This window comes from Amphiprion ocellaris, chromosome 17 (assembly GCF_022539595.1).
Source record: "Amphiprion ocellaris isolate individual 3 ecotype Okinawa chromosome 17, ASM2253959v1, whole genome shotgun sequence".
Lineage (NCBI taxonomy): Eukaryota > Metazoa > Chordata > Actinopteri > Pomacentridae > Amphiprion > Amphiprion ocellaris.
In genome coordinates, this window is record NC_072782.1 from 6,391,359 (window position 1) to 6,532,944 (window position 141,586).

Sequence of the window (141,586 nt, forward strand, 5' to 3'; positions counted from 1 at the left end):
ACTGGCATTAGGTTGCATCCAGAGGAGGCATATTTTAAATGTATTGAAATTATAAGGCATCTTTGAGTAAACTTCGAATATGTCAGATGTGGTAGTGCTCTCTCCTCCCTCGGCCCTGCTCTCTCTCGCTCTCTCTCCTAGGTGTGTTCGTGGTGAAGCTGGCAGCAGGTGTGATGCATGACAATCAGCAGATGAGCTGCAGGTGGAAGCTGAGTAATTGGTCCTTAAAAGCAGACTGCACCTGTCATTCGAAGCTGGACCGTTGTCTAATCTCCAGTCAGTACAGGCAGTAGAACTGTCTTTGCCACCAGTCGTTTTGGACCTCTGTTAATCCTGTTTTCCATGTTTAGTGAAGCTGACTCCTGCCTACTGTGTTCTGGGATCTTCAAATCTGCTGGTCCTCTGCTCTGCCTTCAACTCACTTTGTGAGAGATACCAAAAAACATTTACAGCTGGGCAGACGGTTTGTTTAAGAATAGACCAAAACCTAGAATTTTGTTATCATGAACATTTTTCAGATGCCAGTGAACCAAAACATTACAAAAATGTGTGTCCAAGAGGTTTCTGGCAAAGTCCAAGTCGAGAGTGTTGATTTAAGAGTCTTCCCACTACAGTTGTAAGAGGTGAAGTGCAGTTCAGAGGAAGCTATACGTAATTGAAGGCCAGTGTAATTGTAGTTGCTGCGACACTAAGACACGAGTAAGACTAAACAAGTTGTCAGCAGAGAGACAGGCTGAAGAAAAATGTAAAGAATATTTTGGCATTGAAGAAAACTAGTTATATTTAGGTATACTTTGTCTTTTGTTGGCAGCAGAGAGGGTAAGAGGTGTAAATCCCATTTTCAGATATAAACCAAGGCCTAAACACAACTGAAGTGACCCTAGTAGGTGTTGTCATCAGAATCGTTTGATAAAAAAGGCACAATCACTTTGAAGTTCTCAGTTTGACTTTCACAAGGTTACTTCAAAAAGTTCTCATCAGAAAAAATCACAGGAGACAGATTCTTTGTGGAGCATTTTTTTTTTAAAAAAAGAAAAACTAAATCTCCTTTAATTTAAATGCACTTGTCCCACCGATGTTAAAACATTGTTATCCCTTCATGGTAAAAAGTCACATCTTGAACCTCCAGATTCTCCACAACAGCATGCATGAAGTCATCACTTATTTGAAAATGGTGACCGTGAAAGTGGGATTTCAGTTTGATAAACAGAAGTGCAGGCTGAGTAAGTAAAGTGTATAAAGTCACATTTAACTTCATTTAGCTTCAGTTTCTGCCACCTGTGCTGTCTTCAACTTTATTATTTGTTCCCTGAAGGGCCATTTGTTATGCAGCAGCTTACACGTTTTCACAATAAACAAACAATAAAAACAATTTTAAAAAAAATAATTAAAAGGAATGTTTGTTAAATGGAAAAAAACAAATAAAGCCGTAAAAACACAATAAAAATGATAAAATATCACATGAAACACAAGATAGACAGTCATTCATTTAGTCAGGTGTATTTCAGTGCAAACAGTCGCTTAGCAGCAGCAAGAACGCTTCTTTGCACATAATAAAAAACCATCAAGAACCTGCCAATGTCCAACTTCATCATCACCAAGCAGGCTGACACAATCATTTGTGTCTAAAATATATAAAACGGCAGATAAAACACAGCCTTGAGGCGATCTGGTGGAGGAGGTCAGTAGGCTGGACAGTTCTCCGCTGACTTCTTGTCATCGATTTGTAAGAAAATCAAGGATCCAACCCACAAGACATGCATCAGCACCAAAGACATTTACAAGCTTCTCTAACAAATCGTGAGGCTGTATTGTGCTGAAAGCTGATGAGAAATCAACAAAAAGCAGCTCTTACTACCTTCCAAGTGCTTATATACAAGGTTGAGTAGAGGAGCAGTAGCATCTTGGACGCCCCTCTTATTTCTATAAGCAAACTGAAGAGGGTCTAGCAGGCGCTCAGTTTTTCAGAGTAGCTCTTCTTTGACTAGTTTTTCGAGTTGTTTCATTACCATAGAGGTTAAGACCACAGGTTGAAAGTCATTCAGAATGGAAGGGCAGCTTGATTTAGCAACGGGAACCACTATTGACTTCTACCACAAGACTGGCACTCTCTGCTGGACAAGAGACATGTTGAAAATATAATAAAAAAACAGGGCCGAGCTGGTCACAAGGTTAACTTGTGTGATGCAGTAACACCTTATTACATCGCCCTCACTGAGAAAAGGATTTTGCGGAGAGGCTGACGTAAGACAGTTTTCAGTCTCAGCATTAATAGCCCTAAAATCATGGGAGTCAAACTTTGAGCCAGCTCTATATGAGAATTATAACCACTGAGCTGAACTCTCTTCTTTATACATTTGTTAGTCCCAGTCCCAGTCTGGACGGATGTGTCCTGAAGCAACAACACACCAGCTTGAAGATTTTCTCTCTTCCTAAAGAAATAAAGACAAACATTTGAGTTTTTGTGGACAGTTACATAAAGCTTTTCAGACTTTACAACCAGCACTGCTCCCAGCACACCACACATTGTAAAACTGTCATACTTCTCTTTGGTGTGATATCAGCACCTTCATAGTTGGGAATTATGAATATTTTGTCCATCCAAAAACCCTGTGAAATATCTATTTTTCTACATTACTAGGATATGAGCTGTACTGTTATTTTTTCTACTTACAGACACATCTGTACAATATTGATATAAATCTGTGCAGTATTTATACTTCTCTCAATATTTTTATTCATTTAAGAATCTGTGCAACGCCACCTTTACGTGCAATACTGTTATTTCTAAAGCTGGTATTTTGGTTTAGTTTTTCATTTTTGTACTGATAGTCTTTAAGCGTTTGGACTATCCCCTTTGCTGCTGTAATGATGCAAATTCCCCCACCGTGTTGATAATTAAAGCTTATCTTAGCTCTCTTGTCTGATTATTTTATAGTACACGGTTATGGCCCATTACTGAGTACAGCAATCTTCTTATGAGATACCTGAGTCCCACATAACGACACACTCTGACTGGCTTGTTTGCAGTAACATAAGTTGAGGAGTAAGACAAGCACAGCTCAGTGTGCCACACTGATGACAATCATTCCTGGGAAAATGGTCAACATGTGGCATTAGACATGTCAGGTTGAAACTCAACCAGCAGCTTTTATAGCAGAAAGGCTTAAACTTTAAAAGTTAGTATCCATTTAGTTCCGTGTAGTGAGGCTCCTGCACCAGCAGGGGGCTTCAGTGTTTCAGCCATCTTTGCCTTGGCCTGTTCACCATGTATTCATGTTTTACACCTTGGTCGTGTTGTAACCCTGGTTGTGATTTTTCTTTTTTTCCCTTCATATTTGGACACAGCAATGCGCTGATTGATATCCATTATCATTTCAGACCTGTTTATGGAGATTTATATCACAAATCTGTAGAGTTTCCTGGAATCGAACCCTGAAACACTGAGCAGATTTGTGAAGCTTGTTATGTTGCATTTGTGATGCTCCCTGTGTCAGCGAGATATTCAGCTGAGCATGTTGCGCTGTTTGTGAAATTATAAATACTGTCTTTATTATTTAGTTATTTTTTCGGCCTTTTTGTTGACTATATTGAATAGGAAAGTACAGAGGCAGACAGGAAACCAAGGGGAAGAATGGGGAACTGAGTTGGAATTAAACCCAGGCCACTGCATCGGGGACTACAGCCCCTGTTCATGGGTTGCCCGCTTAACCTGTTGAGCTGTCTGGGTGCCCATTGTCATTATTATTTTGATAAAACTGTGATTTTGAGGTATTTGGTAGTTATAGCAGTACACAGAAAACTGAATCTGTAAATGTTTGTTTAATGTTTGTTATTTACTCCTGTTTTAATGGACATTCTGTTAACATTCTGCTGCTGCTTGTGGACTTACATAGAGATATTAACAACATATTTTGGAAGCTGTTGTTTTTTGTTTTTTTTAAAAGGCCATCATATTTCCATTGGATTTTAGCTCTCCATATATACCAGTTAACTCAGGTATTTTGGTTTGCAATTTTCAAAAACTTAAAAACATGTCTTGCTTCTTTATTACCTATCACAGGGTCTGCCCAGTGAATCAACCAAACAGCAAGCCTCCAGACTGACCTTTGAATGTTTTTTTTATATGCTTTGTCACCATTATTAATCAGCAGAATCACTGCCAGACATAAGAGAATAGATATAAAGTAATTCACAGTTGGGGGAGAGTTGGACATGCGTTAAAAGAGATAAAGTTTCAGGGAGGAATGCAAGAAATCATAAACCATTGGACAACGCTGCTACACTCAGTGTACATTAACCCCAGAGTTAGAGATAAGACTGAGATAATAGCCTTATGGTAAATGATCAGGTTTTTGTTTCATTCAAGATGTTTTTTTATGTGTAATTAAATGAAAATTTTACCTCAGTGAGAGGAAATCTACCTGACTTTAGGGTGTAATAAAATAAACATAAAACCTGTTTTTAGCTTCTTTTTTTTGCATCAACACAAACAGCAAATCAGTAGACGGAAGTAAATAGAGTCAGACAATGTTTGGAGTGATTCACAACTCTGCTTCCCTGAGATGTTTTTATCCATTAACACCTAAAACAACATACTATAAGGTGCATTGATTTAAGACATGGCAGCACTCCTGGACTTTGTGCACACATATAGAGAAAACACAGTTTAAAGAAGAACGAGGTAGCACACAGTAATCATAAGGATTTGAAAATGTTACAGGTCCATCTTGCTGATATTTTGAGTGCCAAGTCGTTTTTTATGAGTAAAGGCAACATCATGAACTATGCTTCCATTTCACATCACTCAAATGTAAACTAGAAAGTCCTGGGCATGATAACAAAGCATTTTTATTTCCAGTGTTGGGTCAGATTTAAGTGCTGCAGTTTGAGTAAAATGTACGTCTTCATTATTGGGATAATAATGTATACACATGAGCGGATAGTCATCAAGAACCTGTGAGTTTACATCACAATTTAGACATTTCTGCAACTAAATGAGTGCACTGTCTTAAGGTGAAGACAACCGTGAGTCAAGCTCCAGCTCCATTTGTGAGCTGTTTTAATTTACATAACCTCCTGATCATTATGTTAATATTCACATAAGTGACCATAAAAACAAGACGGAAAACTCAAAGGATCTGCAAATGTGGAGGGGGTCAGAACAATGACTAGCATACAAATGTGTGAATATTTGTGCACTTATTTAACAGATTTTAAGTGTAATATGCATTAATATATTACAGTGTGGTTTACTGGTTAACTTCAGTAGTAATAATACCAGGAAAGGTTAACAGAAAAGGCAATTTCTTTGCAAAAATATATAACGTAATAGATGAGTTCCATACACATAAACATATAGTACATATATTAGTAGTGATAGAGCAGAAAGGTAGACAAGTGCATTATTTTAATATTAAAGGCTACTCGCTTGTTGTTTTGGTCATAAATTATATTAATATAATAACCAGTCAGTGAAATATAAGTTAGAGTATCCCAGAGGGAGTTGAAGAGTTCCTTTAAGCGAAATAGCCATGACAGAAAACAGCCACACAGAGGAGGATCATGGCGTTGGCGTTGACAATGTTCCTCCATAGAGGCACCTCTGATGTGTCCGTGAGCTTCTTCTGCAGCTCCGCTTCCTCCTCTTTGGTCAGCTTGGGAGCTTTTTCCTGTTCCAGTCCGCAGAAGCACATCACCGCCTTCTTGCACAGACCAGGTTTCTTGTGATATTCTGCAATAGAACAAAGGCAATGAAGAAAACATCTTTGTATTTGTATGTGTGTATGAATGCACCGTTACTGTATATGTATAGTCTTTATGCTTGCTAATTACCATCTACATCCACGCTGTTGGAATCTCCATTATCAACCCAGTCATCCTGTTCAAGGTCCACCCTCTCCTCCGTTCTGTTCCTCAGGCTCCAGCACAGTCGATACAACTAGTCAAACAACACAACATACAGTTTGAAACAAATATTTTACAACTATATGCAAAAGTACATTACACAGCAGAGAATGTTGGACACATTTTGTAGCGCTTGTAAAGTGAAAAAAGTAACTACAACCTTGGCAGCAAACGTACATTTGTACGGTGACAATGAGGCGAATCTGAGCGCTCATGTTTCAGTAACTCTAGCAGAATGTGCCCTGCCTTCACACTCCTATTTGAACCAATACTCAGTGTCACCTATGCAATGCATGATCACTTATCTAATATGGAGCAGGATTCATAAAATGACTGTACAGAGACAGTTTGGCAAACAACCAAAATGGACTGATGCGGAATTGTCTGTAGAATCTTCTTTTTAGTCAAAATTAAAAGAAGTGGTCAGAATTTTAGCTGCTCTGGTTGGTTGTTGGTCTCTTTAATTGCATTCAGTTGCATTTGGTCTGTGCCCTTTGGAAATCGAAAATTAACTGAGAGATTCCAACTCCTTTGGTGATACCAGGCAAATATTTTGGGGCATGCCACTACTTTGAAGTCACAGAACCTCATTAAGTCATCAGGCCTGAATAGACTCCTTAGGTCTTGTAAAGCAGATCAAGAATCTATACTGATGACGATTCCAAAGTGGATAAACCTTCACTGTATTTGTTTATGAAATTTAAAGTTACAGTGACATTAGAGGAAAGGCTTCTGATGTGTGTTTGCTTCTTTGCTCGTTGTTGTTTGGTTACTTCTTTTCATTTTATTGCAACTGCAGCAACTCAGAATGGGAGTGTCGTTCGGTAAGCGGTCACAAAAACACATTAATGATTTATTCAGCCTTATCTCGCAGCGGTCACATACGTGCTTGTCGTCGATGGGTTTGGTCATGACGGAGACTGAAAGTATGATGATGCAGGAGACAGTGAACAGGATGATGGAAAAGTAGAGGTAGTGGACTCCACAGATGATGGTGGGACAGTCACTGGGACTTACGCAGCTCCCTGTCCCATAAGCAAACTCAGCAATCATTCTGGACAGGCCAATCAACAAGCCAATCATCAGGCCCCAAAATGCACCCTGTGGAAAGAAAACAACAGGAGAGACATTGGTTTACACAACATTCGTAGGAAAACAGCAATGGGTAAAAAGTCTTTTTTAACTTTGTGCTGATTTTGGATGGAATGAACACCGCTGAGTTGCTTGTTTGAATGACTAGAAGCTACAGTCATGACACTTAGCGTAGCATATGGACTGAAACGGGTAAGACTAACCTAAGTAAAAAATCCTCCTACCATCAGTAGTCATGCTTACCACCCAACATGTATTTCTTTTGTACAGATACCAAAGTGTAAAAATGCCATGTTGTGCTTTAACATTAAAGCAATCAATCATCCATTTGTTCATTTTCTTCTGCTTATCGAGAGTTGGAACACAGTAGCAGACTAGTAGAAGACTATCCAAGTCATTTCCCATGTCCTTCTTCCTTGCAACATTTTCCAGCTACTCTAGAGTGGAAATTGTGAGGCTTTCCAAAGTATGAACGGATATGTAATCCCTCCTGGGCCTACTCTGGGGTCACTTCCCAGTTGAAAACCTCCAAAGTAAAGCATCCAGATACCCTAAACACCTCAGCTGGCTCCTATGGACGCAAAGGAGAAACAACCCTACTTTGAACTTCCTTTGGATAATCAAGCTCCTTACTCTATCTCGAAGGCCAAAAGGCTAAAAGTTTTCTGTTGTTTCCAGTTTACACGCTAAGCAAAGGTAGCCAGTTTTTGGGTCGAGCTTTATATTAACCGTTCAAACTTGAGTCTGGCATGAATCTGATCATCCAAGTCTCAGCAAGAAAGTGTATTTGTCCAAATGGGAAGCATGACCATGTTCCCAGAGTTTTATGTTCCCTCATGCTGACTGCTCATGACTATCAGATTGAGAGTCACATGGTAGTGCTAGGGAACAATTCTTTCAGGTTCCCGTTGTGTGATGTTTATAGCAAGGGAACATATGACACTTTCTGAGGTGACTTACAGTTTCATTCACTCGTTTACAAAAGATGGCGAGAATGAAGAGGGCTGCAATGGGTGGAGTGAGGTAGCTGGTGATAGACTGGATGTAGTCGAACAGCTGACCGCTCTGGGCTGACTGCACCACTGGGATCCATGCGATGCTCAGACCAATCAGGACCAACATAAACACTCTATACACGGGTGAAACACACATTTAGAAACAGTGGTAGTCAAGACTTTCAACAATTCATACTGAACACAACCACAAAAATGTATTTTACCTGCCAGCAATCATGAGTTCCCTCTCTCTGGCGTTGCGGCGAATCTTCGTGTAGATGTCCATGGTGAAGAGAGTACTGGCACTGTTGAAGATGGAGGTGAGGGAGCTCATCAGAGAGGCCAACATCACAGACAGCATGAGACCTCGCAGACCTGAAGTACACAGAATAACAGATTAAGAAGAGGAAAACTCATATGAAGAGGCTGCAGTTTGCATTCACAGCTCCATGGAAAAAGATTGTAAGACGCCCACCATTGGGCATGAGATCCACCACCAGTTTGGGATAGGCGATGTTGGTGCAGCCGACACTGGCACCACAGTATTCTTCACATTCGGCCGGGTCCACACATGCCACCACATCTAGTTAATAAAATGAGCAGTATGTTAAGAAATGTTTAAATTCACCTTGTGGTAAAATGTGCATGAACTGCTTTGAGCAAGTAAGCTTGCTTCCGCCTACGTGAGTCACAAGCAGCTCACCAGGGTAGAGGATCCTGCTGATCATCCCAGGGAAAACCATGAGGAACATGGGCAGCAGCTTAAGGTAACCGCAGAGGATACAACCAGCCTTAACGTGAGACAGATTCTTGGCAGAGAGGCAGCGCTGAACAATCACCTAGAAACAGGAAAAGATCGGTGTCACCATTTAGCACTGGTAAGTAGCTAAGCACATTTATAGGCCCTTGTACCTCACCTGTAAAATTCCTGCTATTATATTCTTTTATCTCACTACAAATATATATCAGTTTCAGATGAAGGTTTTACAAATCATACATTTCTAAAACTCTGTTTGCTGAGTGACCCCCAGAAGTCAAATTATCTCCTTCTGTTAACTGACAGCAGGATACCCCTTATGTGTTTGAATTAGCATTCACTGACCTCCACTGTTAGTCTCTCTGTTACTTTCATTTCAGTGTCTGGGTACTCATTAACCCTTTCCACCTCACAGGCACCTGTAGGAGGACCAGGCTGTATCTATTATTAATGAGCAACCTGACGCCGTTTTTCAAAAGGTGCCCGACTGTAGCACATTCAGTGACGAGGCTGCCTGTTACAGCTATGATCACAATGAATGTGCCTGATTTCTGTTGCATAGAATTTGCTGAAGTTGCAGATTTGATTGCAAACATTTTGCTGGAGGTTTTGGAATTTCAAGCTGATCTGGTGATGGGGAGATTGAGACTTCAAAATTCTTCAAGTCATTCACTTGGTCATGGTCCTGGAGTCATTTTTCTCAATGGATGTATTTGTTTAAAGCCTACAGCTTAGGGAGTTAATGACTAAATAAGAGCATGACTATTGTCTTACAGCAGGCCACCACAGACCGCTTAAGTGAGTCTGGCAAAGATAAAGGACCATAAATGTGTGGGAATCAACTGAATGAGTCTGTATTGCTAGTGGGTTAGTTAAAGCTGCCGCTGAATCAGCAGAAGTATCCTCACAATCACAAGTGGTCACACAGATACGAATCAGTTTTGCCAATTTCCTTTACTGACCTGATCGGTGCACCAGTACCAGGTGGCCTGAATGGTGAGTCCAAATATCAGGCCAGGCCATGGCAGGTCTCCTGTGATTGCATTCCTGAAAAGGTGGAAGGAGTCTGCTCGAGGCTCGTAGCATTCTGCACTGACGTTCCCCGTGACTGAGGGGATGGCCTGCATGTACTGCTCCTGGAAGTTTTCATAGCCGCCGACCTCATGGAACGCTGCAGATGTGTGCAAGTTAAACCATCGAATGGGGATTTTTACTCATCATCACAAACAGGACTTGTCCTACCATAATAACTAATAAAAAAACATAAGGAAGAAAAAGGAAAATATCATATTACCAAAGCCCATAAGGATGAATGATCCAATAACCATGATGACAGTCTGTAAGGCGTCTGTGTAGATCACTGCAGCCAGTCCACCTGAGACACAATATGTGATGTTATCAATCATCCTTTCACGTACATAACTGTTCAATATTGTCAAAATCATCCTGTCTCAGAGTGATGCTGAAAAACTAGTTGATGAATCTGTTACCTCTAAGCTGGACTATTATTATTTCTTTTATTATCAGGATGTTCCAATAACTCTCTGAAAAACTAAAGATTCTGGAAATGCAGTTCTAACAGGAACAAACAAGAGAGATTGTATTCCTCCCATGTTATCCTCTCTTTATTGCATTATAATTTAAAATCCTGCCTTTCACATACAAAACTCTAGACAGCCAAACGCACTCATATCGTAAGAACTTTATTGTACCATATTACGCTAACAGAGAACTTTGCTGTCAGGGTGCAAATTTATGTCTGATTCAGAAAGTTTCCAAAAGTGGAGTAGGAGGCAAATCCTTCAGCTATAGGCTCAAATTTGGGTTTGGACGTTAAACCACCTTTCTATTTTTCACATTAGATATGAAACTTATGAAACCTTATATAACTTCATGGCTCAGGTGACTCTAAACCATCCACTAAGTTTGCTGCTACATGTATCCCTACTTGTTTCTGGTCTGCAGTTACAGGCCTCGACATCCTCCCAAGTATTTATTGTTGGCTTATGTACCGCTTGTTTGTTTTCTCTCTGCTATGCTGCTCTCCTGCTAACCCGAACTAGTTGAGGCAGACTGCTACTCTCCCTGGGCCTGGTTCTGCCAGAGGTTTCATCCTGTTTAAGAGAAGATTTTTCTTCCAAAGAATTTGCTCAAGGGGAGTCTTTGGAGTCTTTACTGGTCTGGGTTTTTATAGTTTAAGACTCCAACTTCTTCACCTTTCTATTTAAGCAGCCCTGAGATGACATATGCTGTGAACTGGTGGATTAAAAAAATCATATTATCATGTAACTGCTCTATCGATGGTCATCTTATAAAAGTTAAGTCCACTTGTTGATGCATTATATCAGAGTAGCAACAGAAGGCCAGTTCGTGCTTATCATAGTCCATGGGTAATTAACCACAATAACACGGCCGATAAACTAGCTCTGAGGAAAGAGAGCTGTTGTCTGTGTGTCTACATATGGCCTTGACAAGACTTTAACCCCAGTTATGGTGCCATTTACACAGATAAGACTAGTTTATGAGCAAAATCAGCAAGTTTGGTGGAAAGGGAAGCAAATTCACCGCGTGGACAGACCTGTGACAGTGTACAGCGCAGTAATCAGTAGCAGCAGGATAACAGCAAGGTAGATATTCAACCCAAGAGCCTGGTTGATAAAAATGGCGCCAGAGAACATGTCTGCCTGAGTGGAGAGGAAAAACAACGCATCACTTCAACTGATATCATCCAATAATGGTGCAATGTTGACATTGGAATATCCGCTGCAACTTACTGAGATCTTGGTGAAAATATACAAGAAGAGGGAGAGCACAGAGAGATAGATGCGAATACGTTGTCCTCCAAACCTCTTCTTCAGGTACTCAGGCATGGTGACCACCTAGAAACATCCACGGCTTATTGCATTTCACTTGACTTGACTTTTTTCATTGCTCAATGCAAATTTAGACAAATAAAATGTGTATATATATTTTTAAAAAATGCTTTCTGCTTACCCCAGCTTTAATGTAGATGGGCACAAACAGCCATCCCAGAATGACAACTACTACAAGGGCCTGAAACACACAAGGAAATAAATGATAAATATTTAGATCAATAAACAATTTCCCTCCATTGTCTGCAGGGTGAAACTCCAATGATGCTCTTTGAACCATCAGCTCACCTGAGATTGCTGCTAACAGTGCTATCTGTGTCACAGGTTGGAAATTCATTTGTGTAAGACACAATAACGATAGATCTGACACAGTCACAAATACTCACATTCCATTCAAATCCACCAGTAGCTATTCCTCCCGCTGCAGCAGTGCCAGCGATTCCTACAAAGTGGCCACTGCCAATGTTACTGGCAAAAAGGGATGCTCCGATCTGTGGAGAGTGTAGTTAAATTAGTTATTAATGTGCATTTATATTGTTTTTGTTGTGATTTTGAAATTGAGAGAAGCTTCAGACTTCTTTATGCTTTTATAGTATGACCACGTACAAAGTCAGCTTAATAAATAAGATAAATTACGCACCTAATCACTCCAATAAAATCAAATGTCACATGAAGCACTTCCATAATGGCAACAGCAGCAGATTTTATATTACCCAGTAATACAAAACTTATCAGTCTGCATGTGTCTTTCATAGTGATAATGACACTTTATGCTGGAAAATTAATAAAATAATAGCTTAGAGTTGCATTAATCTTAGCAGATACCCACCGGCCACCACACCATACTCCTCCCTGCAAGGAAGAAGCCGCCCACAGTGGATCGGTTGGTGCGGACCATAGCCTGAAACAGGACAACGGGACATTTTTAGCATTTTAGCAACTTTTTCAGCTGTCACTATTTGTTAAAGCCTGCAGTACCCCTCTGTAACACTGATCAGAATAGTACATGAAAACAACGGAATCATTGCACACTTGAAAACCAAAGCAACAATCCTGCTCATAAATAAATCTAATTGATTTTAATATGTACATTTTGAAATGTAAAAAAATGTTATCTGCTGTAAAACAATTAGGAAGCAGGTTGCCAGGGAACATGCTGTGATTGCACAACATCAGTCCACTCCATTTATGTCTCATTAACTTTAGTGCTGCTGTAAAAGACCCGCATAACACATAACACCTTGATTGCAAAACACTAGGATGCCTCTGACATAACCGCAGATAAGTTTGTTGTGTCTTTGCCAACGTACAAAATCACTTTTACGTTTTGTTTCTGGTTGAAAGCAGACAGATCTCATTTTCTGAAATTATAACTTAGCTGTAAGTTTCTTTCTTGGAGTAATACGGATTACAGGTCTGAAACTGTCAGTAAGTCACAGAGAAAAAAGATTTAGAGTTGCAAATTGAAAGATTAGACAACTCACCCATATTCCGACAGCCAACACAACCAAGAAGTAAATCACAATGACTGCAATATCTGGTGCATTGTTTAGGGCCGGGCCGGATGTGCCATTTCTTGCCATCCTATTTACATAGGAGAATCCAAAATAATTATAGTCGTTAGTCATTTTGCCGAGAGGAAGAGCAGAGGAGAGGAGCGCTGCTGGAGTCGGTCGTCTCTGACTGGAGAAACTACACGCCTACACTCACCTTTATACCTTTGGACAGTGTGTGTGTGTGTGTGTGTGTGTGTGAGTGTGTGTGTGTGTGCGTGTGTGTGCGTGTGTGAGTGTGTGTGTGTGTGTGTGTGCGTGTGTGTGCGTGCGTGTGTGTGCGTGTGTGTGTGCATAAAATAAGGGAAAAGAGGAAAACTGGTGTTTGTCTAATAAATCACCATTATTTTTTTTGGGTTATAAGTGAATGTATGAATGCAGGAATGTTGACATGGATATAAATAAGTTAAAATGTGTAACTTTTCAGCAAATTATGTTGTTAATCATCAACCTACAAGGAAATACCAGAAGTAAAGGCAATGGTGTTCCTTTAAAACAAAGGACCTTCTGATAAACTCTGCACTGCAGTGGAACTCAGCTCAGTTCAGTGCAATACAGTTCAATTCAGTTCAACTCTACTCAATTCAACTCAGTTAATCTTGATTCAGTTCAGTTCAGTTCAGTCCAATTCAATTCAATTTAAATAATTAATTTCATTTTGATTCCAGTTTAATTCAATTCAGTTCCCTTAAGTTTATTTCAATGCAATTTATCCACTTAATCTCATCCATCCATCCATCCATCCATCATCTATTCACTGCTTAATCCTCTTTAGGGTCGTGGGAGGCTGGAGTCTATTCCAGCTGACTTAGGGTGAAGGTAGAGCACACCTGGACAGGTAACAGTCTATCACAGGGCTACACTTAGAAACAAACAATCACACTTGCATTCATGCCTGCAGACAATTTCGAATCACCAATTAACCTCAGCATGTTTTTGGACTGTGGGAGGAAGCCAGAGAAAACACACAATGCACAGGAAGAACATACAAACTCCATGCAGAAAGATCCCAGGCCCAGACCAGGACACAAACTGGGGATCTTCTAAATGCAAGGTGACGGTGCTAACCAAGTGCCAATTAATCTCAGTTCAGTTCACTTTAGTTCACTTTAATTCAGTTCAGTTCAATCAAATACAATTCACTTCATTTCAGTTTAGTGTACTTAAACTCCCTTTATTTAAATTGAATTCAGTTTAATTTAATTTAGTTTCATTCAGCTCAGTTCAATTCAGTCTCATCCAGTCTAGGTTATCACAGGCTAACCCATGATAACTCTGTTACATATACATTTGTTGTCTCGCTGGAAACTTATCGGTTATTTCTGGAAACAGAAATAACCGATAAGTACAGCTATTGATAACCCATCTCACTGATTTTTACTTTGGCAGAGGAGATCATTGGCCACTTACATTAATAAAACATATGAAATTACTCACTGCAACACATTATTAATTATATAAGATACGGGAATGAAAGTGTGGCCTTCACCTTTGTACCTTCAAATCTGGTCTATCAACGAATATTTTCTCTTTTGTAACTCTATGACCAATAAAAAAAAACAAAACAAAAAACACTTAATCCCAAAGTCACCCCACCCAGAGTGAAAGCTACGTGTGTCTAAATGTGTGTTAATTATTAATCCAAGGGTCAGTAATTGAGAGAAGGCTGACCAGAGACTGAAAAATAAATGTGGACCAGAGTTTTAAATTCACAGAAAGACTGGAAAACACAGAAAAGTAAATCCAAAAAAATAAAAATGAAACAAATCCTTAGGGGAGATAATGATTAGGGGGGGAAACAACCAACAACAGAGCCTGAACTCCTCTTGGCTTAAAGCAGGAATCACATAAAAACAATCCAGTTATTTCAAATGTATGATACAAAATAGAATTTCTGTCTTAGAAGGAGTCTAAAAACACAACTAAAATACATTTCCCTTGTTAACCTGCCATTGCTCGTCTCCATCCTCTATAGAAGCAGAGATACTGGAGGGGCAGATTGGTTGTTTAATTGAATATGTGGCTCATTGATTCTTTATCTGATTGAAATTTGTGCAAATTATGGAAAATTCATGGAAAAAATTATTAGACCACCCTTGTTTTCTTCAGTTTCTTGTTCATTTTAATGCCTGGTACAACTAAAGGTACATTTCTTTGGACAAATATAATGATAACAACAAAAATAGCTCATAAGAATTTAATTTAAGAGCTGATATCTTGACATTCTCTGTGGTTTACTTGATAATAACCAAAATCATTTCAATTCTTCCATCAATAGCTATGGCATTGTACTGCCAAAAACAGCTTTTAGACACTTCATGTTTTCTTTTCTGTCTGTTTTAGTCACATGATCCACACAGGAGTTAGTACTTGATTGCATAACCATTGTTTCTGATGACTGCAGCCATGCGTCTTGGCATGTTCTCCACCAGCTTCTGACATTGTTCTGCTGTCACAGCAGCCCATTCCTGTTGCACAAATTCCAACACATTTGCTTTGTTTTTGGGCTTGTGGTTCTCCATTTTGTGTATGATGATTTTCCACAGGTTTTCAGTTGGATTTAGATCTGATGATTGAGCAGCCAAGGCATGGTTCCAATGATCTGGTTCTCCATCCAGGCTTTAACTGACCTTGCTGTGTGACAAGGGGCATTGTCTTGTTGGAAAATCCAGTCATTGGAGGCAGGAAAGAGATTTGCAGCTGATGGAATAAGACTGTTTTCAAGAGTAACCCCAAACATGACCTGGTTTATTGGCCCTGTTCCACCCAGACTGAAACTACCCCAGATGATCATTGACCCACCCCCATGTTTTACTGTAGGAGCAGACAGACTGGTTTGTAGGCTTCTCCAGGCTTCCTCCTAACCAGTCAGTTGGTTGGAGTGGGCATGAAGTGAAAATTGCATTGATCACTGAAGAGAACCTTAGTCCAACCATCAACAGTCCAATCCTTGTGATCCCAGCAAAGAGTAACCAGGCTTTCCTCTGCCTTTCGTTGATGAATGGCTTCTTCAGTTTTTTAACTACCTGTCTCTCATTCTTTTGTTTTAGGCATTATGTGAGAGCAGACAACTTCTGACTTGCTGCGGCTTGAATGTCAGCAGGAAACCACTCTAGACCTTTACATGTGCAGTGCTGCTGATGACATGAAATGTCCTCTTATATACCCTGGGAATACAATGAAGCTGAAGCATGTCAGATAGGACATAAAGTATTATGGAATCAGCTGCATTTTTTGTCGTATTCATTGTATCCTTCAGGTAATATAACTTTAGTGGTACAAGGCATTATCAGGACTTTGCTGTGCACTGATAAATCCATGAAGATGTCTGTGGTATAGAAGTAGAAGACAGATTTATAATTGCACTTTCCTCTCTTAATCCCTTCTGTCAGCTGGAATCTAAAATGTTCTCTATGCCATATACCATAAATACTAAATTATATACTATAATTTACCCTGTATACTCTCCAGAGTGGTGTCACATATACCTATAACATTATAGCCATTATATCAGTATATAATTGGATGATTCCACAATAAACATAAGGAATTCTCTCTTCACAAAAATTACAAAACTGAGATACTGATGGATAAAATCAGTGTAACACTACTTTCTATAAACGACTACTATGGTCTGTACAAGTCTTAAGAAAATGTTATCAGCTGCCAGTAGGTGTCTCTCCAGGACAGTGAAACTACTGTAAGAGTAAGCTAGTAAGCTCACATTAATGGGATACAGATCTAGTTAAAAAAATAAGTTTGGTTCCTCAGTGTTATTTTGCAATACATTATACTTCTCCTAAGGGAGAACTTGGGCTAATGTCGGTTTATTTAACATAAATTATACATGTAGAGTAAACATAAAAGTGACAGTCAACCACATACTAGTGCTTGTGCTTCACATTCAAATGCCATTCATAAAAACTAACACAACATATTGTAGTTAAACAACACATTTTGCACAAGATTGCACAGCTTAAACCAGGCAGCATGGCTTAAAATATAATTTAGTATTGCACATATGTTGCATGTCTAACCATTTCAGGAAGAAGACTCTCTCTGCATCTATGAATGTGGAACAAAACATTAAACACAGCATGGCAGCCTACACATTTGATTGAGTGTCTGAGACCAGGACTTGTATTGAATTCACAGCACAGCGGTTGTTTTTAATGGATGTGTTTGCTGAGTTTGTTAGATAATGTTGTGGTTATCAAATCTGTATTCTACCAGTCCAGACCAGCAGCTTGGAAATGGCTGTGAAGTGGTTGTTGGTTAGCATGTATTCTGAATGGGCTGTGTTTCAGTCACTATTTAAGAAAAATATGTGAATGAGAACAACTTAGTGAGAATTTGACTGTATTAAAATATAGTAAATGTGAGCACAGAGAGCAGGAGAGAAGCAAACTGATGGAAACATTGCCTGAGTTGAGGCTGCACTGAAACACAGCGAGCAACATAAAAACACAATAACTCACCCAGGTGTTGCTTATTGGTTTCAAATTGGTCTTAAGGTTTCCACCATCTGTGAATGTCCTTCATCTTTACAGTTTTCACAGAATTCTGATCCTTTAGCATCAAAGCTAATGGCAACTTTACCCACATTAGCTGCACAACATGCTAACACTTGCGATCCTGCTGTGGTAACATTGCCATCAATTATACAACAAGCTCACTGTGTCTTCAGTTCCTCAGATGCTAGGAGTGCATGGAGATGTTTGTGTTCACTCTTGCAGCAAACAGCAGAACATTTGTTGTGTTTTTTTGCTCGTAGGTGAGACATTTTAAAGTTAGTGGAAGCAGCTGTAGAAATGAAATCTATCTGGCGGACTGTAAGGCAGCTTCTCTTTCTGAATGGCTGAGGTGGAGGCAGTCAGAACGGTCTACAGTCGGAACGCAGCAGTTCAGTAAAATTCCTAACGGCTTGTGAAGCATGGAGGCTATCCATGTGAGGGGGCTTGAGGAATGTCAGAAGTAAACATCCTCATATCTTAACAGCTTTTACTTTACAATTCCAAGTTTATAACAACCACAAAATCGCTAAAAATAAATCGATGAGGTGGCCCTCCTTTCATAAGCGGCGGCTTCATCACTGGTTTCATTTTGTTTACTAGTCAGTTCTGGATTAGACACCTCCCTTCCTGTCCTCTCTTCTTCATGCTGCCCTTAATTCATATTGTACTAGGTGAATACATCAAGCTCATCATCCCCAGTACTTCTACTATTTTTGGATGTAACTCCTTTTGCTTTGCAGCAGCTAACAACTAGGTATCCTCACAAAACACCCTCAAACTTTCAACTTTGACTCCACTCACCACCTTCAAGCTCCAACAGATTGTAGTTGACTGTTGCTCCTGCTGATCACTTTGGACTTTACTTACATACATACTTATATATACACTCACACTTTCTACACCTCATGCACATTTTTTTCCACTCATATGCATAAGCTCCCATGCTTCTTACATGTTTACTTTTGTTCATTGTTATACTTATATGTCCATTTGTGTCTGTATTTGTTCCTGGTGGCGCCTCTTGGCCAGGTCATGTTTGCAAATGGAAACTGGTTCTCAAACATTTTTTACCTGGTAAAATAAAGGTCAAATACCAAAACACAAACAAAGAAAATGTTTTTTCGCCATGTGGGACCTAAGTCTGGTGACGGTACTTTATTCCTCACATAGCCCCTCTCAGCTCCATCATCCTGATTAGATGTCTAATGATCCAGATTTATTTAAAACACTTCTGCAGGTGTGCAGGTCCTTTAATAATTATGTCTAAAACAGCAGTGAAACATACTGTATGTGCTGTAGGTGTAGATTGCCACACGTTTTGGGCCTTGTCGTTGATACCAATATTTTAGTTCCTATTGGTGCAAATCAAGGTTTCCCATTTCATATTTCCTTTAAAAATGTAATGTTACAGGTTTGAGTCATGTAAGATTAAACATTGGAAAAATAACTCCAGAGGTTTTAACCCTTTGATGCACAACATGAGTCAAAAGTGACCCATGTTGTGCATCAAAGGGTTAAACTCCCTCTCTGGTAGGTGATTTAACATACAAGATCCCATCTCTGTGTAGCAAAATTACATTATCTAAAGGTTTTTTCACATGAAAACAATCTCTTCCTGCCTCACACATGTTGACATAGTAAGAAAAAAACAACTTGATTTTCAGTGATGGAAGGGGTCTTTAATGCAACCAAACCAACAGTAGCCTCATCAAAATGTGAAAAATGCTAATGATAACCCTCTTAAATTAAGAGAATGATTATGTAATGAAGTCCTGTATTTGAATGGCCTTGAGCAATCATCATCTAAAAAATGTGCACTGAATAAGCAGTGTTTCATTTACTGAGGGCTTCTCTATTGAACTGCATTAGGTGCACCTACTTTAAACTGTTGGATACTAATTTTCTTTACTCTTGGTGGATCTGTACATCTGCTCCAGGCTCAAACATTCAACCTGCACCAGATTTCATACACTGGCAATATTTCATCATTCCTCACCACCTACTGCGTGTCTCAACGTTTCTGGACTGCTGAATCTCTGCGTGCAGCTTTATCTATCATTATAATGGTGACATCCATGTCCAAGGTTATAAAGGTGTTCGTGCCAGAACTGTGGGGGGAAAGCAGAACAGAAACCATTAGAGGATGAGGCAAAATTAAAAATGCTTTGTTTTTTATCAGGCATGGGTAAATGATTTTTAATTACGTTTATGATGGGGAGAGGATAAAATTGTATTATTGGTTATATTTGCATAATAACAATAAATGCTGATAACTAAAATATTAGAGCTTTAAAATCCCTCATCAGCTGTTGATTTAACCCTTAAAAACTAATTTCTTTGAATCAAAGCTACATATTTTGAACTTTATCCCCTTAAGCTTGAAAATGGATTAGATGTACGACTACACATTTGCTTCCTTAAGAATTTATAGATCTGTGAAATCCTTGCATTGACGACTTTTATAAGAAATTGTAAAACTACTTTCTGATTGTGAAGAAAAATAGTGATACAGAGAACTTCACCGTGTAAAGTGTTCCTTAGATTTGTCATGTATGAAACCCAAGAAGTCCAAACATGTGTTATCATTGGTGGAAACACTCAGCCATGCTGCTTATTTTGCTCACAGTATGTCTTCCAACATATAAAATACACCATATGGACATGTTAACAAATCAAAAAACTACATTTCCACAGGAGCAGCGAAAAATGCAGCAGCTACTTGAAATCTGACCAGAATTGGACTTTAGAGCATAATTTGCACCCATAGATGCATGTATGAAACTGTATAATGCTTTGTGAGACCAACAAATAATGGTATAATTTTGGAGGGAAACCCACATGAAAAGAACTGAAAAAGTCAAGTTTAATTATCCAGGAACTTGAGAATTGAATTTGTTGCACCACACAAATAAAATCAAACAGCTAAATCTCAAGTCTTAATTAAAACATTTGCACCAGATAAAGTCTAAAAGCTGCCTAGCCACAGCAGCAGTGACTGGTGTCTGTGCAGACTTTGATGGAATTTCTGTGATTTGTTGTGGTTTAAAAGCTTTAAATGAACAATCTAAAAGTAGCATTTTGACCATTAGTTCAAGTGGACAATAAAACTGTATCAAGGAGTTTTTAGAGCCGCCATTTTCTCTGCTCCCATTAGACCATCCAAAAGTAGAGTGCATTTTTTTCTGGTTTCACGTGGCTCTGTGATAATGAGAAAAAAAAGAAGAAATATGGCACCGAACTATCACAGTGACAGAACCACAACCTCCACAGCTTCCTGCTGAACTGCAGCAGCCGGGAAGAGATGTAAAGGAGTGAGATGGGGGAGTTATCAGATTGGTACTGTTACAAATGGCTGCTTGAAATCTCTAAACGGGAACAATCAATATTCACTTGAATGAGAATCAATCGCTGGAATGAGGCCATGCTCTGTGGGGATTAAGGCTCAGTCACACTTATTGAATTCACTCCTGAGTTTAAACCCAAGGAGAGACTTCGGCCGGCCGGCAGCTCCGGATGGTGAAAGATTGTCTCTGCGGTTTTGAGTGGCCCAGTTTACTTTATCGTTCAGGAAAACTGAAATCTAAGAGGCCCAGGGCTTCTCATACCCCAGCTCTGCAGGACTGCAAACAAACACTACCAATTAGTGTAAGAAATCAATCATTAGCAGGAGTACATTCCTCATACATAGTAGTCTATACCATGGCAGAATACTGTAGCTGTCTTTGGTGAACAGAGCTGTGGTGGAGCGTCCTGTCTTGATAACTTTTCTCTCTGTTTACCGTCTGTATGATTCTACAGAGGGCCTCACTGACTGAACCAACCCACGGGCCTGACCTCAAAAGAAAAATATTTATGGGAGCATTTTATCTTATGATCTCAACGTGTTTTTATTGTGCTTCTTCAACAGTTTGCTCTCATGAAAAACAGTTTGAAATGCAGTCACAAACATACTAAACTTGTTTGTTTGATTTTCAAGTAGCATTCATATAGCTTGTGATTCGCTGCAATCTGACATTCAGATCTTGAATGTCAGAGCATCCCACTGCCATCACATGAACACCTCAGCCACAGGGCTTTAGAACAATCTATACATTTAAGCCCTTTAACCCCTTAATGCACAGCAGCTGAGTATGAAGGGAAAATGCGGTGCTGCATGTGAAAGGCATCGGTTCATTCGGAAGCAAATTATAAATCGTTTGAAAGCACCGAGCCTCATGATTCTAACGGTGTAAACCATTTAAAGATGCCAATATTACTGCAATAACAGCAGCAGCAATAGTTCCTGACTTTGTGGTGAGTACACAGTTAAATGGTAGTTCAATTAAAGGGGAAAAAAAATTTTAAAAAATCTCTTTAAAAAAAAAAAAAAAAATGCATAAATACTGGCAGCTAGATGTGCCAGAAAAAGACTGTCAGACACTGTACCTCTCAAAAACTGCAAAGATAGTGAAAATAACAGCAAATGTCTGAAAATAATGATTTTTTTGCTGACTAGAGACAGTAAAACAGTATAAATGTACAGTCACACAATGTCAACAAGTAAATGTACACTGTTTTGGACTGGGGTTTTTTTGTTTCTTTTTTTACTGTCAAATACGCATTTTTTACATTACATAGCAATTTCATCACCTTATTTTCACTGTAAACAAACTAAATGCGTCCAAGCTTTTGGTCTTTGTTCATTAAAGGCACAGGAGATAAAGGATTAACAGCAACAACAACAAAAAATATGCCAAATGGAATGCATCAGCCCTAAAAAGATAAAAGCTTCTGCTGACTTCCACTGACTGCCTGGAATAAAGTTACACAACAAGACGTTTCGCTCAGCGTTACGCAGAAAGTGATGGTGTCCTTTGAAAGACAACACATTTGAAGTAAAGTAAAAGCGTATCAGCCAAACAGTTCTAGGCATAAAACAGAGATTATGAGTAGCATATTATATGTGTTTTAAGATTTATTAAGGCATATTGACAGTCCATTTGTCCTTCACTGCTGCTCATTACTGAATCCGGCAGCGGTTAGATTGGGAGTCGGGCAGGACTTTGGCTCATTATGCAGCAGGAAAGAGAATAAGAACATTTATATAATTATTTTACAACCAGAGGGACGATTATAACGTCGATATTGTCCTTGTCACGTCTCGTGTTTGACATTTAGTCAATCAGTTACTGGAATTAAGCTAATAAGTACCAGCATTATCTAATCAGTGTTTCTGTGTGATTTGTTGATATATGTAAAGAAATTTTTGCAATAATTCAAGAAAAACATCCAGCAATTTGGACACCGGTGAGGAGCTGGGTGAGAGGAGGATGTAATCTGAGCTCACATCCATCATGTACAACATCTTTCATCTCCTGCATGAGACTGTAAGGACCAAGCAGCTCTTTCAGCAAGGGGCTGCTACATCCACAACGCAAGAAGCAACGTTACCGCAGGTTCTTTGCTCATTCTGCTGTCCGTCTGTTCGTTATGTCACTTCAGTAACATATTTTAACAGTTTTTTTTTGTATTCTCAGCCTTTCAGGTGGTCCAAAATATGAGAAAAACGTCATAGTTCAGTATGGTGTGTAGCACCTTCTTAAAGGTGCTACACAAATAAAATTAATATTATTATTGTTTCCTATTTCCGAGTCAATCTCTTACACACGTTGAAGTAGGAAAGCTTATTTTCACGTTGGCAGATCCACATCAACAGATTGACTGAATTACTGGATTTATCTGCTGTGCGGCCAACGAGGAGTGAAGACTAATGTGGCAGAGTTCACTCCCAGACCAGCGTAATTCATGTGCAGTGGTTCAAGAGTTGTAATCACGACACCATCTCTGGGCTCACGTCCACATCCTGCAACAGAGAGGCTTTGTAATTACAAGTCCTGACAAAGCCTGAGCGGTTTCCACCCGGGGAGCTGTGGATGTTGTGCCGGTTGAAGGGAACACTTCAGGCTGATCAGCTGGAACTTTCACACCGGCCCTGCGGCGGCCATTAGAGACGAGGCTCCCCCAGTGTGTCAAAAACCACAATGCCTCTTCCGTCTGATCACATGGTGTTCATGTGAGCTGGGACTCGGCAGATGTCGTCAGGTGTTTAATGCTTTTCCAGAGATCTCATCTGCTGAGCATCAACTCCTTCATAATGTTGCAGCTATTCGCCCTTAAAGTAGGAAATGGAGGAAGCAAGTGTGCAACTGAAGGCTGAAATGTGAAGAGAACTTTGGAACAACAAAATGCAGGTGAAGCTAGTAACAATGAGCCAAAATGTCTGTTAGATCTCTGAAGACAAACCACAGTCCTATAAATGTGATCTGGCATTAGCAAGAGTGGCAAATTCATGCAACATTTCTTCACAGAAAACCAAAAATAATATATAACATCGAAGATGAAAAACTAACATTATTCAAAGCCAAACTTTGAAGAAAACCGTCCTAATTTTGAGTTTGGTGTTTGCACAAGAGGAACTAATAAGAAACACATGAAAAGAAATACGCAGCTCATGTATTGAGGATGCTGCTTTAATAAAAATTCAACCCATGCCTCATTTCCCCAAGGCATTCTGCAGGACCTGCTGCCTTCTCAGGGATTTTCCTGACTCAGAATGAGCCTTTGGTGGGTGAATACACACAGCAGCAAGCAAAATCAGTTCACATACAGTAAAGGCATGAGGCTGTGTTACCTTAGTTGACAAAAATCTAAGCATTTTCCTGTCATTTCTGACCATTTAATGAACATAATGCTTAATATGCATGAGTTAATGAAGCCCCAATTAACAAAATGTATAAAATAATAATAATAATAATATTTCTATTTTTATTATTTTTATTTATAATTATATTATATTATATTATATTATATTATATTATGTTATGTTATGTTATGTTATGTTATGTTATGTTATGTTATGTTATGTTATGTTATGTTATGTTATGTTATGTTATATTATATTATATATATTATATTATATTATATTATATTATATTATATTATATTATATTATATTATATTATATTATATTATATTATATTATATTATATTATATTATATTATATTATATTATCCACAAGGTGGCACAGTGCTACAGCTCTGCCAGAAGTGGTGCATAACTGTTATGATCCTGCTCCAGCCCCTGCCCTTTTTCCCCCTTCTTCCTCTTTTTCCTCCTTTCTCCCTTGGGTCCTGATCTGTTTCTGTGTTGACCTGTCTCTCTTTGGCTGCCTCTGTCTGTCATCTCTCCCTCATGTCTCTCTCTCTCCCTGTCTCTCTCCCTCCTGCTCTCCCTGTTTCACCTGCCTGCATTCTGCTACCTGCTGATTGCTATGAGTGTCAGCTGCAGTAATCAGTTCACTCCATTCACCTGTTCTCCACCTCACCTCCACCTATTTAAGCTCTGTCCTTTCATTCACTCCCCTCTGGATCATAAGGAGTCAGTCCCTGTCATGGACTCACTGCTCTCTTTTGGACTCTCCTTCCCCATCTCTTGGACTCAGTTTTTTTCCCCACCTGGACTCTGTTCTTCTCAGGATTTCCACCTGCCCTGTTTCTAGTCTCCAGCCTGCTATAGCCCCACCTAGACTCTTGTCACCCCCATTCCTGGATAACTGCTGGTCCCCTCTGTCTTCAGCTCTCTGTCTGCCTGTCCTGTTTCCCCGCCAACTTCCAGATTCCCCGTGTCTGCCTACCTTGCCCCATTAATCCCGTCCCACATTGGTTTTGTAAGTGCTTCATTTGTTGCATAGTTTAGTTTATCCTGGTTTGGTTTTTGTAGTTTAGCAGTGGGTTTTTGTAGGTTTTGTAATGTAGTTCATTCTTGTCTTAGATTTGGTTTAGTCTCCTGGTTTGTTTTCCCCTTTCTGTATTGGTTTAGTTAGTTTTTGTTAAAATAAAGACCTGTTTCCGTTGCCACCTGTCTGACTTATCTATGCCTGCACCTGGGTCCCCCCCCCTGCAACAATAACTGTGATATGCAGAACAATAAACTTAAAAAAGACGACGATAGATGTCATTTCAAGGGATTATTCTTAGATTAAGTTTGTATTTCAATCCTAACATTGTTTCATTCTACAATCTAAACTCCTTGATGTTTAAATAGATCACAGGCACCTGAATATGACCATCAGATTCTTTGAATTATACTTTGTTAGGTACTTTACTTGTCTATATCTATTTTGTGTTATTATCAATTGTTTATCTATTTCTGAGAACAGTGTTGGAATTATTTTGACAGGGACAGCTACTTTGCTTAATCAAGTAATAAAATCCAGCACATTATTATTATTATTATTATTATTATTAATAAGCCAGTGGTTCCTACATGTCTAGCTTATGATCCCTTATAAAATACAGTTTCCTCTTGCTGAACTGGGGCCAACATTTCTGATATCTGAGCACCAAAAGTGATATCCAGCCCAGACTTCTCATATGTTTTCATTTAAACGTCTGCTTGAGGCCAAAATATCCATTATGCTACAAAACGGCAAAGATCAGAGAGAAAAAGGCTTATACAGATTTATGTAGCAAAACCTTTTCTCTTTCCTGCGTCATTAATCACCTCACAGCGCCACAGATTTATCCGGTGACTCGCCAGGACCACAGTTTGGCAACCAATGCAAAAAACTAAGTAAATAATCTAGCATCATCTCAACTCATTAAACAGTAAAAGTTAATAATGTCATACATAATAATATATCAGCCAGGTGATCTAGAGCAAGTACTTGTGTTTTACATATATTTTTAGAGCAAAACCTACATTATAATATAGTATTTAAGGCACATTTTGCTAATAATGTTTCTGTTATTTCGCTTGAGGAAAAATTTAAATACAGAACCACTACTTTTATATTGTTATAGTGGTACTTTAACTCAAATTAAGGATCCAAATATTTCTAGGGAGCCACTGGTGGCCACTGAATATAATTTACATAATACAATATAATTAAAATACTTTATTGCTAATGATAAAATAGTGAATGCCATCAATAAAAAATGTATTTAATTATTTTATCTGAAATAAAGCTATTAAATAATATTATGTTTCTTTTACATAATTATTAAAATGTTTATTTTGAATAATAATCTAAAAGCAAGTAAAAATTTAATAAATAATATTAATTTTATTTAATTATTAAATTATTTTCTAATTATTTTAGCTAGAGGTATTTGGTTCTTTCTTGTGTCTGGGTATAGGAGTATAATTTATTAATCTTTTTAACACTGCCTGCAACTGATAATCCGCTTTTGTATATGCTCCTTTGTTTGTTTGTTTTTACATTGTTGCCTACCTTGTAATGCATCTTTCAGTGTTTGAAAAGTGCTTATTATTAATAATAATAATAAGAAGAAGAAGAAGAAGAATGATAATAATGCTAATGCTAATAATAATAATAATAATAATAATAATAATAATAATAATAATAATAATAACAATAATAATAATAATGTTTTCAGAAAATTCCCAATTTCATCCAAGAAAAACAAAACATGACTGAGCCACGAATGCTTAGTTATGCAAATTTATTACCTTAATAAGAAGACAGATTATATAATTGCATAATCATCAAAATATCATATTATTAATACAGCATTTTCTAAGGTAAACTACCTGAACTAACGACAGTTTTTTAAAAAGAGTAAATTATTTAGCATTCCAGTTAAAGCTAACCAAAACTTAGCAACATCTTCTTTGAAAATATGAGATGCTATATTTAAATGTCTTTAGTTATCTTATTTTATCTTTTTTTGTTATTTTTCTGTGGTGAACAGGTGGCAAACAGTGGTATCAAATTTAAGTGCACGCCAACATTAGATGTCCAATTCAAAGTTAATCTGATTAAATATTGATCAAAGCTGCTACAAGTAACAAAACTAACATTGTAAACCTTAGATTCTGAAAAGTTTTACTCCTGTTTCCTGTTTTTGTAACCCCATTAACTTCATTGTTTTCTGGGGGAAATATTACATGATTTGAGAATTATGTCCATGAACTATGACCAGCTCACTGAATCAAGAAACTGGTTCTTCTGGATTGAGTTCTGGGCCTGAAATGTTTGTCATTGTTTGTATCCAAAATTGCTGGTCACCAATACTATGATGATCCAGTTTCATCTGGTCATTTAGGTACATCCTTAGTGAAATATAATCTCCACTGTATCGTAACTTTATCAGCTGCTTCTGTTGTTTTTTTCTTTATTGATCCCCCAATAATCATTATACAGGAAATAAATGTTTATTTTTATTTTTTTTTTATGAGTATTTGCCACGAATCTTCAGTTTAATGTGCTCAGGATGATTTGATGTCTCCATTTTCTTAATTCTGTAGCTGCAGAAACACAGATCTCCTTCTGCAACAATGAAAAAGTTTATTCCGTCTTGAATACAAACCGAGCTCTTTAGTTTCCTCCATTAATGTGCAGCTCTCTCACTGGAAGCCACATAAAGCTTTTTGTCACATTGGAAGTTATCGCTGATCAATTGGACCCGTTCAATTTCCTGAACATGCAGGCTGAGAGCACCTTAACAATAGATCAATAATATCAACAACGACAAGTTGGTCAAAGGTTTCGTGCCACAGTCGGATCGATGCTGATCTGTGGATTACGATGAAACAATCCATTATAGTTTGTTTTCAAAAGAAACCCAAACAGGCAATTAAAGGGTTTTGTTGATTGTATTGAGAAAAACTGGAAGCTTGACCACAATAAAAGGGACAGTCTGGATTCCAAGAAACACACTTTGGTGTGAAGCTGCATGGAAAACATCTAGTAACTCAATCAGTATGAGGTGCATTTGATATGATTTTAGAAAAATAAAGAAAACCGAAAAAAATCTAATGTAATATGAAGCTAAAACAGAATACAAATGTAAATTTATCTCTAAAAATGAAAGCGGTTCATCTCAATTGAGTCTATTTAACATAATAACATGTTGTTGGTACATTATAATGTGCAAATCTGTGAACCTGTGAATTGTCTATGTGCCCCGTCACCATCACACAGCCGTAAGCGGAAACAGCAAACATTACATGGCAGCTTAATTATACCTTTTCCAAAGGTCAGCACCTCTATTCAGTCCTCCTGCTTGACCCCAGTTCACATCCTTCCATCAGTTTCCCACACAGAGTCAGAGTGTGGAGCTAACAGACTCACCAAACTCATCCATATGTTCCTCTTCTCAGCAGCATTGTGCAGCTTCTCAACAGAAATTTAAAACTGTTCCCAGGCCACATGAGATATGTATCAACTTTTAAGTGCTGTGTATTAAAAAAATTATGCCTGTTTGATTGAAATGCTTTAGCTTCACACCCCCAAATTAATAAGTCTTCTTACCTTACCCATATTAAGGCCTCATTGTAGGAAAAGCACCACAATACCATAACTAACAATTATTCTCACTTTACTTTGTTATTGTGTACTTTCCTTCAAAAACAGCAAAAATTTTATCTAAATCTAATAAATTAAATGAGGCTCACTTAGTAAATTATGAGTTTTGTCTGAACAAAATAGCAAACAGGCCTGTACAATTACAAACGGTGGTTTTATAAAGTAACTGCATGAACCAGCCTAACGGTGACGGATCATCATTTGGTTTTCCATCGTTGACCTAATCATCGACCTTTCTGACCAAGTGGACGGGCATGTTTACTTTGTCACGCTGTGTTCCCTGCTGTGCCGTGTGTTTGTTCAGATGCTGCACATGAAGCACACATGCGGAGTTATTTGTGAGCAAACAGCTGGACAATAACAGCTGGACTGTAGTGGCAGGAGGAAAGGTAAAAACTGATGAAGGTGGAGGCAATTAAATTTGCCTAACAAGTGTGTAGACCAGCTTTTCCGTCATGTGTGCTGGACTCCTGCTTCCAGTAATCCTGAGCTGGATAAGCAGGTGGATTTGTGAGTAGAAGATGCACAAAATGGAAAAAATTGAAGTACAGATCTGCAGTTAAGTGGATTTCATGCTAAATGAAACTCACCTTTAGTAGTAAGCTGTAATAAGCTGCATGCAACTATAAATGTCTGATCATTCACTGCTCTGTGCTTCCAAAGCACAACAGAAACTATTGATGCACTATCGTTAAAGTAAAGATAAGATAAGATAAGATAAGATAAGATAAGATAAGATAAGATAAGATACGATAAGATAAGATAAGATACACAAGAAGAGTACTCAGAGAGCGCAGTACTCCACCAAGGCTGCTCAGTCGTTGTATCATTCCCGATGGCTGAAATCTTAAAAAAATTCATGGCAGAAATCATGGAAACATAGAATCTGTCCACTTAATATAGATGTACCCACAAACACAATGAATTTGCGCTGAGCTTAGGCATGTGTTATGCATGTATTATGTACGGATACCGAATCACGTAACCTAAATATGCAGCAGGTAGCGGGAATTGATGGGACTAAGAAACACCCCCGCAATTTAATGAATTGTTCCTTGTATCATTTTAAATAGATAAGTCCCAATAAGTTGGCAGCGGTCGATTTTTAGTAGGATCATAATCACTTGTCATAGTTACAGTGCTGTGCTGTTGTCTGGCAATGATACAGAGGTCTTTAACAAATTCGTGCAGGGGCGGATCTACTTGGGTGGCATAGGGTGGCAACTGCCACCCCTAAAAGATGCCTTGCCACCCCGGCTACCACCCCAGTTCTGAACAATCTAATTCAAAAATATGTATATGAAAGGTTGTGGCCGTAAACAGCGAAAGTCCAGGAAAGACGAGTAACGAGTGAAACTCCGATGTCCGAGTGCTTTCGAATGCACCATGTTGACGTCACGTCCTGTACAGTCTGTGCTGCTACAGATACGAGGTGACACGCCCCCCTGAGGGGGCTGTTCTTAGACCTCACTCATGGGGGTGACAGCTGGACTTCGGTGTGACAGTAAGACACTAGTTAGACTGGGTTAGACTACATGCTAATATAACTGTTCACAATGTATTAAATGCTAATAGTGTCTAAATTCACACAAAGTGTTTGCTTGCGAGACGAGCCACGGTTTCCAGTGAGTCTGGGCCTTGCTAATTTTTACTTCTGTAGCTAGCTAATGTTAGAGAACAGCCACAGAAGGATGGTGGGGGATCGTCTGTGGAAGTTTTTTCTCTTATTTTGATAATTACAACCTGTGGTTCTGACAACAGACTGTAAGTCAAAATAAATCACACATTTACTCAGACTTTACATGACATTAAAGTGTAACCAAACCCCCAGTCACACCAGGTTTTCATGCACTGTTTGAAAACTGCATCCTGCTTGTTTAATGCTGTTTTTATAATTTTGGTGTCAAGGTCATAATAACACCAACATTGATGTGTTTCATCATAGTACAGTCATATCATTTAGTTTACAGCTGAAAAAACGTTTACATGTTAAATATCTCTTTAAAGGTTTAAATTGTACACATCAGATTGTATCATAGTTAATAATGAAGATTATGATTCTTGTAGGAGAAGAGGAAGGGAACCACCAGCAGCTTTTCCCAGCCTAAAAGAAGAGAGGAGGAAGAACATCCCAGAGAGGAGATGGAGGAGGAAGAGTTCAGAGAAAGAAATGAAGGCATGCAGAGCTCAGACAGCGAAAGGTAAATCAGAGACTATCTCTGGTCCAGCTGCTCCACATGCTATGACACATCTTATTTTGAAGTCATACTGGATAAAAACATAAGATTTTTTAAACTAAGAGCCCGTCAAAGAGGAAAGAAATACATGGGAAGTTACAAGGAAAAAAAAGTTATGAGTGTAAGTCTGGGAGAAATGTCTTTTTTATTATTACTAGAGGAGAATAAATCAAAGCTAACATGATCAAAAAGGTTAGTTTAGATCATGTTAGTGATGAAGAATTAGAGGCATTTTTAGGCTGGTGTAATAAAGTATGACAGGAGGGCAGACTGCCCAGAATTTGGAAGCCAGTAAGCCTATTAATTAAAGGTGGATTGCTTCTCTGAAATCGCATCTTTGTGATCTTTGTGAAGTAATGGAACACATGACAACCAAAGGACTTAGAGAGGCTGAAAGAGATTCATGTCTTTAAGCAGGGTTCCCGAGTGGAGGGTCACCATGGAAATGGAGATAAATAGAAGATAAATTGGGAAATGGTTTGCAGCTGTGTTCTTGATGTGGATGAAGATCAGGATTAAATATTTATCAGAAAGTAATGATTTACTATTTCAGGTACACAAAGTTGTTAGTTTGGTCGGTATGTTCAGGGGAGAATATGAGCAGATGTTCTCATTTTTAATTTTGAAAAAGAATTGTGAAATATAATATAAAAAACTTACAGTTCTTTAAAGATAGATTTTTTTAGAATTTCTGTTATTATCAAAGAATCTCAAAAAGCAAAACAAAACCAGACAGTAGCTACCTACAATTGGGATTTTTCTTGGCTCAGAATTGGTCCACGTAAATTTATCCATTTTCATGTTTTTCCTGAACATTTAACAAACAAAAATGTCCATTACGCTTGAGTAAATTAAATCTTAATTAAGAAAATTGTTCTAAAAAATTTAATTACTATTTTTATTCTCAACTCTTATACTTTGGTGCTAGTGGAAAGGATCATTGGGTGGTACCAACAATTCCTCTATGCAGGAAAAGCCCTGGTCTTCACCCATTTTATTATACAAAAACAGGCAGCAGTGTGTGAACTCACAGCTGAAAACGTTCCAAGTGCCATTTTCAACATATGAACTAATATTTGTGGTAAGTTTTTTAAGGCTTATGCCTTCAGTTGGAACCCGGAGTTTGGGATTTTATAGAGAGATGGTTGAAAGCAGTGGGGGTTTTGTAAGATTTGTTGCCAATAAAAACATAGAATAACACAAGTATGAATGGAAAAATGTCAAAATGTGGAACTCATTCAAATATATAGAAATGTCTTTAGTAAGTATGTTTAGGAGGGTGTTCAGAAACAGGAATTACTGTTTCTTTTATAAATATAACCAAGAGTCTTGGAGGTCTGCAACTCGTGCACATAAGAACCAGTAAAATACCACAAAAACAGTTAAAAGGAGGTCATAATTTTGGCCAAGAAATGGATGCACAGCAACAAACCCTCCCTCAGCTGCAAGAGAATTCACCCGGTCAGCCTCATGATTTGATTTTATGCACGTCAGTCATTCATGAAAATGATTTACTAGAGGGCCGCAGCAGATCAGGGTCATGCCTGTGGATAAGTGACACAACAGTTCACTCGCAGGACAGCAGATGTGCAGAGCATCACAGTTTGTGTTTGTCTGCACTACAGTGGGTCTATTTTTACTCACCCTGATAATGGCAGTCTGCTCCACCAACATCCAAACACCTGAAACGTGTTAGCAGAGAGTGTAACTGCTGCAGACGAGCCACAAATTACGGCAGTTGGGCGAAGCTCGCGTTCAGGAAATGTGAACAGACAACAGGCTGTTCCTCCACAGTTCTAAGAGCCGGCTGAGCGTTGCAGCTCAATACAGGACATGCTGTTCAGAAAAGCACGGTGCCAAGATGGTCAGTGTTTGCTTCACAAGAGAATAGAGAGAACTGAAAGCAGAGGCGTAGTGAGATTTAAGAGACACCCCATGGTAACTGGGTGCTCTTCTTTTGCATAATCGCCACTACAAGTTACAAAACAGAGAAAACAGGAAGTTTAACATCCTGAACACAAAAAAAAAACCCATACGGCTTGACCAGATCTAATCGTAGAAACCACATCATCCTTTAAATTAGTTCATGTTTTGCAATGTTTGTGAAAAATGTACACTTTCAGCAAACCAAGAGAAAGATAAAGAAGGATTTCATAATGCAATAGGAGAAACAGCTCTAGTTACAACCAATTTAAGGGTGAGTTTCTGTAGTTTCTCTGCCACAGTCTGACAGTTCCTCTCTGCAGATGGCACTGAGGTGGGACTCACATTGCAGGCAGCCTTCCAGCACTACAGAGGGTTGGTGGTGTTACTTTATTTATTTGCATGTGTTGTCTGCGGTTTCACTGTGCTTCTTGCTGCTGAACATGCTGTCAGAATGTTTCTCAATTTGTGTCTCAGCTATCTGCAGCATTTTGTTTGTGTGCCTTTCTTAAGTTGCAGTGTGTTGAGCTAAATCAGCCACATAGACAGTGTGAACTGAGATGGAACAAGCGTTGTTCTGATTTAATGGAATCGGTAGTAAAAAATGAAATTCCTGATGTTAACCCTTGTGTTGTCCTGCAGGTCAGAATTGACCCATTTTAAAGTTTGAAAATATAGAAAAAAAAAAATATTTTCACAGTGAAACTTCTGATGTCCACATTTTCAACATTTTTGGGAAATCTTTGAACAGTTTTTGGTGGAAAAAAAGAAATGTTAAAAAAGTTTCTTAAGAACATTCATAAAAAAAAATCAACCAAAATCCAGCGAATATCGATGGATTTTGGTCGATTTTTTGTGTTCTTAAAGAAAATATCAGAAGTTTTACTGATATATATGTAATCACTGATTACTGAAAATATTTACAAGAATTTTCTGGCCAAATCATGGATTTTTTTAAAATAAAACTTTTAAGGGAAACTTTAAGGAATAATTTGAATTTTCTTCCTGAAGGTTTTGCAAATATTCTGAAATTTGGGGAATTTTTTTTGCTGAATTTTGGGATTTTTTTTCAGACAAAGAAACAATATTTTTTGGTGCCTGTAAATGAAGACAACAGGAGGGTTAAGAGGGGGCGGCATGGTGTTGCAGTGGTTAGCCCTGTCACATCACAGCTGAAAGTCGATTACAACCTGAGATCTTTCCTTGTGGAGTTTGCATGTTTCCTATGTCTGTGTGGGTTTTCACCAGGTTCTCCGGCTTCCTCCCACAGTCCAAAGACATGCTGAGGTTAATTGGTGGTTGTAAATTGTCTGTACATGTGAATGTGAGTGTGGTTGGTTGTCTGTCTCTCTGTGGCCCTGTGATAGACAGGCCACCTGTCCAGTGTGAACCCTGCATTTGCCCTAAGTCAGCTGGGATAAAGCAGTGAATGGCCTATAAACTGACAATTTATAGGCCATTACCATATAAATCTGAAAAGGTTGGCAAATTCCAGCTCAGACATCATTTTACTGGGTGATATACACATTAGGAAGTGGCAACAGATAGCAAAAGGGCGCCAATACTCTAACGCAAGTCGACAGAACATTACAGATGTTAAATAATAAGCAGTGACTCAACCAATGGTTCCACCCTTCACCTGTCACATTTTTCCCATTATCTTGAAATCAGTCAGTTTTTTGTACAGCAGCCCTCTAGTTTCAGACGTAGGAAAAATTTGGAGCCAGCCAGAAAGTATCTATTCAGACTTGAATTATTGATACGCCTCTGTCTGTTAAGTTCAATGAATGATAATAGCAGATTATTATCCAAACAAAGAGAAAAATAATACCAAAGCTACATAAAAGATTCTCAACCTATACGTGAGTAACAGCTGAATGGGACAGATTGAGCTTTGCACCAGAGGTCTATAAAACACCAGAAAAGGAGGCACTGACGGGAAACTAATTGGAGATGTCAACTTTAAAGCATCAAGTTTAGTAAAACCTTGAAAACACACGTCTAGAGCAATGACAAATGTTGACAACTTCAATGTGTCATCTACGAACAATCATGAATTTGAGCATTGGCAATGCTTCTGGTTCTTTGTAGATTTGCTTAAAGCATGAACCAACAGGAATGTAAGAACGGATGACTGTATGTGGAGAGGTGATCAGTATTGGTGACCATTGTTGAACATGAAGATATATTTGTGACATTCATGGGCGGAATCTCAAGTTGCAGTCTGGAAACGTTAAAGTCATCTACTGTGGTTTGCTGATGATGCTGTTTGCAGATCTTGAGATCTTGTTCATGAGGAAGAAAATGGAACATAACATGGACAGACAGATTAGGGCAGAGCCAAAAGTATTATGGGTGTTGTAACGGACTTTCGTGGTGAGGAGGTAAAGTTCATGATTCACCAAATAAGCAACGTTCAGACCCTCACCTATGATCATGGACTCTGGGTAGTGACAGAAAGAAGTCACAGATATGAGCAGCTAAAAGGATTTTTCTCTTTTGGGTGGCTGGGCTCAACTTTAGGGACTAGATAAGGTGTTTGGACATCCAGAGGAAGTACGAAGTAGATCTGATGTTCCTTTGAGTTGAAAGGAGCCAACTGAGGTGGTTTGAACATCTGATTAGGATGACTCTTAGGTCCATTCCTTAGGAAGTTTTCTGAGCATGACCAAGTTCAAAAAGACCACAGAGTAAGCCCAGAACTCACTGGATTGGTTACATATTTCATCTGGCCTGAAAACATCTCAGGATCATTCAGAAGGAACTTGAAAATGGTAATGGCAAGAGGGAACTGCTGGTATGGATGGATGGATGGATGGATGGATGGATGGATGGATGGATGGTGATAGCATGCTAGTTTTCCATATGTTTCCTTTTCTAACATCACTCAGCTGTTCATAACTCAAGTAAATCCGAGTTCCTGGTAACCAGAAAGTGGTGCAAGAAAATGGGCAGCGGTTGATGTTTTCAAAGTTGAACCCTGATCGTGGGGATTTCCTTTGAATCGTTTGATTTCAGCTATAAATGTATAACCCAGGTGTGACCTAACCCTCAGGCTAGTTTTTACAGTATGATTCAGTCCACATTAACCAGCTGTCTGCCATTACACTGAAACTGCTGCTGAGTGAAATACCGTTTTATACCCTTTGCTTCAGTCGAGGAATGTTGGCACACATTTTCATCTGATTCCCCAAAGCACCGTGACATGGACTTGATCAGGGCTTTGGGCATCATCACTGGTCTGTAAGGCCTCTTTTTAGTACATCCAGGCTTCTGCAGAGAGTTTTGCTTCTCACAGCAGCACAACAAATAGTGTTGCCTTGTTAGTAGAAACACTTCTGCTGTTTATGACGTTATTAGAGAGGTTTAGTTTTGAGCTGAACGGATCACGGGAACATCGAGGCCCATAAGAGAACAAGAGTATGAGGACTCGATGGAGCAGTGCTAAAGTGTTTTCTGTATATAAACATGCAGTAGAGGAAGCTTGCGTGCTAATCTGTCTGCAGGGTCTGCAGTCTTCGGGAAAATCTGGCTGGCACAAGAACAGGGCAACAAGAGAGCCTGCAAAGAAGGCCTCGAGGGTGGAGTTAACTGGAGTAAACTGTGGTAAATAATTTTAGGATTTCAGTAAATCACCGCAGCAGGTTGTTTTCCTGAGTATTATCAGAGCAGCATGGTTTCAGGAATGGCAGCATCAACTTATCAGTCAGTCGGTGTTGATTCACTTTCTGGTTAAGTTCAGGAAAATCTTTTCATCATTGTTTACATTTGCAAATGCTGCGGTAGGTATAAGTTCAGTTTCTAGATTATTGAATGAACAAGGGCTGCTTGAGAAAGGCTTGACTGCAGTCTATAATAGATGTCACATGGGTCAAGAGGTTTTGTGAGGACAGCAGTGTCTCTAACTGACTCAAAGACAGATGGTCCACAGCCAGATGTCAGGGAGGGGTTGATGATATTCGTTAGGAAGTCAAGCAGATCAGCAGAAATTGTCCCGGACAGGGAGAAGGGAGCGGGTTCAAGAGGGCAGCAGTTAAGTCTGCTCATGGGATTTTTTCAGGACTTCATTTAAAATTGGTTGAGGGAGACATTAAGCTCATGTTAGAGAGGTCAGAGGAGTCTTTTTGTAAAGTGAACAGAGGAGGGAGGAGTGAGGCGAGTGGCACCGAGAGGAGAGTAAAGCATGCACTTGCCTCTGCGGGTCAGGAGCAGAAGACTGGATTTAACGTGGTAAATGACCGATTTGCTGGCAGATAGAGGCAAAGAAAGGAGGAGATGAGAACTCAAACTCTTCCAAGAAAGCCAGACGTGGAATTTTCCTGCAGCTGCCTGAAGCGTTGTCCATTTGATTTGCTGGGCGGTTTACAGCCAAAGAGCAGGTGGGAGCAGCTTAGAGGAAAGGGGAGAAGGTCCTGCAGGGATAAGAGGGCAGGAATAAACGTGGAGGTCGCTGAGGAGACACAGGAAGGACTCGGCTGGAGGGAGTAATGAGAGGTGAGCTGAGGACAGAAGGAGGCCGAGGAATCACAAGACATACCCAGTGGTGACGGAGTGAAGAAAACTAGTTTAGAAGGGTTCTTGTGGAGGGGAGTGGAGGGAGAAATAAGTGCTGGTCAACAACATGGAAAGGGTCAAGAGTGGTTACTGGTGAGGCCTTTCTTCTCCGGCTCTCTCTTTGTTTCTGTGGAAAAAAAACAAAAAACGTCTGAATCATTCAGGAGGCCCACAAATAGACAGGGTCATGGAACAGGCCAGGGATTATAGATATTTATTGTTTCTGATCTGTCATCATAGGGCCAAGAATTTCTGTTTGTGCCTGTGGTTGTTTGTGAACTACATATATTTTTAGAAATTCCCTTAATCCTTTTTCCTTATTATACATCGGATGTCTCAATACTGATGACAGATATGAGTCTACTCTGGCCCCTGCTTCAGTTTTACATTTATGGACAAAAGCAGAAGTATTTGTTCTGGTCTGAACATCAACCTGAATAACCTTTTGTTATAAGCAACGATGTTCTTCTAGTAAAGCAAACCCTTCCCAAACTGTACATTTCTATAGTCTTTATCATAGAAAAAGAACACAGCACACTCCTGACATGTTATATCACACGTCATTATCATCTCCTCTGTTTGTCTGATTCATTTGCACGTCTCACTAGAAGCCTCCATAGCTAGCTTTATGCCATGTGAACCATTCTCAACATAATGTGCCCCATGAATGTTTTAGTGTTGCTATAAATTCCACACAATGTTGAGAACTCAGACCATTAAACAGAAGAGAGATATCGTATTTTTTTTGGTCGAAAACGGTAGAAAGAAACTTTTTCCATATCTGTCTTAATCCTAATATGATCCTCAGTCTTGTTTCTTCTACATCTCTGTCTGCCAGTTGTCAGTAGGGATTATAATATATAATAATGCCTTTTCACTGCTACTATATGCTGAAATATTACATATATCGGGAGAAAATGTGTGACTTCACCATCAGCTGTTTAGCACCACCTTGTGACAAAACAGCCCTAAAAAACAAAACAAAAAACGATCCAAACTGCTGCCCAGACTCCACCTAAAAGTGAACTCAAGGCTATCCTCCTCCCGATTGATTGGAATGAGTAAATATGGGGCCTTTTTAAACCTCCTTTGATGTGTTCTTGCAACTATTTTCCCATCCTGTAACTCAGTCATTTTTAGAGTTGGCATTGAATCACACCACATGACAGTCATACGGCATGATTTCAACAACACTCTCCCTTCTTGGGAGTGAATTTTATTTAAGTTCATGCCTCAAATGGATTCCCACTGCTGTGTAAATGACCTGAAGGATGTTTTTCACATATGGATGTAAATTAAGATAAAAATGAGCATGAGACAGCAGACAAAGGATGAATGAACTGCAGGCCTGTGTGTGTGGCCGATATTAAAAGCTGTATTAACAGTTAAATAATGTTTAAGAATGGAAAATATTCACACCAGAAGCACATGGACACATCTTCCTGCTGCAGGTTTGATCATAGCCTATATATGTTCTTTAAATGTCTTCAGATTTATGATGCATGCTGTAAACGAACTCTAACTTGTGTGTGAACTTGTGACATTGAGCTCTCGAAAGATGAAAAATTATCCGTGCCCGCAGACGGCCCTATTAGCAGTTTAGTCACTAATTAGACTGGAATCTGTAGCGCTGTCACTGCGTCACACATGGGCCAAGCTCATTCAGGAGTAATTTAATTGCACACTTCATGTCTGAATTCTTTTTGCCTCAGTGGCTTCATTGTATGAGGAGGACAAATGCTTTTTTATGTCATGATTTTGGAAGCAAAGGATTCTGGACGTTCCATTCCAGGTTGCAAATGATTCGATGCAGCGCGGTTATGAAAGGAGAGGAGAGATGAGAGGCTGTGCAGCAGCCGGTCTGCTGTCTGGCCCCGAAGCACCGTAGAGACAATCACCACCCAAAAACACATTTACTACACCGTAAAAATTTGCATAAGTTGTTTTATTCATAGTTATTGTCCTTTTTATATTTCTTTTTTTTTTCTTTTTCATTGTTTTGTCTTTTGTTGAAGTGGACATCCCATAAAGTCAAGCCTGAAGCCCTTGGCTGAGTTGTTCTCTGAACTGAAAAGAAAGGGTAAGAGGAGGAGCGGAGTGGGATTTTTTTTCCTCCTCTATCTCTCACTCTCTCTTTATCTCACTCGCAGTATCCCAACTCAACCTTTATTTTCATTTGTTTGAACAAACAGTGTACCTTACAGTATATTTACACATCATACTGACTGACTGTTTAACAATTTCCACTTAGATAATGCAAGGAAGATTGAACTTTTAAGGTTTGTTTCTTTGTTTTTCATTTTTCTTCTACAGTCTTGTTCTCCTTTGATCCACTTTCTCCTCTCATGCTAACTTTGTTGTGAGGTTTTTCCTTGTCAGCATTGTAATCATCATGATCATCACCGCTATCGTCATCATTATTGTAATCTTTTTTTCATCTTCATCATCATCATCATAACATTATGATCACCATTATTTTATTGATAAAACTCTTTTCAATAGATTCCTCTCTGACAACTGTACAATCGTACACAGTGTTTGACTTTTATATATATATTTTTGGGAATATATTATTAAAACCTAGGAAAAGAGAAACTCAAAGAAAATATATTAGTATCCCAAAGTAACAAAATCATGCATGTTTTAATGTATTCATCCATAAAAATAAAACAACAAAAAAAACCTAAATAAAATAAAATGAAATTAACGTAATGGATGGGATCTGGTTTTATTTACAAACTGATCTTGGCACTGTTTTTGTTGTCTCTTGCTGGAAACTGGAATGATCATAAATACTTTTGACTCTGCCGAGTGTAACGTACTCCTTGTATTATAAGTCAGTGTCCTGCTGTAAAAGGCAGGTTTGAGAGACATATTCTTTTTTTTTTTTTTTTAAAGCACAAAAAGATTAAAGAAAGAGGGAAAGAACAACATTAGAGGGTCGACCGGGGGACAGAACAGAAATAAGTGTGTAGAAAACATATTTCACTTCAACTTTAGACTGTGGCAGTTTCCTCTTTTAGGCAGAAACCCTGTGACATCATGTCTAATGACTCCTCCCACAGGAATACAGGCTCTCATCAGGTGCACTTACTGTTTACTAATGTTTGGGTGAAAATCCAAAAAGAGAACATTGATTCTGTCAAAATTATCTTTTTTTTTTTTTTTTTTTATAAAGCAGCATTAATTGACTCAGGCAAATAAAAGAAAGGAGACAAAAGTAACTGAAAACCGCCAGTACAGACCTATTACTCAGTCTCAGGTTTGGCAGGCAGGTTGGGGTAGCTGTCTAAAATTTCCAGTGTTGCCTCGTCAAACAAGTGCTTGACTGATCCAAAGATCTTGTGTGTGAACAAACAATAAGGATCAGTGTGTGTATATGTGTATATGTGTGTGTGTGTATGTGTGTGTGTTTGGGTGTCTCTGCATACTCATATTCAGTGCAAACACGTAGGGTTAAAAATCCCATCTCCACCATCAGCGCTGCTGCTTCCATAGAAACAGTTGGATCTACAGTATCGTCCATCCCTGACCATCAGACCACCTCATCTGCTTTCCAGTTCTCTGTTGCACCTCTTCACAGAGATAAACCGCCAGGCAGACTGACTTGCCTTTGTTTATCCAGCCTGATGGCGGGCCGACTGCTCCCCAGCGGCCCCGCTTTAACCCCCAGCCCACCACCCACCACCCACCCGCTCCCAGCCGGCGTCAGGTCCTAGCATAGCCCAATGTACTTCAGATTGTTCTGGATGATCACGTCCGTGACAGCGTCGAACACAAACTGGATGTTGCTGGTGTCAGTGGCACAGGTGAAGTGCGAATAGATCTCCTTGGTCTCCTTGTTGCGGTTGAGGTCCTCAAACTGCCGTTGCACATAGACGGCCGCCTCCTCGTAGGTGTTCTGACCTTTGTAGTCGGGGAAGCACACTGTCAGGGGAATGCGTTTTATCTTCTCAGCCAACAGGTCCTTCTTGTTGAGGAAGAGGATGAGCGACGTGTTGGTGAACCAGTTGTTGTTGCAGATGGAGTCGAACAGACGCAAGCTCTCAGCCATGCGGCTCTGTGGGGAAAGAGAAAGAAAGAGAAAGAAAATTTAATAAAAATGAAGCTCAGACCAGGGGCTGCACAGTGGAGTGGTGGTTAGCACTTTCCCCTTGCAGCTAGAAGATCCCCGGTTTGCGTCCTGGCCTTCCTGGGATCTTTCTGCATGGTGTTAGCATGTTCTCCCTGGGCATGTGTGGGTTTTCTCTGGGTACTCCGGCTTCCTCCCACAATCCAAAAACATGCTGGCATTAATTGATTATTCTAAATTGCCCGTAGGGGTGAATGCTAATGTGGCAGACTGGTGACCTGTCCAGGGTGTCCCCTGCCTTCGCCCCAAGTCAGCTGGGATAGACTCCCCCCACCCCCCCGCGACCCTAATGAGGAGTAAGCGATGTATAGATAATGGATGGATGGAAGATCAGACCAAAATTGTTTAAAGCACTATGGGTTGAAAAACTCATGTTTTTTTTTCTAAAAATCTTCCAGTTGGGGCCACCTTTAGAGTGGTTTCACCTATCATACCTGTTCAATGATTGTCTTAATATTGGCCATAAATGCACAAGTCAATCATTTTTTTCTCATCATGTGTGCCACTTTACTCTACAATTTTAAAGCTCCTGTTGGGGAAAATCACAGGGGAATAAATCAGCCAGTTAGTGTGAAAAATAAAGGTTTTATGGTTGGTGGATTATCGGAATAGATAAACATGGATGTTCTTTAGCCAAACTTGCACCATCAAATCACTGGTTTGTACTGGTCTATCAAAGCAGGGTTGTGCTACTTAAGACCGCATGTATATACATCAGTGAGCCTGCAAAGTTTCAGGACTGGAGGTACATTATTTCTCAAGTTATGGCAATTTAAACATTGATCCACAGATGGACGTGTTGAAAACGATGCAAAATCAACATGACCCCACAGTCTTCAAAATCTATAGTTAAATATGTCCTCAGATTTTACACATGGCCAACCCGATCAATATTCACAACTTTAAAACCAAAAATCTGTCAAACTGAAAATGGTAAGGTGTTTCTAAAATTTGGCGAATTGATGTTTAATGACCCTAGTATTTAGTAAATCAGGCCGGTTTATAACACTATTTTGACTAAGCCAAGTGGCAAAAACAAATAAGATTACACCAATATTTCAGGATGAATATGAAGACAAGACAAGAGGAGGTGTAAAACCACCCAGCACACATCACAGATATCCACTTGTCTAACCAAAGGTACGACTTTCTCTGTTGTGTCAACAGAGGTTTGAGACTCAGACAGACAAAGACCGGCACTGAACTTTCACATTCTCCTTTTTTTTTTTTTTTAACCACTACTTACTTTCTCCAAATCCAGGACTGAGCCACAGAACATGTGTATTTATTCATCACTGACACAGAATATTCCAAGGAGAAGAATAAATTTGGCACTGATTATTGTATGAAAATTTGAGTGCTTCCTGTGCAGGTTGGGTTTGTGTACACTGACGACAAATAGCTGTAACCTTAAATAGTTTCTCATAACAGAAACACTCACGCCGTTTCTAAAAGCTTATAGAAGCAACACTGACTTCTTCAATGCTATTATGATAAATTAGCTTAAAATATGCTTTTATTCTTTTTTTCACAGTAACTGCTCTGACTCTGAAATAACGTTTTCACCTTCAGCTATTGTGGTCGATAAATAAATGCCTGAGCTCCTCCAAATGTGGGTGAATTTTCACTTACAGCCCCAAGATCACATTAGGTGTCACATTTATTTTCTACAGAGTTGGGTGGAAATTTATTCCACAACTGGATGATGGGAATCACTGATTCCTGCCATGTCCTGCAGACAAATTAGTCATGAGTTACAGTACGGGGTGAAGCACAGAGGAGCAGCAGTGAAGCTTCACTGACAGGAAAAAAAAAAAGAACAATGTGACCGGTATCTGCATCAAACCACAACTTTAGCACTTTAGCTGTTTTATGTGACTCGTTTGATTAAATTATTATAAATAGTAATGTTAAAATAAAATTTGATTTGTCACATTTGTTTTACAGACTTGTGAAACATGCTACTTTTAATGAAAAAGAAAAAGCCCTTCAATGGCTTCTGTGAATATTCCTCTGTGTGTGTGTGTGTGTGTCTGTGTGTGTGTGTGTGTGTGTGTGTGTGTGTGTGTGTGTGTGTGTGTGTGTGTGTGTGTGTGTGTCTGTGTGTGTCTGTGTGTGTCTGTGTGTGTCTGTGTGTGTGTGTGTGTGCGCACACATACAGGCCTTCCTTACAGTTTGTGCTCATGTGATGTCGAATGTATAACACGAAACAAAGAAAAGGAAAGTTGATCTGCTCATGGCAGCTGCTGGCACGTGGCGACTGGCTTGTGACTGCGAGGTTGTCAGATGGAGGATTGCTGTTTAAAAGGTTACAGAAACAACACGATGCTCTGAGCAAATCACAAGATCTGTGCGGCATTAAAAAAAAGACACTGAGAGGAATGGTGAGAGATTAGACCATCGCTGTGCAGATCGAGCGTAAACCCTGATTATTTGGTAGCGTAAGTGCAGTATTTTTTGGATAATGATGAAAAGGCTGCAGTTATGAGAAGCCAAAGTCGCATGTAGCCTTTTAATATTGCCCAAAAAGTGCTAGGGCTGAAAAGTTTATGGTACCATATTATTTATGCACATAAAAAGTGCTCCTGTTTTTTTTTTTTTCTTTTTTTTCTCAGTCATACTTTTTATTATTTCCTCTGGAAACATCCATAACACAGAAGAGCAAAGGTACATAAATACTAAGGCTGGGACTTTAACGCATTCATTTCGATTAATTAATTACAGAAAAAATAACGCGTTAAAAAATAGCGCATTTAATCGCACCTTTGTCAGTTCCCTAATTTCTGGCACACTGGTAACACTGATGAACACTCCAGCCCAGTAAGTGGCAGTAATGAACCTAAAGTCTCTTACTTGTTTTTTGAAAATATTTAGAAGAATTTTCTTGCCAAATTTGGGGATTTTTTAAAAAAATTTTTTTTTAAATAAAACTTTTAAGGGAAACTTTTAAGTAATTGTTGGGTTTTTCTTCCTGAAGGTTTTGCAAATTTTCAGAACTTTGGGGAATCTTTTTGCTGAATTTTTGGATTATTTTCAGACATGGAAACAATATTTTTTGGTGCCTGTAAACGAGGACAACAGGAGGGTTAAAGCAAAATTTAACAAACTAGCCTCCGATAAACGCAGCCCTGAATGACAGCTGAAGTTTCCAAAAACAGCAAAAGAATCTGAGGTCTGTTGAAACACAGGTGCCGCTAGCTGAGCCCGACATACTACTTAGAAATTCTCCAAGAAATTAGCTAATTGTTTAAACAAATACAAAGAGACACCACAGGAAGAAGAGAGGGAATAATGTGGGGTTTCGTTCAATACAAATTGCATAAGAGCATGTTTGCAGACTGTGCTCAGCGCTGAAGCTTTAAAATGGCTCTTTCTTTGTCCATATGTCTTCCTCTCTGGTCTCATTGTCTCACAAGACTGAAACACAAGCTGCCCTTTCTCTGTAAGAATGCATCCTCAGGGGAGCGAGACCAACCCTAAACATTGTATAGTACACAAAGTCACGTCAGGCTGTTTGACCTCACTTCTCCTCCTCTTGTTTCAAAGCAGAAAAAGACGCCCAGCTGCTGTGGGAGTCCCCGTCTTCACCTGGACGCTCCAGTACGGTAAGGATGCTGCTGGTGGCACCCAGGGGCACTAAAGCATGCAGACCCCCCTCCTTCGCTTCAAAACACCCACTGATTCATGCATACATATACATCCACGCACACACTGCTGCTTTCCCCCTCACCTCCTCCTGTCAGAGGACTCGAGAGAGGCGCAGGCCTTAATTAAGCTTAAGTATTAATGAGGAAGTTCATCACAGTGTCATTGCTTTGTTTCCCATAAATACGAGTCATTTAAGTGTGCAGCCATCCCTCCGTTATTCATTAAGGTTCGTTTTAAATGTCACCGCCTTACAAGGAGGGTCGCTATGCATTTATCTGCCAAGATGATTTTTCCATGTCACCCTTTTTTTTTCTGCAGCTGTACCTGAGAATTGCATTATTCAGGCCGCTCGCTCTCTGTTTTCCCTCTCTGTTTAATTACTAATGTCTTTACTGTCGGCTGCAACACTGCAGGGTGAAGACGTGAAAACAAGCAAACAAACATACGCACTATAGGAGTACATAGTATTTTGTTTGTGCTAGATTCTCCTAAAATTTGCAGTTTTTTATATATTTGTCTTTTTTTTGTGACCTTGTTTGCATTGAGAGTAAAATACTTATGGAGAGAAGTTCACAGAAAAAGATTCTGATGTGGAAAAATCTATTTTCTGTATTCAATATAAGACAAACATCAAATTTTGACACATAATAAAGGTGACAGAAGTTAATATGGTCATGCACAGTTGTAGTAGTTATGTGTAGCACTAAACCTAAATCCTTCCTTAAATAAAATTTCTGAAACCCTGAATCTGGAAAACAAACAAGAAGATTTTTAAAAATATATTTGCATTTAGAAATGTAAAATCTAGATGATAAAGGATACATGTATGCAACATGTATAATTTGGTTGATTTATTTTTCACTTCTTGGAAAATTTCATTCCATTTTCTGTAAATCTCTTTTTCAAAGCCTCCATTATAAAACAATTTAGTTACATGACAGTAGTGCCTTTCATAACCCATTAGCCTGTTACGAGGCTGTGGCTGAGAATATTCTTGAATGGTTGTTTAGACACTGGTCTGCAACAAATCTGATGCTTGTGTGATTCTGAATTGTCAGTGTGATTTAATGTCAGAGAACAGAGAAAATGCAGTTTCACATTTACATCAGTTCATTCATTGTCTTTGCTGCTGCTTGGAAGGAAAAGCACACACGACGAACTTTGACGTGAAAACATCAAACGATATTAATTAATTTCCAGTCTTCTTTCACATGAAATGTAATTAAGTCCTGTTTGAGAGGTTATTAATTGAAACAAAGGAAACGGAGCTGCGGTTGGTGCTGATGTTTGGCTAACACAAGCTTCAACAACTGCTAACCTCATATCTGTGCTTTTCATTTTCACCTCACAGACACACAATTCACTGTACGCGGTCAGGCTCAGCTGTTGCATACAAACCTGCACTACATATTCATAATAACGCACACACAATGCGCGCATGCACATGCACACACACACCTCGTCTATTCTCTCCAGCACTGCTGTTTATTGTACAAACCCCCTCCCCTCCTCTTCACTCCTTTCCCTTCCTCATCCTCCCCTCCCTAGTCACAGCTCACTGTCAACAGCGCAGGATTAGGAGCATTTGACTGGCCTGTTGCTAAGCAACAGTAGCCATGGCAACTGATTCATTATGAAGACAGGGATGGGACAAGGAAAATGCATCAGGGAATGGGTTGATGGGTAAATGTACTGTAATTATTATGGTGTATTTTCTGTCTAGTGTGAGTTGGTGCATTGAAACTGAACCTTTGTTGTCCTGGTTGGAGAATGTTTGTTTTTTGTGCTTTTTTTGTCGATGGATAAAGGCATCATTAAAAAGTGGCACCTTTTCCTCTTTGAAGCAGGTGAAACTTTTCTGTATGTATACACTGACTACTCTGGAGCCATTAATCAGAGGTCATCACTCACACATAAAAAACAATGAATGTCTCAAAATTATAGGACTGACTGAATTGTTCAACAAATGCCCAGCTTTGCCACCATTCAACATCCATAATTAGTCCTGTTGTGTTGTTTTTCATTAGACAGGATGCAGTTCATTGAATCATCATGTTCGAATGAAGATAGGGCCTCCATTCAAACATGTTCATTTCAAAGCATCCTGGTGCTGTGGTTTGAAGACTTGTAGCACTTTGAGCTTAGAATAAGAAATAAATGAGTCAGAGTTGCACTTGAATTGAGATCGATTGGTCACCTCTGGTCTGAAAGGTTAAATCTGGGGCTTTGTGGTGCTAAAGGGTCATTTCCTTGCAAAATTAAACTGTCAACTAACTGTTTTTCATATGTGCTGTAAAGAATAAGCATTACACGAAATCACTGAGCTGTGGCAGTGCCAGATGTTGATCTTCTTACCAGAGGTTGGGATTTTCACAGATGTAAGGTTAAATATTACTGAAACAGGACTTAAAGTTAGAACATATTGATAGGAGACGCATTATCAAGTAAACAGCCAGAAAGCTTTTCTGCAAATGTAATCAGCAATTCTGGGATTCTGCCTCATTATAAGTTTAAACAAACACGTGACTTAGGTCATTCCATCACATTGTCTCCTAATATAGCTCCAGCTGGTAAATCTAGTTTGCGTGTTGCACAATCTAATAACTAAATTCATGCCGGACCTTTTCAACTTGAGTATGTTGTGTAAGGTTTAACTTGATTTTGCAAAAAGTTAAGGCAAGGATGTGGTCTTTGCTTCTTATCTGAAAATCTTTTGAGTTTACTCAGCAGTCTCATTTTTGTACAGGCCGAACAAACAGATGGAAAATGTAACTGTCATTTCTTAGAAACTTGTACGTATTTCCTCTGAACACTCTGTTCAATATTCTGTTGCAGACAGCTTTTGTACTGATTGCTATCAGATTATCTTTCAGTATTGCTGCTGCACTAATGCTGCAGCCTGATCATCTTGTAGATTTATTGGGGCGTGGCGTGTACTATACAGCCAGCGTTTGTATTCTAGAGCCTCCATTTTATTCAATTGAATACGGGATGTAAATTTCATTTTACATATGTAGGACACTGGTGTTTAAAGAAAGCGCATCATGAGGAATTTCTGTTTTACCCTGATTGTATGTTGCATTAACATCTAGCATCACAAAGAGAAATACAAGGAAAATATTGATTAAAATTAATAGTTCAACTACAAAATGCACAGAATTTGTGACTGAAACATTATCAGCATCTCACAAGTTGCTTCAGTTTGTCACTTCAAATGGAGAACAAAAATGAAAAGTTCACCAGGCGCCGTCCTGACGCAAGTAAGGTTTGACGGCGAGCGTAGTTATATAACTGAAAGTATGTGGCCACTGATGCAAAGCTACATTATGCATGTCAGTCTTATCTGATTCAGCCTGATGCAGAGATATCGCCATATAATGAGGTTATTCAGATCACGATTAATAATTTAATGAGTGATGCAGTCTCTTTTAGTACCAATGTATGTGTGGTAAAAGGTGAACAAAATATGGACATAAAGTCACTGCTGTATCTGTTATAAGATCATCCACGAAGTGAAGAAATTGCAAATTACATCAGATAATGTCTTCTATTTACGTATGTATGTACATCTCCTGCATACCTTATTGGATAATAATTCAACCAGTGACGCATTTGCTTTGAAGTCAGATTAGATTTTGGTTGGTTTGCCATCAGTATAATGCAGATCTGCACTTGTTGATTTTAGGCATATTTCACACCTTAACCTCATCATTTTTAGCTCATTCATTAAGGAATTTAGCTAATAACATTTGATCATAATAAGAATGTCAGTTGCCATTATTGGCAAATGTATAGAGAGATGAGTAGAAGGAAAAGTTAGACTTTAACGGCAAAAAATTTGAGCCACTACTTTTTCACAATCTCTTTGGCTGTATGCTGATGTATGTTTTAGACACATATATGATTTCTTAGCAGACTTTGTTTGTGGTCTCTCAGTGTAGTCGCAGCAGAGTTGCTTCCACTGGATAACCATACTGTCCATAGGGGGAAAAGCATTTATTCACTCTATTAGGTACATGCTTTCATCAATTATTTCATGCAGTGCTTTCACCTGCACAATATTATCAAAATCCAGATAATCCTGTCTTAGAATGATGCAGAAAAACTGGTTTGTGCATTTGTAGCTTCTAGGCTGGACTATTGTAACAGCTTGTTGTCAGGATGTCACAGTAACTTTTTGAAAAACCAAAGCAAAATTCTGCAACCAGAGTTCTGAGAGGAGCCAGTGAGAGAGATCATTTTTCTCCCATATTAGTTTCTCTTTCTGTGAAATCTAGAATAATATTTAAAAATCCTTTACCTAACAACGAAAGCTCTTAATGACCAAACTCCATCATCTCTTGCAGACTATATTGTCCCAGTAGAGCACTTTGTTTACTTGTGGTTACTAGAGCTTCCTGAAGCAGACTCGGAGGCAGATATCAGACTCCTCTGCTGTGGAATCAAATTAGGCGTAAAACTTTCCTTTTTACAAACTTCATAGTTAGGACTGGCTCAAATGACTTTCAACCTTCCCTTCGTTATGCTGTTATCGGCCCACACTGCTGGGAGACTTCTTCATGATGCACTGAGCAGCTCTCCTCCCTTTCTCTCTCCATACATTGAAATACCACTACTGCAAGCCATTAACTTTGTGTCCTCTGTTTGCTATAGTTTGTGTTCTGTCTTTCCTGTGGGTATCCCTGGATTTGGATCCATACGTTTCTGATCTGCAGCTGTTTGTCTCACCAACATCCCCAGATTTTATCGTTTTCTTGTGTGATATTTGTCTGTTATCTCTTTGTCTCTCGCCTTTAACCTTACCCCGACCAGTCAAGGCAGACGGCTGCCCTCCCTGAGCCTGGTTCTGTATGACTTCTTTTTCTTCCTACTGCCATAAAACAGCTGCTCAATGGAAATGTTTGGATTTGTTGGGTTTATCTTTATAATATTGTACAATCTTCACTTTACTATGTGAAGTGCCTTAAGAAGACTTACACTGTGAATTGGTGCTAAATGAAATAAAACTGAATTGAACTGAAATTAAAGTACCCCTGGAGCTGAACCTGCATGTTTCTGATCTGCAGCTAATTGACTCCCCAAAATCCCCAGTGTTTAGTGTTCTTTTATGTGTTATTTGAATGTCTTCTTTCTGCTGTCTTCTTCTCTCTCTCCTTTAACCTCAACCTAATCAGTCGAGGCAGATGGCCATCCTCCCTTAGCCTGGTTCTGCTGAAGATTTATTCAAACTAAAAGGATGCTGCTCAATGGGAGTTTTTGGTTTTGCTGGGTTTCTATCAGTAATATAATATTGTACGATCTTCACTTTACTATGGGAAGTCCCCTGAGATGACTTAGGGCGATAGAAATAAAACCGAATTGAACTGAAATAAAGTATTGCGACTGACAGTCTGTTGCAGATGTACCCCGCCTCTCACTGATTACATACTTGGATAGTTCCCAACCTCTCAATTGTAATGTTATAAAATGCATGAATATTCATTACAGGAATTTGCAGTCACTTAGAGAATGAGTGTGAGGAAGTGTGAAGAAGTGAAGAAGTGTGAATCTTCTAGCTATACAACAACGCTGCGCATTTCAAACACCTCTGCAGTGACAATACAGAGGACGATATCTGAAACACATTTGAATCTAAAATGCCCCACCTACTCATTGCCGATGCAGTTAATGGGAGCACAAAGGCAGGCTATTTCTGGAGAGGTTTCACCTGAATCAGATAAAGCAGCATCCCAGAGTCTGGCCTCTGAAAGAAGTTACAGTTAATGTCACTACTTCTAATTCACAACTTTACCAAGGAGCATCTAGGAAAGATAAATCTACAGCTGTCTGTGTGGATCTGTAAAACTGTAAAGGTAGTGAACCACAAACCATTCATAAAAATATATTTGTAGAAATCTTATTCACTCCAGAGAAAAATGGTTACATGAGCTAAGGCCTTGCACAGTAAAATGAAATATGTAAGTCATTCCTCTTGGCTCATATACACTCTAAGAGGCTCAGCAGTAAGGCAGCTACTGTTTCAGGTGCTTTACTTTCCTCTTCTTCTGTCTTCAAATAATAAAAGTTGTTTTTTCTCGCACCACTTAACTCCCATCGCTACATAGTGCCTGCACAATCTGCCAATTCTCACAGGTACAACCTCACACTTTATTCTGTGAACTCAATTAACACCATACTGCATTTTCTCCTCAGACTTTATTTTTAACCTATAAAACTAATTGATTTCATGTTCCAACCTGGCACAGTGTACACCCTGTTTTATCCGGGTAGCCCGCGAATTATCAGGCCAGTTCACTTACAGTGATGACAAAGTTTCCTCTGGGCTCAGACTATTTCTAGAGTCGACTGTAAGACATCAAGGTGAACATGGATACAGGAATCTCATCAGGGAGGAAAAAAATGCACAAAGAGTAAAAAGAAATTCCATTGTTGATCTTCTATTATCATAGAGGCATTTAAACAAGCAATAACTGCCCAGCTTTTCCCAAAACACTCAGATAAGAACATGGATAATGCTGTGGATAGGAAATTGTTGAAATTCCACAAATGTGAAGAAAAGATAACAAACACCAGCAGCTCTCTTCATTCAGACAGACTCAAAATAACTTTGATTGCTGCTACATTAAAACAAAGTAAATGCATTCTACCATTTAAAAATAAATCAGTCCAGTCATATTCCTGTCATGATAAGGACCGGACAATTTATAGAAGGCTTTCCAAACTGTTTATCAAACAAAACTGAAAGGGATGAAAAGGAATTACGGTATGTTATTTAGGGCAAGCACAGAGTTGGCTCAGGAAATACTGAATTGATTTGATTCATTTAAATCCTTGCAGTATGTGAAGCTCAAACACCAGCAGTTATTGTTCTCTGGAGTTAGAACAGTAACATCAGCTGTTTGCTTTTTCTAGAGACACTTGTACATGTGTGCTTTGCCATTCGAACACAGAAGTATTTACAACCTTTACTAAGGAAAAGTACTAATACATCGATGTAAAAATACTCCTTTACAAGTAAAAGTCCTTCATGAAAAATCCTACTTTAAGCAGCAGGAAAATAAAGTTAAAATACTAAAGTCAAATTAATAGTTTGGTCCCTCTGACTAAATTATTATTGTATATGAAATCATTCAGTTATTATTAGTGAAACACACATGAGAGGTTATAAAATGCTTAATTAGAGAGGAAACAAGAAACGTTCTGACACACAAATCTGTTTTCTATTGTTAGACTTTTTCTCAGATGTTTGACACTACGTGAGACACTGGATTATTTGATCATTTATTGAAGTGAAACCACATGAAAATGAGTTTGGTAGAGCTGTTAACAACTTTTACACTTCTTATATGTGACCGCAATGACTCTGAGAATTTTGTAAGAAACCAGAAAGATTGTAAACCACTGGTTTCATCTTCAACAGTGTTTTAAAATCACCTCCAAAGCAGCTAAAGCTGTTAGATAAATGTTGTGGAGTAGAAAGCACAATATTTGCCTCTAAATGTAGTGACATATGAAGTATAAAATGGAAATATTCAGGTAAAGTTAAAGTGTCCCAACACTGTGCAAAAGTGCAGCACCTAACTAAATGTATTGAATTTATTCTTCCACCACTGTAAACAGATCAGATTAGTAACAGCAGCAGCTGTCCACAACAATATGATTCAGTTTTGCAAAGTGTTTTTCAATATTAAACAGACTACATGCTGTGTAAAGTTTGTAAAAACTCTGTTCCAAGTGGCAGCATGACAAACCTGCTCCAGCACCTGAGACTAAAGCTAACAGTGGAATCAATGTGTGTCTCATTGAGATTCAAAAGCAAACTCTCTTCCCATTTCCAGAACCACAGCTAACATTAGCTTCCTCACTTTCTAGCACTGCTCTGCATGACAAGGAAGTTTATTTTATACTAGGAAAAAAACATGGTGCTATTTTTTTTCTTTTTACTGATGCTCAATTCTAAGTGTTTTACAGTGTTTTCAATATGTAAAATACGCGAAGTAGTAGTGCTCATTTCAATCTCGTTTCTTGCGAAAGGCATGTAGTTTTAATCAGGAAAATTATTTTTAATCATGTTTTGTCTTGAATTTAAGCAGAACAACAGTAAAGTCCTAGATTAAAATCATGAATCATCCTGACAGAAAAATCTTTGAATGTTGCAGTAGAAAATTTTGAAGGAAATTGGAGGAAAAATGGGATATTATTACAACAAATCCAAATGAAAGTCAGAAGATAGTGTTATAATCTCCAGATCAGGTAGTCTTCTCTCTAACAAAAAGGTCATGCAACCTCTGACCTCCTAAATGTGGGTATATGAATTATTTCCACATAGAAAGGGAATTTTATAGTCTTAAACTCATACTCCTATTCAGCTCAAGGTCCACTTAACAGAGCACTTAGTGGAATGATGTTTAACTGTGCATTTGTCTCCATTAGACAGCTGGGTGTCAAGGTGTTCATTTGATATGGTCCGAAGGAAACCAAAGGAATGTTAAATGGAAAAAAGTAGACATGAGGCAAGGGATCTATAAATTATGCAAAGAAGTGCAGTCAAAGCAATTCTTTAAATCCAATCAAACTCTTTCCTTTATTAAAAATGCAGAACAGCTTTGCCTTAATTGAAAGTAATCATCAAGCAACAAAGGCAAAACTTTTTTATTTAAGTGTCGATAATTAATTTCAAACACTATCTTAAACACAATGTTGCAGCCAATTTTAAGTGTTTGAGATAAACAAAAGGAGAAAAACTGCCATTGTGTTCTGGGGTATCTGTGTGGCCACACTAGAGTTGTTTGTATCGTAGAAGGGGATGTACAGAAAGGAAATGACTCTGCAGAACAGGCCTGTTCACTGTTTGCTTCTCGGAAAACAGTTAAACCATTTGTTACAAATATTACTTGTTTGATAGTATGAACAACTTGCAACCTTTCACCCAAATTCATAGGAAGGAAAACAACTAATAGGATAAATGATCATTTGAAATCGATATTTTTTAATTTAGTTGTGCTTCACAGTCAGTTTTTAAAGGAATATTATGCAGTCTATGCCTTGATGTGTATAGACGAAGAGAAAAAAAATTTATTCCAGTCAATCATTACTTTTGACCCACTGGAAGTATGTGGCACATTTTCTTTTTGCAGGTGGAAAAGTTCATTAATATTCATGAGGAAAGTGCTACCTGAGTGGCGAGTGATTTACGCATGAAGAGAAAGAAAAGGTGAGGACTGCCATTAAAATGAATAATTCACCACCAAAACAAACTAGCAGGGATGCGTTACTGCATGATCCAAACCTTCATCAAAACTTAAAATTTTCAGTATGGTAGGTTCCTGGAGGATAAAGCCATGTGTATTGAGTGGGCAGCCCTGTACCTGCAATGTATGTCTGGTGAGTCAGATTAATGCAAATAACTGTAAATTTTGAAAAAAAGTAAACCTGGAGGTCTGCAGTGTTGAGTTTGAATCACTTTCTGTCTAACAGGAGACGCGCCGGTTACAGCTGCAGGCCCAAATCAATGTTTTCATCTACATACTTGCAGGCTGGATATTTGTGCTTTCACTAGTGGGCCTGCAAGCTAATTACTGTAATGAGCATTTAGGTATTCAGGTGGTCAGTACACCATTCATGAGTCAATGCCTTATGTGATGCTGCAGGTGGTACACTGGGACCTGTATGTCAGGTCAAGAACAGGAGGTATCTGGTGGTGTTAAGCTTTGTAAGAAGGACTACGTTTGAATATTCTATAAACCATCTGTTAACCATTCCTGCATAGTACCACTTTAGCGAAACTGCACATACTAGAATGTTTCTCACATAAGTGTTATCTAAGGTCATTGCAGAATATATTGTACATAACAGATACATTTTCTATTAATCAATGTTCCCGCTCATTTTCTGAGTGGTACTGAGCTTAACAAGAGAGAATATATATATGGACTTTGCAGTTATTGAATTGTTGCCTGTCTTCTCCATCCTCAAACTGATTCGAGTGGCTTCCTCATGCAAGTCTGTATTTGTGTATGCATTTGTACATACTGTATGTTTGCACTCAATGTGAGTGAATAAGTGGCCCTTGAAGACTGAATTTTCTTACCGTCTGGTTGTCCTCGTAGAGTTTGAGGTCATAGCCGCTTAGCTCAACACAGAAAATGATTGCAGTCACGCCCTCGAAACAATGAATCCACTTCTTCCTCTCTGAACGCTGTCCACCCACATCTACCATCTTGAAGGTGAGCTCCTTGAAGGTGAACTTGTTCTCCACAATGCCGGTGGTCATGTCACGGGATCGGAGAATGTCCTCTACAGTAGGGATGTACTCAGGTGCAGAGATGCGGTCCAGGTCATTCAGGTAGTAGGCAGTGTTGTCCTCTAAGTGGTATTCATTGGATCGTTGAAAGCACTCCTGGACCCCTGAGTCTGCCCACAGACGTTTCATTACTCCCAGCAACTCTGGAGTGATCTCCCCCTTACTCTCAGCGGGGCCTGTGAGGGCAAAGAGCTGCACGGCGTCGTAGGCGCGGTCAGCATTGTGAAAGTCAATCTTAAGGGTGGTTAGGGCACGGATGATTCGGGTGAGAGAGTCGATGGCATTGTACAGGATGAGAGGCTTGTACTCCTTGCAGGCTTCGAGGTTGAAGCCTCCACTGTGGATGATTTTCATCTGCTTGACGATGGTGCTCTTGCCAGAGTTGCTGGTGCCCAACAACAATAGCTTGATCTCACGCCGCTGCCGCTGACTCTCTGAGCGCAGGTGGCGGTCGATTCGCCGTGAGCGCCGCGCTGCTTCCTTCTCCTCCGAGCTCTGACGGCATCCCATGGTCCTCCACCACGTGGTAAGCGCAAAGGAACTCGTGCTGGTGCTTGATGGGAGAGCAATTTATAATGAAGTGGGGAATTAAATGGAGCTGGTGGAAGAGTTGGAGAGGGTTTTTGTGAGAACGAGCTCGCAGGGCAGGAGGCGGACAAAACTTCACGAGAGGCCAATTTAACACTGGACTGGAAAGCCACCTCACAGAGGAGTGACTCAGGAGTATTTCATTCTTTTTGTTCAGGGGCAGTCTGTGAGTTCTGTGTGGGCAGAACCCAGACTTGTGGGATGCCCACACAGCGCCTGGCACCGAGGTTGGACTGCCTGCTGAAGCCAATGGAGCTGGGGTTCATAGCAGGGGCTCCCCCTGAGGAAAAGCTCTGGAGTGCGTCAGTAGAGAAACAGTTTGGGCTTGATGCGTGCGAATAGCAAACCCTCTTCGCTCTCCTCCCACATGGCTCTTGTGGTGTGTTGCCCTTGTTTGGCTTCTGCAACCATCCACCTCAGTTCGCTATTTGGCCTGTTTGATTTGATCTTCCTGATGAAATCTTTTCTGCTTCTTCTGTGGTGAGATATCTCCCAGACAACTGAAGGTTTCTGAGTCTGCCAACACATAAGACAGAGAAGAGGCATGAAAAACAAGTTTAAGATAAACAGAAACAGCTTTATCACTTTCTGCACTACCATTAACGTTTGTGTTAAAGAATTAGTTCAACATTTTGGCATATATCAAGTTCTCTCTGAGTGTTAGAACGAAATCAACGGCATTCTTATGTCAGTGTATTGCAAATATTGAGCTTGGTTATCCTTCTTTGGATGCAGCTACTCACTAATTAACATGTATTTTAATAGTATGATCAATTCACAAACAGGTGAAAATGACTATATGGTTCCACAACTGTTTCTAAAGACATGCAATCTGACTATTTATGGAATCAGATGTATATATAGTGAAAAGCCAGCAAATTATAGAAGGGGGTGTAAGGACTAAAAGGAGCTATAGACCTATAATGCACAGGTCACTTGTCATCTCCACACACTTAGCTAGTTATGTTGTGAATGTTGGATGGATATTTTCTTTCACAAAGTTATAGCAAATGGTGAACAAATGCAACCGAAAAGGCGTAAGTGGTAGATGACCTGGCACGCAGATCAGGCAAACCATAAATCCCACTTATATTCAGGGGCACAGATGTGTTTGGTGGATGGGTAAATGACAAATTATCATTTTTTGCACCTGAAGAGATTAAACAAAGAAGACATGACGCATCAGTTAGTGGGCTTTGGAGATGCTGGTGGGTGTATTTCTGAACTCTGGCAAGAGCAAGGCTAGCAGTTTGCCACTGTTCTCTGTCTCTATAGTTGTTTTCAGACAAGAGATACAGTAACATTTTGGGCTTCATCAATCATCAATCTGTCATACATCACCTTTTTTAATAGTTCCTTACAGCTTTATTGAGACATACCCATGTCAGTGACGCAGAGAGCCACGGTATGAAAGTAACATTGACCATTTGTGATAGAATAGACAGTACATCAAGTGAAATATGACGCATGAGGTCAGACTTTTCAAGACATTTTTGTTTTTCATCAAGACTCCAGCAAAACAAGTCTTCATTGCGGTTACAGCTGCAGCTAACACTAGGATTAGGTCCCACCTTTTCTATCAACACTTCCTAGACTATCGCCTCTCCTTCTATACCCAACAACACCCTGCATCAGTATGCAGTTATCTAGTGTGTGCCTATTCCTTAAAGCATGCAATCCAGATATGTGCCATGCTGAAAGAGATACGGAAATGTTACAAGGTCCGACCTACTAAGATTGCGACCTTTGCAGACAGGTGACCAAGGTGAAGCCGACACAGTCAGATTAATGGCAAGGAGTGATTGTGTGAAAGAGGCTCGTGCTAAGCTAGGTTAATTGCCTCCCGGCTCTAATTCCACACTGAACACACACAGATGTGACAGTGATATAAATCTTCTCATCTCACTCTTGGAAAGAAAACAAATTAACCGATCTATTAGAGAGGAAACAAAAAAAAAAAAACAACTAAATGTGATACTGTGTTCATCAAACAGGAAGCGACAAATGAGGCAGTGAAAGCACACACAGTCACACTAACATGCACACTTCCCATTCAACCATGTTATCCATATTCTGTGTACATTTCCACTTCAGGTTTCTCCTCCTAGAAGTCACACACAGCAGCTCTCTCCGTCTGCAGTCCTGTGTTACCATAGACTCTGAGCCAAAGTAGATGTTAGCTAACCACGCCTACCCATTTAACACCACCACACACAGACTCATTATATACACAATCAAGGTCAAACATACGGATAGAAACAGGCGGAGAAAAGAAAACAGAGCCACTGTTTGAAAGGAAAGTGATGCAGTATAAACAAGATGAATGCAGTTCCTTGCAGCCGATAGCATCTTCTTCTTCATCCGTTCACCATACAACCAGGCGCCTCTGACTGCTCCACTTTTTGCTCTGTCGTACGCTGCTGTTCTGCAAAATTGCTTTTTTCGTCTCTCTTTTTTTTTACTATCACAGTGGAAAATAACAGGCTCAAGCCAGCAGGTGCTTCTCATGCTTTCATGCCTCTGTAAAGCTCCCTCTGCTTGCCCAGACATCTGTGCTGTTATCCTTCAAATTCTGCATTGTGATCAGAAGATGAATACAAATATTTCTGGGAATTGCATGTTCTCTTTCTGCCTCTGCTTTAACATCATTCTTTTGTTTGAAGCTCAGCTGCATGCATTAAAATACAATTCTGCCTTATAGCATGTGAGAAATTTGAAGGAGGAACATCTGATTCTGTGATAGAAAGATGCACATTGAAACAGGCTATATGCTATTGGCTGAGTAGCAAATGTGAAATCATACTGTGGCCTAGTTTGGTTGGCGAAACTACACTCTGCAGACCTGTCCGATGCAGAGAGAGAGCGAGCCAGAGAGCATTTTCTCAGAGCACAGCGAGTGAGGTCCACTCTTCAAAAGACTGTGAGGACAAACAGAGCAGAACAAAGCCATAACAAAGCATCACAACACATACAGAGTGGAGAGCATTGTTTCCTGGCTGCCGGCACCTGACTACCCTCTCAAAATGGCATAGCCAGCCAAACCGGTTAATGCACATCACTGATTCTGAGAGCCTATGAAACACATTAAAGCTGCGTGTGAAGTCATTTCAATTTGCTATTTCAGAAATATGCAGCACATGCACTTCTGCACTTTTTGAAGTTATACCACTCGCTTGATAATTGCCATGAAAGTGGTGCGCTGGCAGGGCAAATTCAGTGTATGTTATTATCACATTAAATTCATAGAAATAATGTTGCGTGCTTTTATGCTGCATAAAGGAGAACATGGCCCGTTTCTTACCTACACCCTCATAAGTGGAGCACAACACAGCGGGTATGAAATGAGTGGAACTTTGAAAATTTGAACGTAAAGTAAACAAAAATTAATTAAGAAAGTGCCTGCAGGATGAAAACATGCTTACTCTTTGTAACAAATTATATAATCTGACTTAAGGTTGAAATGGCTCCTCATGCAAGCAGCTGCAAATAGCAAACTGTCCAAGCATATGTGTCTTTATGGCAGGACTCCACATGATGCCTGCAGTGTCATCATTTTTGCTCTATCAGAACACATTTTAGGTTCTGTTAGCTTTTATTTGTCCTTATATACAGTCCCGTGCAAAGGTTTTTTACAAAGTTTTAGATGCTTATCCATTTAATGAGCCTAATTGACCCCTGATTCATTCTGCAGCACTACAGCGACTCTAAACCTGCCGAATGAAGCCAAAGTTGCAAAAACTGCAGTTCCTTGAAAGGCCACTTGAGGCTGCCTCCAAAAATGAGCCAATCCCCATAGACCTCCATTCTACAATTTACAGCAGAACTAAACAAATTTACAGCCCGGAACAAAAATGCACGACCAAAAAAATGCACAGTTGTTATTTTTTCTGACAGTTACACAGTTGTGATTTTTTTTGTATAACCCACCAATTTAAATTGCATTAGGGCTTAAAGTCAGGCATAATTAAAGGTGTGGCTGCTTTAAGTGACAGATTAGTGCCGTCATACGACAGTTCCTGGCTCAGAAATGTTTACATTGCTCCACGTCTTTGCTTATTTTTGGATTAGTCTGAAGGTGTGCAGATACTATAATAATGGCGATAACCAGAGCCAGCACACTGAGCTTATAGAAGGTGTCATGAAGAATTTGTTCATTTTCATACACTGTCTATGGGGATGGCATGAAGACATATGAATCTGAGATCTACTGAAGAACTGTCAAGTTCTTGAACTCACCTGCCAAATATCTTGAAAGAGTGAACTAAAGGCATTGATGGTGTTTTAAACTGGCATTTAGAATGGTCACCACAACTACCGAGTCAGTTTTTATGTTTAATTCATTTTGTACAAAGTAAATTAATAAATAGAAACTTTTTATGTTATTATTTTGAAAGCATTCTTTCTTGCATCTCTTGCACCAGAACATCCCGGCACCAGAGCAGTTTCTTCCCTCAGGTCATATCCCTCATGAACAATAAACCAGAAAATCAATAATGACTCATGTCACTACCAGTGCAATATCCAATACATATACAGTATTCATCCTCATGTGCTTATTGTAATTTAAAAAAATATTCTAATTTATTACCCTGGTTTAAGCAAATTTAAGTCTTTTTTTTTTGCACAGTACTTTGTTGACACTTACTTTTACACAGTACTCCTTATACTTCTTCTACTTGTAGCATTTCTTATTTAAAACACTACTTTACTGTCTGTTGTTGTTGCTAGGTACTGCTCTCCATACACCGTCAAATTCCTCATGTGTACTCACTAGGCAATAAAGGTTTTTCTGATTCCGATTCTGCATTTCTTTTGCCGCCTGACACTTTTGCACTGTCCATGAGACCATCTTCCAAAAAAGGAGTGTTACGAGGACAGCCAGTGAGTGAGTGAGTAGTGGCGGAGTGGAGGCAGAGTGATGAGTGACGGCAGAGCCACAGGGGCCACGCAGAGAGGCCAGCATCTCGATGCATCATGAGGGCCGAGGAAATTTGATAGCCGACATGAGACTGAGCCTGGTCACTCTCCAGCCTTTTCCTCCACACCTCCTGCTGCACACGGCCCATCAGCTCCCCCGCCTTCATCGCTCTCAAGTGCTTACCTCCTATTATTAATTCACCATGCTGCAAATAATTACAATCGCGTCCTTTATTAGAGGCGAGCACATGTCATGTCGCCACGCTGTGTTTCTGTTGTGTAACCTCCTCTGCCGTCCTCCTGAGGTTGTTTAGTCTGCAAAAATGTTATTAAAATTAGGGTCAATCACATCAGATTGAGCGGCAATTTTAATCCATTAGAGGCTGAATGTTATTGCTCAGACACAAAAACTGTTAAAAGAAATGCAGTCTGAATTCCTCACATGGGAGTGGGGATGTTTAAATAGCCTTATCTAGATTTCTTAACACCTTAGATAAGAAACCCAATGTTCATGTGTCAGAATCAATTCCACAATGCCACTGAAGATGTGATTTAAATAAAATGAAATTATACCACCAATTATGTGAAAGAATGGACTAAAATGCAGGTAGTGGATTGGCCCAGTGCTACGATGCGTAATGATGAGATTTACAGATGCAGGAGATCATTGTTCCAGAGAGGCAGAGGAGCAGAAAACCTATAATTTTTTATGAATGGAAAGCAAAAGTGTGCATTGTTAAAAGGAAGGTGAAAGGCATAGGTGTGCTTTTAGTCATCTTGTAATGGTTTATGAATGAGGTGTGCAGGTGTGTGTGTCGGCGCTGTGGTCAACGGGTTTGCATTTCACCACGGATCGGATGAGGAGTTGACGTGCCGTGGATGGGCAGCAGGAACGGTGCTGCCCTTCCTTCACGGCAGTTTTGTGTCTAACGGGCGACCGGCAGGCAATCATGTTCCCATTTGTGAGCCACTTAACTATTACCCATTTGCATGAAAACTAACTATGACAAGCAAAATAGCCCATTCATCACAGCTGAGCAGGCCAAGGACTTCTGAGCAGCAACCTGGGGACAGGCACCTGTGTTGGGAAAGTGCCTGAGAAATGCTGGCACAGTCGGCGTTCTCATGGAGATCACACACAATGGCACATGTACTAATTTAACCCTCCTGTTGTCTTCATTTACAGGCACCAAAAAACATTGTTTCTTTGTCTGAAAAAAATCCAAAAAATCAGCAAAAAAATTCTCCAAATTTCTAAAAATTTGCAAAACCTTCAGGAGAAAATTCCAATAATTCCTTAAAAGTTTCCCTTAAAAATTTGATTTTAAAAAAATCCCCCAAATTTGGCAAGAAAATTATTGTAAATATTTTCAAAAAATTAGTAAAAATCTTCCAAAAAATGAGTAAAAATATCTAAAGTGATTACATATATATCAGTAAAACTTCTAATATTTTCTTTAAGAACATTGACAAAAAAAATCAACCAAAATCCAGCGAATTTCGCTGGATTTTGGTTGATTTTTTTTGTCAATGTTCTTTAGAAACATTTTTAATATTTTTTTCCCACCAAAAAATTTGCAAAAATTTACCAAAAATGTTGAAAAAGTGGACATCAGAAGTTTCACTGTGAAATTCCCCTACGAAAACCTCATTCAAGCTTTATCACAGCACACCACGGATTGTGCCATAAACATTAAATTAATACCAGTAAAAAAAGAAAACCTCTCTCTTACTGATGAAGCTCGGCATTCATCAAAAGAAACATTCCATGATTGATTGCCTCCAGCAAGCTAACATACATAGAAAAAACATCTCATGTGCCTTACAATCAGCTGCATGGTGCTGATTTCTCATCCAAATGCAGCTGTTTTAGCTACTAAAAGCTTGTTTCTTGCTCCTGCCCGGCTTTCCCCTGGCAGCTGCACCAAAAGAGGTTACTGAAACCCTCACGACTGTGTGGTCACTACCCACATCCAGTGTCTTACTGGAATCTGGCAGAGTGATTTTTGCAATAATATCTGAAACCCCAGGAGTGAAACAGTAGCTAATCCCTCGATCTGTAGTAAGTCCTGCTATTGTGTCAAGATTAAGCAGCGAGAGCGAAACCGTGATCAAACCTTCAGGTCACGTCGGGCGTTTATGAACTCTGTGGCGGCTGTCAAGAGCAACTGATTTTTCAGTTCTGCATTTTCAGAACTGCGTAAAAGCTCCACTTCTCTGGGTGGAAATACAAAATGTGATGTTATAGAGTGAGAAGTACTTAGAAATAAGCAGCTAAAAGCAGGGAAGGCCTCTGAGGCTCTGCGGAAGAGATTTCTACTAGAGATTCATATGATGCCACACAAGCAGTGGAAATCTGACAGCACAGACAAGCATTACTCAGATACTGATGTCTTCAACCAGCAAAAACTCATAGATGGTGAAAAGAGAGGTGGCAGTTTTACAGAAATCAAAGAAGTAGTAGTTGACCAACAGGTGGGTCAATATATAATTACAGGACTTTTTGTATCATAGTTGACATTTTTGCTGTTTTCAGGCCTAAAATCAACATGGTCGCCTAGAACCAAACACCACATGGCATTTTTACACAAAGATTCATCTAAATATTATATATACAATTGAGTAAACTTGAAATTGAACGTTATTTATAAAGATATTGTAGTAAACCTGTTGACTACTTTATATTAAATAACTCAGAAAGTCTTGGAGTCTGGCCAGTCTTTTCTTCAGGAGGAAATGACATCATGTGGAGCAGGTCATGTGATCTGGAATTAACACACTTCCTTGAGGTGTTTTTGTAATGGGGAACTTAGCTGAAAGTGAATTCTGGGACACAGATACAATTAGATATTTTCCATATAAAATCTGATGTATTGCCAAAAAAGAAATATCTGTCATGATTATCTCAACTTAATGAAAAGAACACAATCAAAACTATTTTTGAATAAACTCATTGTTTTGCTAATTAGAAGGTGGTTGTTATTAAATTGGGACGATTATTTAGTTGACATTTTAGTGATATCCAGTCATTTTTTTTTTATTAATAAGTGATTATTTCCATAATAAATAATTCTGGAATTTGTAAAGACATGATCATAATGAACATAAAAAACTAGATTTTTTTTTTTACTTTTCATAAAAATGTATGCAAGATATATCCCATGGACTTCAATAGTCCCTCAATTATATATTGACCCAGGTCATTATTTAAACTGATTTGAACTGAAAGGAGAAAAAACTGAATATATCGAAAGCTGTCATTCTCAAATGAAGGCATATATAACAGAAAATCTGGTAAACGGATGTTGTGGCTAAATAATCCTCTTTCAGATAAACATGGTTGTTGGCATTTTTTCAACACAGTGCAGCAATTTGAAAAGTGAAACGCAGGCTGAGGCCTCAAATTGAAATGTCACAACTGTTTGAGTGAAATGAAATAAAATATTTTTTTACTGGAGTGGGTGAAGATGATTGACGCTGTTGACCCTGTAGGTGGAGGTCAGGGTGACATATGCAGGTCTGTGTTGATGTTTTTGAGGTAGAGCGGAGCATCAGAGCTGTACACCTGCTGAACGTTTAGAGAAATTTCCACGGACGTTAGCATTTCTTTGGACGGGGTGATGAGTTTCAACTCTGCTAGAGACAATGTTGATACTGAAAACACTTTATCAGAATATCATCTGCAGCTGCAGAAACAGCAAACAAAACCAGGGCACACGCTTTAAAAGCATGCTGAAGTTTCATTCCAGTGTTTCACCTACAAAGAGACGCAAATTGATGTTTTTATAAGAGTGTATTAAATGATATTGACATATTTAAGCACTGCTGGGTTGCTTAGTGACAAATCGTAGTCTTGACGCTTCAGATTTCTGAATATTTAATCAGGAGCAGACATGTTCTAGCTGATTCTGCCTTTTTATTAATAAAGCACTCTCACCTTAAATATTGAATTTTCAACATAAACAAGCATTTTATTTGAAATAAATCTTACAAATCAACTGTTTGAATTGAAGACATGAGGTTTCACTCGTTGCAGTATTATACTAAATACTCTGGAGCACAACATCCTTGTGGTTGATGGATGACACATGACTCAAATCAAGTCTTTAAAGCTCAAACTCGCTGTTAGCTACCCTGGCTTCAAACGCAAAGAAAATAAGTGAATGACGTAGATTCCCATATGAGAAACACTATAGAAAGCAACATTATCATAGCAACAAGAGAAAATAATTAACCTGTAAACTGACCAACATGCATCTGACACACTGACAACACAACTAAACTTGACAAAGAAAGGATTTACTGCAACGTTTATTATACAGGGTTTCATACTGGATTATTGGATTACATTACAAAACAATGTTTCAATGTTTTTAAATCTGCTGTTATGGCAGGAATATTATTGACCAAATTGTGTAGGTTTTACGACTAAGAAGCGAGACAGAATTCAATCATTTTATAATGGCTGTATAAAATATACTGAAAAATACTCAAATATTCATAAAATGAACTTGAGATGTCTAACATTTTTCATATACTTTGTATCTAGGATGTCTGATCAAAGACCGAACAAAGAATATTGATTTTCTTGTCATTAAACTTTAAACTCAGGCTTGGAGCTCAGAATGTAAAATAGGAAGACGATATTGACTTTAGCCTTGTGAACATAATATTTTACAGACAGCTCTTCTGACAGATTTGCATGGCATAAGTACACACAGTTACATAACCTAATCTTATTTTTTTCTTTTGTGTACGTTATTTAATCAAACTGTCTTGTTTGTGTGCTCTCATTCATTCCAACTGCTTTCTGTTTAGATGTGCCGAGCTGAGAGAAGTCTTAAATCAGTCCTGCTAAAGCTACTGGAAGCAGTGCTGGAGATGTTACCAGTCTGGGAGGGTTTCCAGAATTCTTGCATCTAGCTGCTAATATACAGTCCGACTTTCTGATAAAAGGGAATTGGTTACTTTGGTGATAATGATCTTAATCTTTCAAAATCCTTCAGCCACCCGGAATGTGGGAAACCACACATAAATAAGTTTTAAAAAGACTGCTGTCCTTTCCAGCTTTCCTGATGATCTCTTTCCATACCATATTTACTGTGTGACTAGATGCTGCTTCCAATGAGTGAAACTGATTGACTGGGATTGATAGTTGACTCTTCATACCGTAACAAGAATTGATTCGTGTGTAATGTGATGCAGTAAATGCAAGGCGAAAAATGCAATTTAATGAATAGGATGGTGAATATGGATGTAAACTATATAGGTGGGTGATCTGCAGGGCACTGGACTGAATGTTTTTTTGTGTGCAAGCCATAAACTTGGATATACTGCAGCTATAAAACTGTGGAATGTGGGGCAAAAAAGCAGACGGTCAATTGAATGCTTGGAGCTGTACTATGATAGATCAATGTCACCCCAATGCCACTTGCTCACACAGATCCTGTAGATAATGCTGTATCATGTGATGCTTCTGGAAAAATGTACTGGGCGTCCTGTTGCTACTAATAACCCAAACCATGCTTTGCTGCACAGTGGAACTGAATAAATGAAGTATTCCAACCTACAAGGCCTGCCTCTGTGATGAGTCAGAGCTCTGTGGCGCTCCACGTCAGAATCATATGAGATGTAGCTCGCAAGCGGCAGAGATCTTCTGCTCCATTCAACAGTTTGCATCATTTTACATTTAACATTTGATCCCAAAAGCGCTGCGTCTGGATTAGCCCTCATTTCCCCCATAATAATAATCCAGTTCATATTTCAACACGAAATTCCATCTTCTTCTCTTTTGTCATCGGTTCTGGCGAATAGATTGGATTACAGTGAAAAGTGAACAAGCGTGAGGCCTTGTCATTCAGGCTGAGCAAAGATAGCTAGTTAACTGCATTTATGCAGCGACGACACATTTGAATGGGCTGTCAAAGACTCTCAAGAATCAGCTTGTCGGCAACTGTGTGCCTGAGATTTCTCCACAAGGCAGCTCCTACGGGGAGGTGTTTGAGAGCTTCTAATGGCCGCACAGTTGCTCCAGAATCATGTGTCGGGAGACCATCCGTCTGGGTGGGGAGGTGGTGGAGTGGACTGCAAATCTCCCAGATCAGTTCTGTAATTAAATATACTTAAACCTTAACTGTTCCAGATCTAAAACATGCATGAAAGCGCGTCACATTTGCTTTTTTCCAGCGATATGAATCTACTTATTCATTATGAATGCACCGAATCGTCTGGGAGGTTCATGCTGAATCACACATAAGCTCGTCAACTATAATTATTGTACAGTTATTGTAAACTCCTAATTTGGCTCTCACAACTGTTTGTTCAACATTTCATGTTACTGCTTCTCTGACATGCCGTCCTGAATGCGGGCTTCAGAGAAAGATGCCTGTATACTGTACACATGTGAGGACACCACTCATTCATTAGGGGAAACAATGATGGGCAGTGTTCTCCTCTCGACTCCCCCAAAACAGAGGGCTGTTTACAGGGTGGGGACGGGGGTGAGGAGGGGGTGAGGACTCTGTATGCTAGATGCTTTTTCGTGATAACGCTCTGTTTAACGTTCCTGATCTCAGTGGCTGCGTTCCCCCTTCTCCGATCCAGCGGGTCACACTGAGTCACAAGGCCAGCCAGCGATGACAATGACATGTTTGTGCACAGGCTGAACTATGGGTAGGCTGTCTGATGTGAAGGGATAAGATGGCACAAGGTGGACACTAGAGTCTCGTGTGCGTCCACAAGCAAATGTGAGAACACACGTGAGCCTTTGGAATATGCCATACATTCGCTGCCGGTATATGGTTAATGGAAGGTCCAATCCGAACAACTCAGGTTTGTGCTACAAACATTTTAATCGACATTCAAACACTCACCCCTGCACAATATTCATCTGGGTCATGTCTGATAAGATAAACGCTTACTGCAACAGAAGGAAACTGTGGGTAACAGACACTTTCAGACTTCTACAACCCACAGACTTTATCTGCACTTGGTGATTTGATAACTGGAACAGGAAAAGGAAAAATATCTGCAGCACATGCAACAATATAAGCTTTGTGAATCCAACCAATGAGCCTCTGTAGAATAAGTGCTGTGAGGTTGGTGGTAAGTGAAAAAGCTGCTAAATCACAAATTATTAGGAGTAAAATATCACACATGTTGAAGTGAGGTGGATATTCCTGCTAATGATGAAGTGATCACGCAGAAGGCCCAAAGCTGTTCCTGAATTAAATTATATATTAATCCAGCTGTGTTGCCAAAACCGCTAACAGATAACAGCACAAGTGAGGCTTAAATATGTTTATTTCGAGGACGAATGGAAGCAGGAGATGTGAGAAAATGTCACCTGTTGTAGAACACTGGAATCAGATTATTTATTGTAGAAACTTTGGTGTAAAAGCAGGAAGGAGGGATGCCAGTGGAGTGTGGAGGTCACTGAGTGACACCAGCAGCCTGTCGCCATTTCCAGGTGGGAAAGCAGACCTGCATGCCCTCATCTAAACAAGGTAATAGTTCTGCTGTAAACTTTGGGAAACCTGTATCAAGATACTGCAATTTCACATGCATATGTGAGTTTTTAACCCTCGTGTTGTCCTGCAGGTCAAAACTGACCCGTTTCAAATGTGGGGAAAAAAAATATTTTGACAGTGAAACTTCTGATGTCCACATTTTCAACATTATGGGGAAATCTTTGAAAATTTTTGGGTGGAAAAAAAGAAATGTTAAAAATGTTTCTTAAGAACATTCACAAAAAAATCAACAAAAAATCTTTTTTAATGAAAACAGAAGTTTTACTGATATATATGTAATAACTTTAGATATTTTTAGGATCTTTTTGCAAGATTTTTACTCATTTTTTGAAAATATTTACAAGAATTTTCTTGCCAAATTTGGGGATTTTTTTCGCTCAATTTCTGGATTTTTTTCAGACAAGGAATATTTTTTGGTGCCCGTAAATGAGGACAGCAGGAGGGTTAATATGTAAATGCACACACTCCTTTAATTTGTCTCAGCACAGACCTTCATCCTTCACCACCGGGTAGTAAACCATAGCACTCCCTCATCGTCCTCTTCCCTCCCTCCCTCTCCACCACCTCCTTGTTGTCATATGACCGCTGTTATGTGTGTGCAATGGAACACAAAGTTGCTCTGTTAGTCCCCTCTGCTCTGCCCTCTCATCACTCAGATTTGAGTGCTGGAAGTAAGGCCCTCTCACTCGCCGGCCTCAGGAAAACAGACAGGCCCCTGTATGCGACTACCAGCGACGATTAGAAAAGGAGGGCAAAGAGAGAGAGAGAGAGCAGGAGAGAGAGAGGGAGGGATGAATTGAGCTGATGTTGTTTTATGTAACACTAAAAGATAACCTAATCCTTATTCATTCGCGGGGCTTTTGTTCGATTCAGCTGACAGCCTTTCTCCTCGCTGATGCTTTACTGTTAAGTAATTTATTAGTCCTCTCTACATCAGCGCCTGTCGAAAGAGAAATGGCTGCCAAAACGTGTCCTACAGCTGTTTGTGTGTGGATGACACTCGGTCCCAACTACCTGGCTGGGATTAAAGACCCACAACAAACACAAGTGCTGAGGCAGCTGAATCAGAGCAGCGCCCCGTCTCAACATGCCGAGTGACAAAGCAGGTGAGACACATGAACCTCCGGGACACGTCTTCCCCTTCTGTGGTTTTAAGGGATATTTATCTTCGCTCTGTGCGGTGTTAAAGATCAATTTCCATGTTAGGCCTCACAGCTGCTAAAACAAATGTATAGGAGCTATGTGATGATTCTGCTGGTCCCTCTCCAGGAAATAAATGACACCTCAGATTAATCATTTTATTAAGTAGGCTGCTGAGGGAACTACGCTTGGCTCCCCTGGTACTTAACTGTAATAGAGCTGATTTTAATTGTCCAAGCTGGTGGTGTGCTCACCTACAAGGTTAAAAATGGCTGAAAGTGCACTGGACGGTGACATTGGCCTCCTGGGTGCACGAGCTGCCACCTCAACAGCCGCTGTCGCTTTAAAACCAAGTGTGTCCCTGCTGTCCCCTGCCATTATGTCACCCAGTGGAATGGATGTAGCAAGTAACAAAAGAGGTGGAAGGAGGTCAACTCAGCGCAGGGTTCACCACACTATTGCTCTGGTTTTTATTTGCATACATGCCACTTGAGTTGCAACATGCATGTATAGCAGTGTTTTAACAAAAACAACAATGATGAACAGTTAGAAGAGGCTTAATTTATGTGACATGTATTCAGTTCATTTAGGATTCTTGTGTCTTGAGGTATGCGTGTTTCTCTTAACAAGGCTACTTAATCAAAGTCAGAGCAATTCTGTTTGTTCCAACGTTAAGTTCAAACTGTCTGAGTAAGGGTATGATGACATTTTTCATTGTGTGTGTTTGCATCTGAAACTTAGCTCATTATGTAAGCGTGAGATTAACCTTCATATTTCACACTGGAACTTGTCATCCATCATTTTAAAGCCAAGGTCATCGGTGACCTCTGACATTTTTTTTCCCCAACAGGCTGCAGAGAGAAACAGAAGATTTTACAGCTGATATGGAAAAGACGAATTAGATGCTAGTGCAGCTCGCAGGGCTCATTAGAGCTTTTGTACTACAGTGAATGTGACCTTGTTTTGTCTTTCTGATGGTCACCAACCTGCCACTGTGGCAGTAGTGGGATATATTGAGAGGGGAACAAGATCTCTGCTGGACAAGGACACTGACTTGTGGTTGCAATACGTAGAGGGGGGTGGTGTTGCCTGCAAAATATTGTTTGCATGCAAAACATTTTTTGTTGTGCACCCACTTCTGATCGTAGCTGCGATGTTACAGCCCACTGTTTCTTCTTCTGACTGGTATAGCAACAACATGACAAGCAGATTTTCGTTTCCATCTTAAGTCACAACTCAGAACCCTTGAAGCCTTAATGAAACCAATATTGCAGATTAATATGCTTTGCTTTACAGTGGCTTCAGTAAACTCCTGCTTGGAAAATAGTCAGTAGTGTGTAAATTGAACTTGCAGCTGCCCAGAAGGCTCATTCCAAATGGTTAGCATAACACCGTACGACTGTATTTCTATCCACTTTGTGTTTTTTTTTGCCACAAACTCCAACCAGGCAACACTACAAAGGGTTCAGCAAAGGTATGAGTGTAACATTTCTGATACAAGAAAGAAAGGCGTGGTGGAATTTCCACCATCTTTGCCTTGATTCACAGATGTCTCAGGGCCTCACGGACACATCCAGCATTCTTTCTGTGTCACATGCTCAACAAAAAGCGCCATCGTTTTTTCTACCGCCGTGAAATTATCACGGTCTTCCCTTCCTTTCCCACTCCCCCCACCACCTCCACCCATCCATCCATCCATCCATCCATCCATCCAATCTGTTCCAAATCTTCTCTTGCCTTCTTTCTCTCTCTTGCTCTGTGCTGCATCAACCTCCGCCCCTCTGCCCCATCTGCCTCCCTACTGTTAAACCCCCCAGCCCCTCAACCCCTCCCCGCGCTGGTTCGCTCCTTCTCCCTCTCTCAGGCATGTAACACAAACATACATACAGTATACTCAAATAGACATGCTCTCCTGATGCTACAGCCCCCCAGCCTCCTTCCCATTGAAAAAAATACAAAATACGGTGATGCTCGGTTGAAAATATGAGCGATTGTTGAGACAGAAAATGTCACAAATCGTCCTGTTCTGCCTGCTGAGTAATGAACACGCTCTGCTCTCTCCCTCCTTCCCCTTCTCATCGCTGGGATTTCTGTTCAGCAGAAACAAACAGCTGGACACAAATGCACCGAATAAATCCAAGTTCAAGATCGAGATGATTAATTGATGTAAATTCACCCTGTAGAACAGTCAGCGGTCCGGCTCCACTGGCCAGTCTTTCAGTGTCCCTGTGCCACTGTTGGGCCACAATTTGTCTGCTTATCCCAGCGCCTGCAGAGCCGAGCTCCACGGGATTTGTACACCTCCCACTGCACATTCACATTCAATGTCTCGTAAAGCCAGCTGTAAGCACTGAACACCTGATCGTGTGTGATGGCGGCTTTACTCTCTCATTTCCCCCCTTCCTATTACAGTCATGGCCTGGACAGAGCACAGAGATGTTCCCACAAGCCCATCACTGATGCATCCTCCACTTGTCCTACATACAGTAATTATATGAACTAAGCGCCACGTTCACATAAAAAGCATTCTATAGGCATCGAGGATGCTCTGGGGAGATGATGAGTCAAATTGCAAGCATAAGATAGCAGCGTCCGTTGGCACAGAGCTAACAGGGTGGAGGAGGGGACTGGACAGGCTGCCTGCCTGCCTGCCTGCCTGCCTGCCTTGGTGCCATCTCTGAACATCACCTTCCCTGTTTTATCTGTCGCCTTTCACAGAATGAATCAGTGAAATATCAATTTTTCTGGCTTAAAGCTGGCCATCTTTTAAAAAAGGAGAAAAAAAGCAAAAGCTGTGTGAGAGTAGTCAAGCTTACCGTGTTCACAAGCCAGCATCCATTTACAAAGGATACTGCAGACAAGCCCTTGCAGGGAGAGAAAGGCTGTGTGCAATCCACCTTTAATCCTGCTGCTCCATCTTCATGTCTTCCTTCATATTCACAGGGTCACACACACACAGACACACACACACACATCTCTGTCTCTCTGTGTGTTTCAGCTCCCCTCTTTTTCTTGTCTTATTAGCGTCTGTGTTCTATATCCTCTCTTGTTTGCTCCAAGGCAGTTGAGACACTGCAGCGATGGGGGTGGAGGGTGTGTATATATGTGTGCGTGTGTTTGAGTGTGTCAGAGACAGAGAGGCAGAGAGAGGGAGTGCAGGGCAGAAATGGAGGGAGGAGTCAGCAGGGAGAGAGAGAGAGAGAGAGAGAGAGAGAGAGAGAGAGAGAGAGAGAGAGAGAGAGAGAAGGGGGAAATGGTCAGGATTAAATCATGAAAATAACAGAGAGAGAGAGAAAGGGGAAAAACAGGCTTTGATGGGGTAGTTACAGCATCCACTGTGCCTTTACTTCATGCTATAAAATATACATCAGTCATTAAGGAATCTGAGCTGTGTTGGCGAGAATGGAGGCAACACAGCGAGTGGCTCCTTGAGGTATTATATGCTTAATGACAGGCCAGCAGCAGGATTGGTTGTGATTTCATTGATGACTGAAAAACATACAAGATAGGGAGAGAGGGAGGAGGAGGAGGAGACCGGACAGAGGAGGAGAGGAAGGGAGGGGAGAAATGACGACAAAGGAATGGGAGGGGGATTGGACGATGGTGTAATGTGCTGTTTCCGTGCCAACTGTTTCTGTGACAGTGGGACCACTTCCTTTATTGCTATTGGCTATAACCAACAACTGATAGAGACTTGGGCAAATGAGGCAGCATGTCACTGGGTGTGAAGGGGTGGTTCTTTTTCACGTGTTTTCTTCCTCTTCTACTTAATCTCTGGGAACAACAACAACAGAAAAAGAAAGAATGTGTTCATGCACACATGAACACATGCATGACCACACAGAATGGTGATGATCGCACCGCTGCAGCACGATCGCTTTGTCATTATGGATGCCACCAGTGTGTAAAGAGACTCCTCCCTTATTTCTAATACACACACACACACACACACACACACACACACACCCTAATACACACTCTGTCCGGCATGAAAAATCCCCAGATCAGGTTGCTCAGGGTGTGTAGTGTAATGCAATTGCCTGGACACCAACACTGGTGTCATAAACTGTGAGATAATTAATCAGCCCAGCCAGAGCAAGTGCACATCTGGTGGGGGTGAACAACTTTGCGGTTCCCTGACCTCTCATCTGGGCCTTTTAATCCGGTCTGGCGTGCAGGTGGTGTATTGTTCCATTTTTTTTTCCCTGTCACTTCCTCCCTCACTGTGCATGACCCCATTCCATGTGCTGCATATGAATAATTACTTGAAACAACCAGACCCTTGCTCTTTAACAGCCCTTTAATACTGCACAAATGTAGCATCTCTTGGTTTTGGTGTTCAACTGGGACTTTCTGACCTCCTCAAAAACGAGAAAAGAAACTACAAACAATGGTGCAATAGTACACTATAAGTCAGGCACATAAAACCGAAAGCAACCATAAAACCTCAGAGTCCCCATCTGTATAAATCATGTCTAACAGGATGCCATTTTCAGAATCTTCACCGGTTCACAGAAAACAACGTACAAAGAAAGTCCCTGTTCAGACAAGACGCCACCTTCAACAGCCTTGACTCCAAACTAGGTCAGTGTTTCCACTAAGGCTCAATAGTTGCTATTGACATTTCGTCTTCAGATGTCAGACCTGTGACAATCTACCTGACCAACAGTGGGAGATAAATCTCAAGGTGCAGTAGAAACATTTGCATCATGTATGTTTTGATGCATACAAAAAGGTTTCATTCTTGCTGTAAATGAGGATCTATTTGGCTGATAGAAATACAAAACAACAACCAGGCAAGTTCCTGATGACCTGAGTGATTTTGAAATAAAATATTACCATTTAGCAACCAGTTTCTCTCTTGAAAGGTTCCTGAAACTTAACTTTTTGGCAGCCGGCCTCTGGTCTCCTCTTACTTTAATGGCCACTGAAGAACACTCGAATTTTGTAACCTACTTTTAACAATCACAACTCTTTTATTTTTTGCTACGGATTGCTTGATTGGTAACAGCAAACCTCATGATTAAGACTTGGCTGTTTACTTATCCAGCAAAATAAAGTCTATTGATAATATTCTGTAAATAACTTTTGATTAAGACATCTGTTTTAATCATTTGGTGACCATAGAAAATAGCATCAGTGCCTTCACTTCAGTTCATCCATCAGCTACTGTTGTGCACACATTATCACCAAAGGTTGCAGGGCACTGGAGCCTCTCCCAGCTGGCAGTAGATGACAGATGGGGTTCACCCTGGACAGGTCTCCAGTCCATCACAGGGCAGAGATACAGACAACCAGTTACACTCACATCTATGGTCAATTTAGAATTGCCAATTAACCTACCATGCATGTCTTTGGACTGTGGGAAAAAAATAACCCACAAAGGCACAGAGACAACATACAAACTCAGCCGTACAGTGCTATCCTCTGAACCGTCATCCCTAATGTTTAGTGCCGAATCATAACGTAAATGATCTGCACTTGGTGGTCTTTGAAGAGACAGAAACCTCAGATAGAACTAGACTCAGACAGGGTAGCTGACTGCAGTGAGAGGAGAGTGAAAAGACAAGATGAGCACCTTCTTACATGAAATTCCCTTTTGAGTTTGCAAAAGCAGCAGCAGCACAAACAACCGCCACTATTAGGCAGCACTGGTCGCCTGCGCCTTTTAAAATCCATTTCAAGATTTCGCCGTTAAAGCCTAACAGGGTTTGTCTTCCCATCTGGTCCCTGAGGAGAATTCGGTTGGTAGCAGAAGGTGACCCCATAAGATCCAGTCAGAAATGTTAAAGCTGCAAGACTGTCTTCTGAATCCGTCTCCTAAAAACACATCCTTTAGACACTTCTTTTAACAATGTTCTTTTTTAAAAGTGCTCTATTTGTCAGTGTACAGATTTCTTAATTTCACAGCTCATTCCTCTTGCGTAACTTGTGTTCTCTCTTGTGTTTTTCAAGAAGTCCTCCACGAGTGCCTTATGACCCCTCTGTCTCCTTCAACATTTCTCCATCTCTTTCACTTTCCATAACCCTCACTATCCCTTTTTTGTCTCTCCCAGATTGTCTCTGTGCCTCTCCCAGCTTCCTGTCTCCCTAATCCTTAATCCTGTGGAAATCGGTCAGGCAGAATGAGCCAGCTTTGATCAGGCCCTCATATCAGGCATGCTAACAGTGTCAGCACACCCGGATCCCACAGAACCCTGGAGCCCAAGGGGAGAGCTTCAAACAGCCGTTCCCCCTCTGACTCTGCTTGAGAGGAAGGGGAAAGAGAGTCTGCAGAGATCCTGTCTCAACTGCTAGCTACAGGCTTTGACATAAGTCTTGAATTTCGAAAACATTTGCATCGTGACTTGAAAATGTTTAGCTGCGATGGCACCTATGCTTTTCCGCATGAACTAAACTTGCTGTGGGAAAAGAGATCAGGAAACAAGCAGTTTGCGGCTGAGGACAGCGCACAGTACAGAGATGTGAAAGTCACTTGTGCTTCTCTCAGTAGTGTCCTTGACAGCCAGCATGGAATCTGTGTCTTTGGTGTTCTAGTGCTGTGATTCACGGCCAGGGATGATATGTGCCCGAGTGGGAGGGATATCACTAAAACACCTGGTGATCTTCTGGCACAAATACACGAAAATGAACCTTCCTTCAAAGGTCAGCTTTGCACCGAGCATCTAAAAAAGTCAGGAAAAAAGACACATGAACTGCATTGTGCCAACGTGATTTCTCCTTTATGCTCACATTTTCCTCCAAACATCCAACCCTGAGAAAATATTTGGAAAGAATGAAGGAAACTTTGCAAAAATGCTTTTGCTGACTTGGGCTGAGCGCTTGAAGCTTTTCAAGAAGTATTGCAAACATCAGAATAATTTAGTGTCTCAACGGTGGAGTCCTTCAGATTTTGATTCTCTCCAGACTTTGGACACTGGCGCAGATATTCTAAGTGGACAGGTAAACATCCATATTGCACATAGAGTATGATGACTTAAAAAAGTAATTAGCAGAGCATGTGACCTCGTAGAACCAACAGAAATGGTACAGAAAGGTTTTCCCCTCTTACAGCCACATGACCTGCAGGTTGGAGCTCTCTACAGATCTACAACAATACTGACAGTGTCCTCAGACTGCTCATTTAATCAGTCCAGAACTGTAATCAGGTGCTTTAAATCAGCCAGACAAATGGAGCATTTAGCAGTCAGTCAGCAGGATGTACAACGTCTGATCTGTAATATGTCACTACCTGTTAGAACGAGCTCTATTCCTCAACTGGAAATGACAGAGGAAACATTTTTTGTGATAATATCACTGCTGTCATTATTCTCATCTTAAAATATTAGCTTAAAGATTAAATTGTGCTACCAGGCCTTATATCAAAGCAAATGATCGGGTAGCTGCTTTCAAGTAATGGTGAATAAAAACACTAAGATGAAAAGAGCCATATGGCAAGATGTTTCTTTAAATGGAAATAAAAATGAAGTGATGTAATGAATATAAATACTTGCATGCATAACTCGTATGACTTGCTGTGTGGCGTTTAGTTTATTCTCGTTGTAAATGCTGACACCTAGTGGTAAAGCTAGAGTACTGTATTGTTAAAAGGGAACGTTATATATAAACACTTTTTAAAACCAAAAATTGATATATATTGAAGAATATGATTTATATGGATTCCAAAAATTCTTATTGATTAAAACTCAAAGTAAGGAATTTCAGTATATGTGTTACACAAATTAAATATAATGTGACCTTGAAATGCTTTTACTTTCTTTACTAAAGTTGTTTTTAAATCAAAAGTTATTAGTACTAAAGATGATATCCAACTGAGACTGTTTCCTCAGATTAACGACCCCAGAGGAGAAGCACTTTATTACAACTCAGTTCCAGTTTATTGTTAGAGTGCCCTCTCGTGGCCATATTAATTATGACAGGAGGAAGTTAAAAGACTGATGTCGTTAAATTGGTACTGGATTAGCTCTGCTGTCCATGCCCTAACCCTAACAACCAATCCTAAACTCTACTTTAATCTTAAGCACCAAACACAGCAGAGTCACCTTCCCACTACGTTTGTTTTGTTGAAATGATCTTGCATTGACTATTAAGCTATGGAGCTACATAGTCCTCACAGGGAGGAGGTTGGGGCGGAGAGGTGGGTGGATAAATTCCTGTTTTTCAATACAGGTGACCGCTGTTTCTCTCCTGTTTCTCGCCATGACTAGTCAACAATCTTAACCCTGTTCTTATTATTGTAACCATGACGACAAACATCCTCTCTTTTTTTTGACCCAAATACTGGTCTTTCCCTAAATGTAAACACATTGTTTTTGTGCCAAAGCTTAATGATTTATGTGATATGTTTTGCCACTCAAGTCTGGCTGATAATTCTTAAGATGTGCCGATGGACTGTAATCAGAGGTTCAGGACAAATGACTTATACGGTCATACAGAATTCAGATTTGTTAGTCCACATTGATGTTTAGGTTAGTCATATATTTGCTCAATGATGGATACACCCCTGTCCTTATCTTTAGTGCACACACCACACAAAAGTGAGCAAGCTAATGTACTCTTATCTACATTTTTACGGCATTTTTATTTACACTGACATTATAGGCAACGCTGTTTGTAGCTGTGCTGTAACTGACATTAATATGAGCTTAGTGACAAAAAATGAGTTTTTAAAATGAATGTCATTCAATGGAAAGATGGAAATTAAACATCCTGGCAGCAATTGAAACTTCATTAATAGTCTTTATATCAGACCTAATATTCTTCGCTCATTAATTTAAGTCATAGTTGAGGTGATAATGGAAGCCAGAGAGAAAAAATCTTTAGCCTTCAGTGTTTGACTAAAAGTAAGAGCTGATGTTTGAACTACCAGTGATTTTTGATTTATGGCTGCATGTTCTGTGTATTTACTCCTGCTTATAGAAGATCTTATGTCCACAGCTGCAATAAATGTTCCCTCTTGGTGCCTGTGATGTTTCCCTTTTTGTAAAATGATGGCCTCTAAGAATGTAAATAAAAACTTTTATCTCATATGTGCTCATCAAAGACCAACGTTCCTCTCAAAGGTTCTACTTCATATGATAACCACAACAAGTTAATCATATGAGTAACATAATTTAGAGGCTTTATCACATCTGAAGTTACAATGACTGTTGTGGTACTCGTGATTACAAAGAACCCCTTCAGTATCACTTCACATACAGTCATGGAAAAAATTTATTAGACCACCCTTGTTTTCTTCAATTTCTTTTCATTTTAATGCCTGGTACCACTAAAGGTACATTTGTTTGGACAAATATAAAGAAAACAACAAAAATAGCTCACAAGAGTTTCATTTCAGAGCTGATATCTAGACATTCTCCATGGTTTTCTTGATAATAAATAAAATCATATAAGTTCTTGCATCAACAGCTATGGCATTGTACTGCCAGAAACAGCTTTTCGGATTCCATGTTTTCTTTTCTGTCTGTTTTAGTCACATGATACACACAGGAGTTAGTACTTGATTGCATTACCATTGTTTCTGATGACTGCAGCCATGCATCTTGGCATGTTCTCCACCAGCTTCTGACATTGTTCTGCTGTCACAGCAGCCCATTCCTGTTGCACTAATTCTAACACATTTGCTTTGGTTGTGGGCTTGTGGTTCTCCATTTTGTGTTTGATGATTTTCCACAGGTTTTCAACTGGATTTAGATCTGATGATTGAGCAGCCAAGGCATGGTTCCAATGTTCTGATTCTCCATCCAGGCTTTAACTGACCTTGCTGTGTGACAAGGGGCATTGTCTTGTTGGAAAATCCAGTCATTGGAGGTAGGAAAGAGATTTGCAGCTGATGGAATAAGACTGTTTTCAAGAGTAGCCCCAAACATGACCTGGTTTATTTACCCTGTTCCATCCAGACTGAAACAACCCCAGATAATCACTGATCCACCCCCATGTTTTACTGTAGGAGCAGACAGACTGGTTTGTAGCTTCTCCAGGCTTCCTCTTAACCAGTCAGTTGGCTACAGTGTGCATCAACTGAAAACTGAATTCATCCCTGAAGAGAACCTTAGTCCAATCATCAACAGTCCAACCCTTATGAGCCGTAGCAAAGAGTAACCAGGTTTTCCTCTGTCTTTCGTCGATTAAGGGTTTCTTCTTTGCCCTATGTGACTTCAGACCAGCTTCAAGAAGTCAGTTTCCAACTGTCCTTGCTGAACAAGTCCCATTTCTCCACAGTGTTCACTCATTTCTAAGGTCCTCAGGGGTCTGATGATGATTCCTGACACAGGAACGGATGAGTGACGGTCATCTGGTGGGTAGAAAGACGTTTCCTGCTGCAACCAGCTAGCAGTTTGGTAGAACCATGCTGGGCTTGTTTTTTCTTGGTGTAATGAATGGCTGTCTTGGAGATCTTCAGTTTTTTCGCTACCTGTCCCTCACTCATGTCAATTTCCAGCAGTGCCAAGATGGCTGCCTTTGTGGCTTCACATAATTCTTTAGTTGTAGGCATTATCTGAGAGCTGACAACTTCTGATTGTGCTGTGGCTTGAATCTAAGCAGGAAACCACTCTAGACCTTTGCATGTGCAGTGCTGCTTATGACATGAAATGTCCTCTTATATACCCTGGGAATACAATGAAACTGAAGCATGTCAGATAGCACATAAAGTATTATGGAATCAGCTGCATTTTCTGTTGTGTTCATTGTGTTCTTCAGGTAATAAACCTTTAGTGGTACCAGGCATTAAAATGAACAAGAAATTAAAGAAAACAAAGGTGGTCTAATAACTTTTCCATGACTGAATATTCATTGACTCTTGCTCTGAGTGAGAGCTAGGAGTTAGTTCTCTCCTGTCTTTTTGCAGCTCCTGATGGGAGAACACCACCCCTCCAGCTGGTGTCTATAATGATGACACAAGAATGTTTCCAAACTGACCCTGAAGCAGAACAACCTGAAAGTACAGACTAGCTGTTTTTTTCCAGAAATGGCAGGCTACACTGTCTGTAATAAAGCTCAGCTACCACCGGTTTTGTTTCACAAGGTATCTGACTGCAGGTTGATGAATGCTGTGGAAAAACCTCAGTTGACCTTGAATTAATAAGGCTTTTTGTTAATGCTGCTTCTGTATCTTGTGAATATGTGTCTCTGTTGCTGAGAACAGATTGTACATAATCTGTAAGAAAAGCAGCTCTTTGCAGACTTTGGTAATCCCCTCACTCTCTGGTGAGAGGGAATCCCACTGACCCCTTTCTAAACCCAATGGCATCTTTATCTACTGCAAAGACACAGTCTTATCTGGCACCGGCTAAGCCCTAATAGGGAAGTTTTTCGATGTTCAAGCATGAATATTTGTTCCACTGGAGTGTAAAACTCACTTCACATCAATACATGCACAGTCCAGACCTTAAGTATTGAACATTTAGACATTTATCAGCTTTTCAGGCTCTGGTGATTCAATTTGAATGAAATATTGGATACTGCTGCACTAAAGTGCCAGGTGTCAGCTTTAATTTGACATGAAGGTCACAAGAACTATTGGATAAAACAGACATTTTGAACAGATACACATAAACCCAAAGAAAATATTTGATATTTTGTTGAGAATCCTGAAGGTTTAGGCCCACAAGTATCACCAGATGCCCTGATAACGCTCCCCCAGGCCTTCACTGCAGCCTCTTCTTGTTGTGGCGTCTCAGATGACTGGCTTGGCCATTCTGAGATAGTCGCCTCTTCATTCTTTTTGCTTGCTTCGACCATATGTTTGGGATCACTGTCCTGCTGAATGATGAAATGCTGTCCAATGAGTTTTTAGGCTTTGGGCTGAATCTGAGCAAACAGCCGCCTCCTGTCCACCTCTACATTCACTCTGTTGCTTCTGTCAGCAGTGATATGATCAATTAAGGCCAGTGTGCCAGTTCCTCTGGCAGACGTACATGTCCAAGCGATATCCGAATCACCAGGGCACTGTATGTTTGACAGATGGGGTCTATACGCTTTAGTCCGTGAGCTTTTTTTCTTTTCTCATTCCATCATATTGATCGAAGGTATTGTCAAATCGGGGTACATTGTGCACTAGTAGGTTTTGTCAGGTTAGATCCCATATTGATCAGCCAGGATTTTTATATTAATTATATTTGTTGTATAAACTATGTTCTTATGACCAGCGCACTTTGTCCAGGCAACAGCTCTGTTACTGTAAAGCACATTATTCTGACCTGAGGCCTTCTTTTTATTTCTCACATCATTGTTTTGTTAACAAACCACAGAAAGTTGCTTTTGCAGCATTCAACAAAACTATAGTGTGTACTAACAGATGCACCTGTGCCCCCCCTCACATATTCCATTTATCCATGCACCTATATAAGCACCATTTTATGCATTTTTTTCATATATATTAAGACATTTTAGTAGTTAGTCATCACATATTTTGACAACCCTGCATTGATCTTCAAAGCCTTTCAGCATTTTCACTTAAAAGCAAGAAATCTAATAGGCCATAAAATTACCATAAACTTTACCGACCATATCCACGATACCTCGAGGTCACCAGCTCTATTTTGGATTTTTGTCCTTCAGCTCTCCCCCTGGTCAAATTGTATATTTTCTGTAGCCTTCCAAACCCCCGCTGGAGGAGGAGTTGTTGATGTTTTTGGTGACCACCTGACCTTTCCTCTTTTACCACCATCTGGTCAGAACATTCACTTGAGAACATCAACGTCTATGGACAGATTGTCATTGAATTCACTCAGCACATTTGCGCCCAGAGGATAAACGGTGCCATCTGCATTCTTTTTTAAGTGTACCTTTAGTCAAAACTGAAAACTTTCTCTGACGGGTATGTTGGCTGTTAGGGACTGTTACCAAGCCTCTGTGTTTTCCCCAAAGCAAACAAACCTAAATTTTAATGATGCTGCGCTCCTTTCATTGTGCTGCGTGCTGATAAGGCTCCTTGAACAGAACAAGACAAAGAGCGTGGAGCTGCACCAAAGCCTCTGTGAAGCTCTGAGGCTCCCAGCTGAAAAAAACAAATTACTGCATAAAGTGAAAAGTTTGACCTCGCAATGGTGCTAGATGAAAAGTTTGGAAACAAACAAGTTCACAAAATCCACAAATGTTTGCATCAAAAACATATAAATCCATTCAACAGTTGTGGATGAAAACGTCAACCTGCTGCATACAAAGGCAGGGAAATGTCAAAGTCATTAGGTTAATCCTCTGGAGACAATAAAGATATGCACAAAATATGTTAATATCATGACACTGCATGGCAATACATACAATTATTGCTTAATTTGGACCAAAGTGTAAGGATAGTGAGTGATCAGGAATTATTCAAGGTCAAAAAAGTTTGCCAGCACTGATTAAAGGGCCCTATGAGTATCTATGTACCATAGAAAATTTTATTTTGTTGTTTATTCTAGGAGTTTCACCATTGTAAATTTCTCTGCAAAATCGTGAAACCGCTTCCAAAAACAAAAAAAACAACAACAAAAAAAAAACAAGGTAGACCTTATTATATTTTATACAGTCTAACTGACCAGCTTTTTATTTCTTTTTACTTTACTGACTCACTGCTTTCTGCTTTGTATTATTGCCCTTCTTTTCTATGTTGTGACCAGAGGCATTCAGACCCCTCTGAAATGATTTAAAAAGACCTGATACAGATTGCAATCTACAAATTGTTCAGATAACTCTGTAAACCATTTCTGTGATAGGCTTCTGGGCCTACATGTCCATGGATGAGTCTTTTATTGCAAAATAATGCCAAAAAAGAGGCCTAAAGAAAGTGTAATTTATACCAAATCTCCTCTGTTTAAACTATTCAGTTTTAATTTGCCCTTTCACTCTTTTTAAAGTCAATTTTCGTCTTAATAGTTAATTAGTTTAATTTTGAGGGGGACGTCCGTTTTTCAGTGTTTTTGACAGTAATTAAAATAATGTTTCGTGATTGAATCAAATGATCGGGCCGTTAATTAAATTACAACCACGCATTATTACATTTTACAATCGACGTAATGCCCACGGCTTTAGTTGGAGGTGTATATGATAGGCTGCAGTGCTGCCAGCTGAGGGGAAACCATTGCGAGCGTTTTCAGTGCATGGAAGCATTTCAGTGCACGTCCTACTTGTAAACCTCTACAGCAGGGCGATTTTGCGCGTTCCCGTGGACTCTCGCCATAGAAAACAAAGCTGAACGTCTTCCATAACAGCTAGGGGTGCAGACCGGAGGAATATCCGAATTTATTCTGGACACACCAGGCTGAATATGGATTTACAGTGGGTGTAGCATCGTTGGAGACCGAGCCTTCTCGGCTGGGGTGACGGCAGGACATTAGCGAAACCGACGAAAATAACATCTGTGGTTTTTTCTCGGGGTGCTTTGTCTTGTCCACCTAACGATAGCAAACCATCATTCTCGTTTCAATTGCAAGATATTCAGCTAGTGATTACTAGCTGCCGCCGGGATGTATCATCATGTTGTCACCTAAAAGTAACTGCTAGGACGTCGGATTGTGAAGGAAAAGCAGAAAACCTCTCCCAGGTCCCAACGGGTTGTCACCGGGACCTGAATCTGTGTTAGCCACAGTCGCGGAACCCACTGTTTTCGGCGATATGGCGGAGCAAGGCTACTCATCTTGGTGAGTGCGCACAGGCGTTGCGCTACTGGCTAGTAGTAGCTACCGAGCCTTAGCCGATGCTATTGCTAAATCTGAATGTAATGGGTCATTAAACCAATGAATTATATATCTGTCACTTCACATGAATGCTGCGCTCTTTACGTTGATGCTTCCAAATGCATTTATCACCGTCTATGGGGCAAAATGTCATACATCCAAATATTTTTTTCCTGCAGCTCAGATTTTGCTAACAGCTAGCTTTAGCTGGCTGGTTAGCTAGCCGCGGCTAATGAGCAGCACCAGCTGATGCTGTGCTAACGTTAGCCTGCTCCGGTCAAATCCAATGGTGCTATTGTGAGCGAATGCTAAAGAGCTAGCTGCCCTGCTAGCGGCTTCATAAGCACACTGCCAGTTGGTGAAATATTTTTTCGCTCATGATATCGCCCCTTGCTTTTAGAAATATGTAACTTTGCACAATCAACGCAGTATTGCATGACAGTGTCAGGCAGCTTAGTTGACGTTAGCTGTACCACCAATTTGGGGTTCGCTGGTTAGCATTCGTCGTCGACCCGCTGCACACAATAACAAAGGTTCTGCCGTAGGTTGCTAAACTAGCATCGCAGTCATGTCACAAAAAAATGCCAGTTTCTTTATTGCGGCACACGACAGGTTGTAACAAACGGTATATTTGGGTTTGTGAGGTGCCTATAGTTAAAGCCAGGTTAACGTTATAGCTGAATTTTCGAGCTTGGTGAAGTATAGAATAAGCGAAGCCATACAGAGGTGGTGTGAAATGCGTTGTCCCTGTGAATGAAAATGACCGCCTCGTTAGGGCCCGGCTAATTAATGTAGGTTACATTGTGCTTGTCTGATCTGTGCAACACGGGTTCAGTGTTTGGATCAATTTTAGGATAACGTCGGCTTGTTTATGAGTGGTTCAAATCAATGAGTCTCCAGGAGCAGATTAGGCTCAATGAATGATAAAGGTCCAAAGATATACTGTTTTATCATATAGGTTTTCCAACTAGTATTTAATGGCACCTTTTTTATAAGATGTTTTTGGAAATATCTGTATTTCTATTATTTTCATGTGACTTAAACAGTGGATCAGTTTGAAAGCAGTCAACCAAAGCCTTTCCTGTTATTAGGATATCAGTAAACACAGTAACTTTTTAACAACTCCTTTGCTAATTGAATGTCATTGAGAATTAAAACACGTTGCAAGATTGTACGACTATGGAAATTGCTCACATTTGCCTATTCATTCGTCGTCTCATTTATCTGGCTTACTGATAACAGGAGGTTAGTTTTCTTTGTGTTGAAATGGGCTTGCATTCTGTTCAGTTCGTTGGAAATTATAAGGACATCCATTTTAAGTATCAGTATTCAGCATGCTGAAAACAGCTCAGTTTTATCAGGAATTTAAACTGACACCCATGGATGGAAAAATCCATCTTCTGGGCTTACAATCTTTCCCCAAAGCTTTCCATAACAGTTATCTATTAATGTTTGAATAATATAGACTTTGGAGGGTGTATTTCATGAGAGACTGAGTGGATGATTTGAAATGTTCATTGGAGAACCGTTAACAGGTGACATTGAAACAATATAAATGTAATATGAAGACAGAAATTAGATTTAGTTTGTTGTATTTGTATGTTTTGTTTGTTTTGAACTTAAGGGTTGATTAAAACACAGTGTCTGTCCAAAAACCCCCAAAAAGAGTGAATGTATAATAATTTGCAGTTAATTTTTAAAAATCCTATAGATTATTTTGATAATTACATCCAGTCCACAGGCTTTTGCATTCATATTTGATGTTAATATGCGTTGTTGTTATATTAATTCCGCTTGGTTGACTTGTCAACAAACATACTGCGTCTAAGGTCAAGAGAAGCATTGCCAAGGATGGGGGAGGTCATTCTTTTATCAAAACCATTAGTATTTATGAGGGTAGTTTTGCAGAAGCTCGCTACTACTCGAAGGTTTTTGGAACTTGATAATCATAGCAGGAAGAAAGTTAGATTGGCCTTAAGACTTGCTGGGTCTGCTCACTGTACAGATGGCATTAACACTTGGCCAAGATCTCATCACAGTGCTCTCCAGGCCACCTCCAGATGTGGCTGAATATCAGTCTCCTATCTAAATACATTCTGTGTGCATTTACTCCTTCTGTTTCCATATCCAAGTAGGATATCCAGATTCAGGTTGTGGGCTAATATCGGTATCTAGAAAACGAGGTTTTAACCAGAGCGATACACAACAGAAAACCACTGGCCTCCATTAAAGAGGAAAAAAAATAGAAATGCACTGTCCAGCAGATTCACAACTGTCTTGTAAATGTTGTAACTTCTGGACTTTGTGTTAATTAAAGCTAAACACGTCTTGGATCTATTTAATCTAATAGCACCTATTAAGACTGCAAACAAGTGTATTTCTTAAAATATTTGTGTCTCTGCTAGAGAGGTACACCATTAGAAGGCTTGAATATGTGGTTGCTTGTGTTAATATGCAAGCTAGGCAGAAAAAAACGCAGCAAAACATCTATTGTGTAAAAAATAACCTAAGTGACACTGAGGCGCTTCACAGACGACTCTAGACTAATGGTGGCAATGCAGTTTACAGTTAAATCAAAGCTGGTATGTTAACACTGGCAAAAGTTTTGCTTCCCAGCCAAACTGATAAGTCACATTTGCTTTCATCACTGCAGCGTGCTTAGACTATGAATGAGGACAAAATATCGTAGAGGCTTTTACAACAGTGTTTCTCAACATACAATTGTCTGCAATGTTTGAGCAGTTTCACAAGGCTGCTTGTATCCATCTGCATGCTGGATGTGTAGAAAGACTAGAAACACCGCATTTTAGTTGTAGCTGTGTATGAGAGATGCTGATGACCTGTTTGGCTGATATTGCCATTCCCATTACCTGATCAGTAGGTGGGGTTTTGTCTTCATATCCCTATCAGTAAGTTAATACATTTTCACAGCAAGTACGTTCAGTTATTTCAGTTTTGTATCAGGCTTATCCACTAGCATAAATGGTATTAGCCTTTCCCAGCAGCACTTGTAAATTACTTTTCTGCTCGTGTCGTCTGTCTGTGTTTGCCTGTTTGCCCCCACCTCTTGTCACTTACCAGGAGACAAGCAGCTAGGCCAACTCCAGACACCATCGTATCTTGAGCTGCTGAATGCCAGCCTGAGCCCCAAACACATTTAAAGCAGAAATACAAACACCCACAGAGTTGTGACTTACCTCACACTCACCGGTTCTGCTTCATGAGCATTAAAAAACACAGTAATGATGTGTTTTAGCATTGTGATGCTAAAACATTCAATTAAGCAACCATATACATACTACACTTGATTTTATTAGTGGCATTGCACCAGGTAGTTATTTGAAGACCTCTAATGACAGTGTGCAGACATAGGGTGCATTTGTAGGTTCTGTTGTGCACAGTTAGTTTTATAGCTTCTATAGAGCTGCCTGGATAATTTGCTAATAAACCACAGCAAGCCCTTATTTAGGTTCCTGGTAACCAGCTGGCTAATGTACAGTTCTGAAGGTGTCTTGTTTTGAAAGTTGGCAAGTTGTAGTTCGATGTCACATTCAACAGCCTTCACGACAGCAAGGATCTTTAAAGCTTGTTTGGTTGCTAACCATTGGTAGTTGTTTTCTTCTAGTTTCTGTTCCTCACTTTCAGTTTTGCAGCTGTCAGGGCTGTGCTATGCCAGAACGTTTCAACCATCACATTTGAGGTTAAATTGTGAAAGCGGTGCTTCCTGGAGTGAAAATGTTGTTAGTCACACAGACATGTTAAATAGGAGCAGACCAAGGAAGTTGTTACATATACTTTCACTTGTTCATCCTGGCAAGTTTCAAATGCTTTGCCACACTCTTCTAATTTCAGTCTGAGACACTGTTCAGTTGCTGCACTTACTGGTGCCATCTTGTGAAAGGTCTTAATCTGTTAAATCAGGGTTAAAAACCACATCCTTCCACCACAACCATTTAAAATCGACCACTAGCCAACACGGGGAGGATATATATACACACATTACAAAATATTGGGCTTCCCTCTGTGTAATTTTGACTTACATTTCTGCTCTTGTCAGTATATCTGCAGATCACTGTGTGCCTTTGGAGTCGTTGAATATCTCAATCGAATGCTTTGTTGGTCTGCTAAAAGATCGTCTGTACTGAATGTTGATGCAGTAGCTACATTTCAGAAAAAAACAACACTAGGTTCCAAGTTGATGCCAAAAATTCAGAAAATATGACCATACTTATTTTTACATTTCTACATGTATCGTAGTTGCAGTAAGTACTATAGAACATGGGAAATAACATATGTGGAGTAGTAGCAGCAGTTACAGGTTCTGCAGAATGTCCATTGCAATGTGTTGGGAAAAAACACAGTTTAATGATAAACAGCCAAAAGTCAGTATACAAATGTGTCACAGAGCATTTTGGAGTAAGCACCCCAACTGAGCATCTCAAACAAGCATCCACATCTGTACACAAAATTCAAGGAGACAGTTGTTATTTTTACATTAACAAGATGTCGTCAAAATGTTCTGATAAGTCACTGTTCTTGTTTGTGAATCGTGACAGCTGGCATCTGTTAAAAACACACAATGTAGTGATGGCTCATAACATGAGTGAAGGATTGCTCAATTTTACTAAGCTGCTGTTGCACTTCTGTCTGTCAAAATTTAACATTGAGTGCATAGCAGTCTTTCAGAGTAAGAGCTTATTTTGAACTACGGTCACTTGATCGATGCTATTTTTGGAATATTGAATTTGGTATTAAAAATTGTGGAATTTCAGTAGCAGTGATGCCAATTATCTGGTATAATGAAGTCCCATACTCAGCAAAATTCACGAGAAAGACAGGATTTTTATGGTGTCTAAAAAGAGAGAGATGTCAAACATAATCGAGTCCATAATAAGGTAACTATGATGTAATGTTATTGGATATTTTATACAGATAGCTACTGCTGTGCTGTGGACAAAAATCTCATTTCAAAAATATACTTTCTATTGTAAAAATAAAACACAAACTCAAAAATTGTTGGCCTAAATGAGAAGAACATGTAACATTTCCTAAGCATCTCTTGTGATTAGCAAACAGAATTATGTATGAAAGGCTATAAAGAATGGTATCAGGCATGAGTTGATTAATTGTCTCTTTCCAATCATTATTTAAGACAGGCTCTGGTTTTAATAATTTTGGTGTTGTGGCATTTTTCTTGTTTATCACTTGTGAGATTTTTCATAGATTTAAAATTTACTAGTGACTGAGGGTGTGGAATCCTTGCAGTAGCTGTTTGAAATTAGGAAGAACCAGAATGTATGATACTTGGTTTGTAATGTTCTTCAGGAATTGCCTTCTCTTACTCAAGTTTTATATTAGGTATGCAAACAGTTTACAGAAGGTGACAAATGGAAGTACTGTCACAAGCTTAAGCACATGAGCATTTTTTACAGCGTTTAGTGACGCCTAATTGAGGCTACCTGTTAAACTCACAACTTCTAGTCATTTCTGCTGCCTTGCAAAAATAGTATATAGCAGAAGCAACCAGTGGTCTTGTTCTGTACTTGTAAAATGTATATTTATGGGAATGAGCAGAGGTTAATAGCTAACATGCCAGTTTATTTTCCATCGATTTCCTTTCTTGCAGTCCCATAATAACTTATGCCTGTAGTAGAGATAGGATGTTCAGAGTGAGCTGTGGGCCATCGTCTAACAGTCGTAGTTTATGTTTTTTTTACTTGGCAATTAATTGATTCTAGGTGCTGTCTGCCATTAGCCACTGTCATTCTGTGGTGTGTGACTGTGCAGTTAGCAACATAAGCAGTTTTCCAAGTTCCATCTTAAATACAATAATATATTGTGGTCTTGTATTTTTAATGTAACTATCACATGATGCAAATACATACTACAGCAAGCAGCAATTAAAAATGTAGCTGTTGTTGCGGGTCTAGACTGACCAAAAAGTCCAGATCTTTGCATTAATGAATTTAAGAAGAAAAGCATTCTACATCAGGAAACCAGACTGAAATCTTATCCTAGTATTTAGACTATCACAAAACAGTCAAACTAGTCTCATTTATTGTCAGTTAATCATTCACACAACCTATGAAGTCAGTTGTGTTGAGAATGTTGACTTCTGCACATTTAAAATAGCCCTGAAGAAGTTATATCTAGTGTTAAAGAGACATTGTACTTTTTGAGAGTCTGAAATATACGTTCCAACTGTTAAGACACAACTAAGGCTGCCAAATTATCTGCTTTAGAGCACACATTGATCTGTATAAATCTGAGAGATTACCAAAGCACCTGTTGCCTGTGTCCTGAATAGAAGCGCCGCTAAGATTATCCTTTAGAAGTTAAAAGCCCAATTAGCTTTAATTTGGAGAAACCACAGTGTAAATTTTGAGATTGAGGTTTCCTCTCATGATCTTCATGTGCTCTGAGAAAATTAAAATTATCAGATCTTGGCCTGAGTCTTGATAGGTGTAACCAGCAGTTCCCCCTCCCAAAATGTCTTTAAACATTGCGCTCGAGGCCATTCTTGTGACTTTGAGCTGAGGCATGGGCCATGTAATTGTAACATCACAGAAAAACCCAACTCACAACCTCCAGTGCTCTTAACTGCAGTCCTTTTTGTGTGTTTCTTTGTAAATCCCTTTTCAGCTCTCATTCAAAGAAAGAAAGAACAAAAAAAATGATATACACAGATGTAAACCCAGAGCAGCAAGACGGGTGGCATGCTTATTGCTTATTTTTATGGAAGCAAAAAGGTCACAAACTGCATTCTTTGCCTCGATGGCTGTAAACCATTACATCCATAATTGGATCAGCAAGCGGAGACAGATACGATTTAATTCCTATTTGGATGACCAGCACCCAGTAGCTATTGTAAGCAGGTGTAAATTAGAGTAAAATCTGTAAGCAAATTAGGTAAGATATATAGGGGGGACTTGTAATTTGTTTTATTTTGAGTTATGTGTCTGTGTATCAAGACAAACCTAAGTAAGATATTATTCAGTCTTAAATATCCACTCCTCACAGTTGCAACATTTGCAAAAATCTTCATTGCGGCCTGGTCCTGACCTGGCCCTTAGTGGTCAAGTCATGCATGCAACTGGTTTGATGGAGGACGGTATTGGAATTGTGTTATTGAAAACCTAGTCTGTCAGTGAACAAGGACGTCTTATGGCACTTTGGGCTGCCATCCAGCCCTCAACAGTCCGGGATTGTATTTTGTTTGTAAATGTTCCATTCATCTATCTCACCCATGTTCTACAGGCTTCTGTGCACAGAATTCAGACAAACCAGTTCGATACTAGAATATGAATTAGGCCTGTGGTAGATTAAACTAGCTGTCTAGCTGCTTGCTGTGTTGACAGTGAAGCAGTGACATCATTATTGTCAGTGTTGTTGCAGAACAAGGTCACTTTCTTACTTGCTTTTTTTAATACTTGAAGTCAAATTGCTCGTAAGACATGTAATCCAAAAGCAACAGTTGGCTGAATAGGGTGTCATATTTGCAAAAGGTATATTAGGTATTTATTGTGACCTACATCTTGGGTCAAGTATACCAGCCTCTATTGTAACTTGAAGTATCTGTAAAGATGATGCCTGCTGAAGGTGTTTTTTAAGTCATTAAGTAAAAGCCCATGTTGGGCAAACAAGACCAAAGCAAAGCTGCACGAGGCAGCATTGTCCTGGTGTCCTGTTTCCACAGTGAACTACATGTTACCTCTCCCCACCCAGACACCCTGTAGTCATTCCTGTTTTACTGAATGAATGAATGAATGAATGAATGAATGAAAGAGACAGAAGATTCCTGCTTTTTTTCCCTTAGCATCACAATGAAATCTGTGAATTCTGGTGTCAGAGGCGTACCAGAATGAAAAATGATTTGAAGCGTTCGGTCTTTTTATCCAGGGCTGTTTTATCAGTACTTGGAAGAAAACTATCATTGCAGCCCAGCTACACTCAAACAGTGTTCACTGCATGCTTGCAAAGGACAGATTTTAATTCCTACCCATGAGAAATAGTGCCTACTTTAGTACCTTGTTAAATAATTTCAAATGAATTAGCCTTTTTTTTTCTTGACAAAGTAAAATACATCCCAGTTCATACCATGGTAGTGTTGATCATCATGGATTTTACAGAAAACAAAGATTTCTGTGATTTATGATTGCAGTAATTTATAATATACTCTTTAAGTTCTACTGGCATTGACAACACAAACCTGCATTACACAGGATATTGCAAAGGAAGTCCTTTTTTTTAGTTTCTCTGTGTTGCTTTTCAGTAACTAGTTAGGATGTGTGGTTGTATACATAGGTTTATATGCACTTCTAAAGACCATGGCAATCTTTAGTTTCTAATAACTCCTATAACTTTTAATTTTCTGTAATGGGCTGATTGAAATATGTGTCTTTGTCGCAAAGAATAATCATACATTTTGGTTCTTGGATACATTTAGGGTAGGTCCTCTGCAAATATGACAAAATCTGCTGGGTTAAAAATATACATACAGCAATATTAACATTTGGTTAAACATCTCCTGGCCATTTTCACCTCAACTAGACACTTTTGCTAGCCGTTCACATCTTCTGGAAATTTTCTGATGTTTTTTTCGATGTCTCCTTTTGACAGAATTGGTGCAGTTTAATTAAATTTGTTGGCTTTCTTACACAGACTTGTTTCTTCAGCACAGTCCACAAGCTCTTCTTGGGTTCTAGATCAGGATTTTAGGGAGGCCTGTCTAAAACCCAAATTCTAGCCTGATCTAGCCATTTCTTTACTACTTTTGTTGTGTGTTTTGGGTCATTCTCTTGAAAATTTAAAGGTAACTGTTCTTCGTAATTTCATTTGATTTGGGCAAAGAAACCAGCCCCAGAGCATAATAATACCACCTCCATGCTTAGCGGTAGGTCTTTTGTTCGTGGGGTTAAAGGCCTCACATTTTCTCCTCCAAACATATTCGTGGTTATTATGGTCAAATAGCTCAGTTTTTGCTTCATCTGACCACAGAACTCTCACTTAAGGTGCTGCTTCTTGAGGGTGGACTTCCTTCTTGCATGGCAGCTCCTTAGATCAAGGTGATGTGAAGCACACTTGATTGTGGACACTGAGGTGTATGTTCTAGCAGCAGCTTCTAATTCATTGCAAAGTTGCTTTTGGTGATTCTTGGTTAACTCTTGACCATCCTGACCAATTGTCTCTCAGCAGCAGGTTATAGCTTGCACTGTGTTCCTGATCATGTCAGTGGCTGTACCATGTACTTTATACTTACAATTGTTTGCACAGATGATTTGGGAATCTTTGCTGCTTTGAAATGGCTCCAAGTGACTTTTCTGACTTGCTCAAGTCAATAGTTTGTTTTTCAGATCTTTGCTGAGCTCCCCTAACTGCCCTATTAAAGCTTTTTGTAGCTTGGCTGAGTCTGATGAGCGTATCAGATGAGGCCTATATAAATTGGCTCAGAGACGTCACGAGCTGTTTTTGATTGTGATCAGTCACAAGAAGTTAAGAGGCCATGCCACTAAGAAACTTGATTATCACAGCTTTCTGCATCACTAAAACTAATAATTCAAATTGATGTATGTATATTTTTACCCACAAGATTTGGCCATATTTCCAGAAGACCTTTATTTTATTTATAAAAGAACCAAAATGCATAATTGTTTTCTGTGACAAAGATGCATGTGTTTTAATCACTCCATCATAGAAAATTCCAAGTTAAAAGCATCACTGGAAACTCAAAACTTGATATACATGCTCTTAACAAGTGGACATGCACTTTTGTTCACAACTGCAGTTGCTGACTAGAGATGGAACAGAGTGGGAGGCATTTGAAAAAATGACCTCACAAGCTTCAAACTGCAATAAAGAAGAGGTAGCCGGGTCAAGTAGAAGGAAAAATAACATAAACAGGAGCGGTTACCGGTGTTTATTCTACTGAGTAGTTATTTTGTATACGTGTGACTTAGTCTTAAATGTCAGTCAGTGTTGACAGTGGTCCACTTGTGACTGTTGTTCCTCTTTGCTAGCCTGCTTTTCCTGTGTTTCATGCGCTATTTTAAGAATTTGTTTCTGCCACTTTGTCACCTTTTCTATGCATTCGTTTGCTTTAGTTTACTCTATAGTCAGCTGTAAATAATAGCAATTCAACACTAATTAAGGCAGCTTGGGTGGGGCTGGACTTTTTAGGCATATAAAATAGTTTTAAAATCTTGTAGCAATAAATTATCTGGAAGTTGTTTTCTGCAAACATTTAACATGAACAAATTCTGGATTTCTGCTTAATAACGGATTGGTGTGGTGTCACACAAGTGTAATTTTGCATTTTTTGAACCACAGCCTGCATTCCTTTTGAGTTTGACGGGAAACAGACAGGTCAGGATTAGGGTCAAATCTGCACCCCTCAACTGAAGACAGATACATCACAATGCCAGCCTTGTCTCTGCCCCAGAAAAAGGCCTGCATTATAAGGTCGCATGTCAAGGCTGCATATCACTGATCTGGGAACAATTTGGTGCTTAGACATAGCATTAGTCTGAAAACTATTTGTCTGGGAAAAACGGTGAGATTACTTAATATGGAAATATTAGGATTACATGTGTATGAAATGTTGGGGCTTGGAGAGCTGCGAAAAATCTGATAATGATTGATGGACAAACTAAAATAGAACTGGATGAATAATGTTTTTAAATGGGTACTCATCCTTTGTCAAGACAGTGCAGTGCATGTTTCTCTGACATTATCTTCAGTCTGAATGCTCTTTAAAAGGCAACCCTGAGCGGAGGTTTGCCACTATGCTGTCCTTCATCGGCTCATTGTTATTTTGTCTAGTCTGTTTCACAAATCTCAAAAACATGCACGTAAAACACAGAGATGATATAGGTCAAAGAGTTACTACAAAAATGTCATATCTGTAAGGTCGACAGATCACTTGCAACTGTTCCAGACTGATATGCTGCTGTACTTTGCAATGTAAAGATTACAGAGAAGAATCTTACACGAATCCTATGCATGAGTGAAATTATTAGTTTTTTGTATCATCAGAGATGGCTCATGCATAGGAAATGTAATGATCACGTTGATATTTCAGCTCTGGAGTTCTTTATACATATATTGCCACATACTACCATTACATACCATAATACATACCATTCCCACTATCTAATGCAGATTATAATGCCTAACTACTATTCAGTGTTAATAGCTAAACTAATCTGAGGCTGAAGCTATATGAGTCATTTTTCAACAGGCCTAATCAAAATTTAAGCTTGTACAAAAGCAAAAAATACAACCCAAGCTCCCCTTCCTTGGTATACAGTTTGTAGTGTGCCTTATTGATTTTCATAATCAATAACTTGTGTTTTCCCAGTTCTTTTTAAAAATACAACAAAATTTGCAATTCTGATTTTACTATCAAATTGTTTCACTCTCCTGGCTTTGTTGTGTGTATTAGGCAGCCCTGTGATCTCAAGGGTACACAATATGTTCAGCTCTGTGCAGCACCATTTGCATGTGATGTGCCGTGTCAGTGGGTTGAGTGGTGATATATGTGTGTATATATATATATATATATATATATATATATATATATATATATGTATATGTATATGTATATGTATATGTATATGTATATGTATATGTATATGTATATATATATATGTATATGTATATGTATATATATATATATATATATATATATATATATATATATATATATAATGTATTCAAAATGATGTCACATTCTCTTACACGTCCTTTTAGATAGTCACTAAAAAAGGATTTTTAATTCTTTATGTGAAGATGGGCCATTGTGATGCTTCCAAGTAGCTAAAGTTGAACACTATTGATCCAGTTCTCCTTATACACACTGTGCACGGGTTTTGTGTGAAACATTTGCTTTTCTATATGAATTTTTCTCCATCCAACATATCAGTTTTTCAGGGAAATGTGTAATAGAATGGCCACAACCAATGTGATATTGTCAAACTATTGAATCCGAATAGCTGACTCAAATTACAGTTTAACACTTCAATACCGTTTATGTAATTTTTCTCATCATGATAGCATAAAAAATTAATGGAAAGAACTGTGCAACAGTGATCTATTCTGACTTCCACTGATGATTTGTATGTCCACATGGGTGTGCACTCTTCAGCTGAATAGATTATAGAGTGCAGTCCAGCAGGAAAACCACCTTTATTTCCAGAGAAACACATACGCACAAAATTCACCACAGTTTAACAGTTCCAGAGGTTGCATTGTTTGCCCTTATAATTTAAGAATTTGAAGCTCAGATTTCCTCTTTCACAGTTGTTCGGGGCTCTGTTTTCATTTGCCTTACTGCTTGTGTGTCTCAGTGGACATTTAGATGTGTTAGAATTTATAAATGTTTAATTTCACAATCTGACAATTATAGTTAAATATTGCGGAGTATTTCCTCATCCTTGGACTTAAAAAACCCACTAACCCACTTGGAAGCATACAGCGCAAAATAGCTGTGGGACGCATTTTTCCCTTTCAAAATTTGCAATCACAGAAATGACATACATGAAAAGGAAAATATGATTGAGTCTGATTCTATCAGATGGGGATTGAAGTCGAACAACAGATGTGTTTTTATTCACCGCAGTGAGAGAAGAGTATGCTCAGAAAATGTTTATTTTGTTAGCAGGGGGAAAATGCCGAAAGTGATTCAGTGACTGTTGCCAAATCACGCCACCGACAGCCAGAAAGCTTCTGTGCAACTTAAAGCGTGTAAAAGATTCCAGTTAGGACTAACAAAAATGGGGGAAAGCAGAAGATTGATGTGGGCTTAAAGTCTAGGAAATCGTTTTGCTCTTTCTGCTGTTCTTAGTGTGTTTAGGGTAATGATGTATTTATCAAAAACCTAACAATGCAAGCTGTAACAGTTCATTCACATGTCAGTTTGAAGACAGTTGGTATAGAAAAAGAGTGTTTTTTTGCAGCATAAACACTACTGTTGTCTTAATTAGGTGATATGCATTTTCTGCACTCAGAAATGTTAACCATATTTTTCATTCTCCCCACAGGGCGTACTCCCTAGTTGACTCCAGCCAGGTGTCCACCTTCCTCATCTCCATTCTCCTCATCGTCTATGGCAGCTTCAGGTGAGTGTCAGTAAATAAATAATTACTTCAGCTGTCAGGGGGATAGTGGATGATGACTTGCAGAGAACTTTTGTTTGCAGAGCTGTAAGCAGAACCTATAGATGAATGTATAATGCCTTTAATTACAGTTTTAAGTAGTTTTGCTGGTCCGCATAACAAAAACACTTGCATGTCCTGTTCTGGAGGCAGTTTTTCTCTTTTTCTGTTTCGGAGAAGCCTGGTCCCAGGCTGCAGGAAATTAAGAACACAAAGGTTTGTTGTTGTAAATATGCTTTTGATTTATGGGTCTGTTTCTCAGGGTTCAATCTAGGGAAAATGCATATATTCTGCTTAAACTGAGCAGAAAACACTTCTTTTGTCATAGTGCAAATATATCCAGTGAGCAAAATGGGTGAATTGGCTTTGGTGCATTATGTGCACTGAAAAAAGATCTACAGTCCTGCACCTAATGGTGTTTTGATTGATTTAGTTGCATTAGCGTATTACCAAAACACATTTGTTTCAGAGGAACCTTATTAGCAGGTAAATGGATTCACAGACTTTGATTCTCAGGCTGAATTGAGAGACAGGTTATGTTTTGCTTTTCCATCTGTTGTCGGGTGAAATTGCAGAATCAATCTGGTGTCCATCTCTCGGACAATCTGTCGTATGTCTGCATGAATACGTGGGGTATTGATGCAGACTGTTTTATCTACCATCCAAATATAAAGAGGTCGGCTCAGTACTGATGATGCTCCATTTTCACTCCATGATACGGGCCAGCTTGGATGGCACACTGAGACACAAATTGGTTGGGGAACATTACAGTCATCAGTGGATTGTAGTTATTATTTGAAAGAAATAACTGATCAGATCAAGTTGCTCTGAGGTCATCCTAGTCTGAGATAGTTGCCATCATGAGGCAAAATTGTTTCCAACAATGCACATTTTCACACAGTCTCTTTAGGAGTTCATTCAAAGTGCTGCACCTAGTTCATGGGGAAAATACCACCAACAGTTGAGTAACAAAATAAAAAGGATTTGAACAGGTGTGTGTGTGAAGGCTTTCCAAAGATATCCAACAAGAAGTTTGGACATATTTGCTACAATAAATAGTATAAAGCCTGTTTAACATTCAACATAAATGTCCTATTTCCATTATGTTTTCACATATTCAGTTTGAGTGGGACTTTTCTAACCTCATTGTGTAATTTTACTGTAGTGTATTTTAGCCATCCATTGATTGCCTGCTACTTGGTCATTAATGTCAATAGAAGATGACACTATACATATATAGTTTTTTTTAATTATGACAACTTCTATTGACATATTGTTCGTATGTATAAGAGCTGTTGCTTTTCAGGGGCCATTGTGTAATTCATTCACTGTAAATTAAGCTCTGTTTTTGAGTCATCGAATCTCATTATTGGTACCCAAATTACACCATCTCCACTCTTTCTGTCCCTCCCCCCTGCAGGTCATTAAACATGGATTGCGAGAACCAGGAGAAGGATAAAGATGGAAACCCTACAACAACGGGGTCTTTCAATAACAGCAACACAAACAACAGTAAGCATTTCATATGTGGCAAAATCCTGTTATACAGAGACAAAATATCTTGTTGGATTCTAAAGTGATTATAACTGATTGTTGAGCTGCTCTGCTTGTTTTTCAGGCATTCAGACTATAGACTCCACACAGGCCCTGTTTCTGCCCATAGGAGCCTCTGTGTCTCTGCTAGTCATGTTCTTCTTCTTTGACTCGGTACAGGTGGTCTTCACCATCTGCACAGCAGGTAATTACCGCTCTTCACCGTAACGCGAAAACACTACAGCTGCAGACTTACTATAAGGCTATCACATTTCTGTTCAGTAGTTACACACTGGGGAAGACCTCTTTATGTTTTGACTGAAACTTAAGACCATCATCTGCCCCATTAAACTGACAGAAATGACCGGGACACAAACATTGTAGGTGTGAAAGCCGTTGGTCTCACTGCTGTGCTTTGTTCCTCTCCTCAGTTCTTGCAACAATTGCATTTGCATTCCTCTTGTTGCCAATGTGCCAGTATCTGACCAGACCCTGCTCCCCACAGAACAAGTAAGGAAACCATGTGGATTCTTTGTGTCTATAAATGTTACTGAAACTGCTCCGTGCTATTTTGTATGTCTTTGTGTGCAACAATTGTCAAATCAGTAAAAGGCTGTATAGTGTTGTTGTGATGGCAAGATTATGATTCCGATAGTATACCTGCCTAAATATCTTACTACCAATACTGAAATGATACCTTGGCAAAAACATGATATCAGGAAAGGTAAGAAAATATAAAATTAAAAGTAATAGAAGCAAAAGACAGAACAATGAACTAAAAAATGATGTGATTATTACAAAAAAGAAGAAGAACTGAAAGTATTTGGCTAATGTCAACACAAAGCAGCAGAGAATGCTAAAATAAGCCCTGAAGCAACAAGACAGTATTACAGTACCAATATTTTAATCGCTTTAAGACCAAACCATTGAGAACTGGAGGAGCTCTTTATTAAGATCTGCTCTTTCATATCTCTTCACCTTCACATAAACTGTTGCTTACAAAGTTTAAATCCTTGGATAAGTGCAGCTGTACTTAACATTTCTTTCACCAATTTTCACCCTTTTGCAGGAATTCAGTTGTGCTATTTTTCTGCATACTTGTAAATGCCAGATTTTTTTACAGTTTGGAACTTGTGGAAAAGTTAGTCATTACCACTGCATTTGCTTATTTTGATGATTCCAAAAGATAACATACACTAAATTAAGCAGTCATCATTGCCCTTAATTGTCTCATCAAACTCCGAAGGTGAAAACAAAGTTTACTTCCCACCAAATAGATCTCACTCATTTTACTTACAGTGGATGATATAATTATGTTATGTTCCACATTCTCTAACCTGTTGCTCTTTGAGTAAGTCCACATGTCTGTCAGAGAGATGCTTGTGTTTGTTTCTTTGGTCTGTGTAGGTTTAAAATATCTTTTACAGACGGTCTTTGTGGTGACTCTGGTCACACCCTGGCTGTTGGCTGTCTAAATGGAAAAATGCCGTATTTCACATGATACATCTGCTTTGTTGACAATCCGTAGACGGTCATCTAGAGTGCTTGTATTTGTAACCATCTCGTTATGTTACTGTGAAAGCTGCAGCTTCTATATGAGAGAGAAAACATGCTTGGAGTGGAAGCAGACACACTGTCCCATCAACACACATCAACTCAACAGCTTCTGTTAAAACACTGTCATTCTTTAAATATCGCTTCTAATAAACTTTTTCATAGTGTCATTTTTAATGGCAGGATTTTGTGATACCATTCTAACATTGATATAACAATAAACACCAATGCCGTAAATCATAACGCTGGAAAATAAACCTAAACCTGAGTGCAGGCCTGAAGTTTGAAATCTGTTTTGTTGTTTGGATGGACTAACCTTTTACTATTTGTCTCTTTCATTCTCTTACTGATTCCAAATTATATTTAAAACTTGACTGTAGTGTTGAAGTTCAGGGGTTTGAAACAATCAATTATTCCAGTCTCTAGTTAACTTCAAGAAATCACCAACAAAATAACCCACATACTCAATAACAACATGAACATCACCTCTCTACTTACAGATTTAGAGAATGAATAATAACCCCACCTCATACCCTAAACCATTTATGCTTATTGACAAGGGTTTTTTTGTTGATTTTGTTTGTGTGTGTAGACACATTCATTCAGTTTTGTTTCATTCACAAATCAAGAACGGATCATTTTCATGAGTGACAAGTGAGATAAAGGTTTTATCTTTAGTGGTGTCCATTTGCCCCACTTCCACACCCAAACATTAATTATCTCTCACCTTTGGACATCACTGAGTATACGTAGTCTGCTCAGTGATGACTGCATATATTGCCCAGTAAATGTTTATATGTTCCATAGTTTCTCGTGTGGTTTTAGTGCACCTCCTTTATGTGTGTTTGTCTTCTTGCAGGATTTCGTTTGGTTGCTGTGGGCGTTTCACTCTGGCTGAGCTCCTGTCCTTCTCCCTCTCTGTTATGTTGGTGCTCATCTGGGTGCTGACTGGACACTGGCTTCTCATGGACGGTGCGTTGCTGTGAAAAGGCTCTTGTGCACGTTACAAGCTTGTTTCAAGGTTCATTGAAAGCATATTTGCAGCAGAGTGTGTAACATGAGACTGTGCAGATACAGACACATTTCTCTGAGCTGCAGAGTAGAGCGTGATACACATTTATTAAGAATTATGCAGCAATGGACAATGAGGTGCGGTAATGAAATATCAGCCCAAAAATATTAAATACAGTAAATATAGTAGTCTATATGTTAGCATGGTGCTAACTACAATACTGGTTTGCAAAAATGGATTAGACCATCCCAGTCTTTCATAAAGGCAAGAATCAAGACAGAATTCAGTTTCATCATCTTTCTTGGAAAGAAGGAGCTTGGCATGACTCATACAGTGTGAAGATTTCAGCAACATTATCTTCAAGCTCTAGCAGCAGAAGAATATACTTTAGAAAATGTAACTGACATTTAAGCTGACTGCTCTTCATGAACGTTAATAACAGGCTGACAAAGCAGAGAAAAGTGTCTGCAGGTCTTGTATTTTCAATATTTGAACCAGTGCATACTGCTGACAGTCTTCCTGAACAATGTGAACATTCCAGCCCTGGGAAAAATTATAATAATTTGTCATCAAACATGAAAACGCTTGCACAGATATAACTGGTGGCAGCTTTTTTAAACTGAAAACTCATTTTTGAAATGAGTTTAGTAGGAATTTGAACATCTAAATATTATGAATAAATTTGCAAAAAACTTGTTCCTATGTTGTTATTTTCAGCTATTTTCTGCTAAAATGTGGATTTTTCTTTAACTATCATGTGTTTTTCTCCTTGCAGCGTTAGCCATGGGCTTGTGTGTCGCTATGATAGCCTTCGTACGGCTCCCCAGTCTGAAGGTGTCTTGCCTGCTGCTGTCAGGACTGCTCATTTATGATGTATTCTGGGTAAGAAATGCTCCCTCCCCAAACATAATCTGCATCACATCTAATGTTCAAGCCACTGCCATGAGACACAGCAAACAGACTGTATAAGGACACATCAGCTGTAATTATGATTCAGTTAAACTAAAGGCTGTGAATTTGTTTTTAAGACCCCTGGACAGTTACATTTTACACTCAACAGCAGGGAAATTTGGATGAAACAGGGTAGTTAGCATTGATAGCAGTGATTCCCAGCATGGCTCAGTAAATTAGAGAGAACTACCAACTAAAACTCAATCCTTATAACACAACATTCAAGAAAAGTACACAGTTGAATGAATTAAAGGAAGTTGGGTGTGCTAATAAAGGACGACAGCTGTCTCCTTGAGCCAGAATTAGGATGAAGATCACATTTAAATTTAGTTATTATTTTTGGCACTGCTGACTAGTTGTGGTTTATTAGCCACATTTGACACTGGTTGCGGTCGAATAGTGAAACAAAACATGTAATATGTCTCTTCTAGGGCTGCAGTTATCGGTTGTTTTAATAATCGAGTATTTTAGCGATTTTTCTAGCGATTAATCAAGTGATCGAATCCCGTGCTTGACATGCGTTACAGCATCAAAAGCAAGAGTGAGTGGGTTGTGCAACAGAAATAACCGTCCTGGTGGAACACGGGCAGACATCTACAGGGTATTGTACATATATAATATAGTACAGAGGTATTGTACATACATAGTACAGGAATATTGTGTACATATATAGTAGAGTATCAGGGGTATTGTACATATATAGTATAGTACAGGGGTATACTGCATATATAGTATAGTACAAGGATATTGTACATATATAGTATAGTACAGGGGTATTGTACATATATAGTATAGTACAGGGGTATACTACATATATAGTATAGTACAAGGATATTGTACATATATAGTATAGTACAGGAATATTGTGTACATATATAGTAGAGTATCAGGGGTATTGTACATATATAGTATAGTACAGGGGTATACTACATATATAGTATAGTACAAGGGTATTGTACATATATAGTATACTACAGGAATATTGTGTACATATATAGTAGAGTATCAGGGGTATTGTACATATATAGTAGAGTACAGGGGTATTTAGCTAAAACTCAAAGCCATGGGAGCCGACATATATTTAGTTGGTGATGCAGAAATCTCATAAATATGTTTTTATGTTTGGTTCGTTTAAACTGCTGGTACTGCAGCTGATAGAACACAAATATGAAAACTGATTATTTTATTGTATTTATTACAGAGAATATTCAATCAGTAACATTAGTTTTACTTTGATTTGGCCACAGATTAAAATGATTTCCTTCATTATGAGACAGTGTCAGACATACATGCGCTTCAATACAATATCATGTTTAAATATATGAAGTTTGATAGTTTTATTGTGCAGCTGTCTGCTAGAAATAATCAGCTGCATTGATCGGTTGAAAAAAAAAAAATTCCTTAACACGTTTGACAGTTTTCTACCAGCATTCTTGTCTTACTTAATTTCCAGTCACAACGCTTTTTGCCGTCATAAATTTTTATGTTCCTCATTGTTCTCATGAAAACAGCCCGTTGACTGAAGCAGCTGCACACAATCGGTTCATTTTGTGCATAAAACGAATCAAATGATCGTGAAACGCTTCTGCTTGTGTGACGAGTTTGAAACAGAAAGTCTGAGTTAACAAAGAAAGTTGAAAAGCATCTTCATACCTGTTAACTCTGACTGAGGTTTTAGTTTTGTTGAGCCAACTCACACACAAGTCTATGTCAAACTGTTTTCATAGTTCAGTCCTCTGACCTGCTAAACGCCGTAAACACTAGAGAAGCTGCACCGGTCAAATTTAAAATCCCCTTCTAATTTATTGATTATAGGTTCGGGTCCGTATCAGATGAAGTCTGGGTGTGGACTAGTCAGTGACCTGGGGTCTAGTATGTAGTGGATTAAACGAAGCCTTGAGAATTTTGCTTTAAGTAATTTTAGTAATCGAATTACTCAGGGAATCGTTTCAGCCCTAGTCTTTTCCTGAACACTTTTCCCTTGACTTTAATGCAAAACGTCACGAGGTCAAGGAAAGATGTGAAGGAGAATTGATGAAAACCTGGAAAACAACCATGTTGCCAAGATAATCCAACTGCACTTACACAAGGCTGCGTAATCTTACAACAGTGGATGTTGATGTGATGTTGACTTGCTGCCACAAGGAACTGAGAAATGACATACTCTCCTTTAGTAAAGGATGAACCAGTGCGTCTTATATTAAGAGAAAGGAAGCATTGAAGCTACTTTCCTTGGCATGTAGAGAATTTGACCAGTTCTTCACATGGATCTCGCTTAAATTTTGTCATTTTACTCGTTAGAAACCTTCCTAAGCAAAAAAGCAAATTTGTCAATACATGGAATTGGCCACTGCAGTGAGGGGAAAACAACATCACAATGAACAGCTGAAGTATCGCCACAGTCAAGGAGAGTCACTATCCTATTAATGATCGCTTTAAAATGAGATTAGTGCAATTCCTTGGCTGAGATGCAGTGAAAAGGACAGTGAGATGCTTTGTGTTATCTGCAGAATGTTGTGTTGTGCTAACGACAGGTTTGCAGCAGCCTTGCATACATTAAGCACAAAACTTTAAAGCCGCACACATGCAGTTTAAAGTATGCAGAGACTGTGGCTTAACCTGTAATGCTGCCCTGGTAATGTTTTGCCAGTCAGTCCATTTTCAGCATTTGCTCTAATCTTTACCACATTGAGCACCGAGCAACCTGCCAGCACCCCACTGCCTTCACTTTAACTTCCCTGCTGATACTGTGACCGTTCGTGTCATCCATTATGTTGTAATAAAAGAATATTAAATGAATTCAATAAGTGATTTTTTCTTTTTTCTCGCTGGCTTGGGGTCTGCTTTGAGAGCACAAAGCACTGATTCACTTTGATAACATTTGGAGATGATAGTCAAGCACTGAAGTTAATAATAGGAAAAGAACTGATGATCATTCTGATAAACGAGTTTAAATATCGCACAAGTTACAGTGAGCGTCTCAAAAGTGAGGATTTTATTTCTTTTTTACGAATGACTTTTTATACTGTAAACTTTTTTTAAAACTGTTGGTCAGACAAAAGTAATAGCGCAACATGAATTTGGGTTCTAAGTCTGATAGTTATATGTTTGCACGGCTCTCCCTCCAGGTGTTTTTCTCAGCCTACATCTTCAATAGTAATGTGATGGTCAAAGTTGCCACCCAGCCTGCTGAAAATCCCATAGATGTTCTGTCCAGGAAGCTCCACTTGGGGCCGGGGATGGGCCGTGATGTACCCCGCCTCTCATTACCCGGCAAGCTGGTCTTTCCCAGGTAACCCTGACATTAATCATGGAGTTAATTACTTTGATCGACCTCTGCTGTGTGACCTGTGTTCACTCACCGACTCTCACTTCATCATTCTGCTCTGCTTTCTGACATTTAAGTTTGCTAAATGCTGTTTACTCTTAAAGAAGCCATCTGTCTGTCCAGTGCTTAAGGCCCCCAGTGGATAAATCCTAAAGAATTTTCTGATCTCCTGAAGTTCATTTAGTGCCACCATCAAGTCGAAGCTCACACCAGACACTTCCTTTAACTCAGGGAGCCTCTAAAAGTAATGACTGTGCATTGAGATTAATGCTAGCCTAGCATGGTAAATGTCACATGTTAAACGTCTTTAACATCCAGCAGTTAATAGAGCTGAAGCCGTAATAGATTTGTCAGTTTACAGAATGTTAATCAGCAACTACTTTGATGATGAATGGATTTCTTTCTGGCTAAAATTCCAAATACTCCGGTGTCCTGGCATCTTAGTTGTTCAGTCTGTTCTCTCATAATAATAACTGGATTATATTTCAGTCCCAGATATCTGAAGATGACATCTTGTGCTTTAAAAAGTTGCGACAGTTCATTGACTGAATGATTTATCAAGAAAATAATTGCTAGTTGCCACCTTAGTTAACATGAATGGTGACATTAGTATATTAGTATCTGAACTGCCGAGTCTGAAACTGAGATTGACATACTACAACTGGCACAGTATAATTATGGTATTTCCTCAAATAAATGTGAATCAAAAGATCTGATGATAGCTGGGGACGTAGTCAACTCAAACAAGTTGAAAATACACAGCAGGGACAAAACACGGAATGTGTAACTCCTTTTATCCATCATTCAGTTGTTGTTGTATACAGCATCCCTGCAAGCAGCTCACAATAAAGGCTCTTCTAAGAATTGAAGGTTTTCTGTCCTCTGTAATTCCAGAGGGCTTTTAGTGTGACAGTGTTGAGTTTGGATTAACAGCATGATGCAGAAACCTTAACAGGCAAACGGCAGTCAATCAAAATCAGGGTTTGTACTCAAAATATGCATAAATACCCTCAAATACAAGCATGTTAACTCCTGTAGTTCTGGTAAATAAAGGTCACTATTTGAGGAAATTCAATATATGTAAAGTAAGGTGGTTTTTGCCAAACATTTGTTGCGTGACTAACATAAAGATGAAGGAATCTCAAAGTTGCCTAATGGATAAATAAAATCCCAACAGTTGGTTTTCTTCTCTAATCGACTACTAATCAACTACTGACTTCTGATTCCAGTTTAACACCTCGTCAGGACCTGGAGTTAAAAATGATACACATGGGAATTGGCAAACCACTATGATTCTAGTGTCCGTCTTGCATTTCAACCTCGTTTCTGCTCTTTGCGTTTGCGCAGTTCCACAGGAAGCCACTTCTCAATGCTGGGAATAGGAGACATCGTGATGCCGGGGCTGCTGTTATGCTTTGTCCTGCGTTATGATAACTACAAGAAGCAAGCCAATGGGGAAGTCCCGGGGCCTGGTAACATGTCCGGACGCATGCAGCGCGTCTCCTATTTCCACTGCACTCTCATCGGATACTTTGTGGGTAAGCAATCAATCGATGGGCGGATGGACGTTAAAGGTCAAGGTTGTATTCATTCAGTGATGGGCAGCAGGGAGGGAATAGTTTTTAATAAATGTTTAGGGGCAGTTATTTTGGTATCATCCAAAACTCACGGGCTTTCTAAGCTTAAAGATTAAATGTATAATCTTTTAAGTTTCTCATCTTTTTTTTTTAAGTATTCTAAACACGTTTTTGGTGTGTTTCTGCAGGTCTTCTGACTGCTACTGTGGCCTCCAGGATCCATCGTGCTGCTCAGCCCGCTCTGCTCTACCTGGTGCCCTTCACCCTGCTGCCTCTGCTCACTATGGCCTACCTGAAGGTACGTCGACAGGCTGGATCACAATCACTCATTTATTTTGCAAGAAAGTAAAGTTCAGCAAGTTTAGCTAAATTTTGCAGACACACTTGAAATCAACTGAAACGACTACAAGTAAGACATGTAACGACAACAAAAAAAATTAATGCTCAAATAAGGCCAATGTACATAAGATGTTTTTTTGTTTCATTTTCACTGAAATCACACATTGAATAGAAAGGTCTTTCGTAAAAAGTTCTAAAATAAATAAGCACTCTTTCTCTTTGAGTTTTGAGTAGAAAAAAGTTGCACAGCATGCATTTAGCTGTAAAGAAAAAACTGAAACCATCAAAAGAGGACAACTTTACATTTTATTGATTGGAATTATGTAATGCACTCTAGTTTCTATAAATGGCAACATCCTGCTGAAGTGCAGAAGGTCTTTTTTTCATATCTTGCAGAATTTTATGTAACAGACTGGTTGTGATTGTGACTGTAAATTAGGGAAATTGAAAACAACAAATGAACTGGGATGTACAAGTGGTTCATTGTTGCAAACTTGTAATTTATAATTGTAGTTCTTAGTTCCTCCCTGCTGACTCGTTAATTGTCTAATAGATAGTCACAGAGTTTTAGACTGCTAAAATGGATGTACAGGGGGTCCTCGACTTACATCGGAGTTCCGTTCCAATGGTGTGATGTAAGTTGATTTTCGCTGTAAGTCGGAACTCCGGTGAAAATATAAACAAAGCCATTACGTGCATCAAGATATCGATCAGTTTACATATTTGTACAACTACAGTAACAACAAACAGCCATTAGCTCACACTGAAACACAACTCGGTAGGGCCCGACCGATGCGGGTTTTTTGAGGCCGATTCCGATATTTGCCAGAAAAAATACCCATAACCAATTCATCAGCCAATTAGTTTAGAAAATATCTAATGAATAAAATAACATCTTTTTTGGTCCCTTAATGCTTAGAACAACATGCAACAAAGCATTAAACCTCTGGGAAATTATATAACCTTAAAAAAAGAGTCAATCTATAAATGAGTTATGAAATACGTCTGGTCTTGTACTTCTCATTTCTGCAAATTAGACGTAGGCTTTATTTATTTATATTTATTTGTTTTTATTTTTATATATATATATATATATATATATATATATATATATATATATATATATATATATATATATATATAGATAGATAGATAGATAGATAGATAGATAGATAGATAGATAGATAGATAGATAGATAGATAGATAGATAGATAGATAGATAGATAGATAGATAGATAGATAGATAGATAGATATAAATAAGCAACATAATGAGTGAAATTACTGGAAGAACATTATTTATGCAGCCCTCTGATGCCTTTTAACATTAAATCACATTTTCTCTACTCCATTATTTTCTTTGCCATGAAGTCAGAACTCAAATGAAAGACTCGTATCAAAGAAAGTTAAACTGAAACGGGAGACATGTTGAGTCATTGTTAATGTCACAAATTTACCTCCGCTCAGCCCACTCCTGTAATGTTGCCTGGCTCTAGCTTACTTCTGTACGTTACTGAGAAGACAGCGGTGAGGACTGATGGACTCAGAGCTCCATGTATTGGACAAACGGCACAAGGACATCATTCTGTGCGACTCCGACATTTAACAGCATTTGCTATTTTATGAGAAATGAAGAATATATCGGCTATTAATCTGCAAAACTCCGGCCGATGACGATTATTTTGAAAAGGGCTATAATCGACCGATTATTATATTTAATTGGTTGGCCGATAAATCGGTCGGGCCCTACAACTCTGTAGGAAAATACCGATGAAAATGTAAACTGTAAGTCTGACTTGCGCTTGGGAGCCATAATGAAGTCAGCAAATGTAGCATAATCCAATGTGGTGGCAAATGTAAACAAAGCTGTCTCATAGCGCCGCGTGACGACCGTACATATCGTATTTATCTGCTCCACTTGCCAACTAGTTCCACTGACCCAGTTCCAACATAACGACAAAACTCCATACGTTACACCGAGGACTGGTCCGTAATCAGTTCCGACATAACGGCGAAACGATAAACCGAGGACCTCCTGTATGGCTTATGTGCACAGGAGAGTTAAAGGAAGAATGATATTTATGCGCATGTTTATTAAAATTAGAAACAGAATTGTCTCAGCTGGCCCGGTCATTGAAGATGCAGCAGGAAACACTTGACTCAAGAGTCTAAACTGGCGTTTGTGGTCCTCAGGGGGATTTGCGGCGCATGTGGTCCGAGCCTTTCCACGCCAAGACCAGCAGCTCTCGCTTCCTGGAGGTATGATGCACCCTGGGATAAACAACCAGCGCGGGGAAGACTGCGGATCTTTTCCCTTAACGAGAGGGAAGGAGAGAGGGCGTACTCACAGTGAGGCCATGTTGTCATCACTTGTTCATGCTTTCCACCAATCTTCTGTGAACACCCTCAGAAGGACACCAGTGTGTGGATCACAACGCCCCAACACGACTCATCTTTGGTCCCTACATCCTCCCTGTTTCATCTCCGCTTCCTCTTTGCTGTTTATTTCCTCTTCATTATAGCACATCCTGCCTGTGCTGTTTTTGTTCTGCCCCCCTCTCCCCTCCTCCCTGTCTTTTTTCCTTTTTCCCACTTCTATAGTTGGTCTCGTTTGCCACTTCCCTCACATGGCCCGTCCCATTCGTCAGGCCTCTTCGTTTTCCTTCGCCTTTATTTCCTCTGCATCTCTTTGTCTCAGATGAACTCAAGGGCCAGGCCTCCCCCCTTTTTGTGGACTTACGGTTGTGAGACATGGCTGGGGTTTATATATATTTTTTTAGCATTGTCGTGGTCATTATTATTAATATTATTATTATTATTATGATGATGGAACAATTTAAACAAAACGGAGAAGAGGTGGAGCGTTGCACTGGCACAGGACAGTGCCCAGGAGCAGCGACACAGTAAAAGGAGAAGAGTCTTCCTCCTCCATCCGTCTCCCTCTTTCATCCTCGCTTCTCTTCATGTGTTCCATTCTTCCTCCCGCCCTCCTCCGACACTCCCTGCGAGTCCCAACCCTCCTCCTCTCTGTTCATCTGCTGTCCTCATTCCCCGCCCTCACAGATAACTATGTATTTTATTTAGAAAAGTTTTATTCTTGGCATATACAGAAATGATGCATTATAAATTGTTAAGCCGCCCCTGGCGTTGGAGGGGCCGCTTCTATTTGTATATATGTGTACACATGTATTTGCGGTATCTTGAGTTTGTATTTGTGTTTGGGAGCATGTTGAACAGGGTGGGAAACTGACGCCAGCCAACAGCCGGATTTTTGGGTGAAATTTGGCTGCCAGTTTGCGTTGAGCGTCCGTCATTCGGAGGCCGTTTTCTAAAAGTTTGTTGGCTTGTGCGATAGAAACATAACTGGTGGATTTTTTTCGGGGTAAAAAAAAACATCTGCATTTGTTGCTGGTCGATGACAAAGTTAGTTTCCTGCTCTAGTGTTAAAGTGTGCGTGCGTGAGTGTGTGTTGTGTGTGTGAGAGCGAGCAGAGCACATGAGCGTTTTACTTGGTTTTAATTTGAAATCATGAACATGGTTGAAAACATTGACAATAGTCAGGTTTGCATTGAGCTGGGCGTGTTGGACCAGAGTGTCCTATACACACACACGACTGGTCTAATGGAAACAGTTTGTATCTAACTTGTAAAGAAAAAACTCAACAGGGGTCAATTTTTATTTTATTGGTCTCTCTGCAGACAGGTGGAAATGTAAACAGTGTTTTTTCTTTCAAATAAATGAATGTTGAATTAATTTTAAGGTATGCAATGTTACTTTTATCATGAAACCACATCATACATCATGCTGGGTTTTGTACTGAAATTCTGTTGTGCACATCCTGAGTTTACATGTATTTATGGCCGTGGAAACACTAAGTCTATAAATGTCTGAGCATGATGATATCAGAGCAGTTTTTATGTTTTGACAAAAGACAAGTCGAAGGAGACGAACGGCGCATCTCATCTGAACTTTTGTAAATGTCAGTGTTTCACCTCAGTCGATGAAGACCTGACTATTGTGAGAGTTTAGACTCACAGCTCAGAGATGAGGGTCAGTGGGATATGAAGACGTACTGTGGTTAGATTTGTGTAGCTGCAGATTAAGGGGTTTTCTGGGTGGATGGTCAAGTGTGTGTGTGTGTGTGTGTGTGTGTTCGTGTGCCTGATCAAATTATGTAATAAAAATCTGTTTGGACCTACGAAGGGGGAGTTATGAATCAGTCGCGCCCTTCAGAAATCAAAAAATTAGAAATGAACCCACGGGATGTTTTTACTGTCACCATTTGGTACCTGACAGTCTTTTTTTTTTGTCTTTCCACTGTTTTGTGGTGCTTGTCAGTTAATATCTAATGTATACTGGAAAACGTGTGAGTGAGCACACGGCAGGAAGTGTGAGACGTACGGACGATGCAGTTTGCTGGCTTTTTTTTGTCGTTTTTTTACTTTTTTTTATGCTATCTGGCCGTGCATGTTAAGTGTACAGTGTATCATTTCTCAGACTGCGTTAACAGGGCTACTGCAGTTTTGAGCTCTGCTGGCCAACACGGAGGCACTGGACCTATGAGCTCGTGTCAGTGGGTGGGACAGAGGCTGCAGGTCAGAAGGACTGCGATTGGTCAGCTCTGACTGATTCACAAAGGCTCAAAATTGTGACCTGGATGCTGTCAGGTTTGGGACGTCCAGCAAACCGCTCAGTGCAGTCGCCTAAACTCTGACGTCATGGAACTACAAACCCCCTTCACTTCTTCATGGACATGACAAGAAAATATATAGATTTATATACATATATATATATATATAAATATACATATATATGTGTGTGTATATATACATCTATAAATAACTGCTGACGATCATGATGATAACAAATTTCTTTTTTTATAGAATTTTTTTTCTTTTTAAATCCTTGTTTGTTTGTTTTTCTCTTTAGTGCTTTAGTTTTTTTGTTTTTTGTTTTTTTTTCATTTTTCTTTTCACCTCTTCTCCCCTCCAGCAGAGGACTCCGGCTCTGCTGGTGCATTGATATTATGGCTGAATGGATTCTGTATAGAAAAATGGTGAATAAAATAAATTAAGAACTGTGTAGTGAAAACATGAATCCTGAAGCGCTTGATCTAAAACACTTTGTCTCCTTTTAACCCCCTGCCCTGCCCCCTTCTGTCCCTCCTCATTCAGGATTCTGCTGTAAATAAACATGACTCTAACTGTAACAACGGTGCGTCTGTTTCTTTGGGTCACCTGTTTGTTCAGGATGTTTGTTTCTCTTCCAGCGGTTCCTTTGCTGTGGTCAGTAGTATCTCACATGGCTGTTTTCTGGTGAAATATTTCCAGCATTTAATTGGTGATGCAGTTTGTCATCTACTAAATCCAACATGACATCCACTTTTAATTATGTAGAAGTCCCTCTCGGGGCATTGATTAAATCCCTTTAATTAACTGACATAAATACCGTCATTGTAAAAGGAGGGAGAGCTAAGTGGATTTAAAGACCTTCTTCGGTCTCCTAAAACTTAATCTATGTGTATCAAAATTGCATATTAAGAAGGTTTTTTTTTCCCAAGAAAATATCCCCTTCATGCCTTAAAATGCCTGTTTTAACTCCACTGTTGCTTCCTCTAGAACATGTGGCTCTAAGATCTTGCTGTAGCTCGTGCACACTAGCTGGGTCAATATGTAACTGCTGGACTTTTTGTAACATAGTTGACATTTTTGCTGTTTTCAGGTGTAAAATCAACATGGCCGCCTATAACCAAACACCACATGGCATTTTTACAGAAAGATTCTTCTAAATATTATATATGCAATTGAGTAAAATTGAAATTGAAAGTTCTTTATAAATATATTGTAGTAAACCTGTTGACATGCCATAAATCCACACTTGACTCACACACTACTTTATATTAAATAAGTCAGAAAGCCTTGGAGTCTGGCCAGTCTTTCCTTCGGGAGGAAATGACATCATGTGGAGCAGGTCATGTGATTTGGAATTAACACACTTCGACCGATAAGATTGTCTGTCTGGAGACTCACTGTATAGCAGCACCTTATATTATCCACAGAACAGCTAAAAAACAAGCTATTAACTACAACACTGCTGTCTAACATCCAAAACCAGAATATCACCATCTTCTGTGGTTCTGAAAAGCTTTGATTAACCATCAACTCTCTTTGCTGGCAGAATGGAAACCAGATTAGGTCTTTTTTTTTCCATCCATCCATTATCTATACACCGCTTAATCCTCACTAGGTTCGCGGAGGGGGGGCTGGAGTCTATCCCAGCTGACTCGGGCGAAGGCAGGGGACACCCTAGACAGGTCACCAGTCTGTCGCAGGGCCACATACAAAGACAAACAATCACTCTCACATTCACACCTACGGGCAATTTAGAATGATCAATTAACCTCAGCATATTTTTGGACTGTGGGAGGAAGCCGGAGTACCCGGAGAGAACCCACGCATGCACAGGGAGAACATGCAAACTCCATGCAGAAAGATCCCGGGAAAGCCGGGACGCGAACCAGGGACCTTCTTGCTGCAAGGTGAAAGTGCTAACCACTACGCCACTGTGCAGCCCCTAGGTCTTTTTTTTTTTTTTTTTTTTTTTTTTAAATAATATATATGATGTGTATCAGGGCTTTTAAAATGGTGTGAATCTGGCATTTTCTGAAACTGTGACAGCTTATTATTAGCAGCTGTGTAAAGAAAAATGATGCATAAACTGCATAATATGTACAAACTGGAATTTCTGATTTAGTTCTGATGTGGCCCAGAACTGCTTTTATTCATTTTCTACTGAAATGAAGTTGTAATTGTCCTTGTAAAAAAGTACAGCTGAGACAGTGTTTATGATCCATGTGCTGCTTTCCACAGGAATATTAATGAGATTTGTTCAGGGCTGGAGCTATGAAATGTTTATTATTGATTCATCTGTCGATTATTTTCTTGATTAATAAAATGCCAGAGAAGAGTGAAAAAGTCTCTCAGAGGACCAACAATCCCTAGATCCAAAAGTAATAAAACAAAGTGAAACAGCAAATACTTAGAAATGAGAGGCTGAAAAAAGATATTTTTAATTGAAAAATGACCAAAAACTGAAAATGATTTCTCTGCCAATCAACGAATGAATTCATTGACTGACTCTAGCTGACTGTGTGCATTTAAATTAGGTTCCAGTGCTGTTCATAAACACTGCTTTTCAGGAATTTTGCACAGTAATCGACATGATCCATCAAATGGAGAGGAGTATAAATCCGTGCAGTTTCGCCTTTTTCCAGCAGATGGCAACAGAGTACAAACGTGAAAACCCTGGCAGAGAATTCAGACAATTGTAAAAGGCCTGATGTGGAATCTGCATCCAAACACACCAATATATTTTCACTCGCCAGCCAAAACTGTAGCTGATTTTCCAGTAATACCACCTTTTAAAAGCTCTGCAGCTGAATCCACCAACATGCAGACAAACCACAGCGTTCGTATCTTCGCCTTCCGTGAGACGTGGAAAGTTGCAGAATAAAAACAATAAAAGAAAGAAATCATCCCTTGATCAGGCAGTTAGCTGAAATGAAAGGCGAGCTCTCATCAAAGTGAGGTAATTGGTTCCTGCAGGGCAGATCTCATGAGCCTTAATGGGAAAATGGCTGCCTCAATGACAGACCAAAGACGCTGAGTCAAGAGTTTAGAGAAAAGGCTGCTGCAGAAAGGGCATAATATCCACGAATGCTGACTTCTTCTCTCTGCGCTTGTGTTGCACTTGTATCTATCTGTGGCGGAATATGAAGCATTCTGTGTGCCTGATCCGCTGCAGCAGCTCAGCGATAACATGACAATCAGTGTAATAAAATGTCTGATAAATGCCTGAGTGGGGTAAAGAGCAGAACAGGGAGCGACACTCACTGAGCGGAGCAATTTATTCTCCCACGAACAGCCGCTTTAATGAAAAGATGCAAATTCTGAAGCTCAACTGAGGTACAATCTGTGGGTTTTGTGCTCGAGTGAAAGGAAATTCTCGCTCTTCATTTCAATATTCATTGCCTGAAGACGCCCCTGAAAGACCTTCCAACCGGCCTGACAGACGAGCAGCCTGACCCACTGACTGCCTGGCTCACTAGATGGATGGATGGATGGATGGATGGATGGATGGATGGATGGATGGATGGAGTGGCTGGCTCGGGGGATGAGGAGCAGGACAGGGGGTGGGGGAGGTTGGGGAAGGTCGCTGAGGTCAAGGCAGGCAGGGTCCACCCCTCGGCACCTATTGGCCAGAGCTGCCGGCGATTCCTGTGCAGCTTTGAAGCCCTGAAGTGGACAGAATTCCACCACGGCCATGGGGATTGTAGCATGTCATTTGTAAGAAATTTTTGGCGAGATGGTCCTAAAACGGAGAGGTTGGCCCTCGGCTGGAATGCAGGGTTTTGTATTTAGAGGCGCTCCTCTCCTATTGATCCTCAAATTGCAGGTGATAGGGCAGCAGCAATCAGCAGGCATCTGCTGCAGGAATCACTGCAACTGAAGTCTGATGTCTCCTTATAACAAGCACTGAAGCAGCTCATCGAATAAACACAAAAGGAGAATGTGGAGATGTTCTTTTTCTTTAAGCCCTTTCAACCTTACTGGTGTACTTGTCATCATAAATCTGTCCTGTGCAGCTAAACATCATTCAAACTGACAGAAATTAAGCTTAAATTCTAGAGAACAAACTAAGGTTTGGCAGAAATGTGTGAAAAAGGATGCAAAACATCAAGAAAATTTCCATGTAATCATCAAAAACAGAGGCTTTAGATTTGAATATTTCCCTTAAACATCAGTTAAGAGCTGCAACAAACCAGCTCTATATATATCATTTATGCGATACTGACTGTATTTTTTTTAATATATATATATATTATATATATATATATCTAATATATATATAATATACTTATACTATACCATATATATATATATATATATGTACTATATATATATATATATACAATTACAACTTTAGAGTTTATTTCAGGGTGAAAAATAGTCAGAATGTATATATAAGAGATTGACTTCACTTCCACAAAATCTCATACCTGCACAACACATTTGAACACCACCCATTAACATTGAAAAAACACAAAAGAAGCATGCAGAGATGCTCTTTAACCTCTTAAACTTTGCTGGTGTACTTGTTATTATAAATCTGTCCTGTGCAACTAAACATCATTCAGACTTACAGAAATTAAGCTTAAATTCTAGAGAAGACAGCAAAGTTTCCAATAAGACCAAGAGTATCAGGGTGAATTTGGCAAAAATGTGTGAAAAGGATGCAAAACATCAAGAAAAGTTCCATGTAATCATAATAAAACACTAGCTTTAAATTTGAATATTTCCCTTAAACTTCAGTTAAGAGCTGCAACAAACCAAATTTAAATATATGTGACGTATGATACTGATTGTATTATGTATGTTGCAATTTCACAGTTTCTTTCAGTGTGAAAAATAGTCGGAATGTATATTTAAGAGATTGACTTCCGTTCCACAGTCTCAATACATTTAAACACATGTAGGGATTTTACTTCTTATTAACTTCAAATAAACAAATAGAAGCATGTGGAGTTGCTCTTTTGCTTCAGCCTCCTCATGTCTCTCATTACAAATTGGTGTCGTGAAACCAAACGTCAGTCAAACTTATAGACATGTATCTTAAATTCTAGAGAAGATATCATAGGTTCAAATAATATCACATCTATCAGGATGAATTTTGCAGAAATGTGTGAAAAAATGATGCAAAAACATCAAGAATATTTCAGTGTGGTCTTAAAAACTTCACCTAAGAGCTGCAACAGGTGAAATCTATATGATAACATATAGAAATGACATGATGCTAACTGTATTATGTATATTCCAACTTCAGAGTTTATTTCAGGGTGAAAAATAGGTGAAATGTAAATTCAAGAAGCTGATTTCACTCTCAAAATATCATGCCTACACAACACATTTAAACACATTTAGGGATTTTAGCTCCTTTTAAAATCAAATCAACACAAAAGAGAACATGTGGAGCTGCTCTTTTCCTGCAGCCCCCTCATGTCTCTCATTACAGATCTGTGCAATGCAGCCAAACATCATTCAAACTTACAGAAACATATCCTAAATTCTAGAGAAGACGCCAAAGTTTCCAACAACACCAAATATATATGGATGCATTTTGCAGAAAAAGCTTAAAAGTGATACAAAAACATCAAGAACATTTCAGTGTGGTCTTAAAAACTTCACCCAAGAGCTGCAACAAGTCAGCTCTATATGATAATATATAGAGATGACATGATAACTTGAAAACTGTCCAAAATTACTTAAAAATGGGTCCAAATGTGTTCATATTGACTATTTTTAAGTTGCAGAGTCTATTTGGGAAAAAAAACTAGAACTAAAAGACCCTCTATGTACAGTCCGACAGATGGACAATTTAAGATGGTAAATCTTTTTGTTGATCCAGTTTGTTTTATTTTCCTCTCAGTTCTGTTGTCGTGGAAACACTGCTTGCAGTTCAGCTGAAAACTAAAAATTCAAGATTTGTTTTTTTTTTTTGTTTTTTTTTTTCCAGAAATATCTATTGCAGATGGCTCATTTTTGGCAAGAAGGTGGAGAAATGATCTGTAAATGTTAGCTCCCAGAGACTTTAAACAGAAAACGCTCCAAAAATAGGCTGAAATGACCTAAAAATGGCAATTTTTATATTATTTATAGTCCAACTTCAGAGTTTATTTCGGGATGAAAAATAGAAACTTATCCTAAATTCTAGAGAAGACTCTAAAGTTTCCAATAACACCAAATATATCTGGATGCATTTTGCAGAAACGTGTTAAAAAGTGATGCGAAAACATCAAGAATATTTCAGTGTGGTCTTAAAAACGTCACCTAAGAGCTGCAACAAGTGAAATGATATCTACTCCAACTTCAGAGTTCTTTTCGAGGTGAAAAATAGGTGAAATGTACATTTAAGAGGCTGATTTTGCTTCCACAATCTCGTACCTCCACAACGCATTTGACCACACGTCTGGATTTTCCCCTCCATTACAGCAGCAGAACACATTTCCACTCTAACTAGTAAATATATAACCAGGAAACGCTCCTAGTAAATTTCAGTCAGTAGCATATGAAGTCAACCCGTGCAGGTAATTTAAAAAGTTGCTGGTATTTATTGGCGCTCAGTTTAATGGCACAGAGGTTCCTTCTTCTTCTTCTTCTGCTTCTTCTTCTTCTTCTTCTTCTTCTTCCTCTCTTCCAACAGGCATTCCTGGCTTGTTTAAATAAGGCCTGCCTGCCTGGGCGCTGGTGGATTCCCCTCTGGCCCTTTGCCCTTTGACCCAATGTGCATTCCGTATGTAAAGTGAGGAATTCCTCTGAAGTTCAGTTAATGGGGTTGAGTTGTTTTTTTTTTTTTTCATCCTTTGGACTCTGCTCCTGCACTCACCCGGTAGAGGAAAAAAAAATAGAGGGGTAAAAACAAGCTGGACGTACCCTTAGCTGTGAGTTATGGACGAGGTTTGTTGTTTATTGTTGGTGGTTAGAAATCAATGTCTCCCACCAGCAGATTTTGAGCTTCAATAAACTCGTGCGCTGATCCTCGGGGATCATGACTAATTGATTTAATGGAGGGTGTTGTGGAGTGGAAGCGTTGGAGGAAGAGGAGCTTGTTTGGTTTCTTCCACTGGCTGCTGCCCCCACAACTCTGCTGGTGGGGGCAGTGATATCAGTTAAATTGAAGGGTTTTTTTGTTTTATTTTCAAGGGGAGTTTTCCTGTGTAAGATGTGAGGATTTGAGGATGAAGGTGTCGTCTGCTGAAGCTACAGATTGAGCCCCTCGAGGCAAGTTACCGATATGTGGTATGAATAAAACTGAACTGACATATGAACAAAACATATAATAAGAAGCATGAAATCACAAGTTACCATGCGCAAAGATTCACATATTAGCATTTCAAATTTGAACAATTTCCACAACTTTTCGTGTAAAAGGTCACATTTTTGAGACTGCTGTAGGTGCAAACAAAATAATAACTTTAACTGTCATTATTTTGATTTTAAAAGCACAATATGAACATTTAATAAATATGTTAGAACACATAATAATGCAGTTACACCCAGAACATTTTAAGCGCTTTTTTAATGCAGCAGTTAAATTAAACATATGATGGTTTAATTTGTATTATTAAAACATATTATTTCCTACATTTTTATTCATTATCCGTTTACACGCCAGCCTCTCTACACTTATGAACGCATTTTTGACAGATTTTCTTTTGATTTCTGACAAATTAATTTTTTAAACGTGTACAGAAACAATTTATTAAATAACTAATAAAGGCTAAAACAACTGTAAAATCAACACCTGGTGTCTTTAAACATTTTTATTTGTAGTTCAGTTTGTAGAAAATAGCTCATTCTCACTTTTCTACACATTTAATGAAGGACAAAAACATGGAAATAACCTTAAAGTATTGTGTTTACACCTCATAAGGAAATAGATGTTATAGGGGAGAAACAGCAGAATATTATTTTGTTTGATAAAAAGACAAATTCACAGGATGTTGTGCAGCATAGTAATGTAAAAATGGTTTTAAAACTCCAAAACAGAGATGTAAATACACTTATGTGGAGTTTAAAGGGGTTTTGTTGTCTATCACATGTGAAAATCAGTTGTTTTAAATTTCTGAAAGTTTAAAAATGCACATCAGACCAACTCTCACATATTTTTAGTGAGCGTCATGCAGGTGAGGAAACATTCCTGGGAGTGTTTGTGAGCAGGTTTAGAGCAGGAGGCCTGAGGAGGCGATCAGTGGAAGTCAGAGATAAAGCAGCAGAGCCATGTGTTGTTCGCTCACTTATTGTTTTACGCATCCTGTCATTAGATAACAAAACCATTAACATTTTTTCTCAGGTGTAAAAAAAACTAACCAAATGGTAGAACTGGGGAGGAGGAGGTGGAAGGAGAACGAGGCCGAGCTCCTGGGTGGAGAACATGAAGATGGATCATGGGTTTGGTTTGCTGTTGTGCCTCAGGAGCCCCTGTGTACCGTTGGAGAAGCTGTAAAAAAAAAAAAAAAAAAAAAGGCTGTGCCACCCACACAGCTGGAATGTCATGCATGCAGTCCATAGAGTCTGTTTCAAGAGGGGAGGCTGAAGGGGGGAGGTTGGGGTGGGGAGGAACCCTCTTTGGAAGAGACCGGGTGCTCGAGGTGGGGTCTGCTGCTGCTGCTGCTGCTGCTACTACTTCATGAAAAAAGATAAAACCCTCTTTTCCACCCACCTAAAACTTCTCCATTAACCTTTTTTTCCCTCCCTCCCTCCCTCTCTCTCTCTCTCGCTTCTTGCTTGTGGGAAATTATCAATGACGATCCATCACGGTTTGTTTGGTCTTCAGCCGACGACAGAGCAGAGAGGAAATGTGGAGGGAGAGACGTGAGATGGTGGGATAGGGGGTTGGGGAGAGGTTAAAGGCCAGAGGAAGAAAGGAGGTACATTTTCGGAGGATGGGAGGTTGGGAAAAAGAGAGGGAACAATAACTCCCATGTTTAAAAGGCTTTTCTCAGCCCCCATGACACCTCACACAGGCTGCAGTTTAAAGTCAGGCCTTTCAGGAGGGACTGCTGGTTTGTGGCACTTTCCCCCTCAGGCTCAGAGGAAACATTTGCTAAAACATGAAACTGAATTTTTTTGCAACTCTTTTTCTTTGTTTGTCTCCTCTACTTCCTACAAGGTACACTTTTTGCCACAAATTCCTTTTTTCCCCTCACATCTTTGATTAGAGTTTGATTAAACTCACCTTTGTTTGATTCTAGAAAAGATTTTAAAAGGCAGAAAAAGGTGTAAAAAATTAGATAAATACACATCTAAATACACTGCTGATTTAATGGGACAAAACCTGCTCAGCGTGTAGATAAAATGTCCTCTAAAGCTCTGGAATCACTCAGGAATTCCACTGCTATTTATTTCAGTTCACATCCACATTTCTGGCCTGTTTTGAGTTGTTTTTTCAGCAGCAGTAAAACACTTTTCATTTATTAAGTGTTTGTTTAATTCTAAAATGTAAATGCTGTGTTTGGGGAACTTCATAAATAAGAGCCAAATGTGGCTTTTAAATTGGAAAATGCACGTTTGAATGAATCACAAAAAATTGTTTCAGTGTCTTTTCATTGTGGACTCTCTGAACACAGGCACATTTTAGAATTAATTATTGAGATTTGTCTGCATTTGTCCATTTTCTCTCTCTGTTAATTTCTAGCTATTCATAGGGGGTGTCATTTTGTTTTTTGAAATCATTAAATTTGTATTTAAAAGCTGCTCCACTCAAACTACTGGATAATAGGAGTGATGGGAGCAGATTTTAGGATATCTGTAAATTAGATGAGGAAAAAATTGTGTCTTTTTAAAACTTCTGATGTTTAAAAATCTAAATCTACAATTGATTTGACAATTTAATTTCACAAATCTAAAGGTAAAATGTCTCTCCAACATCTGCTAAAGAACTTTAAACATGTGCACAACTAACCGCTTGAACAAATAAATTCATCAAATTATCTTTTAGTTGTGTTGCTTTTTCTACACTAGAAGGGTTTTTGAGAGAAAAAGCAACTAAAGTAAAAATGTTCTAATCACTTTGAACACTTTTAAAAGCACTTCCTAAAATTTTGAAGGTTTTTTGAGGACATTAGGAAAATGTTCAGCTAAATAGTGACTCATTTTTATTCTTTTTGAAATCAGATTTCTAATTTTAAGCCAGGTGTGAACCAACACTGAATGATTTTTTTTGTTCAAATAGTTTGTGAGGTTGTTGTAAAGATTGAAATTAATCACAAAAATGTGCCAAATCTTGTCTTCACATTTAATATTAGTTCTTTCACTTCAGCTTCTCGCCTCTTTGTTAAGATAAATAACCTCTCAGTGTCCATGAAGATTCATTTAACAGCTCAATCTGTGTGTTTTCTGTCTGTCTGCTTTCATTAGGCTGTGAATGAGGAAAGAAAAAACATCCATAAATGGGCTTTTATCAGCAGCTGTGAACTCAGAGGTTAGAATTAGATCAAATCTCTTCGTGGCCACTTTCAGGGGTGACTTTTAGTTTTTGTGATAAACTCTGACAGCAGCCTGACAGTCCACAGTGAGGCCAGTCGCCGTGGGGAGGCAGAGGAGGCATCACTGCTCCAAAACCTTCACCGGATCCATCATCGCCCCGCCTTTACATCAAACATTTTTTTGCCGACTGGCTGCACAATCAGATCCCTTCTGAGTGGGCTGGAGTCAGGGTGGGTGTGTGTGGAGTAAAAAGTGGGCCCTCTCCCACTGGATAATGCCATTATTTCAGCTCCTCTGGCCAGGAATGCCAAATTTCACAGCCCGCTACTCCTCTCTGCGCGTCAATCAAAGCTTCGCAAGGGGCCGAGGCGCCCGATGGATCCGCCTCCAGCACCGTGTGATCCGATCCAACCATTGATCCCCTCCACCAACTATTCCATACATGCCCATTCTGCAGATTCTTACGCAAACTCGGCGCAACTTTCATAACCATGTCACGCTCGTCGTCGCCGACTTTAATTGATTTCTGCGCGTAAAGTTTGGATTTTACGCACAAAATCTCAATTACGGCCCAAATCTCCGCGTGTCTTTTCATAATTAAATTAAGTCGATTATTTTAATTTTTGCTCCAACACTGCGGGCCTGATCCTCGCTCAACATGTCTGAGGATAAGCCGGGCTTATAGTCCGTACTGGAGAAGCTTACTGTCCCTCCAGAGACCAATTACAGGCTAAATATAATCCCCATTATAAACGCACAAAAGATTTTTTTTCCTTTTTTTGTGCGCCACCAAGTAAATAAAGTAATTAGCGATCAAGTATCGAGATACAGCGCGAGGGGGGGAGATGATGACGATGATGAGAAATTTGTGAATGGGACACATTTAATCAGGTATTCGTTGTACGGTGTGACGCTGCCCTGCGCGCAGCCAATCCGGCGGCGCCTGGGAATGTTGAACACGCCGAATCCAAACCAATGGCGCATCACATAGCAAAGACTAGCGCAGGAAGAGGCCAATCAGCGGGAGGCATGCAAACGAGGAATTTGCTCCGGCAGGCTCTGAATGTCAAGTAGTCAAAGATGGAGTCCGGATCTGCGAGGCCGTGTGCTTGTGCATGGGGGAGACTTGCGATTTTTTTCCTGCCTTCTTCTTCTTCTCTCCGTGACTCTTCGAAGCGCCGCAGATTTGATCCGAGCTTCTCTCGCAGCCTTTACGGGATGACGGCGCGGATCCACGCAAGGAGCTGGACCGCGACGCGTGTTTTTTTTTTTTTTTTGTTGGAGAGGGGCTGCTTTTTCTTTGTTTTATGGACAACTTTTTTTCTCCCCCCTTACTTCTGTATTTCTCGCCTATAACGGATTGTCCCTCCCTTGGCTTTAGATACTATTCATGATTTTTTTTCTTGTTGGAGGAAGAGGAGGAGGGGGAGGTTTGTGGAGGGAGAGGAGCAGGAGGAGCAGGAGGAGGAGGTGGGGGGAGGTTGTCCACTGTGAGTTGTAGCCGATTTTTTCTCTCTCTCTCTTGTGCGTAAAATTGTCAGCGCAAACTTGGAAGTTGCAAAGGTCGAGATGCAAAAGATTTGAGTGTGTTTGTGCGATTTTTTTAAGAGCAAAAAGGGGAAAGAAAAGGCAGCAATAAGAGTTGAGCCAACCCCACCGTGTGCGCTGCGCATCTGGAAACCTCGCTTCAAAAAACTTGATCAGGACGCGATTTGAACGCCTTGTGGACGGACAAAAAACGCGTCCTGCACCTTGTCGGGGGGACATTTTCACGGTTGTGGCGTGTTTTTTCCTCCCGAGTGTGTGTGCACAGCCCCGTGTGTGCTGTTGTGCAATCTAACAAGTCGTCAGTATTGTACTGTGGGTTAGTGAGCTGGCCGGAATGGCTTTGCAGAGCAGATCTACTGCTTTAAGGAGGCGTATAGGCCGCTCACTCTGATGTATGGCGGATAAAGCTTCCAAGACCAAGTAAAAAAAACCATAGCACCCTTTGGAGGTGTTTTATAGGAATTATCAGGCATTAGTAAAGGCTTCATGGTGTTCTAGGAGGATTCCAGGCTCCTTTTTCCACCCCTCTGCCATGCTATAGATTCTATATGTTGTGTAACAGCGCGTTAATAGTGCAAACTTGCAGCCTTTTAGTTTATTTTAACCGCTTGTTACAGTTGATTGTTTGGTAATTTCACTTCAATTCAGCAACTTTTTTCTTATATTTTCCCCTCTTGTTGAAGAAGTGAGTTAATTTGATTTCCTGCTTTGCTCTATTAATTAATTAATCTATAATTGATACAGAGGAAGGGATTGTTTAAAGATGAGTTGTTTTTTTTTAATTGTATTTGATAGTTTTGAGGGTGTCAGCCTGTAGCTCTCTGAAAGCTTTGAGTCTCCCCCCTTTTTCCTCCCCCTACTGCTCCTGTCTCTCCAACCTCCCATTTCTCCACCAAAATTAGAATGCATGTCATTCACTGGAGAGAATAGTATGGGCCCACATGCTGGGAAATTCCCATTCTCCCAGGGTGAGAGTAACCAATGCTGTTTAATTTGGGAAGTTCATTTAACTTCCACCGCTGAAAAGTTGTATTGTTAATCTGTAACATCCTAACTTTTTTTTTTGTCTCCCACAGATGCATAATTATAGGGTAAAAAAGAGAAATGGGTAGAAACCACAAAGAGGGGAACTAACATTAAAGTTTGCTTGATGTGTTCTAACTCTAGTTTTCATGTCATACAGTTTTTTAAAAATAAAAATGTAAGTGATTTCATTTTTCTTTTCTTTTTTTTTTTTAAAAAGAGTCAGTATGTGCAGTGGGTGTCCATGTTGTTGTCCACTGCCCTTTTTCTGTTGCACTACTGGACATTGAGATGAGCAGTGCAATATTAAAAGGGCATTGGCTGATAAATAACAAGAGATCCACGTCTGCTTTTACTGCTACACATGGAGCTGTAAATGTGTCTTTAAATCTGAGCCTCTTCATGTGAGAAATGTGCTTTATTTGTTGGTTTAAAGAAGCTGCATTTGTCGTACTAATCAGCCATTAAACGCCAAAGAAGTCAGGCAAATTAAAACCCAAAAATTTGGAGCCTTTTAAAATCAGTTGCAGTGTTTTATTGAAATGTGATTGGAGCTTGGCAGTGAGGAATGGCTGTCCCCATGTCCACGTGCTGACACATGCTGAGGTCAGCTGCTTTGACAATGTTGCACTACTGTACCATCCATTCTAGCAGTGCAATAGTATTGTCATAGCATTTGGCCTGAGCTCACGCTAAAGCGCTGCTAAAAGGGAGCTCATTTCAAACGAGTTTGTGCAGAAGTGGAGCTGATGACTGATAGCAGAAAAAAAAAAACATCCTCCTGAGCTGTTTACCCAGTAGTGTATTTACAGACAGACACATTTTTAGGGGCTGACATGAGCAAAGTTTGGAGTAAAAATAGAATGAAAGTCATGAAAATGTTTCACATAGTGTCTTATCTGACCTGAAATTTAGATTTTTTTGTTATTTGAATTTGGAAGAATAGGGCTAAATACATGAATAAATTTAAATCAAAGCAGACACGGTGTGGATAATATGCTTCTGATTTGTCTTCTTCTATGCTTAGACTTGGTTTAGAGGTTTTGTGGTGAAAGAATCCTCCTGTTTTTCAGTTTTTTTCTCCCCCTGTGTGTCGTCTTGTCGTCACACCAAACACTGAGTATCGATGATGGTAAAATAAGCAGATGAAAAAAGGAAGAGGTGGGGGAGAGAAGGGGGGAGGTGGATTTGTGTGGTTTCTGAGCATCCTGGGTGGGAGCAGGTCGATGGGGGGAAGGGAGGTTTGGGAGGAATGTAGGGAGCAAAGGCCCTCTCACCCCCTCGTCTTTCTGCCTTTTCTTTCTCTCTTTCTTTCCTTTCGTCCTTTTCTTGCGTGCGTGGAGATTAGGTGTCAGTGCTCCCGTGCGTGCCTCTCGGTTGAACCCTGAAGTAAGAAGTTTGTTTGTTTTGATGACTGTCAGCGGACCTTTCTGGTTGGAAATGTTTAACCACAGTCCAGTTGCTGTTACAAGCTGCCGCAGAAGGACACAAGTTGTTATTAAAAACAGACAGGAAGCATATTTTTTAGGGGTGGGGGGGGCACAGATTTACCCTGCTGCTGTAAAAAGTTCCAGGTGAAAGAAGGGTTTTTTTTTTTTGCTGTTTGTAAAAGTCTCCTTTTAAAAAGAAAAACTAATTTGGAAAATGATGGCTAAAGTGACTAGAAGTGTGTTTGTGTGATCGCAGCCTGAAGGGAAAGCAAAAGGAGACCTCAGTCACTTGACTGTGTGAAATTCTCTCTGAGTAAAGAACGTGACTTGTTTAGGCTTGCTTGCAATGCTTGCTGGGAAATCCTGGAATGTGTGGAATGGGGGACGGTGGTGCTTCTGCAGTTATCTGACTGCATAGAGCTGCAAGTATCCTGCAATGAAACGCAACATGTCAGCGCTGCTTTTCTGACGATCCACAGCGCAGATTAAACCGCACAGAAAAATACAAAGCTAATGAGATAATGGCATCTGCATTTCATTAATTACACAAACACAACGTAGTCATAAAACTGGTGGAGTTTATTCATGGGGCTGCTGCTCTCTCTGGCTGTTGGGAATGAAGTATTGGAAACAAAGGAAAAGCTCTTATGAAAACATCCGTGTAATTAATAATAAACACATCGAAATGTGCATTTGTGTTTGTAATTTTTTATTTTTAGTGCTTTATGAAACATTTCTGATTTTAAAAAGCTGCTGTTCTGTTCTGCTGTGACTTCTTAATAAAAACTATTAAGTGAATTTCCTCATTTGTTTCTCTTTATTTTCTTACAAAAACACTTTTAAAAGAGTTAAATCTTATGGGTACTATCTCAGATGTAAAAATCTGATTTTAAAATTGGACATATTTACACTCTACCCACATAGTTTGTTAAATAATTAAAAAGCAGTGAAAAAAAACATCTGCAAGATTCCTCATGAAAGTATGAGTTTAGAATAGAAGAACAGAATATCCACTTTATTGTCAACCGGAACATACACTAGTTGGTGCACATTATGACTGAAATTTTGATGCATTTAAACTTTAAAATCTCAGCCCTAAAATGGATTTCTTGCTTCAAAGATTGTGTGAATATGTGTGTGATTTGTAAAGCTTCCATTGCTGTTTTATTTCAGTAACAAACTGAATTCCCTCAATAAAGTCTTTTTTAACCTCATGATTTATAAGAAATATATTTAATATTCTAAACTCATAGTGTGCCAGTGGGACCTTATTTTGAAGTTTCCTAAATACTAACTTTAAAATGGGCAAAGTCTATAAAATATTGTTCTTAATACATGTAGAATATGTTGATTTTATGTGTTTTATGGCACAAGAAGGGTAAAAAACATGATGTTTGGTTTGAATATATCACTACAATGAAACTGAGCTTCAGATAGTGTAGAAAAGTGTAATTTCTGTACATGCAAATAAGCTTAACAGTGAAATCTAAGAGAGAGACTGTGTTGAAAAGGTGAACATAAAGAAAATGTGTGATTGTAAATTCAAAAAGCATACATCTTTTACATTGTAATTAGACATAATATGCTAATGCAGAGGAAGGCCTCTGGCCAAAACACACCCCAAATGATATTTTAATCAAATATGAAGCCGTAGAGATGCTGACTGCTTTGATAATGATTATTGCTGAGGCTGAACAGTGAGTTTCTCTCTCTAGAATGCAGTGTGAAGAACGTTTTGTGTTAATATTTACACTCAGGATCACTGTGATGTTCTCTGTAAAAGCGTTTTCTCAAATTGTTTGATGCAATTAAACTGAAAATCATGTTCAGGTGAATCTGCAACGCTGTAAACTGAAGGAAAGATATAAATATGAACGTGTTTTTATCAGGATAAGTGTTTACATGAGCAGCACCAAAAGTCCATTTCAGCTCCTAACAGAGAGAAAGAATGGAGTTAAAGAATAAAAGACTTCCTTGTTTGACAAATATTCTGATTTCTATCTTCATTTTTGCTCTGTTTTTTCTCTTTCTTTTCATTTCTGAAGCACTATTTACTGCAGTATTCGTTTGCAGACTAAATACTACCAGCAGGGCTGTGACATTTAAAATTTAAAAGTTACTTTCTTCAATTTCTTTCAGCTTTATTGTTTGCTAAGAGATAAATAAAGATACAGAGCCTCAGTGTAGCAGTTTATCTATGGTCAGACTCATCCTTTAGCTCCTCAAATGCTTTTTAAAAATGATTTTTAAACCATCTTCTCTGCACAATGGCAGTTTAATGTCATCCAAAGGACAGGAGCTGTAATGCAGAAACAACCAGTGACTGAGATAATCATTAATTTCTCATTTATCGCATATACAGATAATAAACACTGAGTTTAAAGAAAGAGTACTGCATCAAATGAAGTACGAGGAGCTGGAATTGGTTTGTGTGTCTCCTAATGAAACACAGAATACAGATTAAATACAGCAGAGATGAAAGATGAGGATTTGTGCAGCTGAGAAAATAAAACAGAATAAAAATGAATTAAGAGGCAAAAACAATAAATACAGCTGACTAACAGACAATGGAGAAGGAAATCCAAACAAACGAAAATAGCCGTGATGCAAGGAATGAAATCATCTAGGAAGAGAGTGTGTGTTTGGAAGGAGGAGGTGAAGGTATTCTAGTTTGGACTCTCCTGTTTTAGTTGAAAGACTAAAGGAAAGCAGCTAAAAATCAGCAACACAACACACAATAAGTCTATTTCATCAGCAGATCATGCTGGTAACATCATGTTTTTTAAACTGTAGTTCAGTTTGTTTGGATTAAGTTTTAACAGTTTCCTGATGTCACTAGAGAGTTCTGCATGTTGAATTTTGATGTTAAAATCAACAACAAAATGTAACTGATCAGATGTGAGCAGAGCAGCTGCTATGAAGTTGAGATTTTCCTGCAGATTGACATGTGGCTGATACCATTAAATAAGGAGAGAGAATGTAAGAGAGGAAATTTCAAAAATTTCATCTATCTATCTATCTATCTATCTATCTATCTATCTATCTATCTATCTATCTATCTATCTATCTATCTATCTATCTATCTATCTATCTATCTATCTATCTATCTATCTATCTATCTATCTATCTATCTATCTATCTATCCCTGTTCACAAATCAATGAAGGCTTTTTGACAGAATAAAGAAAACAATTGTTTAGTCGGATCAAACTATTTTTAGGTGTTTCTGGTGATCAAAAAATCATCTTGAATTCATTTAGCCACACAAGTATCGATCCTGAGGTCTGTTGCAGAGGTGATCATGTGCCACCCTGTGGAAAAAGTATTCAGTGCAGAAAGAGAAGCCTTAAAGGGACGGTTCACCCAAATGAACTTAAACACTGAGGGAAAATGTAAATGCAGCGTGCAAACGGTTTTCTCACATACTAAACTATGACATTTTTCTCCCACATTTTGGATGACATACTAAACTATGACGTTTTTGTCACATTTTGGACGACATACTAAACTATGACGTTTTTGTCACATTTTGGATGACATACTAAATTATGAGTTTTTTTTCCACATTTTGGACGACACACTAAACTATGACTTTTTTTTCCACATTTTGGACGACATACTAAACTATGACTTTTTTTTTCCACATTTTGGACGACATACTAAACTATGACGTTTTTGTCATATTTTGGACGACATACTAAACTATGACTTTTTTTTTCCACATTTTGGACGACACTCTAAACTATGACGTTTTTGTCACATTTTGGACGAAATACTAAACTATGACTTTTTTTTCCACATTTTGTACGACATACTAAACTATGATGTTTTTGTCACATTTTGGACAACATGCTAAACTATGACGTTCTTGTGACAATTTAGATGACATACTAAACTGAAATTTTTGTCACATTTTGGACGACATACTAAACTATGACATTTTTGTCACATTTTGGATGACATACTAAACTATGACGTTCTTGTGACAATTTGGATGACATACTAAACTGAAATTTTTGTCACATTTTGGACGACATACTAAACTATGACGTTTTAGTGATATTTTGGACGACACTAAACTATGATGTTTTTGTCACATTTTCGATGACATGCTAAACTATGAGTTTTTCTCCCACATTTTGGACGACACACTGTTGAGCTGAATCTCAGGATATGGGACCTAAATACTACTCTTCCCAGAATGCACTGGTAGCAGCAAGGAGGTACCTGACACCTGGTGCTTGACACCTGATCAGTGATCACTGATTTAGAGCACCTGGGAAGGACTGGGGGAAGCTCAGTCAGTCAGCCAAACAATCTTCAGAAGAGAAAGACACGAGGAAAAAACAAAAAAGATCCAAGTTCACTCATGGATTCAGTCCAAAGACACCAATGGTTGGTGAAATGTTTATTTGCTTTCTTGGTGGTTTGAAATGTTTCGCGATATGGCCAAGTTTATGTGAACTGCTCACTGTGTGATTGGTTAATGAAAGCCTGCAGCATAGACTCCATTTTTATGTCAGAGTTTGAATTTTGAGTTTAAGTAAAGTAAAAATATCGAAAATATATATGTTCTGTTAAATGTTAAAACTTTACCAAACTTTACTAAAATGTTGGTTATTCTTTATTTGCTTTAAAAAGGTTTAAGTGATTGATTCATTTAAATGGTTAAGTGGGTAATAGGTCAACTTTTTGGTTCTGTGTTTGATGGTGTGAACTTTGTTTCTGTCTTTAAAGGTTTACAACTTACTGAAATATCATCACCAACCAAATAAAAGGAAAATAAAAGTTTGTTGGAAATTTGAATTGAGTTGTCCTTGCGTCCTTTGGAGGGAAAGAGAGGTGGACTTGACACACACTAAACTATGACATTTTTGTGACAATTTGGATGACATACTAAACTATGACTTTTCTTTCCAGATGTTAGACGATATACTATACTATGACGTTTTAGTGATATTTTGGATGACATACTAAACTATGACATTTTTGTGACATTTCGGACGACATACTAAACTATGACATTTTTGTGACATTTTGGACGACATAGTAAACTATGACGTTTTTTCCACATTTTGGGCGACATACTAAACTATGACATTTTTGTCAAAATTTGGACGACATACTAAACTATGACATTTTTGTCAAAATTTGGACGACATACTAAACTATGATGTTTTTGTCATATTTTGGACAACATACTAACCTATGACGTTTTTGTCATATTTTGGACGACATACTAAACTACGACGTTTTTGTCACATTTTGGACGACATACTAAACTATGACATTTTTGTCACATTTTGAACGACATACTAACCTATGACGTTTTTGTGACATTTTGGAAGATATACTAAACTATGACGTTTTTTCCATGTTTTGGACGACATACTAAACTATGACATTTTTGTCAAAATTTGGACGACATACTAAACTATGATGTTTTTGTCATATTTTGGACAACATACTAACCTATGACGTTTTTGTCATATTTTGGACGACATACTAAACTACGACGTTTTTGTCACATTTTGGACGACATACTAAACTATGACATTTTTGTCACATTTTGAACGACATACTAAACTATGACATTTTTGTGACATTTTGGAAGATATACTAAACTATGACGTTTTTTCCATGTTTTGGACGACATACTAAACTATGACATTTTTGTCACATTTTGGACGACATACTAAACTATGACGTTTTTGTCACATTATGGACGACATACTAAACTATCACGTTTCAGCGATATTTTGGACGACATACTAAACTATGACGTTTTTGTGACATTTTGGACGACATACTAAACTATGACGTTCTTGTCATATTTTGGACGACACACTAAACTATGACATTTTTTCCACATTTAGGACGACATACTAAACTATGGCACTTTTGTCACATTTCGGACCACATGCCAAAGTATGACATTTTAGTGACATTTTGGACAACAAAGTAAACTATGACATTTTAGTGACATAGTAAACTATGACGTTTTTGTCATATTTTGGACGACATACTAAACTATGACGTTTTTGGAACAACATTCTAAAGCACGACATTTTCTAACATTTTTGTTGCCATACTGAACTAGAACCATGAGGTGGATTCGAACCTGCGTCTCTGACACAGTCCTGATTACGAGTCGCCCTCTCAACCAGTTGAGCTATCTGGGCAACTGTTCTCCCTTTGTTGGACGACATACTTAACTGTCATCTTTTTAATCCACTGTGGATGACATACTGATCTATGACGTTTTTGTCAAATTTTGGACGACATACTAAACTATGACATTATTGTCATATTTTTGACGACATAGTAAACTATGACGTTTTTGTGACATTTTGGACGACATACTAAACTATGACGTTATTTCAACATATTGGACGGCATACGAAACTGTGACATTTTTGTCACATTTTGGACGACATACTAAACTATGACATTTTTGTCAGATTTTGGACGACATACTAAACTATGACGTTTTTGTCACATTTTGGACGACATACTAAACTATGACGTTATTTCAACATTTTTGACGGCATACGAAACTGACGTTTTTGTCAATATTTGGACGACATACTAAACTATGACATTTTTGTCATATTTTTGACCATATAGTAAACTATGACGTTTTTTCCACATTTTGGACGACATCCTAAACTATGACATTTTTGTCACATTTTGGACGACATACTAAACTATGACGTTATTTCAACATTTTTGACGGCATACGAAACTGACGTTTTTGTCAATATTTGGACGACATACTAAACTATGACATTTTTGTCATATTTTTGACCACATAGTAAACTATGACGTTTTTTCCACATTTTGGACGACATCCTAAACTATGACATTTTTGTCACAATTTGGACGACGTACTAAACTATGACGTTTTTTCCACATATTGGAAGACATACTAAACTATGATGTTTTTGTCACATTTTGCACGACATACTAAACTATCACGCTTCAGCGATATTTTGGACGCCATACTAAACTATGACGTTTTTGTCACATTTTGGACGACACACTAAAGTATGACGTTTTTTTCCACATTTTGGACGACATACTAAACTATGACGTTTTTTTCCACATTTTGGACGACATACTAAACTATGACCGTTTTTTTCCACATTCTGGACGACATACTAAACTAAGACATTTTAGTGACATACTAAACTATGACTTTTTTGTCATATTTTGGACTATGATGTTTTTGTGATATTTCAGGCGACATACTAAAATATGACGTTTTTGGTGACTTTTCGGACGACATACTAAACTATGACGTTTTCGTTGACATACTGAACTACAGCCATGAGGCGGATTTGAACCTGCCTCTCTAATACAGTCGTGATTAAGAGTCACCTTCTCAGCCAGTTGAGCTATCCACTGTGGCTGACATACTGATCTATGATGTTTTTGTCATATTTTGGACGACATACTAAACTATGACATTTTTGTCACATTTTGGACAACATACTAAACTATGACGTTTTTGTCATATTTTGGACGACAGACTAAACTATGACATTTTTGTCATATTTTGGACGACATACTAAACTATGACGTTTTTGTCACATTTTGGACGACATACTAAACTATGACGTTTTTGTCATATTTTGGACGACACACTAAACTATGACGTTTTTGTCATATTTTGGACGACATACTAAACTATGATGTTTGTGTCATATTTTGGACGACATACTAAACTATGACGTTTTTGTCATATTTTGGACGACATACTAAACTATGACGTTTTTGTCACATTTCGGATGACATACTAAACTATGACATTTTTGTCATATTTTGGACGACATACTAAACTATGATGTTTTTGTCATATTTTGGACGACATACTAAACTATGACGTTTTTGACACATTTTGGACGACATACTAAACTATGACGTTTTTGTCATATTTTGGACGACATACTAAACTATGACGTTTTTGTCATATTTTGGACGACATACTAAACTATGATGTTTGTGTCATATTTCGATGACATACTAAACTATGACACCTTTTTTCCACATTTTGGACGACACACTAAACTATGACGTTTTTGTTACAATTTGGACGACATACTAAACTATGACGTTTTTGTCACATTTCGGACGACATACTCAAACTATGACATTTTTGTCATATTTTGGATGACATACTAAACTATGACGTTTTTGACACATTTTGGACGACATACTAAACTATGACATTTTTGTCACATTTTGGACGACATACTAAACTATGAGTTTTTTTTTCCCCACATTTTGGACCACACACTTAACTATGAAATTTTTGTCACATTTTGGACGACATAGTAAACTATGAGTTTTTTTTTCCACATTTTGGACCACACACTTAACTATGAAATTTTTGTCACATTTTGGACGACATAGTAAACTATGAGTTTTTTTTTCCACATTTTGGACCACACACTTAACTATGACATTTTTGTCACATTTTGGACGACAGACTAAACTATGAGTTTTTGGTCCACATTGTGGACCACACACTAAACTATGACGTTTTTGTCATATTTTCGACGACATACTAAACTATGACGTTTTTGTGACATTTTGGACAACATGCTAAACTATGACGTTTTTGTGACATTTTGCATGACACACTTAACTATGAAATTTTTGTCACATTTTGGACGACATACTAAATTATGACGTTTTTGTCAAATTTTGTACAACATACTAAACTGTGACATGTTTTTCCATATTTTGGACGACATACTAAACTATGACATGTTTTTCCATATTTTGGACGACATACTAAACCAAGACGTTTTTACATACTAAACTGTTTTTCTTTCTACTTCCTGAAAAGTTTGGTCAATAAAAAAGACAAAAACTGTTATTTTCAGGTGAACTAAAGACAGACTTTGTGATTTTTCTGCTCACATGTTGTGTTGTTGTAAACTTCCTCTTTCAAATAAATAGCCTCCTAACCCCCTGGAAACCAAAGTTTTCCTGTTTTTGTGTTGCTCCTCGGCGACCCTAGACAGCCGGGTCGTAATGTTTTTTGAGCAACACACCATACTATGACGTTTTTACAATGATGGTTCTACTATGGAACCAGTTTGACATGTTCAGGCGTTCTTTGTGTGAAAACTCAGAGATTTCAGGTAACAGAAGGTGGTTTTCAACTTTCTTTGTTAACTTTCTACTTCAACTTTAAACTAAATTTCCTTCACTAACCCAGCCCTCTGGACTTCCAGTAAGCTGTGTTCCTATTGGCTGTCCAGGTGGCTGCTTGGTGTTATCAGGAACACCTGAGCAGTTCAGTGTCTTCCTGCTTTATTTAGCTGCAGACAAACACTTCCTCTGCTTCTCTCCACCACTGAACTGGGTTTGGCTCCATTGCTTTAGTTTGTTGTTTAGGCTTCGGCTTGCAGCTTCCAGTAGTAAAATCGTCTTTAATGTGTTTCTTGGTGTGTTTTAGGGCTTTGTACTGGATAGTTGTCTTGGTAAATGTGGTTCTTTAGCCACAGTTAGCACATGGTACTAATGTGTGCAGTGATTAGTGGATTTGATGCAGCTGAGTTGTGTCTTTATCTTGGCTGTAGTGAGTCTTCAGAGGTTTCTGGTCAGACACATTCTGTATTCTTGTTTGAGAACCAGCGTTGGTTGTCCAGAAGGTAAGAGTTCCTGATTCTCTGTTCTCAGAGGTTCTCTGGTAGGCTGCAGGAGACTTTAGCGTTTGGGTTGTGCTAGTTTGGTTTTTGTACGGTTTCATTTGGACGACTATCTTGAGGCCCCTCCATGTGGTTCAGTGAGGTTTTCTGGAACAGTTCTACAAAGCAACCTGCAGCAGAAGAGCCTTTGAGAGTTTTTAGGAAGTTCTGGAGATCAGACTTTAGAGCAGCAGAAACATTTGTCAGCAGTTTGAGCAGGAGAAGGTGAGCTTCAGAGTAGAAATGAGACAGAAACCTTCTTGACCCGTGTGGTGAGGTCCTGTACCAAGAGTTTGAGCAGGTTGTGAAGAGTCTGTAGTTCTTTGGTCTGAAAGCACAAGAAGAGTCGACTCATTAAAGGAGAAAACAGGAGATATTGTTGGTTCTTCTGTCGCTCTGCAGTTTCCAGTTTCCTTAGACTGAATATCAAGTTTATATTTTAAATGATTTCCCATGTGAGCCCAAGAAGACTTCAATAAACTCCCTCCATCCCCTGGACACAATATATTTTATTACAATGTTAAATCTTTTTTTTTTTTTTTTTTTTGAATATGTTTTTGAGTTTTAATCATAGTTTTAGCATAGTTTTTTCTCTTTGCTTGTTTAGTTTTGTCATCTGTGTGAAAGATGCTAAACAAATAAAGTTGAATTGATAAACTGAATAATTGACTAACTCATGATTGTGACAAGAGAAGTATTTAAGGGTTTGTTTCGTTTTTAAGGTTGGGGTTAAAATCTGGACAGAAAAAAAATTAAAGAAATAAACTACATTAAAAAAAGCAATTAAGTCAAAGGAAAAAAGCATTTAATACAATAAAACTTTGAAAAAGGAAATTAAACATTAAACACAATTAAATTATATTAAACAGACAAAACATTTAATTAGAAAATTAAACAGAAGATACCAAACATGTAATTATGAAATTAAACAAAAAAATTCAAACAAAAATATTAAACATTAAAGATGAAATATTTCAGATAATTAAACATTTTAAAAATACAATTAAACAAGAACAATATTAAACATTTAATTAGATAATTAAACCTTTAAAAAGAGAAACATTTAATTAAAAAATTAAATGTTTAATTAGAAAATTTAATCTTAAAAACAATAAAACTTTAAATAGGAATTAAACAGAAAATACAACGAAGCATTTAAAAAGAAAATTAAACATTAAAAGGTGGTAAAACATTTAAAAAGAAAAACCTTAAAGATTTAATAGAAAAATTAAACATTGGGAAAGAAAAGGACATTTTTCAAACAAGCCGATAAAACATTTGAAAAAACAACAATTAAACATTAAAAAGACAAAACATTTTGAAATCAAATCAGACGTTAGAAAAGAAAAGGTGAGAAAAGAGCAAAACTAAACATTTAAGAAGAATCAAACTAAAGACAAAACATTTGAAAAGACACCAGTTAGACTTTAGAAGATCAAATTAAACAGAAGAGACAATAAAACGATCAAAAAGAGCAAAAACAGATAAAGGTCTTTAAAGCGTTTTCTAGTCTGAAATAAAAACAAGTTGTTTCTTCAAACATTTCTTCTTTCTATGTTCTTGGTTTGATTGTGGACAGATTTACTAAGAACTCATTTCAGAAAACTGCTTTCCAGATAAAGTCTACTAGTAGTTGAAGGCATCGATCAAACTAATGTTACCTTCTGATCTCCACAAACTTTACTGTTCTGTGAAGAGAATCAAAGTTTGTTGAGGATTTCTAAAAAACTCACAGGTGAAGGTCTGAGAAGAACTCAGATGGATGGTCTAAATGTGAAATCAAGACTCATGGTCACAAGTTTTAAGGCTTCTGTTAACCAGAAAGTTCAAACTAACAGAGAAGTACTGAGAAACTTTTAAGATTTCAGTCCTTAGACTGTCTGAAGGTTCAAACTAACAGAGAACTACTCAAGAACTTTTAGGTTTTCAGTCCTCAGACTGTCTAAAGGTTCAAACTAACAGAGAAGTACTGAGAAACTTTTAAAACTTCAGCCCTCAGACTGTCGAAAGGTTCAAACTAACAGAGAAGTACTGAGAAACTTTTGAAACTTCAGCCCTCAGACTGTGGAAAGGTTCACACTAACAGAGAACTGCTCAGGAACTTCGAAGATATCAGTCCTTGGACTGTCTGAAAGTTAAATCTAACAGAGAACTACTGTGGGACTTAGAAAATTTCAGCCCTCAGACTGTGTGAAAGCTCAGGTCCTGAGGACTCGGGAGGTGTGGAGGCTTGGAAAGTCTTGGAACTGAGGGTTCAACCCTCCAGCACAAAGGCTGAAGTCCAACCTCCTGAGAAAAACGGTCGAGTCGAGACTCAAGTTAAAAAAAAAACTCGAAACGACAAAAAATAGATGATAAATGCGCAAAAAAAAGAAGAATTAGTATCTGAGCGAATAGCTCAGGGGGATAAGAGGAGAGACTACAGAGTGGAAGGTCGCAGGTTCAAGACCCGCCAGCGGCAGTTTTCTTTCTTTGTCTTTGTCAGAATTTTGATGAAAATTTAAGAAGTGTCTGGTCTTGAACCTGCGACCTGCAGCTCCATAGGCAAATCCTTAACTCACTGAGCTACAGATCAGATAAAAAGAAATAAATTCGTCGTCCCTTTGGCATCGTAGTTGCTGATGTCACCACATGGGTGGAGCCAAGGCGGAGTCTGGGTGGAGTCAGGGCGGAGAGTAGGCGGGGAGGTGGGTGGCGGCCTCCCCCCTCTACTCCCCCACCTCCCCTCACCACCCACCACACCTTCCCCCGCCCGACGAGTTCTTCGAGTCTCCACGAGTTCTTCGAGTCTCCACGGGTTTTCCCGAGTTTCTGGAGTTTCCACGAGGTCCGAGGCAGAACAAGTTGTCATGAAGAGGTGTTGAAGTCGGCCAGGATGGACTGACTTTTTACAGCAACTAGAAGGAAGACCACTAGAAGAGCAGGTCTTTAACCACCATCCATAAAATCCATGGAGCTGGATCCAGAGAAATGAAGGAAGGTCAACTTTTATCAACCTCCATCCAGATGTTCAACTTCATATCTTTACTTGGACATTTTTAGCACCACAAACCTTTAAAATCACACTTTATTATCATTTATTAGGACTTTAATGGAATCCACCAGCAGATTTAGTTTTTGTTGACAAACTTTATTCTTGTCGTCGTGGGACTGCAGTATTTAAAACTCTTCCTTCTATTTGACCTCATGTTTATTAGTTTTAGTGGAGAAAGTTGTTTTAATTGTCGATTAGTCTCTTAAAAACCAAACAATAAATTGGATTAGTCAAGAGGTTTAAATTTCTTACTTTGTCATATTTTAAATATGACAAAAAATATAAAAATAAAGCGTCTTGAGACAATCTGACCTGTAAATGGCATTATATAAATAAAATTGAATTAAAACTGTATGTATCCTGTAATGTTGGAGTAATTCAGCCATATATGTTGGAAAACACATTTTCTTTGTTGATTAATCTGTTGATTGTTTTCTCCACTAATTCATTTCTTGTTTTGGTTTATAAAATGTCAAACCCAAATATATTCAGTTTACTGTCATCAAAACCAAAAAGATTTACATTCATGATGCAGGCAATCAGGCAGTTTTTCACTTTTTATCTGAGTTTAGCCAGAAAGATACTTGATAATGTGTGAATTGTTGCAGCTTGTGAGCCGTAAAAGGTTTTAATCTTTGGGGCCGAGTGTCAAAAAACATTTACAAACCAACATCAACAAAACACTCAAAGATTTGAACATCATTAAAGGGAAATCCAACTTTTGCATGACAACGTCTAATTAAAGGACATTTATTTCCAACGTAAATGTGTGATATTCATCCTCTGGAGCTTTCTCTTCACATCGTCTTCCACCTGGACTGGTTTGGTCGGGAGCATGTGCAACAAACATTTGAAAAACTGCACTTTAACATCAATGAATGACACTGAAGTTTAATCTCTACATAAATGAGACTGAGTCTGGATGTGCTGCTCTGTCATTAACTCCTAAGTTTAGGGAAAGTTCAAACAAAAGAGGACAGTTCAGATAAGACTTGAGAATGAGCTTATTTTGAACAAACATCTCAGACTTTCTGAGCTTCAGCACCTCTAGCAAGATATTTTAACAACAAGCAACTCAAGAGATCCAGAAGTTGGAGAGAGTTAGCTTTAGCTGAGCCAAAGAACATGTGGGACGCTAACCTAGCAAACATTTCAGACTTTTCTCTGTGAATTCTGAGAAATAATTTCCTATTTAATGACAGAGCTACACATCTTAACTCAGTGTCATTAAAACAGACTCATTCAGTGTCATCCATCCATATTAAAGTGCAGTTACCCAAAATGTTTGCTGCATGAGCTCCAACAAAACCTGTCCAGGTAGAAGGCCACTTTGACAAACAGGAAGTGGAAGATTCCAAGCAGATTTATAGAAGGGGGAACCGGACTGTACTAAGTGTGGTCGAGTATAGAGGGGTGTTTTGTGGGTTTTTCAGGCTGATAATGATTATTAGTGAGACATTTGAAGTAATATTCATTTGCAGTAAATTAAAGTATTTAAAATCTTGGAGTTAAACTTAGAAGAACACAAACTCTAAAAGAAAACTTTGTTGATACGTTCTTGTTTTGTTTACAGATGTTAAGTTAAAGGAGTTTTACTCGTGACATATAACCAATCAAATCACTCCAGAAGACAGAGCAACCACAGATAGATAAAGGTTTCACAGCCAAAGTA

General features: G+C 39.0%; 3 protein-coding genes across 3 annotated transcripts; 1 reads left to right on the plus strand and 2 right to left on the minus strand.

The window, feature by feature from the left end:
* Positions 1 to 4,833: 4,833 nt before the first annotated feature.
* On the minus strand, positions 4,834 to 13,309 carry slc5a1 (solute carrier family 5 member 1). The gene is made up of 15 exons (XM_023292876.3): positions 13,109 to 13,309; positions 12,454 to 12,525; positions 12,011 to 12,115; positions 11,746 to 11,805; positions 11,526 to 11,630; positions 11,330 to 11,435; positions 10,046 to 10,126; positions 9,714 to 9,922; positions 8,698 to 8,833; positions 8,470 to 8,577; positions 8,219 to 8,369; positions 7,960 to 8,128; positions 6,793 to 7,008; positions 5,836 to 5,941; positions 4,834 to 5,734 (listed from the first exon to the last, which is right to left on the minus strand). Exons 1-15 carry the CDS (start codon positions 13,250 to 13,252, stop codon positions 5,520 to 5,522), a joined length of 1,983 nt encoding a protein of 660 aa, XP_023148644.2. The 5' UTR covers positions 13,253 to 13,309; the 3' UTR covers positions 4,834 to 5,519.
* Positions 13,310 to 39,704: 26,395 nt separating this feature from the next.
* Positions 39,705 to 73,155, minus strand: gnaz (guanine nucleotide binding protein (G protein), alpha z polypeptide). The gene is made up of 3 exons (XM_023269982.3): positions 72,848 to 73,155; positions 55,645 to 56,961; positions 39,705 to 41,834 (listed from the first exon to the last, which is right to left on the minus strand). Exons 2-3 carry the CDS (start codon positions 56,365 to 56,367, stop codon positions 41,490 to 41,492), a joined length of 1,068 nt encoding a protein of 355 aa, XP_023125750.1. The 5' UTR covers positions 56,368 to 56,961; positions 72,848 to 73,155; the 3' UTR covers positions 39,705 to 41,489.
* A 10,935-nt stretch (positions 73,156 to 84,090) lies between these two features.
* On the plus strand, positions 84,091 to 113,347 carry sppl3 (signal peptide peptidase 3). The gene is made up of 11 exons (XM_023269999.3): positions 84,091 to 84,655; positions 97,729 to 97,806; positions 99,263 to 99,354; positions 99,461 to 99,580; positions 99,807 to 99,885; positions 101,789 to 101,901; positions 102,717 to 102,823; positions 106,021 to 106,184; positions 107,568 to 107,758; positions 107,986 to 108,095; positions 110,329 to 113,347. The coding sequence occupies exons 1-11, from the start codon at positions 84,630 to 84,632 to the stop codon at positions 110,398 to 110,400; spliced, it is 1,152 nt and encodes a 383-aa protein (XP_023125767.1). The 5' UTR covers positions 84,091 to 84,629; the 3' UTR covers positions 110,401 to 113,347.
* The last annotated feature ends 28,239 nt before the right edge of the window (positions 113,348 to 141,586 follow it).

Bases quoted from the DNA above. Each gene is read 5' to 3' on its own strand.
- slc5a1 (XM_023292876.3), bottom strand. From the start codon at position 13,252: ATGACTAACGACTATAATTATTTTGGATTCTCCTATGTAAATAGGATG. The intron at 8,834-9,713 runs GTCAGTAAAGGA...TCCTGTTTCTAG, and splicing joins GGTACTGGTGCACCGATCAG to GTGATTGTTCAGCGCTGCCT. The intron at 8,578-8,697 runs GTGAGCTGCTTG...TTTATTAACTAG, and splicing joins CAGCAGGATCCTCTACCCTG to ATGTGGTGGCATGTGTGGAC.
- gnaz (XM_023269982.3), bottom strand. From the start codon at position 56,367: ATGGGATGCCGTCAGAGCTCGGAGGAGAAGGAAGCAGCGCGGCGCTCA. The intron at 41,835-55,644 runs GTAAGAAAATTC...CTTTCCCCACAG, and splicing joins TCTACGAGGACAACCAGACG to AGCCGCATGGCTGAGAGCTT.
- sppl3 (XM_023269999.3), top strand. From the start codon at position 84,630: ATGGCGGAGCAAGGCTACTCATCTTG. The intron at 84,656-97,728 runs GTGAGTGCGCAC...TTCTCCCCACAG, and splicing joins GAGCAAGGCTACTCATCTTG to GGCGTACTCCCTAGTTGACT. The intron at 101,902-102,716 runs GTGCGTTGCTGT...TTCTCCTTGCAG, and splicing joins ACACTGGCTTCTCATGGACG to CGTTAGCCATGGGCTTGTGT.